Here is a 144,179-nt window from a genome sequence, read left to right as displayed (position 1 = left end):
CGGATATACCGTACATCACCCCTGAGGATAGCAAATTCTCTCTCAAATCTTGACAATCTAGCTCCATCCGGCTGATCAACACCCTCACCAACCGGTGCTCCTACATTTGCACCCTCTGCTCCTACATCTCCCAATAGTATTCCAAACCGAAAATTACTGGCAGATATTTTTGCATCTTTCTTCTTCATCTTCTTCTTCTTCTTCTTCTTCCCCACTTCAGAATCCACCGCTGACAGATGAATATGATAATGCTCAAAAATGTGTGTCAGCAGTTTGCCATAGGGGAGAGCCCGATTAGGTGCCAATCTAGCGTACTGCATCATTTTCATAATGATGTACGGTAGGTTCAACTTGTTACCTGTATGCACACAATAGGTGACATAAGCTTCAAATGAATTTAAGGTGTCATGGTGACCACTGCGAGGTACAACATTGTGTTGCACAATGTATGCAATGGCGTGCGGAAGTGGTTTCAGCTGCCTCAACTTCACATGCCTCGTGTCACCCGTATAATTCAGCATTATATCCCTATATGTCACATCCACATTAATCAAGTCATCGAACTTCTTCTTAGGCTCCCAGAATACTTTTGCACCTTCATTTGAGATTTGTAGAATCTCAGCTAACTTACAAATATCAAACTTTATTTGCACCCCTTTAACTTTGCTTATGGCTCCAATCTCTTCCCCAACTCCTTGGACAATCAAATTCTTATAAAACTCTTTCACCAAGTCCTCATAACACTTGGTATTTACCTGAAGTATTTTTTCCCAACCGATCTCTCTAAATCTGGCTGCTAAACCTACAGCCTCGAAAGAAGGAATGTCCACTTCCCTTCCTTCAGCTATAGCTTGCTTATTTAATCTTCTGGGATTGCATTGGGGATCATCATCATTGAACCAGCCCCTTTCTTCATCACCTTCTACCACTGATTTCCCCTTATCCTTTGCCATAGCCTTCCGCTTTGATGGCACATGCTTTCCAGTTGCTGCCATCTTACGGCCCATATACTACTCCAACTCTAATTGCTGCACATATCAAAAAACATATTGGATAATCAACATTTAACACAAATTAAAGTAAACTATAACAAATTTAACATGCAGCCCTAAACTGTAAAATAATAAACAAAAGGGTCCAACCAAATTTAACACAAATTTAACATGCAGCCCTAAACCGTAAAATAAAAAACTAAATGATAGATGCTGTGGCTAATCACATTCAACATGCAAATCCAAACTAATTGGCAGCATAAAACTTCATCAAGCTGCAATAGATGCTGTCTCTAAGGAAAAGACTGTTATGCTAGTCATGCACAAGTGTTATTGACATACTTTTAGAAAGGAAATGTGCCACTAACCACACCTATCAAACAACTGACCCAGGGGTAAACTTGTTGAAGACAATACTTACAATAAATAGATAAACAAATTGCACCAATTAAACCCACTTGAAGAAGGAGACAAATGACAACCCAGATACACCCAGTGACCCTTCATTATACAAGGTCACCGTTCAAAATAGCAGCTCGAAAAATTTAAACTAACCATTCTCTCTACAGGATTTACCAATTGAAATGAGAACCATTAAGACACTCTAAAAGTTTACCCAAATGCATCAATTTTATGCAGTACACAGAAAGGTGCTAGTGTAATTGGATTTCAGATTCCATTTACAACAATAATAGAGTACCATATGACCTACTGAAAACCATGACAAAAGTTTTGGATGTACAATATAGATTCCAACCTCGTTGTCCAGTAGACAGTGAACTGATTATAAGTTTCTGAAGCATGGCTATGTTTTGGTTTTTCGATCCAGGTTAACCATTGCATTCCTTCCTATGCTAGTGCATCTTCATGAAGATCAACTTGATTTTCTAATCAACTTCTTTGGGGGTAAAGGATCATCAACTTCTTTGGGGGTAAAGGATCATCAACAGACCAGTCTCCAAATGTGGCTCGGGATTTTGATGAGTCAAAAATGCCTCCGAGAAGAAGAGGCATTGCTTCCTTATTTCCAGGTGGTTTTATATGTTTCTTTTTCATTGTACAGATCTACTAATTGTCTGCACCTACTACTAATCATTGGTATTATGACTAGTATTTGTTGTCTATATTTGGAGTTCCAATATCCATTCCACACATTAGTGTCATTATTTGACTTACAAACTTACAGTTACCTTGCATTGATCTATACTTACATTTGAATGCTAAAAGAACAACAACATTAAACCCCTCCACAACCCCACAAAAAGGTAAAACAACAAATACTAAAGAAAACCGACCAAATCAAGTTATTACAGAGCATTTTTCATCTTTAAGCAACGACCAAATCAGGGTTTCGACCACATCAAGTTATTACAGAGCATTTTTCATCTTTAAGCAACGACCAAATCAGGGTTTCGACCACATCATCAGGAATTTCCATGGTAAGGGTTTTATGAGTTGGTTATTACCTTTTTGAAAGAAGAATCGCAGAGACGAGAGGAGACGAGACAATACCAGAATCTGAAATCGATTTCTCTAAATCGCAGATGGAGCTTCTGCGCTGCTTCTTCTTCTTCTCCGCTGCTTCTTCTTCCTCTTCGAACTCAACTAACGATGCTTCAAGCTTGTTACGATTTCTGTCCGATGACCACCGCCGCTTCTTAAAATGCTATGAACCCTCTCTTGCTTCTTCTTCCTCTTCTTCCTCTTCTTCTTCTTCTCTCTCTCGCGATTTCGCTGTAACTTCGGATCAGCCAACAACGAAACAGAAATCGTTGCGATGAACACCGCTTCGCTTCTTCTTCCTCTGCGATGAACACCGCTGCTTCTTCTTCCTCTTCTTCCTCTTCTTCTTCTTCTTCTCTGCTGATTTCGTCAGAACTTCAGATCAGCCAACAACGAACAACAGAAATGAAAATGAAATGGGCGGGTTGGTTTTTAGCTTCTTACGATTTTGAACTGGTTGTATATACGGTTACTGTACAACCGTATATACGTATAGGCTGGTAGTATAGAATACACGTTTAATTACATTTACTATACCCAGTCGAACCGCTCAGATGGACCGTTTGGTTTGCATCAGACCGAACCGAACTCATAAAACCCTGTTCACACGGTAAACGTAAAGGGGTAAAGGGATTTTTTGATTATTTAATTAGAAGGATCATCCGAGCCGTCCGATTAGAGAGGGACGATCTCACCACCGCAAAAAACAATAATAAAAAAAAAAAAACAAAAAAAAAAAAAAAAAAAAAAAAAAAAAAAAGTTTTTAAATAAAAAAAAAAAATTTAAAAAAAAAAATATTTTTTTATTCAAACCCTGGACACCCAAAACCGACAATCTTTGATGAGGGCGCCCCCTTTGTGTTTTTTTGGTAAAATCTTTGATGACTTGACTTTAACATTGTAGAGTTTTAGAGTTAGTGGCAGATATTACTAATTTAACCTTATATTCCCAAAGTGGTACCCATTTGGGCTTGGCTTTGAGGTGAGTAGACCTGTAAATGGATAACCAAAATCCGCCTCCGTATTCGCATCCGTATTCGTTTAAGAGTATCCGAATCCGAATTTTTTCTTACCGAAAATTATCCGTATCCGTCCGACAACCAAACGGATCGGATATTATCCGGATAATATTTTATCCGATTAACATAAATATATAATTTTTAATAAGTTTAATTAACAAACGTCATTTTGAATATTCGGAACGGTTCTACCACTTTCGCGCGTTTTGAGGATTTTTAAATAATGAGTTGTCAATTCTCACATCTTCCAACATTGATTAAGTTTAAAAAATTAATATTTTTAGATAATGGTTAATTACTTCATGCACACACATCACATGGGTTGGTCGGTTTCATTTTAAAAAGTTTTAAAATAACAATTTTTCCTAGCAACGTCTTTAGACACACTGTTTTTGTCACACCCCACTCAGCCGGATCCAGTCATACCAGAATGTTCGTGGGGGTGATACACTGCAAGATCTAGGTTCAGTGACAAATCCATACAAAACATGATATAGTATAATTAAATGGACAAGAATAAATCAAGCTTCTCATATAAAGTTATCAAAACTGAAATAATGGTTACAATCATCCATTACTTCAAAATAAAAGTATGACATCAGAGTTTTGAAAAGAAAAGAGGATAATTTTATTTGTAGCGAAAAAATAAACTAAACTAGTTCTCTAATGGAATCCACACTGACATTAAGCTCCAAGTGCGTCAACTTCTTCTTTGGTCACTCATTCAAGAAGATGTGTCGGCAACGAATCCTCCATTTGGAAAGAGTCTTCATAACCTGCAATATATTCTAATAAAAAAAGACATATAAAAGGAATGAGTTCAACAGAACTCAATGAGGTCAACTCAACATCATATCATGCATTCATTCACAAGATTCCACACCACACATACAACATGAATATCGATAATATAATTAATGACAATGATATGATATATAAATGATTATGCTCCTAATTCTATCATGAAGTCTCTATGGTAGACACGCATTAAGTCATACACCAGTCTTATTTGGGCGGTCTCATCACTCTTCCCTCACGGCACTCAAGCACGTCTGTTGGGTTCTCCGCGGTTGTTGTGTAAAGTCCTGTCAAGCCATGGTCGAAGATTAGGTCACCACTCTCTCACATCACCATTGGTATAAGATATGGCGCGTGTCAAGGATTACTCTAAGCCCAATGCAAAGTCATACGGTCTCGTACTACATATGGTCCGGATACTTCCCCTATGGCACCAACCAACTCGGTTCAGTATCTTTTCCCTCCTAGAGTCAACGTATCCTATGGCACCAACCAACTCGGACTACGTTGACCCCTAACCCTATGGTCATCCACATATAATGGACAGGATGATCTCCATGTCCTCTCACGGGTCATTTCACCGGTCTTGAGCGCCCATGAGCCCTTGTCTATTATATGCAACCCTACCATCTCATGATGACAATGGGCCTGCTTGATACACAGGACCCAGCCACTAACATCACGGGTTAACGGGCTTCAATACCCCTGCCGAAAGGGTAGTAGTACTCATGAGGTCACCTAACCAAACACTTCTAGACATGCCCTAAATATGTAAATCAGTAATCGGGAAAGAGCCAAGGATACCATAGGAATGCGTCCCATATTGCCTCCTTTGGTATTCTATGGCAGAAATGCCAAAAGGACATTCCCCATTCCCAACCACAATATAAGCAATCATATAATGTCACTAGGGCAATGGGTGAACCCACAACCTTAGTAGAAAATACAAGGTAGATGAAATAATAATATTTCTCTTCTCAAACAATCACATTCCATTTCATAACAACAATAATAGATTTCAAAGCAAGGAGCAACATCAGAAGTAATAATAAACATAAATTATAGCAATTCATATTTAACAAAAGACATAAAATAACCACAAGATAATACTAAAGCAATACAAGATATCAATAATGAAAAGTAACTAACATCATTACACATGTAATATAAAGTTAAGTATATTCCTCACCTTTTACTTTGTTCTTTTCTCCAATGATCAGTAATTCATTCTCACAATTAGTGACTAAAGATATATTAACCTATTCGTGCAAAAGAAATAATTATCACAAATTATAGCCAATTTGCGTTTCAAAGGATATCCTAAAATCTTCCCACGAAAACCCAAATCTGAAAACTAGGTTAAAAAGGGTAGTTCTCAACCTCACTAGTGAATGGTCTCTAATTCGCCACCAATTTGAAGTCTATAATGAAGCAAAACTTTGGGAAAGTCTAATTGGCAACAAAAGGATCCTACGGGTACCTTCAATTTGATTAAATTTGACCCATCTCGAAAAGCCCCAAATTTGGCTCTCATAAATCACCCGTGGGTGACCTAGAGAGTCAAAATGCGTAAACCTTAGCATGGGATCTTACCATTACTCCCATACTCAAGGGAAACATTAATATAAGAAAAGATAAACATCTAGGGTACCTATCATTATTCCCTTTCATAGATCCCTCAAAAGAAGAGAAGAGATATTACTCCTATAAACTAGGATGTGACATTAATACAAAAAGGGAAAGCATCCAAGATACCTAACAACCTTCTCTTTCAAGATTTCCACGAAAGAAGAGAAGATAAACTCTCGCCAACTATGATTAAAGAGAAGGGTTAAAGAAAACTAACATTTCCTGGTGATTTTGCGAAGATTTGGATCATAAAAACCTTCGAAATGATGGAAATCGCTCCTCTCTTTCGTTTCTCCTTTTCTCTAAAGCCTCCGCCTCTTTCTAGCCTCCAAAAATGCGTTTACAGATGAGATAAAACATAAATAGGGTTTAAAAATCCGAAATTCCAATTTTGCCCCTAAATAGAAAATGGGGTGGGGGTTGGTTCACCCAAACGGCCCAAACTTCTGGTCTATGGTTGGACCCCCAAACAAACTTCGATTTGATGATTTTTGGCTCGTTGGAAAGGTCTTTTGACGATCTTCGATTTGATTCCTTATTCGCGTCAATCGAATTCTCCATCATTGACCTATGGACATTCCAAGATCAACCTTTTTACACTATTGTGATTAATCTTCTCTCTTCACTTAAACTCTAGGAGAGTTTTTGAGTCATTACAAGGGTCATCCACCAACATTGGTTCCATTTCCAATCCTTTGGGCTTGACTTGAATGGTCCACGATTGTCGCCGAATCAAGGCCCAGGTTCTCGGTCTTGAAACCAAGGGTTAAAGGGGTAGAAATCCGGGGGATTTCACAGTTTTAGATGCGGGATGCACTCTCCCTATTCTTCTCCTTCACTCTTTTAAGCTTGCGAATAATCGAAACGGAAAAACCCTAATGTTTCAGTATTTGCCATCAAGCAGCGGCAGCCTGCAAGTAACAGTAAGCAACGGCAACCAGCAAGTAATAGCAACCAGTGGCAAAAGTTTTTCATCCGAAAAGTGGAAGGCCTTATTTGAGACTCCATCGTTAATGATAGCTAGATGGCGGCTCTTCTCTTAAATGCAAAACACCTGATCTGCTTGAGAGTGGATCTCTCGTGGTTTAAACTTTAAATCTGAGTTCCACAAGCTGTAAGGGTTTTCTAGAGCGTTAAACTATATACTCGGGTAAGTGCATCGGTGATTCTTCTTCAAACCCTTCTTGTTCACCCGTTTCGTTGGGCTCTTGTGCTTCTTACAGCGCCGGTAAAAACATAGCTCTGTTTGTCTTTGAACGTAGCTCTGTTTGTCTTGAATTCATCTTAGATGGCCGATGGTTGTGTGATCTTGCTTGATGTGTTAGCCCTAAAAGCCAACGATCTTCCTCTGTTAGATCATCTTTGAATACATAAAAAATGGGCGATGGTGGTCTAGCTTGATGGGTTACCCCACAAATCCGACGGTCTTCACCCACTGCACCTAAACTCAGGTTCTTCAAATCGCAGTCACCGGAATTCAGAAAATGGTAACCAGTAATTTGATATTTTCGCGGATCGGATGATAATCGGATATCCGATAAATTATCGGATTCGAATTCGGATACTCTTTAAAAATATCCTCGGTTATCGGATCGAATTCGGATAGCGAATTTTCTTATCGGATTCGAATTCGGATAGGGGTGTATCCGAGCCGAATCCGGTCCGTTTACAGCCCTAGAGGTGAGTCACCCTACGTTTTCCTCTAAAACATTCTGTTACAATCGGTGAGGTTCATCTGAACAATATTGGGAGGCATTGCTGCTCTCAATGTACCTTGGAATCCAATCTACCTTCAATCACTCATAACTATCATAACTTAAATCATTCCTATGGAGATTAGTTGCGGAAGGCATGGCAACTGGAGAAAATCTCAAGAGAAGACAAGTGAAGATTGATCCGGCGTGTAGGGATTGTGGAGCTGAAGTGGAAACGACAGATCATATCATTTTGGGGTGTAGATTTGCCAAGGCTGTGTGGTTTGGAAGCCCTCTCTCCTATTTGGTTCCTTCAACTCACCCCCCCCCCCCACAGTGGTGGATTGGTTGGAATCATTGTGTAGCATGGATACTATGTCAAAGAAAGAAAAGAAGGAAATGGTGAGCTTATGCATCTACTTATGCTGGTACATCTGGATAGCTAGAAATGATAGAATTTTTGGGAGGTGTATTTGGCAACCGGAAGAGGTTATTGAAAATGCTAAGCGAGCATGGGCAGAATTTTGGAATGCATGTAAGCCCAATGGCCAAAATGATACCACACCCTCTCACTCGAAGCCCATCATCTCGCATCACCCACTCACTAATGGTTTTGTAGTGTATTGTGATGCAGCACTTCCTTGTGATTCCCATAAGGGGGGGGGGGGGCTTTGCTATCCTCAATCACCTGAAGCAACCATGCCTTCTTCTTTCGGAGCCTATGGATTTTAATGAGGCCTTAATAGGTGAAGCTTGTGCAATCCGTGCGGCCTTAATCGAGTGTCATCATCAAGGAATTCAGGAGATTCACATCATTTCAGATTGTGAAGAATTGATCAACATTCTTAATGACCACAATCCTAATCCCCCATTTACTTTGGCTGGCATTCTATTTGATATTGGGCTCCTTATTGAGGAATTCCAAAGATGTAACTTTTCTTTTCTTTCTAGGAATTGTAATGGGCTTGCCCACTCTCTAGCCAGGAAGGCTCTCACCGTGTCATCTCGGACTGAGTGGCCACTCTCCTCCCCATGGTTGCATGAGGTGTTGTTTTCTTTCTCTGGGTCTTCTCCCAGCTATGAATGAAAATCTTTACTACCAAAAAAAAAAAAAAAAAAAAAAAACCTATTATATACTGTCTTTATAATATTTTTCATCTTATCGTACCCATTACGTATAAATTATATGATTGAATAAACAAGCACAATAAATGGGTCTTATATATTTCAGAAAACCCGGGCCCTTTTTTTTTCCCCTAAGATTAAAAGGTTGTCTCAGATGCGATTCTTTATGATGAAAACCAATTTTCAGCATGTTCATGTAATTAATATGTTCCAGTGTCTAAACATGCTTAGATGACTTTCTTTTTTGCCATTGGCCATTGCTCAGTTCAGTTCTTTAGAATGACTGGTTCTGGGTATCAAATGTTTTAAATGTCTTGTCATGGTGTTTTGGACATTTTTTCTTTTAAATATGATTTTTTTACCTGCAACTATGTATCATCTTTGAACAGGATTGAGAGAGGGAAAAAGAAAAAAAAAAAAGGGAAAAATTAAATTATATTTAGTTCATCTACTTTCTCATAGTAAAAGACCATATTTATTTGGGACGTAACTTTCAGATGAACTACTTAAAATCTTATCTTATCTCGTATGTGTGTCTTTGAGGTGAGTCACTCAGCTTAGCATCACAACAAAACAGACAACTTTTTATTCTTCCAAGAAAAACGGGAACTCCTTTTCAATTTTTCTATCACAGCAGCTTCTTAGAACTTGCTGGTTCCTTTCCATTGCAAATAAACAATGCAAATTGACTTTTGGATTTCACTCAAATTCTCAGTAGAATGGAATATATTCTGTCCTACGGTTCCTACCTAGAACAATTGACCTGTCCCAAAAGACTTGTCAATCCGGTGAAGGGTTCAATGCTATTGACTAGTGCATCACGGGTCTAATGGGTTAGAAATTAATGGCTTATTTTAATCTTTAAGGGTGAAAAGCATTTAAAATCCATTAGATGGAAAACGTTTAGAATGGCACACCAAGGCCTTTTTTTACCCAATACGGTTGGAAAGTAACGACTTCGACGAATCATTAAGGGCGAAAAGTATTCAAACTCAATCAAATGGAAAACATTTACAATGGCCCACCAAGACTTTTTTTTTTTTCTTTTCTTTTTCCAGCACATTTAGAAAGTAATGACCTCAAAGAATCATTAAGGGTGAAAAGCATTTAAACTCCATGAGATGGAAAACATTTATAATGGCCCACCAACGCCTTTTTTTTTTTTCAACACGCAAACACTCTTAGTCTTATTCAACATAGAATCTTAAGTGGCACCTGTGAAATGACTAATCTATTATAGGCAGCTTTGATTTGTGCTTCCATTAAAATGTTAAAAAGTTTATGAAGAAACAAGGAATGAGAGGTGATTTAATAAGTCAAAAGCGTAATTATCCCGTAAGAAAAAGAATATCAAAGAGTGATTGATGCACCCTTGTATTCCACCAAGAGGCTAAAGTGAAAATCATAATACAAAAAATATATACTCTTTTGTTATAGGAAGATTCAATAGGAGCAGATATGTCCTTTTCTATTGTAAGGGACATTTGAAACATTAAAAAAAATTCAACGAGAGTATAAACTTAATCAAAGTTTTGAAGTACCAGTATCGAATATCATATCGGTCAAGTGGTTTTAAGAGACGCGTTGTCTTGTATCGAATATTAGATCGTAGTGTTTAATGTATTTTAGTGTAATTTAACAGAGAAACCTATTGAGATGTATTATATTGGTTATGTCCAATATGGACACATATAGCCGAGTATCGTATGGTATCGTGAGATACTTTAAACCTTGAACTTAATAGTTAAAATCCAAGAGGTATATATGTAATTTGCTCTTTAAGAAAATGTTGTAGTGAAATTAAAGTAGTAGTAGTAGTAGTAGTAGTATGACTCATTAAGATTTCTTGTCCAAACACTTAAGTTTCACAATCAGAGAGCAAGGATCATGTCTCTATACAGGAACATCCAAGATACTCCACAAAATTCACCATGTTCTAAGTGGAATTCAACACATTTGGACATCCTTGTACAAGGACATTATCTAAACGCTTAATATTACATGACATTGCCTACCATATATATTGGGTAGAAATATTATATGACACTAGCAAGGTGAGATTGCAAGGGTTGAAACGAAAGACAGATTTGCAAGTAGAGGATAAGTGATCATATTCAGATTTACTTAGGAATACATGCATCTGTTATGTATTCAAGTAAATACCACAAGAAAAGAACATATCATAAAAAAAAAAACATTATTCAACATTCAAAGTGAATCCTCTCACTAAATGATCGGATGCCTTTTCATTTTATTCTTCCACGGCTTACGGTTTTCTATAACCTTCATTTTTGCTAGTACTTTTCCATTCTTGATGTTAACTTGAAGTATTCAATGATCCTCCAAATTAAGCATAGTGTGCCAAATGACCACCCCAATTATCACTCTAGAACAATGCCTTACAATCATGAATCTCCAATCATGTAAACTTATGGTATAGTTATTTTTCAATATCAAAGCACTGGAGGTAATGCTCTTCTTATTTCCAATCCACATCTCTTGGTAATGGAAACCCACACAATCCCACATTTTGTTCATACAAAATAGATGAAAGTATTTCAAGCTAGGGTCCCTGTGGTATCATTCTGGTGAGATTTACTTTCTAATAGATCCAAAAAGGAAAGGGATGTGATACTTGTTATTTGTTGAAGGATTTCCTTGGACTAACTATTGTTGGAAAGATGTAATGATTCAAGCTAGATTAACTGAGCAAACGAAGTTGGGATTGATCCACTGGGGTCATTTGTAGACAAATTGAGCACTACAAGTGCGTTTAATACCCCAATTGCAGCTGAAAATTTTCCTCCACACTTATTGCAAGAAAAGTCTATGGTAGTAAGGTGCTGAAGATCCTTTTCACATATAATTCAAAATGGAGAAATCATGAGAAAGAACACCACTGAGAGTAAAGATTTGTGCTAATAATTTGACATTGTATTCCACATATAGCCCAAGAGGGGTACCCATTTGGCCTTGACTCTTGAGATGGTTTACCCATCAGTCCCGGAATCACCTTCATGAGATAGAGCCTATTGATTGTCATGTGTCAAGGTTCCCTCTATAACCTTCTCCTTCCCATTACAATTGGTAGGATTCAATTAGTCTTGTCTATCAGGTTACCATCACAACAAACAACAGAAGCTTCATATAACTTGCTTTTTTTTTCTTTCTTTTTTTTTCCCTTCCATTTCAAATGAACAATGAACAATAACCCTAGATTTCAGTCAAAATATGAAAAGATTGGAACTTCACAGACTTGGTGGAATGCTTTACTCTAGCTAGTAATATTAACTAGTACTAAGTTTATCTTTGTAATGCAGGTTAGATTTGAGGGCTTTCAATTTAAGTTTTTAGGTGAAAGCTTGCTTCACATTGGTCCCAAGACTTCTCCCACTGACTAGGGTGTTACAAGTCTAATGGACTAGAAAGTAAAGACCTAGAAGAATCTTTAAGGGTGTTCACCATTTGAACCCCACCAAATGGAAAGCGTTTAAAATTGGCCCACCAAGGCGTTCTTTTCGACATAGATATTCATAGTCATATCCCGAATGAGGAATTTGTGATACATATTGGTTTTCACCTATGCTTCGGTTATAATGTTGGAAGCAAGTGAAGATGTGAGAGGTGGTGTAAAAGGTCACAAGCGTAACCATCCCGTGAGGAAAGGGATATCAGCAAGTGACTCATAGACCATTGTATTCCACAAAGATGCTCAAATGATATCCATAACATGGCAAATATATCAATGATGACTTGATTTTGATTTTTTGATACCACCAGAGAGTTTTGAATTTTCTGAAGAGGGAGAGATTGATGTAACAAGTTAGAGAAGTAATTATCCTATTAGGGCAAAAAAAAAAAAAAAAAAAAAAAAAAAAAAAAGAAAAGGGGTAATCGCTGTTGCTCTCTTGTACTATATCTATATTGGAAGTTGAAGCGAATGTCCAAGACGCTCGAGGGTTCTCAGAGGAGAGAAAATTCTAGCTTCTAGGGTCACCACAATAGAGACTAGACACCACAGAAACCATACTTTTCTAGGAGATGCTCTCAATGTTCCCTGTTCGTCTTTGAGATCTCTTTTTCACTTAAATTAGTGTCTACAGGTAATTGGAAACTGGCCAATATCTGAGATCGATTTTGATCTGCTGTGTCGATCTAGGATGGAATTGACAGGAGCCAACTCTTGTTGGGTATTGATGTCCAGTCACTTGTGTTCCAACTGCTTTTTTTTCTTTTCTTTTTTTAAGAAAATTACACATAGACCTTCTGAATTTACAATTAATTACATCTAATATTCTTAAAAGAATTATTACAAATATGCTTTTGTTATTTATTATTAAGTATTAATGTTAAATGATGATATTATCACTAAACAAATATTTGAAATATCAATTTTGACAAAAAAAAAATTTAAATGCCTATTTTACCACCCCTTATCCAAGTATCTTTTTGACAACGCCAAATTCACCCTCATTGCTATATTTTATTGTCTGCCTCTATTGACTCTCTCTTGGATTGCGAATCGTGAATCACGAACCTAGACAACTAATTAATTGAAAGTCGGAGAGAATGACCTACGACGAGAAAGCCTACAGTTCTGCAACTGTAGGCCATAATTGGGTGGATTCATTGATCAATCCGGTTGATTTCAACAATGGAGTTTGGGTTTACAAGATTTGAGATAGTACATTGAACACTTTACTCCCAAACAAGAAACCCATGTACTTCTTTTCCAGCATCTAGAATTCTGACGACCAGGCAATGGACCTTGCTTGGGTCCTGCGCAATAAATGCGCAGCACCATCAAGCCATTCACTTTGGACGGTGGGATCAGAATTTCGGTCGAAATATCTCAACGGTCGACATTTCAATCTCAACGGTCGAGATTTCAATATCGACCGAAATTTCGGATCCTACGGCCGAAATTTCGGCTTGATGCAGGATCCAAGCTTTTTCGCCAGGCAATGGGCTAGAGAAGAAAATTTGGACTTGGGTTCACTTGCATCACTTTTACAGATTCGAATGTCAATGCCTACAAATGGCAAGACTCTCTCCCCCACAACATAGCAATTGTGGGATCAACATAATAAGCTTGATAATATTTCTATGTCAGAAGAATTATTTTTTGCCAAAAAAAAAAAAAAAAAAATCATTTTTTAAGTGTTTGTGCTTAGAAAACGTTTCTTGAATAATTTTGAGCATTTGATAAATAATTTCCAAAAATGTTTTTCAAACATTTTCCAAAAATGTTATTTAAACCTTTTCAAAACAAAAATGTGTTTGATAGACATATTCTTAGAAACATGTTCAAGACAGAATTTAATTTTTAACAACTACCGAAGTGTGACATTATCATGTGACTAACTACAAGGGATGGCCATATATTTGACGCGAAGTGAAATTAAATTTACCAAGTTATTTGTGATGTATTATAATTTATACTCATAACAAATCAAAAGAGTTTTGGTGAATTTGAACAACTGTCCTCTTGAAACATGTTCATGTTCTAAGTGCTCTACCAATTAAGCTCAAGATTCACTGCTTCACGTGTGGTTGAAATTAAAAAGTGTTTTAGACTTAGTAAAAACCCACCAAGTGTTTTGATCGTGATGGGGCTAGGTTCACTAAAGAGCGAGTAAAAACCCAATCCACTAAGAAAGGATCAGTAGGCGCGGCAGCTGAAACCTTAATGTTGAAATCGTCGCCCATTATTTTTGGCGACGGTTTTTGGGTTTTTGAAACCGTCGCCAAAAATGTCGTTTTTTTTAGTGCAAGTGTGCCTTCCTTTCTGGAAGCCAAAAGCCGGTAATAATCCTCTGCTGTGAACTCATAGAAATCGTCAGGTTCATCTGCCAAAACAAAGAATCATATCCAATGAAGTCCACATAAAATATGATACAGAACCACAAATCCTATAAAGGATTATCAGCTAAGGAATACTGCCGCCACTCAAGTTTCAAGGTATCATGCAAGTTTGGTGCTGACCTTCAACGGATGCCATGGCCGCAGATCCATCTAGAGATGTTGGGGATGTTTCAAATACACGAATTTCTCATCCAAGTTCTTCTGCCACAGCGCGCTGCAAGCTTGGTCTTCAACAATAAAGAAAAGGGATTGAATACAAAGGTTCATCAATTAGCAGATGACACATAGTTGGAAAGACACTTCACAGATAAAAACCAACTTATCTAGTGGCTGAAGGTTACAAAAAAAAACATTTGTCTGAAAAACAACTGCAATAGAGCCACCAGAAAAGAAGCAAGACAGAGATCACCAATCCTAACTTGCAATGTACAGTCACTAATCTTCACTTGTTCAAATGTTGATGGAGTTTCAAGTGATTCAAGTGAATTCACCAAAAAGAGTAATATTTTTTGGCAAACTACTTCGAACTAGAATGCTGGAAAGTTCTGGGAGATAGTCTAAGGAGGCAATCTAATTGCCTTAATCAGGAAAGCCAAATAGAGGATAGAGTACAATGATTGAATCATCCTCCAAATGTGATGATCAGTAGAAACAAGCATTGAAACAAATGTCTCCAAATGGTTGATTAAATGCTAATAGAGCATTGATAGGCAATGTTGATACGGAATCTTGTTCGTCGGAGACGTACCTCGACCCCCCAAGGTCGAGCTCGTATCTTGCAGATTCGTGACAGGGAAGGACGAGCGAGATTCCGTATCAACAGGCAACACCAACGATAACACATACTGGTTCCTAAATTGAGTCATTTCAACTGTTGTACCCAATTCTTATTGAACTTGAGAAAACACTTTCAGACAAAAAATAGAAAGGTTTACCTGAGCACAAAGCACCAGGAAGCACATTAACTCAAAAAGATTCACTTCCCCATCCCACCCCAAACACCCACTTCTCCGGATTTCGAACTCCAATAAAGCTGTATAAACTAACTTATAGCACCACTATAGGATATGAGGTAGCTAAAGCATAGTTAAAATTTTCCTCCTGGAGCATCCTAGTGATTAGAGACCACAACCCTATAGACAATGAGTAGACCATCTATATATCCCAATGATAGAAGAAGCATCTACAGTCATCCTGCCAGTGACTTCTAGTTTGCAAAGTGCAAACCATTTACAGAGAAAATTGGAATGATGTTAAATCCAAATTGACAAACTTATGAATGTGGTATAAACAGAAAACAGCATTTAAAAGAGAAGAAAATTCAAATTTTCGAAGTGATGTTTCAACATGCTCTCACTAGCATGATGATTTTAGACTTCAGATCATTTAAGTCATTCATAAGTTGTCTGAGTTAGAATTCAAGAAATAGCCCTTCCACACGGATAAGCTCCTCTGCCACCTTGTATCAGGCTTCATTTTGATTATAACAAAACCTTTTCCAACTTGGTAAAACATATAACAAGCTATGAATTAACCTCTAAGTGCAGTTTAAATTTCAACCTACCATATGGCTCACCTTCTGCTACGATATTTTCTTTGCATTAACAGCAATACAAATTGGTCTAGTTTTTATATGATTCTAACCTTAATCATGAGGCACAGCTAAATTGATTTGAACTGAAACTCACACATTAGTGTGGTAAAATAAACCTGATATGGGTTTAGGATCCGAATATAAGTCTCTGGTCCAGCATACCCAATTGATCAAAAAAATTACACCAGTTGGCCACTATTATGATGGCTAAGAATGCAAGGGAAGACTACTAATCGCGGTAGGCCATGATCTGATAATTAGATTATCCAAATTCCCTAGGGTGTGCAAAATTGGCCACACAAGCCCTTCATTTACTGTGTGATATGGATAAACAATATCGAACTGGGTTAACCACGGTCAGGTCATAGATTTCGGTCGGGAGCGGCTCAAGAGTGGTCGGGACCGGTTCAGGTTTTAAACCCATCAGCTACGTAGGGGAGAAGGATCTTTACAGTCATGAAGATAAGTGTGATTCCATAAGATTCAAGGTGTGAGATCGTGTTATAGAATGTAACTACCATTAACGAGATGGGAGATCGTGTTAAGTAAGGAAACTAGCTTAACCACCAAAAGAAGGGTAAAACCCTAAGATCGAACGGTCACCAAGAGAAGGCATGAACGAATCCAACGGTTAGGGGAGGAAGGTAAACCCTATATAAATCATAGGTTCACGCACAGTAGAGGTATTTGAATCGTTTCCCTCCATTACTATATTCAATTCAAGCTTTGCAACTCATCAAAGCTCTGTGGTGCTTCACTTTCTAACTTAACCTTCGGAGGTGGCCACCGACCACGCGGTTGGGCCACGTCTAACCTAATTTTACAGGTCATTCCTCAAGGATCTGGAAGATGAGCAGATTTTGGACGCATCATTTGGCGCCGTCTATGGGAAATGTATCAAAAAGCCATGGTGGATATGAGATCTTCCATGCTAAGGAATCAGATTATAACCCCTCCTCCGAGAGGAAACCCCCTGAAGAAAATCGTGTTTGTGACGGAGAAATCCATGAAGAAGAAGAGGTAGCTGAAAGAGTTCACCAGAGTGACCTAAATGATGACGCTCGAATGGCACCTGTAACACAAGAGCAGATGAACCAGATGCAAATCCAATTTTTGAAAATGCAGCAAATGCTTCGGACGATGGCCAGGCACTTAGGAGCTCCTAGACATCCTAATCTCCATGATCAGGAAGAAGAGCAAGGACGAGCATGAAGAGCCGGGCTAAGAAATTCTCCAGTCTGAGGCGTTCTCCTCAGAGAAATAGACAACTGACCAAGGGCCAAAACTTCAGGCAGGAGAGAGGACAGGATCCGTGAGGAGTTCGGGAAGAACGTTTGGCAGTGAGAAGAAGCTGGGAATTGCCCAAGAGAGATGATCAGAACATTCAAGATCGGCCCAAGGGAGCCGAACCGGAACTTTTACCTAACTCGAGCGTGGGGTATGCACACATACAACAACATCTCAACGTTTGGGTCGTGATAGTGTTCGATCGGATGATACTTGGGCTGTACACATCGACCGAGAGCTAGCAAGACATTAACCAGAAGTTAGGATAGCTGACGAGGGGGAAGAAGGTCTGATGACATCTACTCAATTATTAGGAAAATCCTGTTCGTGGATATCATTCCAGTTCGCATTCCCCTATACTTTTAGGCTCCCAACTTTCTCTCCATTCGATGGGTGTGGAGACCCTATTGCCCACATAAGTTACTATCAATAGACAATGGCTGTTGCTGGTTATTCAGATGCGATCCTGTGTAGAGTGTTAGGGTCCTCACTCACAGGGGCAGCACAAAAGTAATTTTTGAACCTACCATCAGAGGGGGTCGCTGATTTTGAGGTATTAGCCTGAAAGTTCATCGGTCGGTTTCAAAGTGGGATCCAGACCAAGAAGACCGAGCAAACGCTATTCACTGTAAAGCAAGGAAGGAACGAGTCTATTCATGACTACTTGCAAAGATTCAACAAAGCCACTATGGAGATCGAGAACTTGGATGAACAGTTGGCCAAGACAACTCTCTTCAAAGGTCTCACCAACAGACAACTCTTGGAATTGCTTTTACAAGATATTCCAACCATATATCCCTAACTTGTACAGAAATGTCAAAACCAGGCTAAAGTAACAGAGATTCTTAACGCTCAGCAGGGGGAAATGAAAGCGGCTAATAAGGAACAAAAGGCTTCCGAGAAAGGCCAAGGGTCGAAAGTACCGAACATTGATTGAGGAAGAAAAGCATGTTCGGGATGGAGACAACACTCACTTAATCAGGCAGAGTACACACCATTGAATACTCCACAATCGAAGATCCTAATGCAGATCAAGGATCAAGATATTTTAAGATGGCTCCCGAAGATGATAGCCAAATCTAGAGAAAGGAATATGGAAAGGTACTGTTGTTTCCACAAAGATTATGGTCATTACACGAATGAGTGCAAACATCTGATGGCAAACATTGAAAGGCTAATATCCTAGTTGCACTTGTCCTACTTCGTAAAAGGTTGAGGTAATGATCGGGAAAAAAGAGCCACTGGTGAAAAAAGAAGGGAGCGTTCGGGAAGCAGAGACTATAGCGTTGAGGCTCCTCAATCCAAGAAAGGAAAAGAGATTGTAGGAGCTAGCCGATCTCCAATCCTCACCATATTCGAAGGCCCATAGCTTGAATTCCTCAGAAAACTGAAGGCCAAATCTAAATTTGTAGGTTCGGGAGAGGCGCAAAAAAGAAAGAGACCGAATGTGGAGGAGAGTATCACATTCAATGAAGAGGACGAGAGAGGTGTATGCACACCCCATGACGATGCGATTGTGATCAAGGTCGAGATCAGCCGTTGGGAGGTACATAGGGTACTTGTAGACATAGGATCATCTACAAATCTTTTGTCATATGAGGCGTATCAGAAGTTGAAGATGGAGGAGGATTTGTTGAAACCATCTTCTACACACTTGTATGGATTTGCTGGATTGTCAGCAATTGCAGAGAGATCAGTACAACTGGATCTGACAGTTAGAAATTTCCCCAAAGAGACAACCATTCGGGTAAATTTCTTAGTCGTTCAAGAGCTCCTGTTATACAATGTCATACTTGGGAGACCATCCCTTACAAAGTTGGGGGCAATAGTGTCAACCAAGCATATGAAGATCAAATTCCCGACTGATAAGGGGATAAGAGAGGTAACTTCTGATCAGAAAACCTCCCGACAGTGTTATGTTTCGTACTTGAAGGATAAGACTTGGCCCAGAATGTCCACAACTCTATCAATAGAGGTTCATGATGATCGAGATGAAGATTTGATGCAGAGGTCTGAGCCAGTTGAAAAGTTAGAATGAATCCAATTGGATTCCGACGATGAAGGAAAAACAACCTACATTGGGTCTGAACAAACAAGAGATTTCAAGGAAGAATTGAAGGGTTTCCTTTAGAAGAATATTGATGTGTTCGCATGGTTGGCAGATGACATGCCTGCTGTAGACCGATCAGTAGCAGAGCACAAGTTATGGATAGACCCTAAGGCCAAACCTGTGATACAGAGAAGACGAAATTTCTCAATTGAGAAGCACGAGGCTATCAGGGGTGAGGTTGAAAAGCTAAAGGGTTCAGGGTTCATCCAGCCGATCGAATGTCCAATTTGGTTAGCCAATGTTGTGATGGTCAAGAAGTGGAACAAGAAATGGAGGATGTGTACCGATTACACAGACCTCAACAAGGCATGCCCAAAGGACTGCTACCCTTTGGCCCGAATAGATCTTTTGAATAATGTTGGCGATGAAACTCTGAGTTTCATGGACGCGTATTCAGGATATAATTAGATCCTAATGAACATGGAAGATGAAAAGTTTATTGCATTCATGACCGATCGTGAAAGCTTTTACTATAGAGTCATGCCATTCGGATTGAAGAATGCAGGAGCTACTTACCAAAAAGTTGTGAACAAAATATTTAAAGATATGATCAGGAAGAACATGGAAGCCTATGTGGATGACATGCTTGTGAAGAGCCTAAAGCGTTTGGGAGACATAGCTGATTTGATTGAAGTATTTTATGTCTTAAGGAAATACCAGATGAACTTAAGTCCCGAGAAGTGCGCGTTCGAGGTGTCCTTAGGTAAATTCTTAGGATTTATGGTTTCCCAAAGAGGGATAAAAGAAAATCTGGTGAAGATAAAGGCCTTGATTGATATGGAGCCCCTAAAGACTATTCGGGACATACAATGCTTAACAAGGAGAGTCGCATCTTTGAATTGGTTCATAGCACAATCTTGAGAAAAATGTCTTCCTTTCTTCAAAGCTTTGAAAGATCTTTAAGGGAGCAAGGAGGCGCGATGGACGGAAGAATATCAAACAGCAGTCAAGAACCTGAAGACGATGCTCGGGAAGCCACCCCTGTTGTCCCCACCATAAAAGGTGAGACTTTACAAGTTTATTTGGCCACTTCGCCTTCGGCTGTAAGTGCAGTTCTTGTTTGGGAAAATGAGAAGAAGTTGTGACCAATCTACTATGTCAGCCACGTACTCCTGGATGTCAAAACCAAATATTCAGAGATCGAGAAACAGGTGTTGGCTCTAATGATGGCAACCAGAAAGCTAAGGCCCTATTTTCAAGCACACCCGATCGAGGTACTAACCACTTTCCCCTTGAAAAATGTTCTTTATAAACCTAATTTGTTTGGAACAATGGTAGAATGGTTAGTAGAATTAGGAGAGTTCTAGGTAGATTTCAAACCCCAAACGGCTATAAAGGCTCTGGCCTTAGTTGATTTTATGGTGGAGACTACAGCTCTAGTGGAAGAAATTACCAAACCCAACCTCCCAACCATGTGGGATATTTACGTTGATGGTTCATGTAACAAGCAAGGTTCGGCAGCAGGTGTGATGTTAAAATTTCCTAGGGGCTTTGTCATCCAATATGCATTAAAGTTCGTTTTCGAGGCAAGCAATAATGAAGCCGAATGTGAAGCCTTCTTAGCTGGCCTTCGATTAGCAAAAGCCTTGGCAATATCTAAAATAACTGTTTACAGTAATTGTCAACTCATTGTTAATCAAGTGCAAGGAGAGTTTGAGACAAAGGAGCCTAGGTTGCAAAAGTATCATGAGTTGGTACAATTTGAGAAAATAGTTCAAGGAGGTCCAAATCTATCAGATTCTGAGGAAGGAGAATACTATGGTAGATGAGCTCTCAAAGCTAGAAAATGTGAAGGAAAAGACCCTTGAACCTTCACTATATATTGAGGAATTAAGTTCCCTGAGTACTAAAGAAGAGGACATATCTTACATAGAAGACGAACGATGCTGGATGGACCTGATCGTGGAATATATTTGGGACAACAAACTGCCAGAAGACTCAAAGGAGGCCAAAGCCATTCGTACTCGAGCGGCGAGGTTCACAATTCAAAATGGTAGATTGTATCAGAGGTCTTATGCTAGACCATTGCTCAGATGCTTAGGACCAAAAGGATCGAAGAATGCTTTGGCAGAAGTGCATGAAGGCATTTGTGGTGCTCATATGGGCGGCCAAGCACTAACGCGTAAGATATTGAGGCTCGGGTTATATAGGCCGAAGATACAAGAGGTGCTCTAGAATACTTTCCCAATTACAAGAATTGTCAGATCCTTTTGACAGTCACGAAGAAACCGGCAACAACCTTGCCGTCAATCCTTGACACAATCTCATTCGCAATGTGGGAATAGACCTCATGGGTAAATTCACTACGGCGTATGGAGGCCATGAGTATCTGATCATTGCAATTGATTACTTCACCCAATGGGTCAAAGCAGGCGCATTGGCAACAATAGTTGAAAAGAAGGTCAAGAAGTTCATGTCAGAGTCTATCATCCATAGATTCGGGATCCCGAAGATTCTGGTTACTGATCATGTAATGCAGTTTGACAACCTCAATTCACACAATTTTTGGGACTTATATGATCGAGCACAGGATGTCTTCAATAGCCTACCCACAAAGCAATGGCCAAGTTGAGGTAACAAATAAAACCTTGCTGGACGAAATAAAGAAGAGACTAGAATATAACAAAGCTTTATGGGTTGAGGAACTCCTGAATGACCTTTGGGCCTACCGAACGACAGTTCAAACACCCACTGGAGAAACACCATTCAAATTGTCTTATGGATTAGAAGCTTTGGCCCGATAGAAGTAATGGTAGGTACCCTCAGAGAACGGGAGTTCGAAGAAAAGGCAAACGGACAAGGGCTGTTGGACAGCTTAGATTTGCTGGACGAAGTCCAAACGAGAGCAATCGCCCGAATTCAACACTACCAAAGGAATGTAGCAACCCACTACAATGCCTGAGTAAAGCATCGGCAGTATCATTCGGGAGATTTGGTCCTCAAAAACACCCTTGCATCTAATCCACATCATCAAAGGAAATTGGACCCTTCGCTGGAAGAACCATACATGATTGTGAAACCAGTTGGTTCGGGAGCCTATAAGTTAAAGAACCCACCAACCGATCGTGAACTTGACCAATCGTGGAACGCCATGCATCTTAAGAAGTTTTATCCCTAGATGTTCTTTCAATTTTGAGATGTAACACACATCAAGTTTTCAAATTTGCAATACAATTCATATTTTCAAAACACTAGATCTCTTTTGAATGGGGGCATGAGAGGATTATGGCAGTCAACACAATCAAGTTGTGCACAATCAGCAATTCAGAAGGCTTCGGTGTTAACCAAAAGCTTAGAAAAATTCTCAGGAATTTTCTAAGTATGGGGCATCGGTCGAACCTGAATGAGACCTCCAAAAGCTTAGAAAAATTCTCAGGAACTTTCTATGTACGAGATACTACAACTCAACCCAAATAAACTTAATACTAGTACTCAGATTACATTCGGTAAAAGAAAGCAAGCACAAACGCACAAGTATGAGAAGAAGGCATTCTTTAATTCATGGGCCATAAGGGGCCAACCCTTATAAAAAAAAGTAGTACAAAAGTACAAAGAAAGAAACCGAACGCAGTCGGTTTAAAAAAATAATAATAATAAAAGGAAGAAAGAGAGAGAAGAAGAAAATGTTCATGAAGCTTGATCAGGGTTTTCTTTGTTGACTAGAGATTGGGCAGAAGCTGGATTTGATTGGGACCAAGGACAAAAGTCTTATTTGGAGTAGTGGCGTTGGGTGCAGCATTCTATTGAACTACCTCCAATTTGGGAGAGAGAGAGAGGTGGAGAATCACTAAGGTAAAATTCAAGGTCTAGGTCGACAGCTGGAGGATCCTCGGCATTCAGCGCCCATTAGGGAAGAGTGAGTTGAAGGGCTTCAAAAACTTCTAGGTGATAGACTAACTGATGGGGAGTATTGTCAAAGCTCGAGTCAACCTTTAAAATTGATTTCCAGACGTCGTTCTACCATCTCTATAAGCCTGAGTATTAAAAGGTATTAGCAACTCATTGAAGGGCTTACTATTCAAATACTTTCGAACGCAAGCCTTCTTGGCCTCTATAGAGATCTCTTCGGGCTTAGAAAGCATTGCCCAACTTTGAAGTTCCTCCTTCTCCTCCACCAATTTCTCTATCTTGGTCTCTGACTCTTTCAATACCCTCTGAAGCCTCTTCACTTCCCAATTAAGGTCACCAGTGTTCCCGTTGGCAACCTCCAGGTCCTGATGACCTTTTCCAATTTCTGGTTCTCTCCCTAAAGACAAAGAATCTTAGGGCCTCTCGCCTTCACCTCTTTGTCCAGCTTCTTTGATTGTATGTTAAGCTGTTTGACCGAAGAATAGCCTCCATTTGCCTATGGAAGCTATTTGCCATGACCCTGTAGATAACAAAGAAAAGCGATTAACAGTCGAGTTTGGGAAATCATAGATGCTTTATAGATATTTATAAGGTATAAAAGCAAAAGGCTTACTTGATTGAGGCATTCATGAACTCCTCATCAGTAGCAGAACCAAGGGCTTTGCACTCGGTAGACATTTGAGCAAAGGTACTCCAATCCAAAGCCTTGTCATAATCATTTGTGATGCGATCGGTCGTCTTCAGTTTCCAGGGTGAGATATAGATCTCACCCTTGGGACCAGAATGCCCTTTCTTGGAGCTAGTGTCGTCTTGAATTTCGTGCCTTCTCTTTGTGAGGATCACATCATCATGAGTGGATTCCTCCACATCAATAAGGGCTTTGCCTTTCCTCGAAGGCTCTTCGTGGACTTTGAGGACTCCTTTTGGAGCCTGAATAATTGTCACATCCACCCAGCCGGTACCCCATTTGGAATACCCGGGATGTGATCCACAATCCAAGGATCAATGATTTGAGGTCCATGTCTCCCACATACACGGTAACACAATCATGAACAGTAATAATCAATGGTAAAAACAATTAATACTAAATATCATGAATAAGATAAGACTAAATAAATCAGAGTGCGGAAGGCAATAACATTAAAGCATAATCATAAGGGTGAGAGAAGGTATGATAACCACTCTCTCGGAAACAGGGAGGAAAAGAAGTGTGATAACGTCAAATACATGTCTAAGTGTCAAAAGATAAACTCAAAGATAAGTTAGTTACAAGACCAATGGTTCCACAAATACACCAGGGGAATGGGGCACTATGCTAGGGTTTCTTCTATACTAATAGTAGTCTCCTCAACAAGACGGATGAAGTAAACCCAAATACTGCCGCTCCCGCACAACCTGTGGGGCTAACCCCGGTGCGAATAATAATCCTCCTCGGCTCCAATATACGAATCCTCACCGACGCCACTACCCGGAGGGTAGTATGTGGAATCATAGTCCGCCTCATAGGAGGTGCCATCGTAATCTTCGGTACTGGAATGTAATCTAAAACATTTGCACAAAAGGAATGAGTTCGAAGAACTCAAGCAAGGAAGTTATTCCATAATTAGAAATCATACACATTCAGAACATATAATAATGCAATATGATATGGAACATTTTCCGCCTTCCATGATGGGAACATATGATGCGAGATATGAGCCTAACTCTATGAATGCTGGTCTCTAAGGTAGACATGCTTTAAGTCATAGCACCGTACTTCTCTGGGTCGTCAGTCACTCTCCCATTTCCATATCTTGGGAATGCCCGGGGAAGATCGATAAAGTCATCAAAAACCATGGTAAGGGGAATCGGTCACCGCTCTCTCACATCACCATTTGGTCAAGTAGTGGCGCATGTCACAGTAAAGCCTAGCCCAATGCAAGTCATCTACTCAATCGGTCAAGTCAGATTCAGATACGTCCATTCCTCGACCCCGGCGATCCTTTCCGGTATCCTTCACACTAGAGTCAGCGAAATCCCGGATTTCGGACTCATCAACCCTATTGGTCATCCACATATAGTAAACGGGAAGCTCTCACGTCCTCTCACGGATTGGTTACCGGTCTTGAGCGCCCGTGAGCCCAAGTCTATCCATATGCAACTCTACCAATAAATGGCCCCTTTCAGGTATCCGTAGCATGGTTTATGTCCCCTACCGGATTGACTACCAACCTAGAGCGCCCATCCAACCATACACTACCACGGGTTGTTCGGTCTCAATGCCCTTCCGATTCGGGTCTGACACGACAAGGATGAACCTAGCCACACAACTAGACACTCCTATGTATGTCATCCAATAACTCGGGAAAGTGTCGATAGGCACCATCGGAGAATATCCCATACTATTCCCTCCGATGCCCAAGGACCGAAGTGTCAGTAGGACACCCTCCAATCCCAAGTCATATGTAAGCAATCACACATCAGATCTCATCATTTCTCATGCATCCAATGCATATTCATAATAGTACTCAAATCATGATATTGAAACGAATCATTATGAACATAAGCAAATCAAAAGGATAGAGTAACACAACAAATGTATAAAGGTTTAAATGTTACTGTTCTAACACATATGTATCAGTATCATAATGATTGAAAGAAATTTAGGGATTTCATTCCTTGAATAAAGCATAGTTCAATATTTGATGACTTATATGTTTATGGATATAACCATCCTTACCTTGGATGAGTTGATGATGAATTGAGAATACCAAGAATAGTCCAATAGAAGTGTTAAGGCCTTAAACAAACATCAATAATAAGTTAGAAAAGAATTCGGGAAGATCGGATGTCATTCGAGTCAAAACCGACCAAGGTTGCTTTGTCACAACAAACTTTGGTCGATGGTTTTGGTCGATGGTATCGACCAAAATGATCGACCAAAATAGTCCTTGAGCAGAATAGTGGATTTTGGGGATTTTGGTCCGAAATGAGTCTTCCGGTATTCAGATCAATCTGGAACTTGGAGGCATACTTAACAACAGTAGTAGGACACTATAAATCAAGGAATTAACCCAATCCAATGGTCTAATTAAAAAGCCCCAATTTGAGCTATCAAGTTCAAGTGATAAACATCATGGCATGAGTTGGAATTGATTGCATTGATGAGGAATAGCATGCAATAGCTAAAGGAACTAATAGAACTTCGATTGGAATCATATGGCAATGTTAAACATGAACATAACACACTTTATAGCTCAGTTTGATATCAAATGGTATGATGTTAATAGGTAAAGCATGGAATACATATGCTAGGCATGAGATATAAGCATTAGCATCAATGAATGGCTAAGGGAATCATGGATTGAGCATGAGTAGGCACTTGGAGTGGTGGTTGCAAGGTTGCAGCACCATTCCAAATGTCCCATCAGCAAGATGACAATAGAAAGGAGTAGAAAATGGTAGGGTAGAGAGTGGAATGAAGAGTCTTACCTTAGTGTAGAAGATGAAGGCAAGAATCAATGATAAACTAAGTGTCTTTGATGAGATACCCTTCACACTAACCAAGGAGCTGCTTTGGGAAGCTCTCCCCACGTTCCCAGGTGAGAAAAATGATTGCAAAAGGCTCAAGGCTCGAGGTCATATTAAATAGAAAAGGAATATTCCATGGAATCATTAACTTGGTAGACTGGGACATTTTGGTCAATGCTTTTGGTCGATGGTATCGACCAAAATGATTTCAGCAGAAAACTTAGGTTTAGAACAGCAACTTCAAGTAGGGATTTGAAAGGCTATACAAGGTCAAATTGAGTGAGGTTTTCTTCCACAATTCAATCAAGAAGTCTAGTTTCGGGGAATACCTTCGGATTGTGCACAGGAGGTCATTTGGTACATCAACCATATTAATCTTCTCCAATGCGCAGATTTTCCTTAAACACTGACAATGCATTTAAGCAAGGGGTATCATTGTCAATGTCCATGGGTTCGGTCTCCGAATCAAGATCATCAATCAGAATGGTCCATAAATCTCTTCTTCCACCGCTTCGGGTCCTCGGACCTGAATACAACAGTGGATCCGGGTCAGGGTCAAGGTTAGAATAGGGCTGGATATTACAATAATAACCTTCGAGGCTGGGGGATCGGCCTCCTTCTTCTTCGTTCGAGTAGCTCTTTCCTCAGCTGCCTCTAACCCTCTGGTAGCATTGGCCCTAATAGCTTGGGGATTGTATCTTGGAGGCACTGTAAGAGGAAACGAAAGCAATTAGAAAAATTCATCAAGGTGCAGGTATAAAGAATTATAATAAAGCAAAGGAGGATGGGGGTCGGGAGCTCACAAGGGGCTAGACCCCACATATGGAGAACGGCTTGTATCTCCTGACACGTGCGAATACAAATTACCAATGCGAGTCTCCCTTGCGGAATTCTTCTCTTAACTTCGCCAACTCTTTGAGAAGGCCAAATTATATATGACGTAAAGTTACTAAACTTATTTCCTATGGAGATGAGATGGACAGATCAATGAATTAAATTCTAGATCAATAATTTAGGTGAAAATATAGGCAGACTACTGAACTTGGTTCATATGTTAGAATATTAAAAAAATATTTCACATAAGATGGGCTTCATTGATTGTATTACACTTTGATTTGGTTTCCTTATTGGTTTGATATGGGTAATATATGGTTACTAAAACTCTTATATGGATTGGCTAGTGTACATTTAGTATTTTTTTTAATTTCTAGCCAATCCGTATGAAATTTTGAAGCGTTCTCTTGGGGTTTAATGTTTTGGATCCTTCTGAATGCAATGGAACCATTTTCAAAACATAGTTTTGCCTCTATACATGTGAAATATGACATGACATGTTTATGGCATTTTGTAAATTCGTTGTTGAGCAAATTTTTGACATGGTTCCTTTATTTTGTCTTCCGGTTTTGTATTGTGAACATATTTTATATGATATTATGCAATTGTAAGATGTATATCATGCATGCTTTATAAACAAATAAAAAAATAGTTGATTGTCTTTTCGTAATCCTGAAGCTTTTTTTCAAATAATGTATTAACATATGCTGTAATTATCGGCAATTTAGCCCCTTTGCCATTCAATTTAAAAATTATAACGAATAGTATTTTGTGGGTAACATAAAGTATTCATGAGCTTGATTGTAAGTGATTGCAATGTGACATTCATGATTGGGTTTATAGAATGTTAATCATATATGGTAATGGGATGTCTCTTGGTGTTAATGCATCTTTATACATCCAAAGGTGGTAATTGTGTATTAGCATTAAGAAGATGACACGTATAGCATTTGGTTGGGAGTGGACTAATCTAAAAATTTTATACACCCAAAGGTGGTAAATTCCTAAAGGTTGCATGGCTCCCATGGCTGCTAATGTGTAAAAGAGTATCATAATTGTATGTCATGAATTATGCTTAAAGGTGTTTTTCATGATAATATATATGTGTTCTTTCTAGTGATGTACTTATAAGTTACATATTAATGTGCTAACAAAATAAGAAAATATCACAACTGTTTGTCATGAATTCTACCCAAAGGTATTTTCATGATAATATATGTGTACTCTTTTAGTGATGCAATATTAATGTGCTAACAAAATAAGAAAATATCACAACTGTTTGTCATGAATGCTACCCAAAGGTATTTTCATGATAATATATGTGTACTCTTTTAGTGATGCACTTATAAGTTATATGCTACTCACTTTATGATAATAAAATAAGGGAGTATTACAACTGTATATTATGAATTCTGCCTAAAGGTGTTTTCATGATGATATCTATATGCTCTTTCTAATGATGTACTTATAAGTTACATCTTGTCTTTTGTTGCTCTCAGTCCTCTTAACATTCGTTAGTTTCACCATTTGCAATGAATGACTGGAGGGTAATTTGGGTAGCTCATGGTAAAATAATAAAATATTAGTCGAGATTTTACGATATTCTTCCTCACAATGTTTAGTTTTGATGTCATTTTGGATTAAGAGGTTTTCTCTACAAAACACGATTGGTGTGTGATCGGATGAAGCCGTGACTCCAACCTTAAGTTTTTTGGAAGACTAACAAAGATTGGAGGAGGAGGTTGTGGAGGTGTTGGGTCTTTGGGCCGAGTGGCAAACATGTGAGAGGCTTCATAGTGTTGACTAATTGACTGGTGAAGTGGGTGTTGCCAAAGAGGAACAAAAGTCAAGAGAGGAAAGAGAACAAAATAAGGGTAGATTTGGAATCATAGAATATATTTGGATAAAGAAGGTTAAACTTGGTATTTCAAATACTTATTTAGTGATGACATCATCATTCAACTCAATACTTAATAGTAAGGGTGTATTTGTAATTGAATTGTTTTGAGAGAGAATGTATATAATTGATTGCAAATATATGGGATCTATATGTAATTTGTTCATATATTAGCAAGTGATATTTTTTTTGAGTAGAAATGATTCTTATCTAAGGGGCGACAGGAGACCTAAGAACATAAATCTCTAAGCCTGAAATCGAAATGGCAATCGTCGAAATGTGGATTTATAATCTTTCCTTGGCCCATTCATTTTCCCCTACAATAATATTAAGACATACTGGACAATTACCTTCAAAACAATGAAAATAGACAGGGATAATTACCTGTTGCCCCCTGTACTTTGAATTTATTACTAATAAAACCCTGTTCTTTTACGAAATTACTGTTGCCCCCTTCCTTATAACAATGTTAAGTAGCCGTTAAGTTTGAATATGTAATGTCTACTTTGTCCTTCATTAAAATTAAGAAATCAAAAGACGATGCTACTCCATTTATAAAAACTAGATTAAATGTCAATTTTACCCTAAACTTCACTTATTTTGAATTAAATAAATGGGTAAAATCGAAATCCGATTTGGTTTCCTACCTTCACTAAACTTCATTTATTTTCAATTAAAGAAATGGACAAAATTCAAATCCGATTTGGTTTCCCACCTTCACTAAACATTTATTTTGAATTTATTTATTTTAAATTAAAGAAATGGGCAAAATTCAAATCCGATTTGGTTTCCCACCTTCACTAAGCTTCATTTATTTTGAATTAAAGAAATGAGCAAAATCTAAATCCGATTTGGTTTCCCACCTTCACTAAACTTCATTTATTTTGAAAATGTTTTAGGTGAGTTTTCAATTTGAGTTGAATTCAATTTTCCTTCATCTTCGGTTTCTATTTGAGTTTTATTCAATCATTCCTTTTTTTTTTTTGGGGGGGGGGGGGAGATAAAACGGATTATGGTTACTTTTTTCTCCACAGTTAATTAAGGGTACTATTGTAACTTGACAAAAGGGTAAATAAGTAAAGAGATAAGTATAAGGGTATTTTGGATTTTTGAGAAAATATAAAGATGCCACATCATCAGTAAACTAATGGAACTTAACAGTAGGGGGCATTAGTCATTGTACACAAAGTTAAAGGTTGGGTTAGTAATTTTGAAAAGTATAGGGGATACACTAGTAATAAAATCAAAGTATAGGGGGGCAATAGTAATTATCCCAAATAGAAAACTAATGGAGTCTATACTCTTTCTTGGCGTCAGACTATACAGCCCAACATTTTAAGTTACCATAAGAAGGTTTTTTTTTTTTTTTTTTTGGGTGGGGGGGGGGGGGGGGGTTTAAAGAACATAAAAAGGCATACACTGACTCTCATGGCAGAAGTTGATTCATTCTAAAGAAAATGGAGGGCTTGGATTCTGGGACCCCGCGTTTCACAACAAGGCTCTACTCTCTAAGGTAGCGTGGAGACTTCCAGAGGAGCCCCAATCCTTGTTTGGTAGAGTGATGAAGGCTATCATACCCACAAACTACTTTCATGGAGGCAAGATTGGGAAGTAACCCATCTTGGGGCTGTAGGAGTATCCTTGAAGGAAGGAAAGTGTTATTGAAGGGGCTGCAATGGAAAATCCTTCTATGAAGGTTTAATAAAATATTTCACATAAGATGGGCTTCATTAATTGTGTTACATTCTAATTTGTTTTCCTTATTGATTTGATATGGGTAATATATGGTTACTAAAACTCTTATATGGACTAGCTAGTATGGGCTTATAGGGGTCGTTAGATGTTGATGGACGATCTAATGAGTTTGCCTATATAAAGGATGCTAGGTCCCTCTTCTAAACCATAATGCTTCACATTATTCTCTTCGCATAAAGTGGTAGTTCAGAGAGGTTGTTCCATCGAATCAGTGAATAGGGAAGCGTCTAAAGGAGAGAATACAGTATCAAGTTGATCATAGAATCAAATTTAGGTTCATTTTTCGTGGGAGACTAAAGAAAAGATTTCATTGCATTCCGTCTTCAATGGATCTTAAATGATATATGTTTTATCATCTTGTATTATTATTATTTTAGGGTGTTTTTTATCAATCTATATGATTCTGATTAGATTTAATTTTACATGTAATATCAGAGCAAACGTATAATTGATTAAAGACCCATAAAGATGTTGATTGGTAAATTTAGGATTCCAAAATCAAACCTATGGATTTTGTGAATTTTCTCTCTTGGGTTTTTGTCAAATTCATATGATTTTTGCCCTATAACTTTTTCTAACGGTGAATCTTGAAAATCGAGACCATAACTGCATAGAGCTTGAAAAAACAAAGAAGTTGATATATTAAGGCCACCATGGACATCGGACACGATGCTGAAATCCTGTGGGTCAAATTCTATTTTTAATAATAATATAAATTTAAAATTGTTGATGTGGCAATTTGACCGATCAATGGATCGGGCCAACCTCCGTCACGATGTCCAAAATCTGAGACCCACTAGGTCATCCAGGTTAACCTAGTTGATCGTCAACGGTCTGACAAGAATTGGTTCGGTTAGGCCAACCCTTATCGGTTTGGTTCAGTTTGACCGAATAGTCTCTGATTTGCTTTTGAACCGGTTTAATTGATGGTATCATTAAAAAAAATTCCAAAATACTATATTTAGTATTTTTAAATTTATGGCCAAACCGCATGGAATTTTGAAGCGTTCTCTTGGGGTTTTATGTTTTGAACCCTTCTGGATGTAATGAAACCATTTTCAAGACCAAATTCATTCCCTATATACGTGAAATATTATATAACATGTTTTGGTTGAACCAATGATAAAAAAAAAAAAAAAAAAATTGGAATACTATATATTTAGTATTTTTTTTTAATTTTTGGCCAAATCATAAGGAATTTTGAAGCATTCTTCTGAGGATTTATGTTTTGGACCCTTCTGGACGTAGTGGAACCATTTTAATGACCAAATTCCACCTCTCTACATATGAAACATGATATGACATATGTATGTTATTTCTGTAACTTCACCGTTGGGCAAATTTTTTGACATGATTCCTTTATTTTGTCATATGAATTTGTATTGGAGCATGCTTTATATTATATTATGCAATTGTAAGACATATATCATGCATGTCTTATAAAAATTTTGATTGCCTTTTGGTAATCCTAATTTTTTTTAATTTTTTTTTGAACATTGTATTAGCATGTGTTGTAATTTTATCGGCAATCCAGCCCCTTGCTATTCAATTTAAAATTACAACTAATATCATATTGTGGATAATATAAAGTATATCCTAACATAAGAGAGTTTCATGAGCTTGATTATGGGTGATTGCCAAAGTAGCACTCATGGTTAGGTTTGTAGAATATCAATCATATAAGGTAATGATATGTCTCTTGGTGTTAATGCGCTTTTATACACCCAAATATGGTAATTGTGTATTAGCATTAAAAGGGTAACATATTCAGCATATGGTAGGGAGTTGATTGATTGAAGAAGTTTATACACCCAGAAGTGATAGTTTTTGAAAATTAGAATGCTCCCATAGCCGTTAATATGTGAGAGAGTATCACAATTTTATGTCATAAATTTTGCCCAAATGTGTTTTTATGATGATATTTGTAAGCTTTTTTTAGTGATGTACTTATAAGTTACATATTAATATACTAACAAAGTGAGAGAGTATCACAATTGTGTGTCATGAATTCTGCCCAAAGATGTTTACATGATGATATATGTGTGCTCTTTTAAGCGGTCGTACTTATAAGTTACATAATGTGTTAATAAAGTATGCATTGTTTGATGTTAGTCACATTTTCTATTAACAACAATATGATTGTGATTGAGATTCTTATAAATTCAAACTTTAAAAAAATTATACAGGATGTATTGTTTACATGAAAATAGTAGATGACTACATATTTTTAGTTACTGAGAAACCGATAGATATGATTCATGAGAATATAAAAGACAAAAGTTGATTTACACTGTAGAGGTGAAAAGTAATTATGTCTACTTACGGCCCCTTAAGAGGCCTCAAGAAACATTTTAAGGGTGGTTTACCCACTAAATGCACTGTTTTGAAATTTTTGGGTACAGTAACACAAAGATATTGAGTCTCATCTAGTGTTGAAATAAATATATTTCTGTAAGATTTCTTTATCATAAGGTGTGATGGTTTTGGAGGAGTTAGAGATTATGTCATTAAGATGGTTGTTTCTCAAAATAAAAATCAAGACTCCTAATGTTTTTATTCATTGTCTTTACTGATGTCCATCAAAGCCCTTAGCATCCTCCACTAAGTTTGAATTATAAAACTAATTTACTTTTCTAAGAAGAAACTTTGTTCTTATGAACATCAATACTCATAAAGCTGTTTAGGGTAAAAAAAAATAAAGAGTCCGGTCAAACTAACAATTTGGGACCTAAGAAAGCTTGTTTATAAAATGGAGGTGACCGTTGCTTTTTCTAAGTAGAAGTTGCATCGAATATAAGGTCTGATTAGCCAAGTGCGAGAATAAAAAGTTCTTTGGCTCTTGTTTAAAAATCCAATTTTCTCTTGTCCCATTCGGTTGTGGTGACTAGATAGTGGTGCTTGCACAATACCGTGATTCGAAAATATGTGAAAGCCAATAAGGAGATGAATCAAAGCTCGCAATGGAAACACATGTAGAAAATGATATAGAGTTAGTGGGAGATATCATTTCAGTATTAGATATTGGTTTTAAATTAATGTCAAATAACATATTCTACGTACCTACACTTAGAGAAATTTTATTTTCTTATTCAGTTTTAGACTTATGTGGTTATTCTTTTAAAGTGGAAGACAACAAATATTTTTTGTTTTTTAATTCAAATAAGATTGGATACTACGCAATGTCATATAGATTATATAGATTGTGTCTGACTCCAATAAGGATATCTATGTCTTCTACAATGACGACTAGTTGCTCCCATAAGATCCTTAGCTAAGGAATTGTCTCAAATATTGTGCATAAGAAGCTTGTTCACATCTCTAAGAAAAGAGAAGAAAATAAAGTTCAAAATCCTCCATACCCTTCAAAGTGACCTAGAGACTTGTGTAGATTATTGTAGGGGTAAGTTGACCAAGACCAGAAATGAATCTACAGTTTGTAGTTCTAACCCATTGGAGGTCATTCAAACTGATATCATCAGTGATCCTTATTCAGTCACCTTGTGTATAAATTATTATTTTATTATATTTATTGATGATCACTCCTGATATAGTTTATGTACTCAATTAAAGAAGAGTCTGAATCTCTTGAGATCTTGAAGATTTTTAAGACTGAGATTGAAAAACAATTAAGTCACAAAAATTGTTAGATCTGACGAGGGGAGGAGAGTATATGGCAGACATGAGGATGCTGGACATCTTAAGGGATCATTGGCCAAATACTTGGAGGATTTAAGTATAGTTGGTTAGTTTACTATGCTTGACAATCCTAAGCAAAATGGTATAGCCAAAAGGTTTAATCACACCCTAATGGATATAGTGAGAAGTATGATTCATAGTGTCACACCCCACCCAGCCAGATCCGGTCATACCCAAATACCCGTGGGGGTGATACACTTCAAGATCTAGGTTTAGTTACAATTCCATACAATACATGATAAAGTAAAATTAAATGGACAAGAAATTAACCAATTCAAGTATTTAATCATAAAAAATGAAAATAAAGGATTACAATATCCAAAACTTCCTTTCAAAATCTAACATCAGAGTTCTAAGAAAAGAAAGAATGTATAATGTTGTAGCGGAAATAATCTAAAGAAACACTAAGGAAAGGAATCTCCGTAAGAGCAGTCCTGGCACGAACAAGAAGCATCATGTGCCTCTACTTCCTCTCCAATCTCACCGTCTTGATAGCCACCTAATAAAGGATCCTCAGTGTGGAAGGGGCCCTCATAACCTGTAACGCAGTCTAAAGAAACAAACAAATAAATGAATGAGTTCATAGAACTTAGTGAGGGAATTAACAATCACATCATATATTCATCGAATTCCCATGTCATAATTCATAAGACAATCATGTATGCAATAATATAAATAAACAAATGCAAAGGAGGATATAAGGTTTCTAACTCTATAATGTAGTTTCTAAAGTAGACACGCATTAAGTCATACACCAGTCTTCTTTGGGAGGTCTCGTCACTCTTCCCTCACTGCACTCAAGCATGTCTGTTGGGTTATCGGCGGCTGTTGGGTAAAGTCTTATCGAGCCATGGTTGGGGATCAATTCACCACTCTCTCACATCACCATTGCTATAAGATCTAGCGCATATCAGGGATAAACTTAAACTCAGTGCAAAGTCATATGGTCTCATACTACATATGATCCGGATATCTCCCCTCACGCATAGTGCTCTGTTGGTTCAATACCTTCCCACCTATGAATGAAATCCTCAACAGAGGCATCTGTTGGATCCCATTCCTTAAAGGCCTGTTTGGTTACATGAATCCAGAGATTTCAAATCCAGAGATTTCAAATCTCTAGATTCATGAATTTGAGAATTATACATGTTTAGTTGTAAAAATCTATAGATTCATGAAATCTAGAGATTCATCTTTTTACACTAAAAACATGAATCTGTAGATTTATGGGTAAGGGGTGAAATCCAGAGATTTCAAAAAAGCTATACATTTGCACATTCACAAAAATCACATCGATCAAATAGTTTTTTAGGATGAATCCACAGATTTCATTCTACAACCAAACATTTAATTTTATAAATTATGACTCCATAATTTGAAATCTATAGATTTGAAATCTCTAAATATTTGAAATCTCCAGACTCATGTAACCAAACAGGCCCTAACCCAATGGTCATCCACATAAAATGGATAGGATGATCTCCATGGCCAGGTTACTGATCTTGAGCACCCAGAAGCCCTTATCTATTATATGCCACCCTACCTTTCTATGATGATAGTGGGCATGCTCAATATACAGGACCCAACACTAGCATTACGGGTTAACCGGCTTCAATGGCCCTACTGAAAAGGTAGTAGTACTCATGGGGATTCCTAGGCCAACACTTCTAGACACCTATCAAATATGCAATTGGGTTGAATGGCACCACATAAGGTTACTAAGGTAATGGGAGAACCCACAACCCTAGTGGAAAATACAAGGTAGAGAGAATAAAAATATTCCCCTTCTCCCTTCACATACATTTACATTCCATTCTCATAACATTAATAATAGATTTAAAGGAACCAACAACATCATAGATAATAGTTTTACCTTCCTTTCATGCAAAATCACACACAAATATAATAAGATAAACAAAAAGTACAACAATTTATATTTAACAAAAGACATAAAATAACAACAATTAATTAAATATAATGTGGTTAATTATTCTTCACCTTCCAACTATATTGTTTTCTCCAAAAATCAATACTTCCTTCCTAAAAGAAGATAATCAAAGGATAATTTATCCTAATCATGCAAGAGGACTAACAAAATAAAAATATGAGGTAATTTGGGTTTGGAAAAATATCTTAAAATATTCCAAAAAAATCCAAACAGAAAACTAGGTTCTAACTCGCCCTTTTAACCTAAATCGACTAAAAATTATAATTTTGCCCTTGATTTGAAGTCTAAACGAAACAAAACTTTGGGGGAAGCTAAATGGCAGTAAAAAGATCATAGGGGTGTCCTCAATTTGGTCCAATTTAATCTAGATTAAAAAGTTCCAAATTGGCTCTCTTAAATCATCCGTGGGTGACCCGGAGAGTCAAAATGAGTCAACCTTAGCAAGGGATTGCACCAATAATTCTTATACTAGAAAGGGACATTTTAAAATAAAGATTAAGGAGTGAGCAATGAACCTAACATGCTTCCCTTTCAAAATCCCTCAAAAGGAAAGGAGAGAAAATACTCACAAAATTGTGACTAAGAGAAAGATAAAGAAAACTAACCTTTCGGAAGAATGGAAATCGCTCCTCTTCTCGGTTTCTCCTCTTGCCGCAGCCTCAAACTCGTTCTTGCATAAAGAAATATGGTTACGGGTGAGTTAAAACATAAAATAGGGCTTAAAAATCCAAAATTCTCTTTTTGCCCCTGATGCGTCCAAAATCTGCTCAGCCCTTGGATCTCCACGTGATGTCCGGCAAAACGAAAGCGTCAGATGTGGCCCGACCGCTGGGGTCGGGAGTCCACCTCCGAAGGCTAAGTCGGTTGATGAACTTAATCACAAACGGCTCGCTAGAAGCACGAGCTAATGAATGAAGAAACGGGAAGGTGATCTAGATAGCGGTGCGCCGTGTTTAGGTCTATCGATGTATCTGAACCTGAGTCTCAGATAGTATTCTCCTTGATCGATTGATCCGTCCCTCACCTTGTATAGTAGTGAGGTTTATATAGAGTGTACCTTCGAATCTCCTTCGTTGGATGCACTCGAGCCTTCTTCGGGTAGTCGTTGGATCTTATCAATAAGATCCGTTGAGCGATTGACTTCTACTAGTTCGGGCTAGTAGAGGACTCCTGAGATAACCGTTAGGTTATGCGATAGTTATCCCTTGGATGATGATTATCCGCAGCCGTCGCTTTGAGTCTGCTTTGTCATCGGGGTGATTACCCTAATCCATAAGTAAGATTAGGGCACGCTTGCGCCGAATAATCTTTCTTCTTCGGCAGCCATCTTCTCGGATCCGGTTCTCTCGGGGCGATTAGGTTTTCTCCGTCTCGACCGGGGTCGAGGGTCGGACCGGTATGAACCCGGTTTGATCATAAACTCTCCATATCACGAGCCCCCGGCCGCGTTCGGTCGATCCCGAGGGCTTGGTTTTTAACCGGGTTCGTCGTCGGGTGATGATCTCTGCGTGCTTCATTAAATGTCATATCACATTTAATGCGGTGTCACTTTTCCTCGGCGTTGTGAGTGTGGCCATATGTCTTTGTTGCGGTTGATCTGTCGTGGCTCACGTCATCCAAGCGACGGTTTCCAAACGCCTATTTCGGATTCGTGAGTTCAAACTTTCAAACGTCTTTGAATCTTGATCGTCGATTTTGAATCAATCTCGATCGTTCGATTCCCGAACACTCGTGCGGGAGTTTTAAAGCGGTTTGTTGTCTTCGTAGGTTTCATTCTTCCCGTCTCGAATTTGAACCTTTGTCGTCGCTTTCGCGCCTTCCGCTCTCAAGCTTCCGTCTCACCGAATCGGTAGTTTCTTGGTCTTTTCTTTTTGTAGTTCTTAAACGAGTAATGGCGGACAATAGGGCTTCTTTAGTACCCCATGTTGGTGATAGTAGTGATGCTTTTGCTTCTCCTGCTCCCGAGCAGTCGGATAGTGATAACAAAACCCTAACCGTCCTCCTCGGCGAGTTCGCTGGTTTCTCAAAAGGTTTTGAAAGAAAACCGAAACTTCTCTTGTCCTTGTCGAGTCTAGATCTTCCAAGATCGTTGATTCCTCTAGGCAACCTCAAACCTCCGGGTCCAATGGTGGGCTCGCTCTGTTCCTTCCATTTATAATGGAGAAACCCTTCTTTCCGCTGTCCAAGATTTTGACCTTCCTTCCTCATATCGGGTTAGGGCTCCCCACCCCGATGAGAGGGTTGATTCATCCCTTTCGGGTGAATTTTCTTTGTACATAGATGCCTGGAAGCGGGGTTCGCTTTCCCTTTTTAATCCTTTATTTTCCTGAGTTTTAAATCACTGGAACATTTGTCCCGGAATGCTCCTCCCCAATAGCTGGCGTCTCATCGTCGGCTTCTTGGGCTTGTGTTTTGAGCTTGGCATCACGCCATCTCTTTCTCTTTTTGTACATTTTCATGTTCTTTCTATCTCCCATCCTCCCGGATGGGTCTTTCTTTCCAAACGCAATAAGGCTGAACTTGATTGGAGGGGCAGCATCCTTATCAAAGGAACTTGCCCTTCTAACCACAAAAGATGGCGCGAACGATACTTTTCTCGTCGAGCACCTCCATCAGATCTTAACTTCCCGACCACCTGGAGGAGGTTTACTTCTTCGTCCGAGTAGCGGGGCCTTCCCTTATCCAAAGAAGACGAGGCGGCCATCGGGAAGATCAAATCCATTCCGTGGTATCAAGAGATACATGGATATGAAATGGAGTATAACTCCATCCTTCGATCTGGGGCTTGGCTCATTGTGAGCTTCTAACCATCATCCTTTGATTTGACTCAAGTGATATGTCTTGAATTCTTGTTCTTCTTCTTTGCGTGCCTCCCGTAACGAACCCCGAAGCTCGGGTGAAGGCCGCTAGGGCCGTTGTGACAGCCGAGCAACGATCGCCCGGGGTCTTGACTGCAGATCAAGAGGCTTCTCTTCCCTCTCCCGACCCCTCTTACAGGGGGTATCGGGAATATCGGGCCCGTAGCTGATGCTTTGGGTAAAGGGAAGAAACCAATGGTGGAGAGGGCTAATGTCTCCTCCTCCGTCCGAACCAAGAGGAGGCATACACAATTGATGCTCCCTCCAATAAAAATCCAAAGCTTCGACGGATGGTGAGGAAGTCTTCCTCCCCCAGGACCCTAAAGATGCCGACGGGGTCACTCGGGATCCCGAGAGTTGCTGAGTGGAGCTCTCTCGGTCTTGCTCCTTCGATCGCCGAGTTTGAGCCCTGGATGACACCTCCCTTGTTAGTCAATCTACAAGGTAACGGTCTTCTTACTTACTTATGTTTTCATATTTCTTATGACTTCTTCTGATATCTTCCGTCTTCCCGGAATCTTTGTGTTGAGCTTTTATCAACACATGGAAGCATTGAGCCGTGTTGGTCGACCGCTCCTTGCTGCAAACTTGTGAAGAGAATTGGCCAAGGCCAATTCTGAAATAGACCACTGACTCGCTACCGTGGAGCTGCAGGCATGAGGAAGAAGTGATCTCCCTCAAGGAAACTCTTGAAGCTTCAAGAATTCGTGTCTCTCGTTGTCGGCGGGGCCGGGCGGCAGCTGCCACGTTGTTTGGTGACAGCCTTGAAATCAAGAGTAGGGATCTCAAGAACATCTGGTTGGCAATCCCTAGCAAGCCCGAGCTATGCCGACCTTCGGAGGGTGCATTCGGAAATACTCGAATAGCGTACCTTTCTCCGATTGCTGGTTTCTACAACATTAAGGCTTACCTCATGGGGCGTAACGCGTTTGGGAGCGGATCCTTGGAACGATCCCCGACTTCGATCTCGCTCCTTTTCGTGAGGTATGCCACCCGAGGTCTTCGGGAAGTTGGTATGGATCTCCCGTGGGCTCGGGGAGTAGATGATCCTTTTCCGCCTGACCCTCAATATGAGGCATATCTAGATGACGAGCCGGCACTTCCGAGGAGAAATCACGCCGAGTCTCAAGTTGTTGCTGTAGAGGATTCAGCCGATGCCACTCTTGAGGAAGGCTCTTCTCGGGATCCCGAGAAGTCATCCCGACCGGGGTCCCTCGGGCAACAATGAAGAAAGGCTTAGGGAGTTGTTCCTTTGTAAAGATGTACCCTCAATTTAATGAATAGACATTTCTTTATTCATGTTGGCCTCAAAATTTCCCCGTCTCTTGCCGAGTATTGCCTTGAATATCAAAGTATTAATGATAAAACTTATCACTTAACTCTTCATTCCTCGCCGAATAATGATCTTGTAGAAATATTGTGAAGATGCGTTAATCTTCCCCACTACTTCATTTATTGCAAAGTCCGCACGTTTCCCTTCTGCGGTTCAAACGTTTTCCCGCTTTTGTGTACCATTCACTGTTTCCAATGAATCGGAAATACATCCATTATTTTAATGGCGGTGCGCGATTGGAGGTTTCTCTGCATCGGTGCTCGCTTCCACATGTTTCCATGAGGCATCCCTTCGACCGTTGATCTTGCTTTTGCGGATTTCGAGGGTCGTTTCGATCTGGGTCGTCGGTTGTCCTTAGCCTTCAACCGTCGTCTTATACCCGAGGCTATTTAAGCCTTCGTGGGTACTCTCCATCTATCCCGACTTTTGCAAGATAGATTTGCTAAAGTGCCAAAGCAACCTTTCGTCCTTCACTGCCTCCGTATTCCTCGTACTCCAACGCGCTCTATCCATTTCTCGAACAAGTGAGTTTTTTGATTTCTCATCTCTTTCCCCTCTTCCCCCGGTAAACTGCACAGTAGTTATACTTGGGGTTTAGTTTGTTGGTCTGTCGGATGCTTTAGAAAACTAGGGTTTCCCATTGTTGTTTGCGTTTATTTCTGTCTGTACGGCTGTTTTTTTTTTTTTTTTTTTTTTTTTTTTATAGTGGCTCCCAAGATCAACCCGGACTTTATCGAGCAAAATCTCGTAAGAATAGCGTTCGTCGATGGTGATCGGGGCCGTGCGTGGTTTCGCTAGTGAATCCTCCGCGTAGGCGTCGCTGCGGTGAATCTTCAGTCGATTCCCAGCTTCGTTGATGCCGTCCCTGGCCTCCTTTTCTCGGTGACCGCTCGTCTTTCCCGGGCGATCTTGATCACTCCGTTTCCGATGGTGCTGTCGGCAATCCTGCTGTGGCTCGTTGGTGAGCCTTCGTGCACCCCCAGGAGACTCTTCGGGCATCCGAGGCAACTTGTTGGCGTCGTGAGGTGTGGTCCCGCGGTGCTGCTCCTATTTCTAACTCCGGTGCTTGTTTGGCATCCTCCTCCTCTCCTTCCGGTTGGAGGATTTTGCCACTAGGAAGGCCGTCGGGTGATGTGATGAAGCTCGCCTTTGCTTGGTGTAATTCATCCTTCTCATCCTTCGCTCAATTAGTGTCAAACGAGTTTGCGGCGTTGGAATGGTGTCTTGCTGCTCGAATGACTTTGGAGAGCGCAGTTCTTTCCAAACTTCCGGATGAAGTCTTTACGAGTCACTGGTGATGTAAGTCTTTCTTCATTATCCTCCGATTTTGAAAATTACTTTTCTGCTCCTCGCTAACTCGAAAGTTGTTTGCGGGGAGTCTTGCTTGTAACTTCCACAACCAAGTGGAAGCGTTACTAGACTTAGTAGGTTGAGCAATGAAGTTTCTAGGCTTCGGAAATCTCTCGCTAAAGATGTTGAAATTGCTCGCCTTGGAATCTAGCTTGGGAGGTGGTGGAGAAAAGAATTCATGATTGGTCGTCTTCGGTCGGACTTGGATGATGCCGGGAGAAGATCCGCTCGGGCGGTGCTTGGAAAGTCGAGCTAAAGGATCTGAACGTTACCCAAAGGCAGTTGTCGTTCCTTTGCCCGAATCCCTTCCAACGATGTTCGCGAGCTCGTCTTCAAGTATTTACACAATAAGCCTTTTGTTGATATGCTGAATGCTTATAACTTGCGGCGTGATGGTGAGAACGAGTATGGGAATCAATATTAAGGAAAGATCCTCATTTTGATACGACTCCCTACGGTGTTGTTTGCCATCCTGAAGTATTTACCGACTGGGTATTCCTCCTCCCGACTGGACCAAGGATAAGATTGATCCTCCACCTTCCGATCCAGATATTATGCAATATCCTGGAAGATTCTCTCGTTTATTCTCCTCCGGAAGAAGTCAATTATGACGAGCTTGTGCCGAATGCGAGTTTGGTCGAGGACCATTCTTCTCTGGACAAGTTGGGCAAAGAGTATGAAATTGCGGAGGATTTTCCGAATATCGAAATATTTTTGTAATCCTCATTTCTTCTCTTCTTTTCCTTGACTCCTCACCAATGGTTGACTCATATGTTTGTTCTAGCAAAGTTTGCGTCGATCTTGTATAACTTGTTAACAGTTACCTGTAATGACTTTCTTCTTTGATCAAAGATTGTATTCAGCTCTTGTAATTGTTTTGATACTGGCCTCTTTGGATCTTCTGAAGAAATAAGAAATTACTTTATCTTTGAACTTTGCTAGCCACTTGAATCGCCGTTGCATTAGGTCTTAGTTGTCTGAAACAATGCCTTTACTTAAGGATTTCCGGAGAAATACAATAAGTCTGAGAAGGAACTCACTCGGGTTTTAAACCGATGCCTTATACTTAAGGATTTCCGGAGAAATACAATAAGTCTGAGAAGGAACTCACTCGGGTTTTAAACCGATGCCTTATACTTAAGGATTTCCGGAGAAATACAATAAGTCTGAAAAGGAACTCACTCGGGTTTTAAACCGATGCCTTATACTTAAGGATAATTCAAAAATTCAATAAGTCTCGAAGGAACTCACTCGGGTATTAAACCGACGCCTTGCAAAAGGAACTCACTCGGATTTTTATCCGATGCCCCGACTTAAGAAAGTTCGAAAGATTTTCCATAAGTTCTTGAATGTGGTGTATGATGCCCCCCAATCAAAAGATAGTTTGTTGAAAACCAAAAATTGCATTGATTGAGTTGAAAATGATTACATCACGAACAAAATTGAAATCATCTTCAAGGATAAAACTTTTTGAGATGCCTAGCATTCCACGAATGATCCAATTCTTTCTGGGAATCAATGTTCTTCAGCTTGTAAGCTCTGAACCGACCGGTTTCGCAACCATATAAGGTCCTTCCCAGAAGGGTCCAACTTTCTTTGGTGCGCGGGTCGGAGCTAGGTGTTTCTCAACACCAAATCTCCGGCTAAGTACCCGATTCTTCACTCGAGTATTATAATGAGACGCTATCCTTCTTTGATAATGTTGAGTTCTGCTATTGCCTTTGCCCGAACTTCGTCCAACAAATCAAGACTATCAAGCAGTCCTTGTTCATTTGCTTTTTCCTCGAACTCACGATCCCGTAACGTCCCCGCCATTATCTCCACAGTGCCAATGCTTCGGATCCATATGCCAACCTGAATGGAGTTTCTCCTCGTGGTGTTCGAACCGTGTTCTATAGCCCACGACATTATGTAGTTCTTCACCCAAGAAGCTTTGTCGCCTTCGAGTCTTCTCTTTATTCCTTCCGGCGTTCGGTTGTAACCTCTACCGGCCATTGCTTTGGGGGTATGCCACCGAGGACATACGATGCTCGATCATATATGTTCCACAAAATTGCTCAAATTGTGGACTCACCGAGTACCATGGTCTGACAATTATCTTTGGAATCCCAAAGCGATATATGATTGATTCAAGCACAAATTTCTCCACTTTTTCTCGCAATTGTCGCCGTCCTTCTACCCATTTTGTGAAGTAATCAATTGCTACTATCGATATTCCCGTCCGCCCGATGCCTTGGTGAATTTGCCCATGATATCAATTCCCACATTGCAAAGGGAATAGGATTTAGAATTGAAGTCATAATTTCCACCGGGCGCTTCGATATCGTAGCATGAATTTGCTTACTACATCGACGAACGTAGTCCATAGCCTTCTTGGATCTTAGGCCAATATAACCCCATCTTAGAATTTTGTGGGCCAGGGCTCCCACCCATGTGAGCGCCACAAATTCCTTCATGAACCTCACCAAAGCTGATTTTGCTCCTAAGGGGCCTATACATCTCATAAGGGGTCCAGCATAAGATCTTTTGTATAGTCTCCCATTCTAATGACAAATCTAGCTGATCGATCTTGATCAACCTTGCTTCTCTGGATCCTCGGTAACTTGTCATCTCTTAGATATTCGATTATTGGATCCATCCGCGTTCCGCTTCAATATAAGAAATTTCTTTCTCATGATAACTTGGAAAAGTTACTTCTTCAATGTAGACCGAAGGGTCTAGATTCTTTTCCTTGGCATTGGCTTCGGATAGCTCATCTCCTCGAATTTTCATTCCTCGAAATCCGAGATATCTTCAAATTCCGATTGGTTCAAATGCCCGCACTATCTCCCGATATTTTTGCAGCTGGTTCTTTAATGCCATACTCCCGACTTGGTTGACTATAGCCGAGAGTCACTATAAATAGTAATATCTCAATAGCTAATGCCTTTGACAACCGAGTCCCGCTATCGTCCTCATACTCCCTTCGTTATTACTTGCATCAATGCATCTCAGCATATCGAATAATAAATCCTGCTGACTTTTTAATAAAATTCCCTTTCTCCATCTTTATTACTCGAACCATCAACATATACCTCCCAAGTGGTTGGTATAATGGGATCCTCAATGGTGGGTTCCCCGTGCGTAGTTTCTACTACAAAGTCGCTAATGCCCGAGCCTTGATTCAGTCCTGCTTAAAGCTCACTTGGAACTCACCAGCTCAACCCCAGGATACCATCCTTCCCAAATCTCCTTAAAACTTTACTAAGAGGAAAAGTTGTAAATACCTCAATTGGATGAGCTCAATATGGCCTTAGCTTCTGGCGGCCATCTGAGAGCCGCCCTTCTCAATCTCAATATCTCTCTCCGCATCCACAACACGTGCTTACTAGTAAATCCCCGTTTCTTATCTTTCTCCCAACAAGTCCCCCCCCGGGATGTCCTGTATCTGTAATATTTCCCCTTCTCTGCTCTCTTTTTCTTCTTTTAATTCTCAGCTTTCTAGCACTCTTCACCACTTTGCTTCCTTCCCCTTCTCTTTGTGCCTTGGAGGCAACTTTCTCTCCAAACTTGGAGATAAATCATTTAGCACAACTCTCCCTTCAAACTTGTACATCCCACGTTTTGGGAGCTTCCATATCAATCGGCTTGTATTTTCTTTGCCTCAATTCCCCTCTGTGATACCATGAACCCAAGATTTGCCCAGGAGACTCCAGCACATTTTTCTTCCTTCATTTGATTTTCCTCATCAACCTCCTCCTTTTTCTTTTGTAGCTTTTCACCCTTCTCACATATCTTCCTTCTTTCCTATCCTCTTTGAAATCTTGTTGCGCCCTCCGATATTTTCCCTTCTTCCCAAGGCATCCTTGTATAATAGCTTTCACGATCGTCATAACCGTATCTTCTCATCCTCCTTATTCATAAGGATCCATTATACCCAGTAGGCATCCATGAAACTTAGTTTCTCCCCTAGCATCTATCAAGAGGTCATCCGCATGGGTAGCAATCTTTTGGCGCTTTGTTTAGATCCGTGTAGTCCGTACACATCCTCCACTTCCATTCGCCTTTTTCACCATCCCACGTTGCACCGTTGGCCTCTTTTCTTACCTTTTGTTTTTCAACTTCTTCCCCTTCTACTTTTCAATAATTTCTTCTTTTTTGTATCCGTTTCGCTTTGGGTCTATCCGTTTGTGCTCCTGCCCTCTCCCCGCATGTCCTCCCATCATACATCCTTATTCCTTGAGAAATAACTTCTTCATCTTTAAACTCTTCCCTGTTCCCCCTGTATCTTTTGCATCCTCGTCCCTTTTTCTTCTCTTCCCTTCATCTCTCTCTTCCGATCATCTCAACTTCTTGAGGGCTAACCTTCTTCGACCCTCCTTGTCTTTTAAATAGGCAACATAACACCCAGAGATCTTCGTCAGAGACTTCCTTCCCATTCCTTTTATCTTCTGCTTTGTCAACATCACCTATCTTTAAGATGTGATCATATTATATGTGTTCTACCACCGTTGATTCCTTTTTCTTTGAAACTTCCAATGGAAAGATCCAACACCATCCTTCCGCTCTCTACCCAGCCTTGGTGTGTATGGGTTTCATCTCTTGATCCACCTTCAATTTTTGATACCTCTGTTGTCTCCCTTATCAATCTACTCTATGCACTTCCCCTGCATCTCTACCTTGATGACTATAGCATCATCATGGGTAAACAACATCTCTTTCTCTTCTTCGTGGTGATAGAATCTTCACCATTCCTTCTTCCTCTCTCCTCCACTTTGGATTTGGTTTTAAACTCCGGAATGATTCGGGCTCTGGACCCCCGAAGATGGTAAGGATCGGTGACCGAGTAGCAGCTTCAATCACCTCCTTGCCTTTTTTGGACTTCGGGGCCTCCCTCGATCGTTCCGAACTAACCGAACGATTCCTTTTAGGGGCAGCCGCACGTGGCCCGCGTGGCTCCTCCCTTCTCCCGCTAACAAAACTAGACAGATGTCCCCGAGATATCAATCTCTCAATATCCGCCTTCGATGACGACAATCATTAGTGTAATGACCATAGTCCTTGTGGAATCGGCAATACTTTTCCCGATCCCGCCGCTCTCCGGGTTTCAAAAGAATTTTAGGCGGCCACTTCAAAATATTTTTTCTTTTGAGGATATTCAAAATATTGGCCCGAGGAGCATTCAATGGAGTGTACTCACTTCTTCCGGGGATCTTTGGCGCCAAGGTTGGGATCTTCCAACCCGATCACGAACATTCTTCTTTGGCTTCCGCTTCGCTCGGAGCCTTTTGTTCCTTATTGGAGACTTTATTATCTCCTTGGCACGCATCTAGAATCTCCATGACTTCAGCCTCGCTTCGGCATCTCCGTACCAACTCAGCATAAGTCATGGGTATATCCCGTAGTAATAACTCCGGAGTTTCCGATTTGTGAGTCCCGTGAATAGAGCGGTTCAGCTACCTGCTCATCCAAGTTTTCTATCTCCATCGTCACTTTGTTGAATCTTTTCGAAACTCTCCGATCGATTCGTTCTTTCCCTCGTTTGACAATAAACAAGGTTTCTTCCGTTTTCTTGACCCGTATCCCACTCGAATCGCCCTATGAATTGGCGTGCCAATTCATCAAAGTTTACGATCCTTCCCGAGGGGAGGTTAGAAAACCACTTTTGTGCCGCTCCAGTTATAGATGAACCGAAAACCCCGCATAAAATTTCATCGTGCACGAACCGCCATGGTCTCGTTGGTAATAGCCGATGTGGTCGTTGGATCTCCGGAGCCATCGAATGTTGAGAAGGTAGGCAAGCGGAAGTTATGGGGAAAACGATATCCCGCAATTGGCTCAGCGAAAGGAGTCTTCCGAATGACCGAGTAAATATCCTCGCTATTCTTCCCTTAGCCAATTGCCCTAACTTCTCATTGATGTTGGCCAATTCCCGACCAATCTGGGTCGGGTGATCTTCAACAATACGATCACGACCTCGATTAACACGATCATCACGTGCTACTCGATCATCACGAACAGCCCGTCCTTCACGAACGTTTCTCTCGTCCACGACTGCTCGATCATGCGACGGTTCTTCCGACAGTGGGTGAGTGAGTTCTTACCCCAGATCCAACCTTGTATTTGAATCGTTGTACTCTCTTGCGGTCGTCGAACCGATCGCCTCGCCTTGGTTGATCATCAATCCTCCAAGTCCTCGGTCTCCTTCACGGAAATTCTGATCAACATTCCGGTCTTTAGCCATTCTTTGGTCACGTGGCAATGCCGTCTCCCTGAATCGTGTTGATCGGGTTCTTGTGGTAAAACCACTCGTCCGGTGAGCAAACGGGTGCTTGGCTCACCTCCAAGAGTTGAATCTTTACCTGATCCAATTGATCTTGGATTGTATCGGGAGGAAGATTACGTCCTCCCCGGCCTTTATCCACTTCAATAGGATTTTGGCTTTCCTGGGGAATATCTGGATTATTCACCCCGGTATCCGAACACCGGAATTGCGTTGTGCGCGGCTGCTGATCTAGTCACCATGGCTTTTCAAGTCTTTCCCACAGACGGCGCCAAATGATGCGTCCAAAATCTGCTCAGCCCTTGGATCTCCACGTGATGTCTGCCAACGAAGCGTCGGATGTGGCCCGACCGCTGGGGTCGGAGTCCACCTCCGAAGGCTAAGTCGGTTGATGAACTTAATCACAACGGCTCGCTAGAAGCACGAGCTAATGAATGAAGAAACGGGAAAGGTGATCTAGATAGCGGGCGCGATGTTTAGGTCTATCGGATGTATCCGAACCTCGAGTCTCGGATAGTATTCTCCTTGATCGATTGATCCGTCCCTCACCTTGTATAGTAGTGAGGTTTATATAGAGTGTACCTTCGAATCTCCTTCGTTGGATGCACTCGAGCCTTCTTCGGGTAGTCGTTGGATCTTATCAATAAGATCCGTTGAGCGATAGACTTCTACTAGTTCGGGCTAGTAGAGGACTCCTGAGATAACCGTTAGGTTATGCGATAGTTATCCCTTTGATGATGATTATCCGTAGCCGTCAGTTTGAGTCTCCTGTCATCAGGGTGATTACCCTAATCCATAAGTAAGATTAGGGCACGCTTGCAGCCGAATAATCTTTCTTCTTCAGCAAGCCATCTTCGGATCCGGTCGCTCGGGAGCGTCGGTTTTCTCCGTCTCGACCGGGGTCGAGGGTCGGACCAGGTATGAACCCGGTCTGATCATAAACTCTCCATATCAGCCCCTAAACAAAAAATGGGGTGGGGGTTGGTTCACCCAACCGGCCCAACCATCCTGCCCATAGTTGGACCCCCCAAACATACCCGAATTCGGTGATTTTTATCTTGTTGGAAAGGTCTTTCGACGATCTTCGTTGATACCTTATTCGCGTCAATCGGATTTTGCATCGCCGATCTACGGGTGCCAAAATTGCCTTTTAACACCATGATGATTAATCTTTTCTCTTCTTCTAAACTCCATGAGAGTAATCAAAGCATCACTAGGTTCATCCACGATCATGTGGTCCTCTTTTGAACCTTCGGGCTTGACTTGAATGGTCCACAGTTGTTGCCGACTCGAGGCCCGGGTTTGCGGTCTTGAAATCAGGGGCTAACGTGTTAGAAATCCGAGGGATTTCACACATAGAACTAATTTACCTGAATACTTTATAGGGTAAAGCCTCGATAACAACACTATATATATACTTGATCGTGTCTCTTTTTGCAAATCTATTCCTTTGACTCATTTTTCATTGTGAATTATTCATAAATATAACTTGAACCATCTAAAAGTTTGGGGTTGTTTTGTAAAGCTATGGTTGTATAATCCAGTATTGTAAAAGTTGGAACCTAAAGGTACTCATTGATAGTTTGTTTCTTACCCAGATCATGTTTTTACCATCTTTGTCGAAACACCAGTAGATAGTTTTCTAGAGTTTGATATAGCCAAGAAGAGTAGCTTGTTCCCAGACTATTTAATCTAATTTTGGTGAACATGACTATAACATTGGCATTATGGTTGACCCAGTTACTAGAATGTTGTCTTTAATCTTCAACTAGATTTGTGATTAGGTGCAACGAGGGATATAATATAGTTTATGAGACATAATGATGTTTGGAAAACTTGTCAAGGTCCCCAAAGGCTATAAACTTATTAGTAGGTGTATACAACAAGAAGAATTCCTAAGTAAAGATTGAGAGGTTTAAAACCAGACTAGCAGCTAATGAATTATTCAAAAAGAGGAAGTTGATTAGTGAGATTTTCTCACCTGTCTCTTCTAAGGACTCTTTCAAAATTATACCAAATGGATATGAAGACTTCCTTTCTGATTGGAAACCTTAATAAGGAAGTCTATATCATTTAGCATGAGGGTTTTACTGTTGATGATCTTAATCATCTTGGTATAGACTCAAGAAATCTATTTGTGGTTTTAAGTAAGCTTCCAAACAGTGATACTACTTTGATAGTGTTGTGACACCATTTAATTTTGTTGAGAACCTTGTAGATTAGTATATATATGACAAGGTGAGTGAGATAAAATTTATCTTCCTCATTATTTATGTTGCTAATATTTTGCTCACTAGTAGTAACATTGGCCTATTGCATGAGGATCCAACAATTGTTAACTAAGAATTTTGATATGAAAGACTTTGGTAAGGTATCTTTGTCCTAGGCATCAAGATCCATATGGATTGTTCATACAATTTTTTGGATCTTTCTCAAAGTATATATATAGTTTATATTTAAAGAAGTTCAGTATGCTAGGATTACAGACCTGAGAATGTTCTGATTCTTAAGAAAAATACACTGAGCTTATTATAGTTGCCCTATAAAAGATACTGAGAGAGAACAACTGAAAAAAAAATCTTATTTTGAGGTACTTGAAGAAGACAAGTGATTATATACAAGCATATTCCAGACCTATAGGAGTAAGGTATATAGATTTTGACCTTGCTAATTATCAAGATATTAAGAAGTCCACTTTAGGTTGTTTTCCTTGATGGCAGGAGGGACAGTATCCTGAAAAGTGTGAAATAAGGCATAATGACTTATTCCATTATATAGGTAGAGTTTATAGCATGCTATAGGGCAGTTACTTAAATTGTTTGACTAAAGAATCTCATTAGATAATTCGTAGTTTTACATTAGCACCATGGATAGACCCATCTAGTTATATTCGGATAACAATTAATAACAAGAAAGGTGTGATCAAAGGGTCTAAACACATGATGGTCAAGTATTTGACCACTAAGGAAAAAGCTAAAGAAGATGACACCATAATAGAGCATATTTGTACAGATGATATGGTTACAGATCCCCCAACTAAAGGTCTCCACCTAGACGTGTTTCAAAGACATATAGTAATTATGGGCTTAGGAGCATCGTTAGATGTGGTTGCTTAGTGAGAGTTTGTGTATTTTGTTCTATTGTGTAATAAAGTCTTCCATTTATACTTGTCTCTTAACATTGTATATGCACTGATAATCTGTTATTTGAATTCAACAAAGTTCTTTGGTAACACATGGGTGTTCATATTATTATCATGTTGTATATTATGTAAGTCTTAAGGTATGTGTTAACCTTAAGCAAAGGTTGGAGCGCAAAGGTTGGAGCATGTATGTATTAACCTTGAGATATGTCATGTAACACAAAGTTAAACTCAAGTTATAAAGATTATATATAGGTTTATGGGAACCATAAAGTATATTCTCTTGTGGCATTAAGTCACATAAAGTGAGTGATTTGGACCGACAACGAAATGATACAGGAAGATTTTCTACAAAGTGTCATTAGTTGCCACACTACCATATTGCATCCATCTTCAGTAGAGTTAAGAGTATTTGTGACCATGGATAATCCTGTGTTGCTTATAAGATGGAGTTACTGCCATGATTCGATACTCAAGGATCTATGTGAAAGGATTGAGTTTTAGGATTATCCTTAGACCAATATAAAGTTGTGCACATAAAGATCAAAACGTTTTCAACTATTTTCTTAAAACCAAAGAAATAATTTTTTTTTTTTTTTTACTTGATTGTACCACAATCAATATAGCCCAAGTGGGAGAATGTTAGAATATTAATAATATATTCCACATAAGATGGGCTTCATTGATTGGGTTACACTCTGATTTGTTTTCCTTATTGGTCTGATATGGGTAATATATGGTTACTTCTTATATAGACTGGCTAGTGTGGCTAATAGGGACCATTAGATCGTGACGGACGATCTAATGAGTTTGCTTATATTAAGGATGTTAAGTCCCTCCTCTAAACCCTAATGCATCACATTATTCCCTGCACATAAAGTGTTAGTTCAGAGAGTTTGTTCCATCAAGTCAGTGAATAGGGAGGAGTCTAGAAGAGAGGAACAAGTATCAAGTTGATCATAGGATCAACTTCAGGTTCGTTCTTCGTCGAAGACTAAATAAAAGATTCCACTGCATTCCGTCTCCAATGGATCTAAATAAGTTATGTTTCATCATCTTGTGTTATTATCATCTAAGGGTGTTTTTTATCAATCTATGTGATCCTGGCTAGATTTAATCTTACACATATCAGTCTTGCATTACCAAATTTTTGCAAAAATTTCGATCTCGGGTTGTTATTTGGCCATGACCCAAAACTTGCATTCTATTGAATCGTTTTCCTTTGGTGTAAGCCCATCTCCCTAAAATTATCAGTCAGAGTGAGTTGACAAATGATAAAAAGAGCAAAGCAATGAACAAAACAAGTACAAAATAAATTTATAAGGATTAAATTGCATCGTATTTGTTTGCGGTGAACAACATGATCAAATAAGCCAAACTAAACCCTCACGTCAACAACACCAGTGAGAACTAAAATACAAGAAACAAGGTAGCCCCCCTCTACAAACAAAAAAAAAAATTTAATTTTTGTTTTTTTTTTAAAAAAACACAAAAAAAAAAAAAAAAAAAAAAAAAAAACAAAAAAAAAAAAAAATTTAACCTAAACCATAGGGGGGGAAAAAAAAATATTGTTCTCCCCCCCCCCCCCTAAAAATTTAGTTCTCCCTCCCATTTTTTTTTGGGGACCCCCAAAAGAATTTGAAAGTGGAAGGGATGCTGAAAGATTGGGTTGTGAATGTTGAAAAAATAAAACCTAGTGTAATCAGGAGCACGAGATAACAGTATGACAACTGAAGCTTCTAGGCACGTTACTATGTCGTTGTCCTTAAGACGTAATTCGCCCCTCACGGAAGGTGCTATGAGGTACCAGCGAACCGTCTCCCAGGATACAAAGAAGCCCAAACTCAAGGTTGTTTCCCGAGTTTTGCAAAGCACAGACAAAACTCAGAACAGAGAAAACTTTGGATTTTCTACTCTACTGCTGTTGAGAAACTAGAGGGGATTTATAGGCATTGAGGTGCCTCTACTGAACAGTTCATGACTCTGTTCGTATGGGTGCACCTCTCTGTAGGGATACAAATGCCAACGTTCAGATCTGAGCCGTTGGATCGATCGGCCGCACGATCTAACGGTCTAGATTGAACCATCAAGATGACATTTATGGATCTACTTCCATCGCCCTAGATCTGCCGTTGATCAAAATAGACGGTTCAGATCTAAGTGCGTGCGCCAAAAGCGCCTAAACTGCCCACGCCGCGCGTGCGCGAGCGCGCTCGGACGGTACATCGTCCTCGCTCGTACATTGCACACGCATTGGCATGTCTTTTGATATTAAATCAAAGTTAATAGGCAGTACCTATTAATTAACTTGGATTCCGACATCTCGGTTTCCAATGTGGGACTATATAACACACACTTTCCTAAAATAAACAAAGGAAAGTTTCCGCACTTATAAATCCAATTTTAAATGAAACGTTTATTATTTTATTATATTAAAAATAATACAACAGTGAAAGCAAAGGCTCGGGCATTTTTCCGCGACAGACTTGAAATCTTTGTAGAGATGGGAATGGAAGGAAGAACAAGAGGAAGAGGAAGAGGAAGAGGATGAGGAGGGGGGTGAGGCTTGTTAAGATTTTTGAGAGAAGCTTGATTTTGGAGAAAAGGAGTCACTTCATTTCCTTGAAGGTTTGTAGGTGGTGGTGGTGATGGAATGACGAGGAGGTGGAGAGGAGGAGCAAAGAAGGTTTGGGAATTTGGGGATTGGGTCGGGTAGATTCAGGGACTTGATTTTGTAAATTTGAAAACTTTTAAACCTTTAGATGTAAAAATATATATACCCCACAATTTCTTTTACAGTCGTTTGACTCAGTTTTGACAACGTGGCTAAATCCTAACCATTGGCATTAGCGGGTAGGCACTGCTGCATATAAAATCAAGGAAACTGGCCTTTCTGGGATTTGTGTTTATGTAAGGGCGGAGAGTGGGGGAAAACTTTCTTTTTCCTTCATTTATAATGACATGTTGCTGTATAAAATCTTCATTGGAAATCTATAATTGTACTTTCTAATCATTTAATTTAATGTAAGAATCACAAAATTTAGCGAAAAAAATGATAAAAGGAGTCACAATAATTTCATATTTTAATGCAATAATCAACCAATAGTATTTGAAATTTATTTCAAATATTACCAAGATCCCAAATTTCATTTGATGTTATCCAATACCTCACATACCTTAGTGTTCATGACAAATGGAGTGTGAAAACTTATTAAGGAACACATTTATTCATACATATAAATGATAAAATGAGAGTTCGCTATGCGGCTAATCCTAATCTTATGTTACTATAAATCAATCATTAGATCACCAATTATTGCATGAAATATAAATATCCCATCAAGTTCTTACTATTTTGAGAAAAAGTAATTACCAAACTTGAGATTAACAAGGTAAATGTATTTATATGCAGTAGATATCCACTATGTTCTAAGTAGGACACATTGCATTATAAACCTCTTCGTATAGCAACATGCATGATCTAGACACTTAATGTTATATAGACCTTCATCACCATGCACTCTTTTGAAGCAAAACCCCAAGACATGATGCATGAGAGATTTTAAAGGAGAGGTAATAGCATAATTTGCCAAGGATGACGGGGTTGCAGGGAAAGGGGACAGCGTGGTTGAGGATGTTGGAGGTTTTATAGTGGAGAAAATAGAAATATAGAGGATATTGAAGTCATTTCATGAGGGGATTTTGTAAATATTTGTAAACTTTAACTTAAGACTTTCTCCTTTTTATACCATCTTAAACCTTTATATTATACTAACTTTCATGGTAGGATATTGGCAGGGTAGTCAAATTTAAAGGTAATGTAGTGAGGCAAAAATTTCTCAACCTGCTAGTACCCTAAACATATCTATAGAATACCCACCTTGTCAATTCATTTTCCCCTAGCAATCATGGGATTTCCCAAGTACAGGTTCATCAATAGAGACAGACATAAACTGATAAACCCTTGATCTTAAAAGACGCTAATCAAATTGAAATAAATGATACTTAAAATTTTGAAATTGAAATGATTGGTACTCCAATTTAAACTCAACATTGAGGGCCTTTTTGGTATCAAATTCTTATTCTTATTTTCTGACATTTTCTATTTTCTTTATGTGATTAGTACCCATTTTGAGTCCTATTTTTATTTAAACCCAAATTCCATAATAGATAGAAAATCCATAATAGACTTTATGGATTCTGGGTAAAAAAAAACTCTATTCATTTGTGCACAAGTCACTTAAAATTCAAAAGCAAACTGAAAGTATAATTAAAAACTTCCGTTCTTTTCTCTATTTTCATTATCATTTTTAAATCAATTTTTTATTTTGACATTCCAAATTTATTTTTAATTCGATAATTTGTTCTAGACAAAAGTTACCTAACCATTTTTCATTTTTGAGTAAAAATGGATTCTTGTATTCATTTATTTTAAATTGACAAAATAGAGAATGAGAATTGATAACAAAAAGGCCCTAAGTATACAAATAAATAATAGAGGAAAAAGAAGGAAAATTTTCACATGTACTAGCATAAGTATTATGGAATATGCAACATAAACCTTCTTACTCAATGACATGATCGATGGCTTTTTATTTTACTCTTCCATGGCTTCTGATCTTCATTGGCCTTTGCTTTGGCTTGTACTTTTGCATTCTTGAGGTTAACTTCAAGCACCCAACAATCCTCCAAAACATAGTATGCCCAATAACTGCCCCAATTATCACTCCAGAACAATACCCTGCAATCATGAATCTCCAATCGAGTGAACCTATTGTATAATCTTCTTCTTTTTCCAATGTTAAAGCAACTGGAGGTAATGATCTCTCTATTACTGGTCCACATCTCTTGGGCAATGGAAATCCACACAATCCCACATTTCCTTCATATGATGCAGGTGAAAAAGTTCCAAATTGGGGTCCTTGTGGAATCATTCCTGTGAGATTATTTTCTGATAGATCCAGAATTTCAAGGGATGTGAGACTTGCCATTTGTTGGGGGATTTCCCCTGACAAACTATTTTTGGAAAGATCTAATGAGTCCAATCGAATTAATTGATCAAATGAAGCTGGAATTTGGCCTGTAAGGACATTTGCAGATAAATTGACCTCCATGAGTGCTTTTAGTACCCCAATTGTAGCTGAAATATTTCCTTCAAACTTATTGTGAGAAAGATTTATGATGGTAAGTGTGCTAAAGATCACTTCCATCTCCAAATGTATCCCTTTGCTTACTGTCTCGATGATATCATGACCAGAAGTTGCATTTTGCAAAGATAGATAGGCACCCAATCGAGATGCGTTAGCATCCAACATTGACTTCCATTGAGAAATATAATCCAATGGCAGTTTTCCAATAAAGTTGTTTACAGAGATGTCGAACAGTTGTAGCATTGAAAAGCAAGGAGAATCACTGATCTTCGACTTCGGCAAAATAGGACCATAGAATTTGTTTGATCTCAAAATCAGTACATGCAATTGAGGTAGGCTTTGCAACCAAAAAGGGAAAGTCCCACTTAACTGGTTATTCCCAAGATCTAACTCCTCCAAGTCAATGCAGTTCGCCATTGATTTCGGTAAGTTCCCCTGGAGTTGATTCCCATTGAGCTTTAACATTTGAAGTTTACATCCTTTGGTGAAAGAAGCAGGAATTGGCCCATGTAAGTTGTTCTGCTCTAGAAATAAGACCAATATATTTCCAATCATATGACCAAAACACTTGTTAGGAATCACACCGCTTAATTTGTTATATGACAAATCAAGAAGTCTAAGATTGGTTCCATTAGAAGTTGATGAGATTGGGAATTTGCCAACTGGTTTAGAATAGTGGGAGAAGTTATCATCATGATCACCATCATCGAGAATACCATTTAATTGGTTGTGTGACAAATCTATATAGTGCAATGATGGGATAGAGAATAGAGATGAATGGACGGGTCCTCGAAGCAAATTGTTTCCCAATAGTAGAGAATAAAGATTGGGAAATTTGTCTTTGGAAAATGAAGGTATTTGACCACTCAAACTATTAAATGAAAGATGCAAGACACGAAGATTGGTTAGATTTTCAAATGAAGATAAGTTTGAAGGAATTGGTCTAGATAAACTACAATTGGAAAAGATCACAATCTCCAACGACTTCAAATTCCTGATTGAGTTGGGCAACTTTCCACATAGTGGTGATGAACTGAGGGATAACCATCGTAGATAATTCACATAAGGGAACTCAGGCAAGTAACCTGAGAGAAGATGGTTATCAGATAAATCCAAGAGTTCTAAGTGTGGGTGTTGATAAAAAAAGTTCCTCGGAATCTCACCATACAATTCTGTGGATTTGAGAGAAAGTTCTCTTAAAGAAGGGAGTTTCCCTACGAGATCTGATATTGTTGAGGACAAATTGTTGGAGTCTAATTTGAGTCGTGATAGGGAATGTAGGTTTACAAGAGATGTATCAACAGGCTTTGAGATTGAACAATTGGACAACAATAACCGTTCAAGATTAGGGAGCATGGAGGATACAACTTGAGACCAGTCATGATTATTATCTGACGACATGTTCACCTCACTGAGATCAAGTACCGTCAAATTGGATAGATTTTGAATGAGAATTTTGAGGTTGGGGTTTCTGAGTTTTAACCCTCTATTGTAGGAGACACGAAGAAAAACCAACTCTGTTAACCGTGAAATATCTGAGGGGATTTGACCATCAAAGGAATTATCAGAAAGGTCGAGATGTGTTAACTTGAAGAGTCGATGGAAACCAAGCGGAATGGAACCTTCAAAATTGTTCAAAGAGAGGTCAAGCATTTGGAGGTCTAGAAGGTGGAAGAGGCTGCTATTTGCATGGATTTGACCACTAAATTGATTCCCACTGAGATCGAGTTTTCGGAGGTTATGAAGGTGGAAGAGGCTACTATTGTCATGGATTTGTCCACTAAAAGCATTATCAGAAAGGTCGAAAATTGTTAAACTAGAAAGTCGATCAAACCCATATGGAATGGGGCCCTCAAGATAGTTCAAGGACAGATTGAGATTTCTTAAATGAGAGAGTCGATTAAACCCAGATGAAATAGAACCACTGATTGAATTGTTGAAGAGGATCAGCGATTGGAGGTAGGTAAGATGGAAGAGTGCACTGGTGGAAGGGATAGAACCACAAAGACCAAAAGAATTGAGGTCGAGACCAATCACATGACCACTGAGACTGTCACATGTGACTCCCGTCCATGAACAACAGTCGGTATTGTTCTTCCAGGACTCGAATGGGTTATCATCACGAGTATGGAAACAAGATTGTTGCTCATGCTTCAATTGAAGGCAAAGCGAACATCTGATCAGGGAGACATGACTGATTTAAGGGTGGTGACATTGAATAGGAAAAAACAGTAATAGACAACATTGAGAGGAAGAGAAATATTACTGCTATTGCTCTTCTCATTTTGTTATCTCAGACTCAGACGGAGGAGGATGCAGGAGAAAGACTCTGAGGAAGAGATGGAGTTTAGTTAATTAATGATCAGTGATATTCTATTTATAGAAGACGAAAGGCACTGGCTAAGGCTCATACATGGGACTCACTGACCCCTACTACCAGGAATCTGGCATGAAGACCAAGTGTCATTCCACCTATAAATCCTAGCTAGGTACGGTTTCGAAGACTTACTTTTGATCCATGGCAGACCCAAAGACAACCTCTTGGAAGAATCTTCAGGAGTTCAGAAACCCTTCAAATGCCATGAAAATGAATTTCACTTTCCATAAAGCGTTTGAGTGGTTCCCTTAAAATGACTTGAGCTTCCACTCAGAGGTTTGCGTGGTTTCCATGTAATGATGAAAGATATCATTACCGCAAAAAACAATGATTTCATCAGTAAATATAGATGTTCACATTCCACGTTAAGGTTCAAGATTGGAACCGTAAAGTGACAATCTTTGATGACTTGACTTCAACAATGTAGAGTTAGAGTTATTGGCAGATATTTCTAATTTAACATTGTATTCCCAAAGAGGTGCCCATTCGGGCTTGGCTTTGAGGTGAGTGATCACCCTACGTTTTCCTCTAAAACGTTCTGTTTTCATTACAATTGGTGAGCTTCAACTAACCTTGTTAGTTAGGTTACCATCGCAACAAAACGGAGACTTTTTTATTCTTCCAAAAAAAAAAAAAGGAACTCCTTTTCAGTTTTTCTATAACAGTAGCTTCTTAGAACTTGCTGCATGGGTTCCTTTCCATTACAAATAAGCAATGCAAATTGACTTTGGGTTTCATTTAAATTCTCAATAGAATGGAATATATTCTATCGTATCATGAACAATTGAGCTGGTCCCAACTTGTCAATTCGGTGAAAGGTTCAGAGATGCTACTGACTGTGTATAATGGGTTTGATGGGTTAAAAAAGTAATGGTTTCTTTTAATCTTTAAAGGTGAAAAGCATTCAAACACCATCGGATGGAAAACATTTATAGTGGACCACTAAGGGCTTGTTTTTCCAACATGGTTAGAAAGTAATGACTTCGAAGAATCTTGAAAGGTGAAAAGCATTCAAACTCAATCAGATGGAAAACGTTTAGAATTACCCACAAAATTCACCATGTTCTAAGTAGAATTCAACACATTTGGACACAAGGACATTATCTAAACATTTAATATTACAAGGTGGGATTGCAAGGGTTGCAACGAAAGAGCGATTTGCAAGGAGAGGATAAGTGATCATATTCAAATTTACTCAGGAGTACACTCTGTTAAGTATTCAAGTAAATACCACAAAAAATGAACATATCATGACAAAAGGATTATTCAACATGCAAAATGAAATCCTCTCACTAAATGATCAGATGACTTTTCATTTTATTCTCCCACAACTTACGATTTTCTATGACCTTCATTTTGGCTGGTACTTTTCCATTCTTGATGTTAACTTGAAGATCCAATCATCCTTCAAATTAAATATGACGTGCCCAATAACCACCCCAATTATCTCTACAGAACAATACCTTACAATCATGAAGGTATTGCCCTTTCTAATTCTGATCCTCCTCTCTTGGGTTTCCCTTGTATATATACTTTCCTAAAAGCTCCATCTTCACCTATTTTTTGCTCAACCACTTCTTCAAATTGGTATTTAAAGGAAGAATCACTAGCTTATGGGAACATCATACACAAAAATATTATTATTTGTCAAGGATTTGTGAATGATAGCATGGCATGTAAGGGAAATGTAAATATTCATCAATACGACAAAAAGCAAACAATTGGGGACAATACTTTCTCACAACAATTTCATGCTGGAGGTTCCAAGAAATTGAATCCCCAATCGATTTGACACTAGATTTTGTATCTATTAATGGGACTTCATGCCAATTCTACAACAAAGGAACTAGCAACTTGCACAATGGGAAAAAAACCAAGGGCTGCTAATTTCTCTCTTACAAGTCTAGAACTAATGATGATTCCCTACACAGCAGAAGTGGCATATTTTTCTTGTTCAGATCCAGCATTCTTGCATGAAAACCACAGTACATTATTCGAGGGAGGTTACTTTCTTTTCTTTACAAAGAAAAAACCGCCTAACTCGAAAATTATCTTTGGTTAGAAAATATCAACCAATTGAATCCCAATCATACAATTTTCTCCTTCCATGATTTCTAATATTGCTAGGGATTGCCATAGGTGACTCATTTGCATTATTGGAGGAAAAAAAAATCTCCAATGGAGGTCCATGCTTCACTATTCCACCTCTGGAATTTATATCAACAAAAAACCATTTTGTATTAATTGGCCAAACAAATATGGAAGAATTTATATTTGGCAACTTGGATAGCATGAGATATCACGGGGAGTCAAGGACCTCAAAAAAATGCCAAATATTTCACTTTAGGCCATTGCATGTGGCACTATTGCCGGTAAAAGAACAATAACAAAAGCTACTAAGCCTTGTCATAACTAAAAGAGGTTAATTACAAGGATCCTTGCAAAACAAAGTAGGAAAAATTTAGGTCCACACAAAAGGAAGGTAAGGGAAGAATAAAAAAAAGGAGAAATGAGCAAAGGCGCATAGGAAATGGGAAATAAAAGTAAGGGGAACAAGGTACATCCCATGAAGTCAGCAAAATGGGGCTAACAATATGGAGTCTAGCTTCCCAATAGGCTTGATCAGAGATCATACTTGACGCAAGACCTAGACTACACATCTCATTCCTTTCTCTTTTATGGTCATTTTAGGCCTACCCCTAGCTCTTTTAGCTTCTTCAATCTGAATCGAAACAATGGATCACAAGCCTTCGTTTAACATGGCCAAACCACCTCAAATGACATTCTTGGAGCTTGTCACTGACAAAATAATCTTCAGTACATTCATTTACTTATTCTATAAGGTTTTTCCGCACATCCATCTCACATACTCAATTTTACTACACGTAGCTTCAGTATATGACACTTCTAAATTGTTCAACATTTTGCCCCATACATCATAACTGGTTGGATAATAGTTTTGTAAAACTATTGTTTGCTATGTAGGAATATGTCAATCCACAACAATCCGAATGCACCCATCCATTCATCCCACCTCAATTTTCTGTGAAACATCATCGCAATGTCACCCACCTTTAATTATGGTTTGACTTAAGGCATCTATGATAGTCACTGGGTAGCATCTCTTACCTCAATTTTCACTGTGTCTTATCCATCATAGTGTAACTGACGTTATACACCACATACTCCGTCTTTGATCCACAAACCTTAAAGCCTTTTGTTCAAGGGTTGATCTCCACATCTTTAACTTCATGTTAATCAAGATTTAAACTATTTAAACTATTGGTATTAGGTATTATTAATTAGGTGATTTTAGTTGGCGTACTATATTAAATCTGAGATACATATCATAGAGCAAAAATTCATGGAAATGGTCAAAATATATATATATATATATATGGCAATATATTTTTGAAGAAAAAAACAGTACCAAAGAATAACATATAACACGACTAATGCATATACACTGAATAAACACTGAAATGGAGAACCAATTTAGTTTCATCTAAATGCATTGATTTATAGGAAGAAATGGGATAAAATAATCATAATTTAAACATAGATAATAAAAAAATAAAAAAAATCCTGAAACCTACATTTTTTTTGTGAATTTATGAAATCTCCTTCATCTATCATCTCAGAAACAACCTCATATTCCAATGGTCACATGGGCCTCTAGTGGCAATATTAACATGCATTAGTTGGTATCAAACATATTGGTATGTGTTGAACTTTGTTGGTACATATCAAGTTGTACTTGAATCAATTTACATCGAGTCATATCAGTTGACACATACATTGATACATATCAATACTCACTCAAAACATGTAGTGTACACATCGGTCTATTCGTATTGTACCAACTGGTACACCAATCAAGACAAAACACTTTTATTAGGGAGGGGAAGCAGGGGATATGGATCCTCCCGTATCGATCGATACTTTAAAGTTTAAAACGTGGTCTAATCCCTATTTTCATCTAATACACCAAACAATATAATTAATGAAGAGCATATCACAGGACCTCGTCTTCAACACTCTTGAATAAGTCATCCATAACAAGCGTAAAAAGCATGTTGTGTCAATGGTATTCAAATGAAGCGAACTCCTAAACATGTCCCAACCAAGATAATAATAATTATTATTATATACAAGACAAGGTCCTAAGATCTACAAATACAAATAGAAAGTCATGCTTGGCACCTTAGTCAAGTGCTCACTTGCTAAATGCTTAGCCATGAGCTCAAGTTGGAGACAGTCTCTCTACAAATAGGGGTAAGACTGTGTATTCGACCCTTCCCAAACCTTGCTAAACGTGGGAGCTTTGTGTGTTGGGTGTGGCTTTTTTATCAAGTCAGACCCTTGGTTCTTCTGAAACACCAATAGTTCACATAAAAAATATCAAAATGTTTCTTGACATGGACATCAATTCTACTGAGCAATATATAGGGACTCGAGCAGTGATGGTCATCACAATATAATTTTCCTCTACTCCTCTAGAAAAAGGGGAGGGGGAGGAGAGGGGAATGGGTATCACTAAAACAATCTCCCTCACCTCCCCACACCTAAGGGAAAATCTTGTAGCCTCCAAGTTATACCAAAGCATCCATGTCATTGTTCTCAAAATATACTGATGGAAATGAAAGATATTCATGCATATGTTGTCAAATGGGTGTATAAGTTAATGGGCTGGTAAGAAGTGTCACCTGAAGATACGCCACATATTGACTCCTGCTCTTAATTTTCTTCATCAAAGATTCCTTTTGCAAGAGAGCCTGCACTAGCCTTGAGATATCAAAGAACTTTATTCTTTGTCAGAGGAACTCTTGAATCTACCTATTGATACGAAATCCTACTCGTCCTTCCCTGTCACGTTCCTGCAAAACACGTGCTCGACCTTGGGGGGTCGAGGTACGTCTCCGACGAGCAAGTCAGGACCAATGCTATGATCTCAACTACTCAATAGAGAATTCAAGTAATTGATCACACAAGATATGAATACTTACTTTGTTATACCTGCCTAGGGCGTTTATATAGTGTAAGATATTAGAGATAGACTTGGAATATAACTTTGAGAAGAGATGTTTACCTAATTCCTTCCTCTAGAAAGTTGATATCTCTTAGAAGTTCTTTCATACTCGGGTACTCTTAATGATATGGTCAGTCCTACCATTAACCATATGGTCGGACCAAATCCTCTTGAACAACTGGTTAGACCGTATAGTCACAGGTTTAGACCGGAATATATGGAATGACCATTTATATAATTAACATAAGCCCCCGAGTCCCTAGAGGTCGAGAACTATGTGTTTGGCTCAAGGGATTGTATTATTCTCATGCATGTAGACTTTGGTCGTTCCGGATCAAAGTCCTCTTTTGAAAACTGTAACGTCCCACTTATGAGTAGCCGTCATTTGCACAGGAATATCGAGGCACGTCTTTCAATGACTGCGAGGTTTGGACACGTGTCATGTTATGTCTCATCGTATTAAATGCATATCATCATTATGACAATCTTTCATCTTCAACCGTCCACCTACTCATCATTTTAGTCATTAGATGAGGATCTCTTATTGATTTAATCTCCACTGTTTGTTGAGTGGATCTCTTATATATATATATATATATGCAAAATATTCCAATCCAAGGGTGCTACAGATCCACTCAACAAACAAGTGGAGATTAAATCAATAAGATATATATATATATATATATATATATATATATATATATATATATATATATATATATATATATATATAGAGAGAGAGAGAGAGAGAGAGAGAGAGAGAGAGAGAGAGAGATAGATACCTGTCATTATCTTCCTCATTTCTTATTTTGTTTATGCAACTTTGTGAGTGAGAGGCCGACGTTGTTTCATTCCCTTTGACGTGTTTCTCTTCCTACAAACTGGTGCATCACTTCATCTCCTTCAACAATCTCTTAAAAATTAAGTCTTCTACGTCTCTTCCTTCTGTTTCCTTGGGTTGCATAATAATCAGTATGCTCATACATTTTTTGTTTTTTGCCTGTATTTTTCTTCTTCTTTTTCCTTGACAACTTCCCTTTATTTCATTAGAGAAATATGGTAGTTGTGAAAAAAGGTTCTACAGTTTTAAAAATAGGAAAGACTTAAGAGAGGGTCCCTCTGCCTCTGTAATAAATGAGAACCCTGAGCATTCTGTAGATCCTAAACAAAGTTTCGATGTTAGGTCCAAAGAGACTCTTGAAACATTTTCTGGTCGTGAACCCACTAGTAACGATGGTGAAGTAGATGTAAAGTCGACCAAGAGTAGTCGGTCAAAGTGCCCAACTCCGTTTTAAAGCCGAAAGGAAACGATGGAAGGATAGCCTGTCTCTAGAAGAGTACACCATAGAGAAAAATAAAGAACTAACATATAGACTACGATCCATATTCCTCGGGTCCCGACTTTCTTCCTTCGTTGATAACCGAAGAGAGATTGGATTATCTTCGTCAAAGATATGAGATACCTATGACTATATCCTTCGTGTCCCGACTTCTGATGAGAGGGCTAATTCTCGTCGGCCCGGAGAATTTGCTCTTTATGAAGATGCTCTCAAAAGTGGTTTTCACCTTCCCGTTCACCCCCTCTTTAGGGAAATAATGATCCACTTTAGGATGTGCCCGGGTATGTTTATCCCGAACAGTTGGAGAAATGTAATTTGTTTTTGGGGGTTATGCCAAGGCAAGAACGTTGGGATCCGACCATCTCTTGCACTTTTTCTGTATTTTTTTATGACAAAGAAACAAGAACAGGGCAGATGGTTCTATCTATCCAAACGAACCGCTTCCCAATGTGGTTGGGAAGGGAATTTCGTAGGGACTGTCACACCCCACCCGCCGGTCTCGGTTACCTGCCCGACAACCCGTGGGAGTAATCCGTCACAGGATCCACGGTTTTTGTCCATCAATAATAATAAATGCAAGTAAAGACAATCATGAGCAAGAATAAGTTCAATAATTATATAAAAGGATTACAGGAGTCCAAATACTCCAATAAAATAATCAAGGTAAACAATCAAAAAGAATATGAGTTCAACGGAAGAAATAAAAAGAATTAAATGATTTTCTTTCCAGTTTCTTTCTCTAAAGCTAGATAATGTTTCTCATGTATTTCATGAAAAGGGGTCCTCCAGTTCTTCTCCATACAATAGGCAAACTGCCTGGCAACCTGTCTCCTCAACCCATCAATGGGTGCTGTAAGCGCATTCCATGCACTCGTAGGAGCTCCCGCACAAGCTATCTCCATTTTCCATTGCAGGTGCCACATCTTCTTCATACGAGAAGGCTCCTTCATGGGAAACCAATCCATCTTCCGGCGTATATCCTCTATCTGTACAGGCTAATATAACATAGACAATAAAGGAATGAGTTCGGACGAACTCAATAAGAACAACAATAATTCTCATCCATATGTCAAACCATCAGTAATGCATATATGATATGTATGAGTGCAAAGTATGAATACCGCTAAGATTTAAATGTGCAAGTCTCTAACAGTTGACATGCTTTAAGATATACACCAGCCCTCCTCTGGGTAGGTCTAGTCACTCTGATCTGGCAAGGACTGGTTACCTTTGTAGGGATCCTGGGTAAAATGGAAAGTCCATTCCTGGCTCTCAAACCATGGCTGGGGTTAAGTCAACACTCTCTCACCACGACCATTGGCATTAGTACTAGCGCATTTCGGGGTTTCTAATCCAATGCAAGTCATAATGGTAACATACTACATGAAGTCCAGATATATCCCCTATAGCACCAACCAACTCAGTTCAGTATCCTTCGCAACCTAGGAATGAGAATCCTCACGGATTGGTTACCGCTATTGAACTCCATTCCATAACCCTATGGTCATCCACATATTGTTGGGGCGGAATGCTCTCATGACTCCTCACGACACCCGGTTTGCTCCTTGGACGTCCATGAGCCCAACCCTAACATATGCAACCCTACCATTGTATGACCAATAGTGGACCACTGAGTCTCCGCACAGACTGGTTACCGTTGTAGGATGAAACAGTCACATCACCGTCATCACGGGTCATCCGGCTTCAATTCCCCTACCGAAAGGGTAGTAGTATGTGGGGTACTTAGCCATGCAATTCTAAACTTTACCTAGGTATGTCATCCAATAGTCATGATAGTGCTGGAGACATCAGCGAGCATGTGTCCCATACCACAACCCTCTGATATCTCAAGCCAAGATATCCCAATGGAATACCCTTTCCATCAGAACCACAATACATCAACCATCATCATACTACATTCATAATTGACAAAGTATATGTAAAGACAGTGCAAACAACAAGCATACATTAATATTAGCAAGCTATTCATGGTTACAGCAGGATAATAAATGAAAGAACAGTATTGAAAGTGTCACACCCCACCTGCCGGTCTCGGTTACCCACCCGACAACCCGTGGGAGTGATCCGTCACAGGATCCACGGTTTTAGTCTATCAATAATAATAAATGCAAGTAAAGACATTCATGAGCAAGAATAAGTTCAATAATTAACTGAAAGGATTACAGGAGTCCAAATATTCCAATAAAATAATCAAGGAAATAATAAACAATCAAAATGTAAATGAGTCACCGGAAGCAATCAAAAAGATTACATAGTTTTCTTTCCAGTTTCCTTCTCTAAAGCTAAATAATGTATTTCATGAATTTCTAGAAATGGGGTCCTCCAAATCTTCTCCATACGATGAGCAAACTGTCTGGCAACCTGTCTCCTCCGCCTATCAATGGGTGCTATAAGCGCATTCCATGCACTCGCAGGAGTTCCCGCACAGGCTATCTCCATTTCCCATTGCCGATGCCACATCTTCTTCATACCGGAATGTTCCTTCATAGGAAACCAATCCATCTTCCTGCATATTTCCTCCATCTGTACAAGCTAATAAAACATAGACAAATAAAGGAATGAGTTCTGGACAACTCAGAAGAACAAACAATGATTCCCATCCATATGTCAAACCAATCAGAAATGCATATATGATATGTATGAATGCAAAGTATGAATACCGCTAAGATCTAACCATGCAAGTCTCTAATAGTTGACATGCTTTAAGATATACACCAACCCTCCTCTGGGTAAGTCTAGTCACTCTGATCCGGCAAGGACTGGTTACCTCTGTAGGGATCCTGGGTAAAATGGAAAGTCCACACTTGGCTCTCAAACCATGGCTAAGGTTAAATCAACACTCTCTCACCACGACCATTGGCATGAGTACTGGCGCATGTCGGGGTTTCTAATCCAATGCAGGTCATAGTGGTAACATACTACATGAAGTCCAGATACATCCCCTATGGCACCAAGCAGCTCGGTTCAGTATCCTTCGCAACCTAGGAATGAGAACCCTCACGGACTGGCTACCACTATTAGACTCCATTCCATAACCCTATGGCCATCCACATATTGTTGGGGCGGAATGCTCTCATGACTCCTCACGACTCCCAGTCCATTCCTTGGACGTCCATGAGCCCAACCCTAACATATGCAACCCTACCATTTATATGACCAACAGTTGACCATCATCACATCACTGCCATCACGGGTCATCCGACTTCAATTCCCCCTATCGAAAGGGTAGTAGCATGTGGGGTACCTAGCCATGCAATTCTAGACTCTACCTAGGTATGTCATTCAGTAGTTATAATAGTGCTAGATACATCAGCGAGCATGCGTCCCATACCACAGCCCTCTAATATCCCAAGCTAAGATATCCCAATGGAATACCCCTTCCATCAGAACCATAAACCATCAACCATTATCATATCATATTCATAATCAACAAAGTTTAAGTAAAGATGGTACAAACAGCAAGCATATAATAAGATCAGCATGCTAAACAAGGTTACAGCAGCATATGAAATGAAAGAACAATAATAACAGACACTGGACTAGCATGTTTAAGTCATTTCATAAAAATAGGATTGTATGTCCTTACCTATAATTATGCAGAATTCCTCTAACTTGCAATCCAGAAACTATTATAAGACTTTTATTTGAAACAGAGAACACCTATATACAGGGTTACAATAAGGTATAAGTCGAATGAACCAAATCGGATCAAAACCAAAAGTCATTTGGTCACTGGAAACCAGCCAGTCGCTTGGGCTGGTCGCTTGGGCTGAGCGACCGCGACTAGTGACCGCCCCAAAAACAGAGAGTTTTCAATCCAAAACTCAGGCTTCTAATCTACACTAACAATGTGCATATTTTTCTTTAGTGAAATTGAATCTTGAAGCTACTGAACGAGCAACTGACGAGGAGGCAGAAGAAGCTGAGGCTAGGGTACCAACCAAGCCCGACCGAGTCCGCTCTTATCGAGGTAAATCTATTCTGCCCTCTTCGGCTTCAAAGAGAGCTAAAGGTGTTTCTGATCTACCTCCTCGGCCGAACAAGAAGAAAATGACCTCGTCTTTTATTGCTAGTTTAGGAGAGCAAGATATTCTACCCTCTTCTCCCCCCAAACCTTCGGCTACCCCGGCCACCACCTCACATGTTCTTCTTCCATCTTGGTCGCTAAGCCCTTTTCCCATGTTTTAAACAATCAGAAGGATGAGACTGAAGTGGCAAAGGAGTGGTTACCGAGGGTCGTGCTTCCTGCCGACCAGAAGTTTTTAGCTGACATTGGCTCTTCCCGAACGCAGGACGTGATGACAAGGCAAGTATTTCTTCAGAGTGACTTATTTTTGTTTGATAAGTGCATACTTTCTTTTGAATAACTCCTCTTTTTTCAGGTTGGTTTGTGTGTTAACTCAGGCCTGGGTAGGAAATATTGAGGTTGCTCGGAGAGATATGTTTGCTATCCACATGCTTGAAGAGAAAGTTAAGGATCTGACTGCCCAACTTGAGAAGCTAGTCGAGGAGAAGACTTTGATGCAGGAAGAAAAGGCTTTGTCGGATGCACAACAAAAGTCTGTTGAAGATCATTTATCCACTCTTAGATCGGAGGTGACTGAGCTTAAGAGTGTTTTGGAGAGTAAAGAGCTAGCCCTTGCCTCCTCCGAGCAAGAAAAACTTGAAAAAGATCAATTTATCAAAGACCTCACCGATCAACTTGTTCATTCTTGTCCGGCCACGTTTGAAGATCTTTCCATGGATTTGCGCCACGAAGTAATTCAAAGGTGGGTACGAACAAAAGGATGCCAGCAATTTGTGTCCATGGTTGGTGCTCCTAGGTTTAGGTATGGTCGGTGCACAGCCTTTTCCAGTATCATCGGGGAGTTTCGGGGACTTGATCTTCATAAGCTGGAAAAGTATATCGACCCGAGCATATATGATGATCTCAAGATTCCTCGACCGGCTTGGGCGGTAGGTAAGAAAGCTTTTGGTTTACCCAAGGAGGTGGACGTCCAGGATTTTCTTGACTCCGACTGGGAGCCGGCCCCTGAGGAGGTAGATCAAGTCGGTCCCTCAACCAGTGCTGCGAATGCCAACCAAAAACCTTCGAAGGCTTAATCCTTGGATACTCTTTTATGTTTATCTCTTATGCTTGTGGCAGATTTAAACAATGAGTATTTTTGTATAATCTCTTGATAATATTTACAAAGTACCTTTGTTCGGTATGTTGTAAATATTATTTAAAGTACTTTTGTTTGGTAATAGTTCCTTTATGCATTATCTATGCATTATCTCATCTCTTTCTTTTTATAAAGTGTACTTGTTCAGAATATATATTTTTGTTGCTCGTGACATCCTTCCTTACAATTTTTTATTTAAGCTGCTCAGTGGGTGGATGTTTAGTCACATGCTTGTGCTCGTTCATCACAAGTAAATTTGATCGGGATAGAGATTTCAAGTAATGGAGCATATGGTTAATCAGCATTGTATAATTCGTGTATGCTGGTTGGCTTTGTGAAGAATCCGACCTTTGTCTTTGTTGATACCGAACATGTGAAGTAATTTTCAGTGTTCGTTGTTTATTATGTTCATCATTTAAGCCATGCTGTTTGGTAAGGTTTGTTCGGTCATAAGTCCAAGTAATTGTTTGTCAACAATTGCTCGGTCATAACCCACTATCCCCCGGGCATGATAACTTTGAGTATGATGAAAAAACTTTGAAGTTTCCGTGCCTAAGGAATTTTAGGTCTTTTTTGCCTAAGAATCTTAGGTCTTTTCTGCCTAAGTATCTTAGGTCTTTTCTGCCTAAGATTCTTAGGTCCTTCCTAAGAATCTTGAGTTTTTCCGCCTAGGTCTTTTCCACCTAATTATATTAGGTCCTTTTTGCCTAAGTAGCTTAGGCTTAGGTCTTTCTGCCTGAGGATAAATCTTAGGTCTTTCTGCCTAAGTATTTTAGGTCTTTGTGCCTAAGTACTTTAGGTCTTTTCCGCCTAATTATATAAGCTCCTTTCTGCCTAAGTATCTTAGGTCTTTCTGCCTATGAATAAATCTTGGATCTTTCTACCTAAATATTTTAGGTCTTTGTGCCTAGGTCTTATCCACCTAAGAGACTTAGGTCTTTCTGCCTAAGAGTCTTAGGTCTTATCCGCCTAAGAATCTTAGGTCTTATCCGCCTAAGAAACTTAGGTCCTATCTGCCTAAGAAACTTAGGTCTTATACGCCTAAGAAACATAGGTCTTTTTGTATGTTTTGTCAAATTGATGTGAGGTCGTGTAGCCAATTGTATAATCGTCTTCATTTAAAAATTTGATGTATTGGGGTTATGAATCTCCCATAGTGACTACACACTAAAATAAATAACAAAGCTGAAGTAAATAACAGAATTTGCCATGTCTGCGACGTTCTTGGTGACTATGTTCATTGATAGTATTTTCGGAGATTATTTGAATTCCATGATCGAGGAATCTTGTCGCTCGTTTTCAAATCTTGTAAATTATACGCTCCTGGGGTGACTTGCCGTACGACTATGTATGGTCCCTCCCAATTTGGGGATACTTTCCCTTGATTGGTTGGGTCTGAAGGGGCCATTCGACGAAGCACAAGTTCACCGGGGGAGTATTGTTCATTCCGAACCTTGGCATTATAATATGTTGCTATTCTCCGTTGAAATTCTTCAAGTCAAAATTGGGCTTTGTCCCTTATCTCATCGGTCAGATCCAAATTAGTTTGCATTCCCTCGATGTTCTCTTCTTCTTCAAATTCTTTTCCCGAAGTGATCCAACTTGGATTTCCACTGGGACTCTTGCCTCTGCACCATAGGCTAGTCGGAATGGTGACTCTGTAGTGGTCGTCCTAGGTGTTATTCAGTACGACCATAGTACGTTGGGTAGCTCGTCCACCCATCTTCCTTTGAGCTGGTCAAGCATCTTCTTGAGCCCATCGAGCATAATCCTGTTAGTAACCTCAACCTGGCCGTTACTTTGGGGATATGCTATTGAGGAGAACCTGTGCTTGATCCCTTGCTCCTTGTAATATGTTGTGAAAGTTGCATTCTCAAATTGTTTCCCATGGTCGGTCACCAATATTTTTGGGACTCCATACCTGTATAATATGTTGTGCTTGACGAAGCCCTTAATCTACTTGATATTGATAGTTGCATGAGGTTCTGCTTCTACCCATTTTGTAAAATAGTCCACTGCTACCACCAAGTATTCTCTTCCCCCAGACGCTTTTGGTAATTTCCCTACCAAGTCTATTCCCCATCTTGCGAAGGGTATCAAGGACAGAATTGATGTGGAACCATTGGTGTGTGAGAGACCTTTGCGTGTGCCTGGCACTTGTCGCATTTTTTTACAAAGCCTTTTGCATCATCTTCCAAGGTCGGCCAATAAAAACCTTGGCATATTATTGTATTGGAAAGTGTTCAGGATCCTACGTGAGCTCCGCAGATCCCTTCGTACATATCTCTTAGAACTTTGGTTGCTTCTAGTGGTCCCAGACATCTTAGAAGTGGTCGGGTGAAGGATCTTTTATATAATAACCCGTCTCTGATTGTGAACTGAGCTTCTCTCTGTCGTATTGATCGGGCAATTTTTTGGTCCTCTAGGAGTTGGCCGTTCTCTAGATAGTGTATGATCGGCTCCATTCACCCTTGCTCGGATGAAATTTGCATGTGGTCGACAATGTTTATACTAGGACTCGCAAGTTCTTCTAAGTAGACCACAGGTGCCCGAACATCCATGCCCTCCGTGGCTAATTGGGATAATGAATCTGTCTGGTCGTTCTCTGCCCTTGGTACTTGAGTAATTTCTAGATCTTGGAAGTACTGTTTGTAATTGTTGACCAAGTGTAGATATTTCTCCATTCTTCTTTCTTTGGTTTTGTAGACTCCCTTTACCTGATTTACAATCAGTTGTGAGTCGCTTTTGATTTCTAGATGTTGGACGTTTAGAGCTTTGGCCATTCTCAAACCTGCTAGCATGGCTTCTTATTCAGTTTCATTGTTAGACGCTTTAAATTTGAAGCGAAGGGCGTATTTTATTTCAATCCCCCTGGACTTTTCATTAATAGACCTGCTTTGCTCCCTTGTGAATTGCTTGATCCATCCACGAACAAAGTCCATATATCTTTTAATTGATTCTCAGGTTGGCTCGGTCTCATCTTGGCCTGACTCCTGTGTTTCAATAATGAAGTATGCCAAGGATTGAGCTTTGATACTTGGTTGGGGCTTGAAGTCTATTTGATGCTCACTCAATTCCACCGCCCACGTCACCAATCTCCCTGCCAGGTCTGGTCGGTGAAGAATCTTTTTCAAGGGTAAATTCGTCATCACTGTAATGGGGTGAGATTGGATGTATGGTCAGAGCTTTCTGGCCGCTTCCACTAGTGCCAATGCTTGTTTGTCCACTTCTGGGTAGCGAGTCTCTGCATCCTTTAAAACATGACTAACATAAGAGACAAGTTTTTGCATATTACCTTCTTGCACAAGTACGGCACTAACCGCGACCAACCATGCAGCCAAGTATAACTGTAGTTCCTTTTTGTTGGTCGGTATCACGAGCAAAGGTGGTCAGGATAGTTTTTCTTTTAGTTCTTCAAATGCTCCCTGGCACTCATTATTCCAGATGTCGCCTTTTTGATTCACTACTTGCTTCAATGCTTTAAAGAAAGGTAGGCATTTTTCCCCTGATCAGGAGATAAATCTATTCACCGCTGCCACCTAACCAGTCAGGCATTGGACTTCTCTGATGTTTCTTGGTGGTTTCATGTCCAAGATTGCTTTTATCTTCTCAGGGTTGGCTTCGATTCCTCTTTGAGACACCATAAATCCGAGGAACTTTCCAGAAGACACTCCGAAAGCACACTTTTCAGGGTTAAGCTTCATCTTATATTTTCGAAGTACTTTGAATACTTCTGCCAGGTCATTCAGATGATTTCTCTTTGAGATGCTTTTCACTAGCATGTCATCTACATATACCTCCATGTTCCGACCAATTTGATGTGTGAAGATTTTGTTGACCGCCCTTTGGTATGTTGCTCCTGCATTTTTGAGACCAAATGGCATTACCTTATAGTAATAGATGTCCCTATCAATCATAATTGTTGTGTGTTTCTCGTCCTCTGGGTGCATCAAAATCTGATTATACCCTGAATATGCATCCATAAAACTGAGCATCTTGTGTCCAGCAGTTGTATCTATGAGAAGATCACCTTGGGAGTGGATAGTGATCCTTTGGACAGGCTTTGTTAAGATCTGTGTAATCAGTACACATTCGCCACTTCCCGTTTACCTTTTTGACCATCACCACGTTAGCCAACCATGTTGGGTGATTAGTTCGCTTTATAAAGCCAGATTGTCTTAACTTTTGCACCTCGGTTCGAATGGCTTCATGTTTCTCAATAGAGAAATCCTTCTTTTTGAACCACCGGAATGGCCTGTGGATCGATACACAGTTTATGTTCAGCAACCTTTCTGTCGATCCCTGGCATATCTTCGGCCGACCAAGCGAATACGTCAGAATTTTTCTTTAGGAATTCGGTGAGCCTGGATTTGAAGTCCACTTCTTGTTCTGATCCGATCATTATGCCTTGCTCCTTTAGGTCGGGATTGAAGCAGATTCTTTCTAGTTTTTCCACAGGTTCAGCCCTTTGCAAAGTCTCTTCATCTCGATCGTCCCTGACTTCAATAGTCATTGTCGAGTTCGTCCTTGCCTTCTTTCGCATGTAGTTGTTGTAGCTTTGTCGTCTAGATTCCTGGTCGTCCGTACAATCTCCAATTCCCCCGGTGGTCGGAAATTTTATCTTCATGTATAACGAGGAGACCACTACTTCGAGCGCATAAAGAGTTGGTCGTCCTAGAATAGCATTATATGCTGATAAGTCTCATACAACCATAAAATTGGATTGTACAACCTTGTCTCTTGGATGCTCTCCAATCCGCAAATCTAACCAAATTGTTCCTTCTGCTTGGGTGGACGAACCTGTGAAACCGTATAGTTGAGTTTCACACGGTATGAGCATATTCTCCCTTAACTTCAACTTTCTGAATGCGTCCAATGAATATATCTGCCGAGGATCCAAAATATACTAGGACTCTGTGAATCTCAGTTCCTGCCAGGGTAACTTTGATTACAAGAGCATCATCATGAGGGATTGTGATGTCTTGTAGGCCTTTGAAGGAAAAAGTAATTGGCTCTGTCGATATATTTCTATTAGTTTCCGTATTTCCGATATATCATGCTTTTCTCTTTGTTTGTCGGCTTGATTCTTCCGTCAGGCCACCAAAAACCGTGTATATTGGACTTCTCTTTCTTTGGCTCTCTTCCGCCTCTGGTTGGCGTTTGGTCGGACTCCTCTCTCTTTGATTATCTGGTCTCCTTCTTTTCCAACCGAACTTGTTTTGTGGTCGGTCTTCTTGTTTGGGTTGGGTGTATTTCTTCAAGTGTCCCTGTGAGATTAAATTTTCAATCTCTGTCTTTAGGTTTCTGCAATCATCCGTCCAATGACCGTGATATTTATGATATTCACAGTATTTTCTTTTGTCACGATCTCTCGGAGGTGCTCAAATCTTACCCGACCATTTTATAATTCCTTGATCTTTGATTTGCATCAAGATCTCCGACATTCTTGCATTAAGTGGAAGATGGCCGACCTCTTGATGTTTCTGGGGTTCTACTTGACCAGGCCTGGTCGAACTTAGCCCTAACATTCTGGTCAGTGGTGCCCTTTGTCGAATGTTTCTCCTTTCAACCCTTGGCTTTCTTTTCCGAGATTCTAGGGTTTCCGATATCTTTACTTGCTTATGACATCTTTCGACTAGTTCCGTATATGTTCTTGGCATATCTAGGAGCAGTTGTTCAAGTAACCCTTCATGGGTAAGTCCCTGGTACAATGCATGGAAAGCAATCTTATCGTCCAAGCTTTCAATTTGCATGGTAAGATTGTTGAATCTTTGAAGAAAATTTCGGATGGACTCCGTTCAACCTTGTTTTATAGAAAACAAAGTATCTTCTTTCTTCTTGGTTCCAAGTCCACCTTGAAAGCGTAATAAGAACACCCGACCTAGATGATCGAAACTTTTTATAGAACTGTTTGGCAATGCCAAGAACCAATCTAACGCAGCACTGGTCAGAGAGGCAGGAAAACTTTGACACATAGCCGCTTCGCTGTGTTTATACGTGGACATCATCGATTTGTAGCGGGTGGTATGATGCTTTGGGCATCGCGATCCATCGAACAATGTGAAGGTAGTGCACTTGAAGCTTTTGGCATCTCCGCTTCGGAGATGGCTCAGATGAAAGGATCCTCCATTAGAATAGCATATAGCTCGTCTTTGTTTGGCTCCTTCAATTTTTTCAACCTCTTGTCTAATTCTTTGATTTGTTTGCTCATGTGCTCTTCAAGCTTACTCGGGCCGGGATCGCTCATTTTGTCTTTTAGATCTTTGGTAGGGTTAGCACTACTACCTTGGTCGTTATCATTGTCGTTTGGAGAATCTTTCTTTGGAATTGCTTCGTCTGATGCTCGAGGCTTTTCTCCCACCTTCTCTTTTAGTTTCTGTTGATTTCCTTGAGACGGTCGGGGTATCTGGTCGGGAATGACTAGAAGGTCACGTTGGCTTCCCTCTGGTACTTTCTGATTTCCCTGAGAATATGCTCCCAGGGTGATTATTTGACGCATGGTCATCCTCACTAGTTCGTTCAGGGATGAGATTTCCTTTCGAAGCTCAGATTGTTGCTTCTGGAGTTCATCAACCTGATTCATTATTGCAACTTGGTTAGATTGCTCCGGTTGCTCGGGATTCTCCTTCCTTTGCTTGGGATTCTTCTTCTATTGAGGAATCTCTGAGGTTTCTGGTGGAGGATTTTCCTTATCGACCTCATCCCCAACCTCCTTCTCACTCACAATCTTCGATCTTGCTCGCACCATGACTTTTTGATGCATATCCCACAGACGGCGCCAATTGTTGATACGAAATCCTGCTCGTCCTTCCCTGTCACGTTCTTGCAAAACACGTGCTCGACCTTGGGGGGGTCGAGGTACGTCTCCGACGAGCAAGTCAGTACCAATGATATGATCTCAACTACTCAATAGAGAATTCAAGTAATTGATCACACAGGATATGAATACTTACTTTGTTATACTTGCCTAAGGCATTTATATAGCGTAAGATATTAGAGATAGACTTGGAATATAACTCTGAGAAGAGCTATTTACCTAATTCCTTCCTCTAGAAAGTTGATATCTCTTAGAAGTTCTTTCCTACTCGGGTACTCTTAATGATATGGTCAGTCCTACCATTAACCATATGGTCGGACCAAATCCTCTTGAACAACTGGTCGGACAATATAGTCACAGGTTTAGACTGGAATATATGGAATAACCATTTATATCATTAACATTACCTGATGAATCAAACATCAAGAGGATTTAGTATTTACACGGTATGAGAAGTTCAAACTCATGATAAAATTTTAAATCTTTGAAGAAGCAACAGACCAAGAGAAAGACTGCGAAGAAGGAATTAAAATTTGCAATGGTATTTTCTCTAGAATACATAGAAATTAAAGTGTTCTGCCGTTAAAAAGGAGGTTCAGAAACAATGATTATGCACATTAGAACAGAGCTTATGATGACAGACCCTTTAACGAAAGGGTTACAACCAAAAAAATTTAGGAAATTGTTCAAGGAATGAGTTTTGATTATACTAATGATGGTTGATGTGAGACACTCTAAGCTTATTTATGTGTTTCTAACATGCATCATGTTTTTCTATTATCTTACTGTTGTACACACATTATGTAATTTTAACAAGTCAGTTCTTAAAAAGGCATTATGTTCAATCATTATGCTATAAGACGTTATGTGAACTATTATGTTATAATGCTAATATTTATAACCTTCTCAATGTTAAGAATGTTATATGGTGAATTGTTGATATTGTAGTACATGAAAGAGAATACACTGAACAAATGTTATACAACCACTATGACTCACATTTGACATTCTCTCATTTGCTGATGCTAGAGATTTTATCTACTAGGTACATATTATGGTTAAATGGTATTATGATTAATTGGGCCAAGTGAGAGAATGTTATAAATCAAATTATAAGATACACAATGTTTCAATTTGCGTGGTAATGTTTCAATTTCCTTGGTACTTTTATTTCTCATTTTAATAAATATTAGAAATGAATTTAAAGGAAACATAACATTTATTTCCATTTAGTTTTAATTTCAATTAATTTATCAGTTAATTAGGAGAACTTCATCTCCAAGATATTGAACAATATATGAGAAAGTCTATAACCAATTAAAGGCTCCATGCATGATTTAATCTCAGGCATTAGATCGCCTACTTGACAGACGTACCGGATTAAAGTTGAAAGGTAACATATTAAATTGGTCATCTCTCTAACCAATGGGGGTTGTCCAAGTGGTAAGCAACTTGGTCCGCTTTATCAAGGTTCCGGTATCAAAACCTTGTGGATGCAAAAATCTCCACTGGGAGATTCACCCACCACAGCCACCCGGGTCGTACACTGGATTAATCAAGGCAAAGCCCTGGAACCGGGGTTGGCAACCCAAAAAAAAAAAAAATGTCCTTTCTCCCAATGATATCAAAAGAATTTAGGATCATTATCCTACCTTGACCCATTAGGCCTTCCCTTGGTCCCAAAAGTGCTGCTGATTTCTGTGCATGATGAATCTAACAGGCTTTTAACACCTAGAGGAATCTTTAACAGAAGGATCGTTCAAAAATCATAAATTGGAAATTGTTTAGACTGAACCATTGAATCATCTTTCAAATTATATTCATCAATGACAAAATATTTGCTTTGACTTACGCCAGTTGGGGCCGGCGCCCTCCATCATAATGTTAGGAGACTGCAGTGAAGATGAGGAGCACCCCGTGGCTTGTCTCCGAATAAACTCAGTGATAACCAAGTAAGAAAATGAGAACCATTGAATGACCTATAGAGCCTCTTGTATTTTGAGAACTGTTACAAAATTTCTCCAGAACTTTCTGTTTTCTCTCTCACCTTCCCAATGGTTTTCCTAGCAAAACATACGATCTAGGATCTTTCCTTTGGTCCCATCAATTCTCTTACAAGTTCAACGTTCCCAAAACTGTACATTCTTTTCTCCTCTTCCTCACTTTCCTCTACTATCAAAAGCTGAGGATAAAACAATTCTATACTGTGGATACAAGCTATCAAAGAAAATAAAACTGGAAGAGAAGAATCTCCCCACCCTCTTCAAATACTTCTTCCCCATGATACAACTTACGATCAAACAGAATTAACATTTTCTCTATTTTACCATTTTCCTGCTATGCATTTGTAGAACCAATCTCTCTACTCACTGCTACATTTCAGTCGCTTCCTCTCTTTCCTTCGCTTCTCATGTAAACCTGACAAAAGGGAAAGGACCAATAAACATATACTTGAAGAAAAAAAAAAACTCCCTCACAATATGTGCACACAAACAAAAACATGAAAGAGAGGGGTAGAGACATACGTTTTCTTTCTTTCTCATGTAAACCTGACAAAAGAGGAAAAATCAATAAAGAAACACATAATAACAGCATCCACACACACACACAAACACATGAACAAGAAAGGGGAAAAAACATACGTTTTCTTTCTTGTTTTCGTTTGCTAGATCTGTTTGCCTTTCTTTGCTTCTCTGATGTCGCTTCCACATCTTTGCATGCCTAAAGTAGATAAATGCAAAGTGAACAGATTGTAAGATTCAAAGATAATTTAAGTGAAGATTTCCTTCCCATGAGTCACAGGCGGAAATTGAATAGTTCATTCTACTGAAGTTCCCAATAACTGAAATAAAAAAGAGTTATGATAGGAATAGTCCCATTTAAGTGACTAAATTAGATCAAGCTCTACAATTCAACGATATAATAATAATATAATGATCCTCATTTAAGGGACCTTTTTTGAAAGAAAGTCAATGAAAGAACTATTGCACTAAGAGGAATGTATCTTGCAGTTGACAGTAGAATATGTATGCCCTTCATGGATATCTTTAGAAAGCAAGTTTTTTTGTGGCCATACCTCATGGCCAGCACTATGAAGTGGTGGTGCCCCATGATCCTGACCATTGACCGTGAGTTTCCCTCGTTTACTTTCCCGAGAACTCCCATCTTCACCTGTATTCTGGTCAGCCACTTCTTCAAATTGGCGCATAGCTACTTCTTCAAATTGGCGTTTAAAGGAAGAATCACCAGCCTATGGAAACATCATACACAAAAGTTATTATTCATCAAGGATTTGTGAATGTTATTCCCGTATGTAAGGAAAATGTATATATCCATAAATGCGAAAAAGCAAACAATTTTCTTCTTCTTTTTTTTTTTTTTTTTTTTTTTCTTTCTTCTCATGGTGGAGGTTCAAACACAAGCAATTGAATCCCCAATTGATTTGACACTAGATTTTGTATTTGTTAAGGGGCTTCATGTTGGTTCTGCAATAGAGGAACTAGTAACTTGCATAACGGGAAAAAACCGAGGTAGTTAATTTCTCTTTTACAAGTCAAGACCTGATGATGATTCCCTACAAAGCAGGGGAGTGGCATACTTTTGGACCTGTACATCTCTATCTGGAAACCTAGCTGGATTTGGGTCAGTTGAAGGCAGTGGATCTACAATAGAACTAAAGGAGTGAGGGCAGCAAGTTTCAGAAGAGAAGCGTACCTATTACTCCTAAATTCTTGCCTCTACTCCTTGATTTCTTCTCAAGTTTTTCCCCATTGCCAATAGCAACACCTTCCCTCAGTCTTATCAGACAGTAGTTTACTAGAATTTTCCACTTAGTTTCCAATATTTACCCCCTCCCTTCTAACATCACACCTTGCTCTTAATTTTTTTAATTTTCCACTTAGTTTCCAATTTACCCCTTCCGACGAAACATTACCTTAGCTTTTCTTCTCTTTAGTTTGCAAGTCAGAAATTTTGCCATCAGTAACTAAACCCACTACGTCATGGAAGTTCATACTGAGGAGGCATTGGATCATCAACCCATAAAAGCTGATTTTTGTGAATGTTCTCATTTTCCAAAACTAGTGGTGGATTTTTTATTTTTTTTTTAAATATCTAATGGAGGTGAACCAGGTCCAGTTACACTTTAAATTTTGTATGATATTTTTTATTATTTTAGGTTTACCCTAGGCTTGTACGGCGGATTCGCGTCACCCGTCCGATCCGATTAGCCTCCGCCCCCACCGGCATTTAGAATGCTCGCTCCTTCGGTCCGTAATATCGTTTTGTTGATTTGCCTTTCTTTTGCTTAATCTTCCGTCGCTTCCGTGGTCCTCCGTTATCCTTTTTAAGAAAATGTTAATACTTTCTCTATCCGGATAATTTATCCGGTTCTCCGGTAAACTTTCCGGTATTTCCGTCCGTCTTTCCATCCGCGGTTCCGGCCGTTTTATTTGTCCTTCGTTGGGGGTCCTGTCGGCCATTGATTTTGCCTTGTAATTTTAGTTTAGATTCTAAATTAAAGTTATGGTTTAAGGTTATTTGGGACAGGAGTCTCTTAATGTATTTTTCGATACTCATATAATCATTGTTTGTTTTCATTAAGGCTTGAGCTTTTGTGTTTGTATGGAACTCTAATTTCCCCACCCCCACTTCCTATTTCAAAGCATTTTCTCACTCCAACTCTGATTCTTCTCAGGTTTTCCAATGATCAAAATTTCATCTCATCTCGGTGTTCTCGACATGTTCGAGACAATCAAGATACCAAAATGTCAATGAAACATGGAACAATGATATTTATCGGTTGAGCGTTTCAGTGCATTTAGGTGGATTCTGGGTTTGATTTTTCAGTATACAGCCTAATTTGAGGCCAATAAACACAATGGTAATGTTTTTTTTTTTTTTTTTTTTTTTTTTTTTTACTAAAACCTAACATAAACTGGTCTACTTGAATTCCTACATGCTAGGCTGTACGAAAGTGGATTTATGTATTTTTACAAATCTAAACATGGAAATACAAGTAAATGTTGAGACTTCCATTAAAATGCAAGAACAAATACGCGGGGGGGGTAGGTCAAATCTCATTCATAATTCAAAAATTACAAATTACAATTTATATATACATCTCCTTGAAATTTTCAAAATTTCATCAAGATCTCGGCAAAATTTTGTTGAGATTGAATCAACTAATTGAATCTCGTCTCAAACGATGTTAGTCTTGCCAAGGTCAAGATGGCTGAGAATTCGGCTTAATCTCACAAAATTTTGAACCATGGGCTAACCCCTTCATCTTCCTGATGTAAAACCCAATTTTAGGGTTAGGTTTTCTGGAAAGAATTCCCTAAAATTAAGGGCTTGCCCAAGATAATCTTCTCTAAACCAGCAAAATAATTATCAAACCTAGATGAGATGGTTAAATAAAGATGGGGATTTAAATGTGGATGGTTTTGGTAAGATACGGGTTTAACAAGGCTAGCTGGAATGGTGGGGAAAATTTTAGAGCTTAACAAAATTCTTTATGGAATAATCTTGGGTGGTTACAATTGTTCCTAATGTTGGTAGGAAAGAAGGATGAAATCATTTGGATCACTATGGCTTGGAGCTTGGAAAGGAAAGGATCTCTTCTAGTTCTTCCTCTTCTTTTCTTTTGTTTCTTTTTGTTTCTTTTTGTTTCTTTCTTCTTTCTTTCTTTTCTTTTCTGATTGCACTAAGGAAGAGGGGACAAAGAGAGAGGCCGAGAAGGTTAGGAAGGGGAGGGAAGATGCCATAGGGTAGGGGAGTGGTAGGGGAAGGGCTAGAGGGAGTCATAAGGGGTAGGGGAAGGGGTTAGGGGTATCGTGGGAGCCTGGGGGAGCCACTGCCATGGTGCAGCAGCAGGGGGGTTCTAGGGCTGCGCAGAACAGGGGAGGGTCTTGCAATGGGGTGGGGAGGTGGGGGAGAGTGCTGGGGTTGCTACAAAGAAAGGGGAAGGGGAGGGGAGGGATTGCAATGGTAAGGGAGAGAGGGGAAGGCGGCTGGGGGTTGTTTACTTAATTGTAATCTTGCTGGAATTTCTGGAAGAAAGTGCTAGACATAATGTTGTTACTGATATTTGAAGCAGAAACTTTAACTTTAAATCCGCCTTGACCCCCTCAACAGGAACCACAATCCTCAACTCAATTGATCTTGTTCAAATAATCAGATTAAGGAACTTACAAAGAAAGAATAGGCTTATTTATAGCCTACCAACTAAAAGACTCTAAACCTAAGTGGGTTTCCTTTATAAATTAGGATCCCCTCACAATTAATATCAATCATCCAAATAAATAATTAAAGATCTGATGGAATCTTCTCGAAAATAGATCCCCCCTAAGACTCAAATACTAAAGGAACTTTTCTTGTAAATAAAGACTGACTAGAGTCTATCTTTAAAAACTCCTCTGAAAATTAAAATCAGCAACTAATTAGCACTGGGATGAACGAAATTACCCCTCTTGTAGGGTTCGACCAGCCCTAGGTGCGCCAGTTTGGAGTGGCCTTGGGACACATTCCAGGATTTTCGCTAGGGTCCGAAATTTGGTTCACATGACTTCCCTTTCCTCCTTTTCTATTACTTCTCTCTTATCAGACACACTTCAATAACCTTCTCCCACATTATTACTACACAGGTCGGAAAAAAACTTCCGAATTTAGTTGCCCACCATACGCATAGGACCCTTCTTCTCTATTCTTTATTAATTCAATTCTCTAGGCTTCCAACTAAGGGTGTAATGGATTGGTTCAGTCCAGATTTGTTTTGGTTCCCTCAGTTTCAGTATGTACTTTAAGAAAAACCAAAATCAATCCATTAAGGGTTTTCCAGATTTGGTTTGGTTTCAATTGGGCTTTGGTTTCTTAGTACTGCCATCATTTGGTTTGCAACTATTTTATTCTTTTTTCTTTTCAACTACAAAAGAATTTTCTGTTTCATCTTTTGGAGTGAAACCATACTAACATCACCCCTAAAACATAATGCAAATCACTTGTAAAGTAATCAATAAACAAAGTTTCCCAGAGAGCCAATAAGCCAATCAATAAAACCATAAGTTGGGCTCATTGGGCGATTGTTGGGTTTAGATATGTTCAGACTGTATTGGGCTAGTGTTGGTTTATGGATCAGTTTGTTTTGGATTTGGTCTACTCTATATTTGGTTTATTGGGTGCGTATTGAGTGAGCCCATATCTAACCAAAACCATATGCTTGCTGTAATCAAAACCAACAAGACTTTTGGATTCAGTTTTAGGATTGGTTTTCTCGGTTTCATTTGGTCTGGTTTTTCCAGATCGGTATCAAGATTTACACTGCTGGTTCCAACTCTGATTTTCCTTTCTTGTTACAAAGACATGTAAATATTTAATTAATGAAATATGAAAATTAATAATATTTAATTACTGAAATAAAGATGAACAAACGCAAAGAAAGATAAACTGGTTACAACGGTGCCAGTCACCCCCATAGCATATTGTTGCCCCTCAACCACAAGCTGCCCAAACACTCGCATAAAACATTACATAACTTTTCCTCACACCTTCGCCCTTATTTGTAACCCACCAACCAACACTCACTCTCTGTCTCTCCTCCACATGACATGATCCCAGGGGGCCCGAACACTACCAGCCCCTCGAAATTCACCTTGTCCTCAAGGTGAAGGAAAACTAGAAACTTGATCTTCACATGCTCGCAGCACAATCATGCCAGTTCAGCATCGTTCTTAGAGGCGGAATAGCAGACCCATTTCCCCAAGACTCAACTGATGTCCAATACAACCCTTGCACTACCAATTTCCATAATCATGAATATTTTTGTGTACATGAGAATGGAATGCTCCCAACTCTTTGAACAGCTCAATTAGCTATGATAAGATTAGAGACCTGCTAAGCAAACTTGCATACTTGGAGACGCATTGTGTCTTGCTTATGGAGCAGAAATCATATCCACCTGACTTCAAGCATGGTAAACCCATAATAAAACTAACCTGGTCATGAGCCTCGAGCATTATTTCTGACTCCACTCTTTTTAGGAACCCAAAATTCCTTGGCATTTCAATCATTACATCCCCCTACAAAGTTAGCAGGGCTCCTCATGGCGATTAAGAAGAAAACGGAATAGGGGGCCATTTTGGACGACAAGATGCAGAACCTCTGCCATCAATTCAACTACCCGTGGCCCCAATTCACATATCTGGCAAGCCTCTGGTTGCCGCCGAAGCTCCTGTGTGAGTTTGGAGATGGAAGACGATGGTCCAGTCCATTTTGAGTTTTGATGGACATGGTTTGACTAGTTCCTCGGTTAAAGCTAGGTCTATGGATGGGCTTTGGTATGGTCGTATGAGTAGGGCCCCAACTTAAAGTGATGATGGTTTGGGCCATCAATTAATGCCATGCGCTGGGCCCATGGAGGCTTCCTAGGCTTTTTGACAACCCATTTCTTGCCTTCCATGGGTCGGGCCTTCACTTGCGTAATTCCTGGCCCACATACTAAGGTTGGGACTAGTGCCTTCCTTTAAAGCCCAATTATGACATTCTAAAAAGTGGGTCTGTAGTTTGGCCCCTATTACTTAACCTTTGGCCCCTAGGGTTTGAGCTGAACCAATAAACTGTTCTAAGGAGGGCGGTTTGAGTAACCCATCCCCACTAATCCTTCTCCAAGTTCAACAAGGAGCAACCCTAGCCACCACATGATGTTGTCCGCCAGTTGCTCTAGGCCCTCTTCCATCCCCTTCTCTTCTTACCTTCGTGGCATTTCAATTCAACCTCACATGCAATCACTCTAGGGATAGAACCACTCCTGATTTCTTCACTAGAGAGAAACCCTAACTGCCGCCAAGCCCATTTTCCGTTTTCTTCTCTTGTTATGATGAGAAACTACTACGGCATGGAATAACAATGGCAATCAATTGATCACCTTGGGCAACTATTCTCATTGCGCTTCTCAAGAATTTCAAGGCCTAGTCTTTTGTTTCAATAGTACCTATACTTCCCTCAGTTCCAAATTTCCAACATGGGGAGAGTCTACATCCAACCTCGTGACTGGTCGAACACTTCTGGCCACTGCTGATGTCCCAACTTGGCCTTTTGATTCGATCGTTCAACCACTGCTCTGGGTTTAAGTGCGGTGGCTAGCCACATCCCTTCTTGGTTTTACAACTTTCCTATCACCGAAGTCAAGCTTCAGGGCTTCCTTGAAACTCTTCCAATCAAACTCTGACAACTCTTCCCGTCTAGCCGCTCCAAATGCTCATCCATCAGATATTGAACAGCCGCTCCCAACCGTTGCACATCCTTGATTTCGTGTTCCCAGCAAAACAACGAGACCTTAATCGGCCATCCCTGCACTTCCCCTTCGCTGGAAAACATGGACAATCCAATCTCCATTTTCCTTCCCTCGGATTGAAGCATGCTCTGATACCAGTTGATAAGAACAGGGAATCGAATATGAAAACCATAGAACAAAATTTCGTTGAAACTTGCCAAATTTCCCATTTTGGGAACCTCGAAATGAAATACTAGGGGACCGAAAAAAGTCCCAAGTTTCGATTGAAACAATGAAATTTCGTCGAAATTTGTCAAAACCTCAAAACCTGGTTCAACCCAGCTATACCAACTTGTTCATGAGAAAAAAAAATTCCCAAATTTCATGGGAAACATGGGAAATTTCGTGGAAACTTGGAAAATTTCGTGGACACCGAGACTTTTTCCTTGCAAATTTTGTAGCTTTTCCAAATTTTCAATTTTTTTGTTTCTTTCATGTTTTCCAAAATACCATGACAAATACCCACTCTATCAAGACTTTCCTATCCTAATTGTGTATTCCCTTAGACTGGTTATCTTAGGCATGTTGATGACCAGACTTATAAAATTACAGCTTGTCGATTACCTTCACAACCATAGGCATAAAATGTCATGGGACGTCTATGTTTGTTGGTTGGAGGAGAGGATGTTACAAACATAATACTACTTAGCTCACAGGATGGATCCACTCCAACACTCCTCTTGGCATTAACTTGTACATTCCTTTTATTGTCAGTTACTTTGTATTTGATGCTTTGAAGTTAGAAATTATATATTGAATGTTATGTACTTAAGTAGTTAAGTTTATAGTGTACTTCTCAGACAACTCTACATTGATGTTATGTACGTTGAATGACATATCTACATTGATTTTTTTAACAAAATACAGCCAATGTGTTTTTTATACTCTAATTAGCTTTAATGCAGAGTCCCACACTAAAATACTCCCTAAAACTTGTCGACACTTTATATCGAAACTTGCATGAAAAAGTCCTAAGTTTCATTGAAATTTCTCAGTTTCCCACCTAAGTTTCTCATTTTCACCTGGTTGAAACTTGAGTTTCCCTCAAATTTTTTTCTATGATGAAAACTAATAATATTTAATAAAGATAAAACGGTTACAATGGTGCAGTCAAGCATCTTCTTGCCCCTCAGCCACAGGCTGCCCAAACACACACACAAAACATTACATAACTTGCCCTTACACCTCCACCCTTATTTATAACCCAAAACCCAACACTAACCCTCTCTCTCTCTCTCCTCCACATGGAATGATCCCATGTCCCTAGCACAATTATCATAATCTTTAGATCAATGAATCAAGATTGTAGGAAAGGGTGGTCAATGTCATAACTTAAAACTATTGAATCATACCTTACCAAAGTTGAGCTTTCTAATTCAAAAGGACATGTTTATGATTCTCATAGGCAATATGTGTATGTGTTGGCTCTCAGATCACATGCTCAGATTGTTTTATCAAGTTACAACTTGGAATATAAAATTGGTCCAATTAAAACATTACATTTTGTCAACGAACCTAGGACCAATAATATAGATAAGAACTAAATGACCAGAAATGGAAGAGGCAATCATTATGATCTAAAAATCAACAAACATTTAATAGGGGTAGTAGCTTTACAAAAACACATACAAGGTATCTTTCTTCTTTCCTTTTTCTTTTTTTTTTTTTTTTTTTTTTTGGGGGGGGGGGTTGAAAATATCCTGCTCTAATTCAGTTGTTGCTCATGGAGACCATTTGCAAAGAAAAAACAACCAAAAAAAAATATTATGGAAGAGAATTGATGGAAAAACCATTTGAGAGGAATAAACCTTCTATAGTTGGCAGCAAAATAGGACACCCTTCCAAGGAAAATTTCAGTTAAAGAACAAGGAACATGCCAGTAAGTATGTATTTCTGAGGCCATACCTCATGGCCAACACTACGAAGTGCTTGAAGTGGCTCCACACAATCCTGACCAATGACCAAGAGTTTCCCTCTTTTGCTTTCCCCAAGACTCCCATTTTTACCTGTTTTTTGCCTCACCAATTCTTCAAATTGGTGTTGAAGAAGGGAAGAAACACCAGCCTGTAAGAACATCAAACAGGAGAAGCTATTACTCGTCAAGAATTTGTGCATGTTACAATGGGTGTAAGAGAAATATATATCCACAAATGCAGCAGGAAAATCAATCAATCAGAAATAATACTGTTGACCATGTTCCATGCCTTGGAGGTTCAAAACAAAAGCAATGAAGACTTAGTTAGCAGAATAGACACCATTTATAATGCGACTAAAAAATAATAAAGGGTACAAAGCCTATAATCCTTTCATTTTGGGTCTCTTCAACAAGATCATGGTTTGAGATCTCGACGGGAATATTGGTCCCTCAAAGAACCGAGATTCCAGCTGAGATCTAGTAAAACTCCCTGGTCAACTATACCCAACTCGAAGGCCCGTCTCGGTGGGTTTTACAGCTCAATTTGGTGGTGGCCTTAAATTAGTGAGAAAACAAATGTATATATGAGTTCCAACTCGACCCTAACTTTAAAACCAATTGGCTAAAGGAATTAACATGCAGAGTTATAAAACATGAAATACACAACCATTACTTGATATAAATGAAAACATAAAGGTTTTGAGTCAAATAATATAACAAATATGCTCAGTTGTTTACAATTTCACGTTACAACAACGGTGCACTTAGAAGTTACACGGCAAGAGTACACAAGTAAAATCAATGACTAAGCAACTCCAACTTTTGCTCAACTAATTTAGAATATAGTTTTTGAAAGGAAAAAAAATGAAGTTATAACACTCACTTTTCTTCAAGATTGGCTTCAAAACCGATATCCTTGTTTCAGATAACATAAACAACTTGTTGATACCACCTAGGTAGAGACCAACTTTCCGGCGAAAAATCGGGCACAAACACCACAACCAACAAAGGGGAAAAAGGACTGTCGAGATCAAGATATCTCAACTCGTCTCAAACAAGATGGGGTATTTATAAAGACTGGGTTGAATCGAGATCTTGAGGGATCCGATATCTCGGTTGAGATCTTGAGCCACCCGAGATGATGTATTTTTCTAGTATCGCCTTGACTTGCATGAGACCTTGTCCCGAGCTCTCAAAAAAACAAAGTCTCGTCGGCGATCTCGGCGAGATCTCACAAAACCTATAACTGTAAACAAGATCCAACCTTAGATTACCTTAGATTCTCATAAACAAAAATTGAGACCCAATAGGTGGTATCATTTCCCGATCTTGAATCCCCAGTTGATTTGACTCCCGAGATATATTCTTTGTTAGTAGCACTTCGTACTGGTTCTGGAACAGAGGAAGCACTTAAAAAACAGAGCTGCTAATATCTCTTTGCAAGTTGACAAACAAAGATGATTCCTCACAAGGCAGACCTGGAAAATTTTTTGTTTAGATCCTAGAAAAAGGACATGTGACAGCATTCCCATATATGAAAGAATGGCCGAAAATCATGTCTTTGGAGGACAGATTATTTCCTCTTTTTCACATAGAACTGACCAACTAACTTGAAGAGTGATCTTTAACTGGAAAGTCTCCATCAATTGAGCCTAAATCCTACTTCCTTCAATTTTCTCTCTCCATATTTTCTAATTTTTTAGGGCCTACATGTGACTCGTATCAGACAAGCCAAGATAACTTTGACTCGTGCCTCCTTGTTACTTGACCATATCCAAAAGATCCTGCTTATGAATTATGGGGAACCCAAATCTCTTATGGAGGGTCATGCTTCCCTATTCCACTTACTTCCCAAAAGAAATCAGCTATAAACCATTTGGTATTATTTGGCCATACCAATCTCGGTAAATTAGTATTTGGCAATTTGTATACCATGGGATATCACAGGATCTCAAAAAATTAGGAGTTTCTTGTTTGTCACTAGACGTGACATTGTTACCAATAAAGATTCATACAAATATTTTGAATTATTTGCCTACCATAAGATCCTCCTCTAGTCTTCATTGACTTTTCAATTTCCAAGGCTTCCACCCTGTTTTTCCCCCTTTTTGTACAGAAAGACACTTGCCATAATCTTTAGCACCATGGATCATGATTCAATATCTTGACTTACCATCAGCAGGCTGACGCAGACATGAAAAGCTACATCCGCCAGACAACCTTGGTTCAACTTGGTTCAATCTGTTTCAATTTGAATTACAGTAATTAACAAGTTTTTTATTGTAATTAGGAAGTAACCACACCTCTGTGCATAGACTAGAGTTTGTATTTTGTTTTCATTACATATTCCTTTGCTGTTGTAATTAAGATTATGTCCTAAGGTTGTTAAGTTCCCCTCCCCCCTCGTTACGCCCCTTATCATGGGAAGAATAGACAGGCCTGATTTTCAAATTTTAAACAAATTGAAAGCTGTGGTGGCAGCCTTCTTCTCCATTAAGTGACAATGCTCACTTATTGTATCACTTCTCAGAGGTGGGATTGGTTGTACCAGAAGACCACTTGATGGTAGGAAGCTGGGAGGTTTTACAACGCTTCCCCTTCAACTAGGTTGAAGATCAACCTCTCTATCAGTGTTATTCTTCAAAATTTTCAGACCACAAATGCTGCTGTTATTGAAGCACTGCAACTATGGTAAGAGATTTTGAAGTATCTGATCCAAAACCTTAACCCTAGCCTGACCCTGTCCCCTCTGTTTCCAGATTTTGCTCAAAAATCCTAATCAATCTCTCAAATCCCCCAGCTCTATCCCTCCATCAGAGAAGCCCCATATTTCCATCAAAGGAACCCCCCAACCTTCTGTACATACAATCTAGCAAGCCCCCTTTTATCCCTCCATCTAACACCTTAATCCCAGCCCTTTCTTAAAATTTTGATTTCTCCAAATCCTTCCCTACCTTAAATTCCATCCTATATAACCATCAGATCTGTACAGAAATTTGAGCAGAGCCATCATACATCAGAGCTCCCACCCAATTTAGTTATAGCCACATCCAAGACTGATTCTTGATGACCCTAACTCCTTCACGAAGCCCTAACTCCCTATATCAGAATTGTCCCAATTTTCAATCAATCTACCAACACCACTTTTCAAGCATTCCCCCAGAGCACTAAAATCAATTTTGTAGTAAAATTTGAAACTCCCTAAATCAATTTTTCACAATCTAATTCCCTTCAATTTGAGCCATTCTTTCAGGAAATCCTGTTGCATTGGTCTCAGCCTGTCTAAGGCTACACAACAGGTATCCTAATTAAAAGGGGTATGCCTAGAAGTTCTCCTACCATGTTGAAAGAAAAACCTTCTCTCAGATCAAATGCTTTGACTGTTTTTGCATGTTACAAGTTAGAATATAAAATCGACCCAATTTAAGACTTCTTTTCTTTTATAGGTAAAAAGAAAAAGGGGGGGTGGTAATGGCCAGGAAGTTTGACGGCTTAGTGCAGCACAGCATTGGCAACTGTGCTAGGCAGCAGTTGAATTTTAAAATGCTTTTATTGTGTACAAGAACTAAAGATTGAAAAAAAAATAAGGAATACCTAGGAATAGTTAAGGCATTCAATACCATCTCCAAATCAAAGTAAGTGTAATGACCCATGCAAATTTATGTTGAGTTGTGTGAACATTTGAAGAGGGGGGGGGGAAAATACCCCGGGGGGGGGCGAAATTTATGCATGACCAACATATCACATAAATAATCATTACTGAGTGATAGCAGCCTCATTCACCAAATTGCAATTTCAGAAGCTTATAAGCAATCAAAATTTAATTATACCATGTATGTTGGAGACGGCTACAAACTACAAAGATCCAAGGAAATACTTCAGCGCTTATAAGCATGGAACAAAATTCGACCAAAATTAACGAAATTTCGGTCGAAATGCATGCATATTTTCAAATTGAAACGAAATACAAGGACAAGCACGAAAAGTGTCCTGTATCGTACGATTCGAAATATTGACACAATATGATATCAAACTGAAACAACACAATGGTATGCTATAAAGTGTCCATTTTCGACCTGTTTTTTGACCTATCGTCAATTTCGAGACTACCGAGCCATATCGCCTCAGACATTTCGACCCTCTTTACAAAACAAAATTTATTTCTCTTGATTTCATCCCTCTTTTCACCTAATTTCTACAACTCCATTTCATTCAAATACTAGATTTGATCCTCCATTTGTGCATTTTCTCAAATCTTGCAAGGTGAGTAACTGACTTCCTCTTTTTTTTTTTTTTTTTTTCCCTTAAATCTTCTTGGATTGCTTCCAAATTTAAGTATGTTTACTTTAGAGTGTTGATCTATGAATTTGTAGTGTCAAAATTAATTTTTTATTCTTTCTACTTTTTTTTTCTGTTATTAAAAATTATTTAGTGAATTATGTATATTGCTAAAAATGTATATGGATAGTAGATGTATGAGCTTCAAATTTATGTATGTGAGAGTTGAGACACCATATTACTGTGATGGTGTTGAATCAATTTTTTTCTGTTAATTAAGTAATTTTACTGTATTTAATATATATTTAAATAATTAAAAATATTTAAATATTAAGAAAACTAATTAATTTCTTTTTTAAATTAAAAAATACGAGAGTATTACTGGACGCATGCATGCAATTTTTGGAGCATGTTGTGGAGCCTTTTAAGATAGTTACTGTGTATTTTATATATTTTTAGATTATTTATATATATATATTAAAAAATACTTATATTCTTTTTTATATTTAAAAATAGGAGGTAATTATTATAAGCATGTATGTAATTTTTGGAGCATATTGTGGAGCTTTTCAAGGTACTTAAGTGTGTATTTCTTGTATCATGCACTCTCTTTCTTGTATTTGGTAACATTTTCGCTTCTTCTCATATCTAGTATATACTTGGATGTTACATTTTCAATGTTCTTTTGGTAAACTAGTAGTTCTATAGTGTTTATTTTGCTTAAAATAGGTAATATGCAAAAATCCAAATCATTTTGAGTTCATTTGAGGCACGAAATGGAAGTTACAATTGTCAAAAAAATATTGTCCAGTTTCGGTCGAAAATCCAAATCATTTTGAGTTCATTTGAGGCACGAAATGGAAGTTACAATTGTCAAAAAAATATTGTCCAGTTTCCGAAACATAGGAATTTCGGCCTTTTGCAAGGTCGAAATTCCAGTTTTGACCGAAATTTGTTCATTGCTTATAAGTTGTGTCTCTTATATTTGCATAGGGCAATTGCCCTCAAAACTAGAAAGTTATCAGGACCGTTTTATCATTCAAAACTAGTAGAATACTGAGTTCACACTAGTCTACTTTAAAACCAACCAAGGTGGACAAAGGAATTGTTGCCAATAGACTGATTTAAAAAATATAATGTAACAACAATTTCAAGTTTCTAAAATGTCATACTTATTATTTTATATTATAAAAGTCACATACAACAACAATGTATTTAGTTATGGCATCATAATTTGGACCCGTTGAACCATGAATACTGGATACCTACTTTATTTTCAAAACAATTATATAAATGTTAAGCACACAGAAGTAGCCAAGGACAAAAAGGATATTAAAAATTATTATTACCCCAGCCAGAAAACGACGGGAAAATGTTTTTGGCTGTAAAGGGCATGAAAGCAGCTCCTTTAACTCCTGCAATTTGGGAGGGAAAAAAGATTAGTCATAAAATGAGAAAGCACTTCGCATCGATGAGTTCAAAGTTTCAAGCAAACCTGCTGTAACTTCTGCAGATGAATAGATTTTACTTTATTTAGCTTATAATTGTTGACTCTTTCTTCCTCACTATCATGGTCCTCTAAATCCAATTCAACCGATTCAGCACTTCGATCCAGCCAATTCTTATTTGCTTTATCCTGGAAGAGAAATGAACATGCCCACATATTAATTAAATTAAATGTAGGTGATATATAAAGAGTAAATTATCTATACCATCAAAAAGATTATTGGTTCATGTTAACTACACCAGTGCACTCAACAACATCAACACCCTCAATGCAATAACCCAATCACAGAGCTAACCCACCTTGATATAATTAAGAACCTAAATAAATCTTAAAAGGCAACTACTAATCCCTAAAACCTAGAAGAAAGAAACTTCCATATGAAAGCAAAGCAACTAAAATAGAGTCTTATTTCTGACAAGGTTTCCAAAAAAAAAAACCCTAGATCCTTGTCAAAAAGGAATGTAACTCGATCTTCAATATTTTAGAAGTTGCCCCATCGATCCTATAATGTCTTGCTGTCCAAGACTTCTAGAATAGAAGCACATATAGTCTAAGCTGGGACCCACAACAATGTTATGTGAAGTACCCGAGTACTGTTTATGTGAACAGTACTTTGTTTCTGAGATCTATTTTTGTTCCTGTTCTTCATGTCTCGATTCACATCACCACTATGAGGATCCCACTTCAAAATCAGAAAGCTGTCAAAATCAGCCTCCCGCAGTCCCTTCCACGCATCAACCATGTGTCAAAGTACTGATAGTATTTAGCACTGTTCATAAGCCTAAAGAACACCTTTGAAAGTTTCTATTCTCCTTTGACATTTATCCGTGTTGCTCAAAAGAAATTTACATGTTTAAGCTTCAGCAATTTAAACCATGATGCAAAAATATTTCCAAAAAACATTGACTTCTAAAATCTTACACAGGAAGCCTAAATCTTTCTTTTTCTAATAACATAACAGTATGACAGTAGAATCCATTTAATCCCTTTTACAATTTTACTGTTATTGGTACACCTCAACCCAATGACTACTTGAAAAAGAAAAAGGCATGTTCCATTCCGTGAAGCTCATGCAACTTCATGATCTTTGTTTTCTTTTTGTTTTTAATATAAAATAATATTTTCTTTTCTTTTGTTTTATTTTCTGAAAGAGTGGTGGGGGTGCAAATGTACACAGCCTACCACCACTACACGAAGAGGCTGTTTCCATGTCTTGGACCAGCAATGTGGTGGTGCAATAGTGCAATTTAGCCACTGAACCAGGGCTAACCCACAAACCACATGGAAGTGGTGCAACATATCAACAGTTGGACCATAGTCAAAAACATATCAAGTCCAACTTCCATTACTTAAAAATGGATGAAGCAGGATGAATGATAAGTGACAAAATGTTTCACTTTTTACAGGTATTGTCATGGAAGTTAAGTGGAATTACATAATGGGAATAATCTATTCAAGGCCCTTTTAGTGATCAAATGGTAGCAGTAATACACAAACAGGTGGGCTATCGGCTTACTATGTGTTTAAATCAATGTTCAGAGTTAAGATCATGTAGCAGAAATTATGTGGAAGAGGAAACTAGTAAAACATTATGAAGTAATGAAACCAGTAAAAGTATGTGGTGATATCCTGGAGGGAGGTTCTTTACTCAACTATTATGACAACGTTAGAACAAGGATCACATCCTCATAAATTCTGTAAGTATCTGATCTCCAACAGTGGGTCCAGGTCTGTCCCCAGATTGAACTTGAATTCATGACATATCTTATTACCATAGAAAAATGTTCCCAATGACAATAATAATAAATTGCAAATGAATGTGCAACATAAAATCCAAACAGATATGGAACCAGAGAAAAGGCAAAGGCAACTGACTCTGCGAGGTACCAATAGCAGAATAACCAAGTCTCTTCAACTCCTGCAATTGGACCTCCAAAACAGGGATTTCCAATGAAGGACTTGAAGAGCAAAGATCCACATAATCTGCCGCCAAGAAAAAGATCTGTTTACCTGGGAATCCTTCCGCGAAATCTTGTCTATTTGACGTGCAAAGGATAATCTTTTCATAACCTCTGGCATGTAAGAGTCATCTACAGGAAATCGCTGGAGACTTTCCTATTACCAGAACAACTCAATCAGCATTCATCTAAATAATTATGAAGTGTAGTCAAGAATATTGAGTTTAAAAATGAAATTCTCGCAGAGAAACATTTACAAAACACAATACAAATCCACTTGGAGTTACATTGGGTTCAAACTTCAAACTACCAGGACAAAATAAAATGTTGGCAGAGAAACTTCACAAATCCAATTGGAGTTACTTTGGGTTCAAACTACCAAGACAAAATAAAAGTGTTAAAAGTGTCAGTCCTGCTGTTTCTTCTAATGCTTTACTCCTATTCCTATCCACCTTCAACGGTAGAGAAAAACAACACTACCATCATAGAAGAAATTTCTGTCGAAATTGTCGAAATTTCGACCGAAATACCTGCATATTTGAAAAACGAGACGAAATTTAAAAAAATTGGAAACGTTACAAGTTTCAACCGAAACGATATGAAATTTTGCCTTGGTCTAAATGACACGAAATTTCGTATCAGGCCAAACGATATGCCTTTAGTTATAAAAATCAAGTGTTTCGATCGGAACCTACGAAACGCAAGTTCCACCAGTTTCGACCGAAATCGCCTCTCCAGATTTCGACCCCAAACCCCTTTTTTTTCCATTTCTCTTGCATTCTAACCCTCTTTTCACCTCATTTTAGTAACTCCTTCGCATTCCTTCTTCAATCTTGCTCCTCTATTGTTAAGTTTTTGAAAATCAAAGAAGGTGAGTTAACAAACTTCTCCATTGCTCAAGTCAACATTCAAATTAAAGTATGTCTAGTCTAGAGTGTTGATCTATGAGTTGGATCATTATGGAGATTATCAACCCCACTAATTCAGATGATGTGGTTACTTACACAAAGCATGTTGATAATATTCCAGTATATGATTTCTTAGCAGGTTTGAATGTGGAGTATGATCAGATCAGCATACAAGTATTGAGTCGCTCTCCCATTCCTACACTAGAACAGTCTTATGCCCTTGTTCAGTGTGAGGAAAGCCGTCGATTAGCCATGCTTCATCCTCCCGTGGAGAAATCATCCCTATAGTTTGTTAGCACCAAATCTGATTCGACTAAGGAGATTGTCAAGTGTGAGCACCGTCACAAACCATATCATACCAAGGCTGACTGTTGGAAGCTCCATGGGAAGCTTGTCGATTTTGAGCAGAAAAGGGCATAGAGAAGGGGAAACCGAACGCTAATCTTTTTGGATGGTTTCCACAACACCCTCTCCTGACATTGGTTTTTCACAAGAAGAGTTAGTTACTCTGCAACGTATGTTGCAGTCTTCCACTGCCAGTGCAGCCTCTACTACTACTTCCTCCACTACCCATACCAACTCTTACCTTGCTACTTCAGGTAAAACTTTTACAGGCTTCCATATTTCTTCCGTTTCAGCTCCTTAGATTATTGATACAGGAGCCACAGATCATATGACAAGTTCATCCTCCTTTTTCTTACATTATTCTCCAACTTTCGGGAAAGATAAAGTTCGAATTGTTGATGGCTCTCATTCTTCCATTGTTGGAAAAAAGAACAGGTGGAATCTTTATGCCCAAAACCCCGATTCCAGTAGTCATTTATTTGGTTGAATTCAATTTAACTCATATTTTATCATATTCATTTTTTTTTTGTTGGATAGAAAAGGCCGACGAGGAAGAGTGTATCAGGGAATTTCAGAATAATATCCATTCCCAGGGGAAGAAGAAGAATAGTAGTTCCTCCCGTTCCCCTTCTCTTGAAAACTCCGTCAAATTGCACGATTCCATGGATAGTTTCATTCGAGATCGTGATGGAGGACATAGCTTACGATCATCGGCTTTCATCATGCCACTAGGCGCATTCTCCATCACAGACCATTTAGCATTCTCCAATCTCCATCACTTTCTTTGTCTAAAGTTTTATATGTAACCTCCTCCTCTACTAACTTGCTCTCTGTCAGTAGTCTTACAAATGACTTGAATAGTAAAGTGAGTGACATTTTTTTCCATCTTACTGTGTCTTCCAGTATATAGTAATGGGGAAGGAGATTCGATGTGGTAAACTAGACAATGGACTTTATCTGCTGAAGCCGATTGGAGGATCTACTTCTACTCTAGCTGCATTTTCCCATCAGGTCCGTTCAATAATGTCAGACCTTCATCAGTGGCATAGTAGGCTAGGTCACCCCCCCTAAAAACTCTTAAGAAAGTATTTCCTTATTTAAACTCTTCTTGTAATAAGGACGATTTTTTTGTGAAGCCTGCATTTTTACAAAGGAAACTCATTCTACTTATTTACCTTTTCTTCATAATAGGAAATCTATTCCTTTTGTGTTAATTCATACTGATGTGTGGGGCCCCTACCAATGTGTGTCTATTACTGGTCATAGATATTGTGTTACTTTTATAAATTGCCACTCTCATTTTACATAGATTTATCTTTTAAAACAAAAAAAATGAGGTCTTCCGTTGTTTTTGTGATTTTCATAATCTGCTTAAAACTTAGTTCAATGCCACTGTGAAGATCGATGGTGAATTTCAAAGATATCACTCTAATTCTGGCATAATACACTAAACTAGTTGTGTTGATACGGCTACCCAAATTGGGGTTGTTGAAAGGAAGAACCGGCATCTATTAGAGATAACCCATTTTATTATGATTGCTATGAATGTCCCTGATCAATACTGGAGTGATGCCATACTCACTGCCTCTTACCTTATGAATAGGATGCCCAATAGGATACTTGGTTTTAAGTGTCCTAATAAGATTCTTCAAGGAGAGACTTCCTTTGTTATTCCTCCAAAGGTTTTTGGTTGTGTGTCTTATGCCAGAATCACAGCCCACCAAAGTAAATTGGCTACTTACGGCCTACACTGCATATTTCTAGGGTATTCTACTACTCAGAAGGGGTACAAATGTTATCATTCTCCTCTTAGAAAAACCATTGTGTCTATGGATGTCATTTTTAATGAGTTTCGTCCTTACTACACCCCTCTCCAGGGAGAGCATCATAGAAGAGAGGTGTTCTTTCCAACTCTAAACCTTCTTGCCACACACAAAGACTCCCACACACCACCACAACACAACTTAGGAGCTCAAGAAAAGTTTGACCAGGAGAGACTTTGGCCAGCATACTGGAGGACTCCAATTCTCCCCCACAATTTTTTAAACCATTTGAAGAACCTAGTCAGGGGGAGACCACTCTTATGAGGCACACCATCGAGGTCTTTCAAAACAATATTGAGCAAAATAAAGAGATGCAGATTTATCAGAGGAAGAATTACAATCGGCCAAAGCAGATGAACAAAGGTGGCATGTTACCACTTCAGTCGCTTGCTCTAGAATCAGATTCCATTGTTCTCCCTAAGGTACTTTCTTCCAATCTTTCTATTGCTGTTAGAAAAGGAATTTGATCTTGTACTCAACATCCCATAGCTAAATATGTTTCTTATGACTCTTTATCTAACTCTTACCGTGTTTTTATATCCTCTCTATCATCCTTTTCTGTTCTTAAAAGTTGGCAGGAAGCATATGCTAATAAAATATGGAAGGCAACTATGGTAGAGGAAATGTAGGCAATGAAGAAAAATGAGACTTTGAAGCTGGTTATACTTTCTCTAGGAAAAAAACCCATAGGTTGTAATGGGTTTGTGTGGTTAAACCGAATATGGATGGATCGGTCAACAAGTTGAAGGCTAGACTAGCTGCAAAGGGATTTACCCAAACCTAAGGGATTGATTATGAAGAGACTTTTGCCCCTATTGCAAAATTGAACACTGTCAAAGTTCTATTATCTGTGGCTGTGAACAAAGACTGAAACTTGCACCAACTAGATGTAAAGAATGCCTTCTTACATGGGGAGCATAGTTGTCAAGGCGACGCCTTGGCGTCCTGGCGGTATTAAAGAGAGTGAGGCGATGAACACCTTAGAGGAAACACATAAGGCGGTCGCCTCAATATATGAGGCGTCTCCTTGGCGTCCGAGGTGACGCATCGGAGGCATTATACTGCTAGGCGACCGCCTTTGTGGTTTTAAAAAATCATCATTTTATTTATTCCAAATCAAAGGCCAAAACTGAATTGGAAACTAGATTCCAATTGGGAATCATCTAATGGCTGAATGGTTACATAAATGGTACTTGAGAAACATGGGATCATTTTGTAACATTAATTCAATAAAATAAAATAAAAACAAAACAAAAGGGAAAATCGAGATGAAAATCGAAATCCCTAATCTCTCATTCTCTCTCGAGTCTTCTTCCTCTCTGCTACTCTCGCCCTCTTCTACTCCTCTCCCTAAACATCAACGACACCACGGGCGACATCGACAACGCCACCAGTGACACCAGCGACGAAATCCCTAATCTGGTTCTGGCTCTCGAGTCTTCTTCCTCTCTGCTACTCCTCGCCCTCTGCTACTCCTCTCCCTGAGCATCGACAACGCCACCAGTGACACCGGCTACGAAATCCCTAATCTGGTTCTGGCTCTGGCTCTCGAGCCTTCTTCCTCTCTGCTACTCCTCTCCCTCTGCTACTCCAGTTTCAGACCATCGACGACACCACCAGTGACACCGGCGACAATCAGAGACATCACCGGTGACAACCAGCAACGCCGGCGATAGCCCGAAACATCACCGGCGACACCACTATAGTACTCCACTCTCTTTTTCAGTTTGGAAGGTCCTAAATTGATCGACTTCTGTAATTTTGCTACTACTCTCTTACTTTTGCTTCTTTTTTTTTTCCTCATAGGCTCATACGAAAGCCACTGTTAGTTGCAGCAGCTTCGGTCACCATCTTAGGCGACGGTATGTCGCCGGATTTTTTTTTTTCCTACGTTGTAACAATGTTATAAGTTGCTTCTTTTTTTTTTCCTGGTTTGGTTTGCATTCTTGAGATATACTGCTTGATATATGCACTGTGTACATGAGATTCCTTTGAACTACAATTCTTTTGATATTATCTGCTTTTATTTATTCATCCCTTGCATTTGATTTATGTGCTTGCAACTCTCTAATGTATCGATGCTTTCATTAGGAATCCTTTTTGTTTTGGCAATATTCTGTCTGAAATTGCAATTTTAGAACTTTCAAGTTGCCTTAATATGACTTAGATGGCAATAAAAGAGATGACTTACTAATTTGCTTTTGGAATAATAATTTAAGCAGCCTTATGTATCTTTTCATGTGTATTACTGTATTTGTACACCACAAAACATGTCTGGATGCTTGTCTTATTCCTTTGTTTGACTTACTCTTCTGTTATTATGGAATTTTGTAGTGATTATTGTTGTTTATTAGCTTCAGTGTATTTTTTCTATAATTTTTTCTGATTTTTCAGAATAGAAGCTTTATTATCAATTTATCATGAAATGAGATGATTAGATGAATGCATAAGATTTTTATTGTGTAGTGGTATGGTGCAAAATTAAAATTATATGGTATCATTATCAATTTTATTATTGTTTTTAATTTTGGCTGATTATATGTGTATGTTTCATGTTTTTTATTGTAGATATTTACTAGTTATTTACAATGACCTCAAGGCCCTCAACTGATAATCCAGCAGCTGCTTCTAGTCAGCCTATTCCTAGTGGGGGTGAAGCCTATGATCCCTCGAAAGACCCGAAAAGAAAGGCCAAGTCAAATGACCCAAGGTGGAAATATGGATATTGGCTAGATGTTGCTGATAGGAATACAGTCAGGTGCAGTTTGTGCAACAGAAACTTTAAAGGAGGAATTAAAAGATTGAAGCAACATCTAGTGGGTGGATATGGGGATGTTATGAAGTGCACTAAGACCACTGCAGAAATTGCCCAAGAGATGAATGCAGTGTTGGTGAAAAATAAAAAGAGGGCTGTTGTTACTGATTTGGATAATGAGGAGTATGATGACATTCAAATTGGAGAAGAACATCATATTCCTGCCTATACTGGAAGGAGGTACATTACCTACTATAGGGTCTGAGGCTGAGGTGTGCTCCAAGATACCAAGCTATGGGACTGCATCAAAGAGACTGAAAAGTGCCCTTAATAAGGAACCAGTAAGGGGTCCCATGGATATGCATGTTAGACGCACTCCTGAAGATGTTGTTGAAGAAAGGAGGGCTAAGGGTGCCACTCAAACAACCATCTTGAATAGAATGAGATCTGCCGAAGAAAATAAGCGAGTGGATAACCACATTGCTGATTGGATGTATAAGTGTGGCATTCCATTCAATGCAGTTAAAGCTAAAAGCTTTAAGGTGATGGTCGAGTCTATTGCACAATATGGTTCTGGGTATAAGCCCCAAATTACCATGAAGTCAGGGTGCCTTTGTTGAAGAGTGCAAAAGAAAGAACAATGGAGATGAGGAAAAATTATGAAAAGTATTGGAAGATGTATGGATGCACACTTATGTCTGATGGGTGGACTGACAAAAAGGGTAGGCATCTCATCAATTTTCTTGTCAATTGTCCAGAGGGAACATTCTTCATTGGTTCTATGGATGCATCTAGCCAGGTGCAAGATGCAAACATGCTCTTTCAGTTATTGGATAACAAAGTTGAAGAAATTGGGGAAAAGCATGTAATTCAAGTGGTGACTGATAATGCCTCAAATTACAAAGCAGCAGGGGCATTATTAATGGAGAAGAGGACTAGATTATATTGGACTCCCTGTGCAGCCCATTGTCTTGATTTGATGCTAGAGGACATTAGGAATTTGAAACAATATAAGAACGTGATAATTCAGGGGAAGAGAATAACCACTTTCATTTATAGGCACACAAGATTGTTGGAGGCCTTGAGACAGAAGACAAATGGCAGGGATCTTGTGAGGGCTACAGTGACTAGGTTTGCCACTTCATTCTTGACATTGCAAAGCTTATTGAAACACAAGGATGATTTAAGGCACTTATTCATTTCTGAGGAGTGGACAAATTTCAATTTGTCCACGACAGAAGCAGGGAAGAAAGTAGCTTAAACAACTTTTTCTACAGCCTTTTGGGATGGTGTGGAGGATTGTATTAGAGCATCACAGCCTCTTATGATTATATTGAGGATTGTGGATGCTAATGAAAGACCTGCATTGCCTGAAGTGTTTGTAGCCATGCAAGCGGCTAAGAGAAGAATAAAGGACAATTTTGGAGGCAAAGAATGACTCTGAAAAAAAGTCATACAAATAATTGATAGGCGATGGGAGTGTCAAATGGAGAGACCTCTATATGGTGCAGCCTTTTTTTATGAATCCTGGGAAGTTCTACAACTTAGATGATGTAGATGATTATGAGTTGATCACTTCTCTCCAAACTTCTTTCAATGAAGTTGTTTGAAGACTAGTTCCTGATGTACATCGACAAGATAAGATATTGTCTTGGGCTAGTGAATACAAGCAAGGTAGAGGTCCTTTCTCCACAGCTATGGCTATCAAACAACGTACAACAATAAGTCCTCGTAAGTTTTTACTTGTATGTTTTTTTATTTTTAGTTATACTTATTTGGTTTGTAACTCTACCTATTATGTTAATCTTTTTTTTTTAGTACTATAGTTACATGGTGGGATACACATGGAGGAATTGCTTTTGAGCTTACAAGAATTGCATGGAGGATACTAGGCCTTTGTTGTTCTTCCTCTGGTTGTGAACGGAATTGGAGCACATTTGAGTTTGTAAGTGATTCAAGTATTTAAAACACTTTTCAATTTAAATTTAGAAGAATGAGTTGGGATTCTTTTCAATTGCTCATGAATTCAGATTCACACCAAGAAGAGGAATAGGTTGGAACATGAGAGGTTGAATGATCTAGCTTTTATTCAGTACAATCGCCGTCTTCAAGAAAGGTTTAGTGAAAGGCGATTAAAGAGTAGAAATTATGATCCACTACTTCTTGATGAGCTTGACTGGAGCAGTGAATGAATGGTTAATCAGCCTGATGATTTAGTCCACCCTGAGGGTGATCTTACTTGGAACGTTATTGATAGAGCTATAGGGGCATCTACATCACTTGAGGGCCAGAACAGACCAAGGAGATGTCAACCAAGTGAATCAACATCTGCTGGAGTTAATATATGTTACTCATGTCGCAGGTCTTTAGAGAGGGTGGTTGAGAAACATGACTCTGAGTCTGATGGAGACATGGAAGAAGTGGAAGATTTGCATGATGATGAGAACATTGTAGATGATTTTGGTTTGAGGTCTACCTCTTTGGAGCAACAAGAAGTTCGAGAAGATCTCCCACTTGCTACCAATTTGCTTGATGATGATTATGACTAGCTGAATTATACTTTTCTATTGGGAATTTTGGATTTGGATTGTGGATTTTTATTGGGAATTTTGGATATGGGTGTGTTGGTATATTTGAGATTTGGACTTTAGATTTTAAATATAAGTTGGATTGTTTGCTTAAATACTTAAAACTTTCTATTTAGATATTTGGCTATATGCTTTGTTTCATTTTCTTCTTTTCCTTGTGAGGATATTTGGCTACAGCTCAAGTGCTCAACAATGTAGAAGAGGAGTTGTAGACTTGTAGGTGCTGGTGGAGGTGGAGCCATGGAGTTGTAGGTGGTGCTAGTGTTGGTGACATTTAATGAAGGTTTGTTGTCTAGTGTCTATTTGTTTTGCTCATGCATATGTGTTTACTATTTAGTTACACTTTTTATCTTATCTTGATTCTTGTTAATGATAGTATGATACTTGGAATTTATTTAGGACCTACTATGTGTGGTTTGTAGTATGTTGGATGACTTGAGGTAGGCTAAATGGCTAATATTAGTTTTTTTATTGTATATAAGATAGGTTTATAATGAATTACTGTATAAGATGTACACTAAAAAGTAAAAATTTCACTTAAAACGCCTCGACCGCCTCAAAAGCGCCTCGGAGGGCGCCTCGTCGACTCATCGCCCCAACTAGCTAAAACCGCCTAGCATCGCCTCATCGCCGTGACAACTATGATGGGGAGTTGGAAGAGGAAGTCTATACGAAGATCCCATATAGTTTCCCTGATGACAACACTGCTAGGAAAGTTTGTCGGTTGAAAAGGTCAATTTATGGGTAGAAACAATCTCCTAAAATGTTGGTTTGGACCCCTTCATAAAGTAATAACCTCTATTGGGTAGAAGCAGAGCAATGTTGATCATACACTTTTTGTCAAGAACTCAGGTGTCAATATCACACTTCTTATTGTTTATGTGGATAATATTGTCATCACAAGGAATGATAGTGTGATGAAACACAATGGTTAAAGGGCTTTCTCAGAAAAGAGTTTGAGATTAAAGACCAAGGAAAGTTACAATACTTCCTAAAAATTGTGAGGTGGCTCAATCAAAGAAGGGTATATACCTACCCAAAGGAAATATGATCCAGATTTATTATCAGAAGTGGGAATGTTGGGGTGTAAAGTAGTTGATACCCCTATTGAGGATGGAGCTAAACTTAAGGAGATAGAGGGAGAACCAGTCCATAAAGGAAGATATCAAAGGCTGGTGGAAAGCTTATTTACTTGTCCTAAACCTGGCCAGACGTTGCTTATAACGTAGGAATAGTAAGTCAGTTCATGCATGATCCATATTAACCTCATATAAAGGTTGTTACTCGAATATTGCAGTACTTGAAGGGAACTCCTGGAAAAGGAATACTTTTGTCACCCACTAATAGTCTAAAGGTAGAAGCTTACATTAATATTGACTAGTTTGGGACTCTTGACAGTCAATTTCAAGTTACTATACCTTTGTTGGAGGTAATCTAGTCACTTGAACGAATAAGAAATAGAATGTGGTAGCTTTATCCAATGCAGAAGCTGAATATAGAGCTATGGTTCATGGAGTTTGTGAGCTACTATGGTTGAAACGCCTACTAGAAGAAATTGGAATTCAAGTTCCAAATCCTATGATGTTGTACTGTGATAAGTGATAACAAGGCTGCCATTAGTAGTGTCAATAAGCCTGTGCAACATGATCAAACTAAGCACATTGAAATTGACAGATTTTTGTCGAAGGAAAGCTAGAACAAGGGCTGATCTGTATGCCTTTTGTGAGATTTGGAAACCAATAATTGATATTTTCAATAAAGGTTTTAAGGAAAGAGATTTCCTTCTTATTCTAACCAAGTTGGGCATGACTAACATCTATGTCTCAACTTGAGGGAGAGTGTTGGTTGAGTTCTATTAGGAGTTTTAATTCATATGTTTTCTTTTTTTTTTTTTTTGTTAACCAAGTAAAGTTATTTCTGTAATAGTGTTCTTTCCACTACATTATAAATAAAGGGCTTGGGATCACACTAATCATACAAGCCATTCTACTAAAATCGATTTTCTCAACCACCATACTATCTTTTAATTTAGCCATCCAAACCCCCACCAAACTAGAGGATCATATCCCAACATTACAACCTACGTTCCCTCCAAATTTCAGCCCATTCTGACGCATGTAGACTCGAGCTTCCATCTCAATGAATTTATAGCTATCTTCCGCAAGATGGGTTTCATATCTTTGAGATCCATAAAACAACCCCATATTTCCTAAATTCCCAAAACCCTAGCAACCCTAATTCCTATCAAACCCTAAATTTCAAAACATAAGTTATAAAATTCAATTCTGAAATTACAATTCCAGAAAGGTTTCAGATCCTTAAACGTACCAGGATTGACCCCTAAGCCTGGCCAAAGCAACCCTAACCCTGGGTTAACAATTGTAAACCCTAATTATATTAAAAACCCTCCACCAAAGGTAATTTCAGTCCTAAAAGACTGCTGATTCCAAGAGAAAAGGATCCTGGAGTGAGCTTGATTCTAGGGCAATATTCCAACAACTAAACCCTAGAATATGGTTCACATGACCTTCAAATGCCTCTTCATTGAAAACATTTAAAATTTCAGTATTCCCATTTCCAATTCCACCCATACTCCATCAGCTAAGCACATATGACTGGTCTACTCAAATGGATCATTCCAGTATGTTGAGCTATACAATGACAGGAAGAAGAAAAAAAGCCAAAACTTTTGGAGGATTTCATAGATGGCTTGAGGCTGGAGGAAATGTGGGTTGAGGGCTGTTATATCAAACACAAAATCATAAGTGTAAAACACTGATGGATCTTATCTTTGAATATCTAAAGGGCAAACCAGAGAATGTCATAGAGGACAAGGAACAAGACAATTGTCCAAACGACTAGGAAAATATCCTCAAAGAGTTTGGGACAAAACCGACACCAATTGGCACAGAAGTTTCAAAAGATTATTCACTGCTTTGAAGTATACGCAAGTTTTGGGTTGTTTTACTATTCACATGGATAGTATTATGCGAATGATGCTTGTTTCCTTTTTAGATATGCTACTCTACTTTCTGCTTCTAATGTAGGAATCTCGCTACACAAGTTTTGAGAGTTTCTATAAAGCACAGTTTCTATTTTTTCTTAGTTACTAATTTCATAACTTTCCTTTTTCAGTACTTTCTATTTGGGACAAATTTTAGGAGTCAGAAGTCTAGAACATTCTGTCCATAAGTTGTACTATTTATTCTCTTTTTTAGATGGCAAGATGGCTTGCTTCTCAAGTTGTAATCTAGACTATTGATCTTTATAAATTCTAGGAGTTCCAAGCTAGAATTGCAAGCTTATGTGATTCCTCTCAATTCTTCTTCTTTCTTCTTTCTTCTTTTTCTTTTTCTTCTTCTCTTCTCTTCTTCTTTTTTCTTCTGCTCAGTTCTTGTTATTACATTGTTTTGGTTGATTAAAGTTTATTTTCTAACAATAGTTATGGTTCTACCAAAAAGAAGCCACAGGTTTTTTACCACCATCATGGTGATCCGAGTGCAGTTCTTCTTGCATGACTGTCTACTATGTCTACACAGTAGCATTAGCAATCACACAACATAGAGATAATTGCGAAGAAGTTTAAACAGTCTTCAAGGAAAGAGAGTGGTTGAGAAAGGAACAGAGGGAGGGTGTGAAATGGTGGTACACTAGGCCAGGCGCAAGTCGGTTTTGGTTGCACTGTCGTAGCATCCAGCAGGGGGTGGGTTTGGGTTGTATAGGAAAAACTGAAGAAGACGCCACACACTAATAGAGACCTTAAGATGCTCCAATACAGTGATTTGATTCAGATTGAAAAGGGCAAAACAGCCAGGGGGAGACATAAAAATGACTCTAGGATAAGTGGTAAGGAAGCACATGTATCAGACGATGACAAAATCAGGAGGTGGACTCGGAAGCAGCCATCTGTTGAAGAATGCATGAGAAAGCGAGACAAAAAGAGATGTATTTTACAAGAGAACTACAATTTTGCCATGTTTTGAGCTCACTCTCATAGACACTTAACGCGCAAAATAGGCTAAAGTGAATTCAGGTTTCGAAATTGAAATAGCTAAGCCACAGATTCCAATTCAGAAGATAGGAAATGCCCTACCTACCGAGTGCAATTTGAACTATTGATTTACGTAATTGGAAGTAAGCAATTAGATTTACGACAAAACCTAGAAACAAATCACTGATCCAATTCCAGTACCTCTATGGGACAAACCTCAACAGAAAACTGAAGAGTAATGGCAGCAAGTGATTGAGTTCAGTGGTTCCTCATATCAAATAATTGACTCTAGAGAAATGGTAATATGGAGAAGACAAAACAAAATTGTTTGAAGCACTGATTGAACCAGAAGCACCCTCATTTCAAAGGAAGGAGTGAAGGACGACAGGGTACTCAATTTCATTTGAAGGGCAGAGGCGAATTGAAAGCCAAGCAGTGGTAATTCTAAAGATCCCTCAAGTCTTCAATTTATATTATAGACAGCAAATATTATACCAAATAGCATCAGAAGTTTAAAAAGCTTTCACAAATTGAAATAGAACATACAACTCGTGCAACAAAGGGCCTTAGTTTTTGGGGTCTCAGCAATCACAAATTGTACAGGATCTCCCACAAACTTAAGATATGGCAACAGGGAAAATGGATGTTTGAAAGAAGAAAAAAAAAACCTATGTGATCCAAGACCAAAATAATTCGGTATGGTGTTCAGGATTTAATATAAAAAATTTATAAGAAAAAAAAAGAACCTTTGAAAAAGATCTGCATAAAGAGGTAAATTTTGATCTATCACTCGGTGATATTAGTGCAATGCTGCACCCGTCAGCAGAAGCTCTAGCAGTTCTTCCGCTCCTATGAACATAAACCTAGCAAGTTACAGAAATCTTAGTCAGCGAATATAAAAACTCAAAACCAAGTTCAACCACTGAAATTTCTCCAACTCACTTCTGCAGAATGTGGAAGCTGATAGTGAACAACAGTTCGAACACCAGGAATATCGAGCCCCCTTGCTGCAACATCAGTGGCAATAAGTATCCCATGTTCATTTCCACGAAAACGATCAACTGCCTATTATAACAAAAAAAAATGAAGGGGAAAAATTCAGTGTCTACATTCAAACAGTGAGGGAAAGTAAAACAATCTTGAACTAAAAATGGTGGAAATAAGTAGAATGAAGAAGCCTTAAAAAAAAAATAACAAATAAGTACTACTATAGGGAGGTAGAAAGTATAGTTCCCATACTGAATAGCAAAAGGTTTATACACCATGACACAAGCGCAAACAATCACAAGATATGACAGATTGAAAAGGAAATTGTTTCATTTTATTTGCCAAATCATGGTTTCTAACGACTAAAGAACTTGGAAAAACAAGAGTTGGATGTTGCTTTAGTAGGCACAAGTGTTACTCAACAAAATAATTAAGCATAATTGAGGTCTTACAAAAAACCTCCAATTCAATAACTCAAAGTTCTGATTAGAATATAAAAATAATAATCCCAAGACCCTTTGATCAAAGCCCTTCTTGCTGCTGCCTTTTCAGTCAATTGTATGCCTAGTCAACTACTTGTCTCCAAGTCTTCATTGGAAATTGTCATCCCAGCTCCTTTTTTCCTCAACCTCCTAATGTGTTTGAATGTTTCTTCCATGTCCACATTGATGATCAGCTCAGTAGTCCCAGGACCTACCCCAAGTGGAAAGGCCAGGGCCCAAGGTAAACCCAGGCTTACACAAGGAGCATGGCAATATTACATCAGTTTTTTTAAGTAAATTTTGGCTGGGCAAGGGTAGTATGGTAACTCTGCCCAGCTTTTATTATTTATATGCAACTAGAGTTATTGTTAGTAACCCCCTGGATGGGATTCTTGTAAGTTTTCAGTCATAAAACCCAAGTCCAACTAGGACTTCTATTTTAGGAAGATTTTCTAGTCTTAGTTGTAACTCCACTAGTGTTTGTTGCCAATCCCAAGCCCAAGTAAAGGAGGAGGATTGGTGCATCAGGTTGGCAGCCGGCACCGGAAAAAATATAGCCAAACCCTTTTCATGGATTCGACCTTATATGATAAACACTATGCTAGGGCGTCCACTGACAACAGAAGCGATGCACTACACTATTGCTTGGGCGTAGTGATAAGTGGGCAAAGGTTAGCTAAGGCGTCCCCTATAAGTGATGCGTCACATCGGAGCCCGGATGTGGTGACAAGTAGGAAAGGGTTCCCACGCCGTGGACGAGTGCAGTAAAGAAGTTAGTCCAAAAACATAAGATTAGATTAGCATCTTAGCACATAGGGTTTTTACAGGTAAAAACTTAGAATTAGAGGTGTAAACGGACCGGATTCGGATCGGATAGTGGTATATCCATATCCGCATCCTATTATATTCGGACGGATTCGGATAATATCCTATCGGTTTTTGGACTGATTCTCTCGGATTCGGATGATAAGCGGATAGTTATTTTCTTAAGTAAATTCTTCTAAATGGCCATGAATATAGATTAAATACAAGTTTTCGACTTCCTGTTTACATCTTTACCTTTTTATTTGTGAGGGGTAGGTTTGAAATTTAAGAATTTAACAATTTTGGTAGATATTTCAGAAAATAGTCACATATCATAGGTAAAATTTATAAAAATAAGAATAATAAATCTAAATAAGTAACTTAATTAGATAATTTTATAAGAATAATAAATCTAAATAAGTAACTTAATCGGATAATTTTATCGGGTAAGAAAGGGGTATACCATATCCGCATCCTATTAATAATCGGACGGATACGGATGCGAATTCGGAATCGGATTTCGGTTATCCATTTACACCCCTACTTAGAATTAATAGATGTTATGAGAAAAAGAAGGATTAATATAACTTGCATTTAAGAGACTAGATGGAAGGGTAAAAAAGCTAAAGTGTTGGATGACTTTAAACTTTGGTACACCGGGTATAAAATTTGATAAGTTGATTTCATGCATATTATTTTAGATGATTAATTTGCTATATTCCCAAATGTTTATAATTGTTTTATATCAATTTACCCTAATATTATATGAAAATGAATATGTTGCACCCTTTTCTTTAATTTCTATAATTTTGGTGTTTTATATATTTCCTAGCAAATCCTAATTAAGATTTATTACTTTGTTTGTAAGAAATTATCAATCAAATCTGCAGAGGTATAATTGGAAAATTTTGTAAAGAGAGTCCTAATGGAACCAAGCTGGATTTTATTCCACTATAGAAAGGAAACTCTTGTTCATCAAGTTACAGTGCACTCTAAAAGCCTTCCTCAAGTCAAAAACATGGAGAGAACGAGTCCTTGCATGCTTCAATATTTTATTTTCTATTTGGGACTTGATCAAAGAAGGAAAAAGAGGAAAAAGAATCCTATTTAAAAAAGGAAGAGGGAAAATTCCCCTTTTCGTCCAGTTTAGATCAAGCCCTTCATTGGATGGTCATCTGGTGTCCAATCGAGCTGATTTTTGGAGGAGAGCTTCACAACTTCTTGATCTTTAAATCCAATGGATTATGCAAATGAGCTCTCGAAATTGATAAGATCTATACGCCACTTAGACAAAAGAATTTCTTGGTTGAGTCAGATTAGGAACTATGAGTTTAATTCAAACTATGTCAAGAATCATATCCCATGTAATCTAGGAAATTACTCTATAAAAGGAGAGCATACTCCAGCAATAAAGGACGTTTTCGGAGCTTCGGAGGAACATAGAGGACGAATTTTGGAGACGTTGGTTGGCTTTGGACACTTGGAGCTTAGGAATAAGTTTTTCTTCATCTTCTTTCAATGTTCTCGAACTCTTATGTGATGTTTTTAATTTCTAAAATGATCTAATTTAATTTTTCTAGGGATCAGATGTAGCCTATCTTTGAATTTCCACTCTTGAATTCATCAATATAATTCTGAATATTGTTTTCTTTGATTTGAGTTTTTACTTCTGTTCTTAATGCTTTTGATTAATTGGCCACTAATCAACTAACTCGTTAATCATAATGAACTGATAAGGGATTTATGTTTTTAGTTCATTGGAGTAAATGCCATGACTTACATGTAGATAGAAATATTTACATGGTTTGTGTAGTTGTTACATACTTACATGGGAATCCATAGAATTTAATGATTTCTTAGTTGTTTTAACCCACATAAAAATATAGTGGGTTAGCAATTGAGAGAATTTTTATTATTACTTGAGAGAGACTAGTAGATAGGGAAAGGAATCTTGACTATCAATCAGGAAAAAATATTTCAGATTATAAAGATGGATCAAAGTGTGGGAATGATTAGTTATGGCGAAATCTAACCCCTAGGTTTTAAGCTATTAACAAATCTCGATTTAAATTTCAATTTGCATTATAGTCTAAAATAATTCTCTTCTTTATTATTTGTTCGAATAAAATTGGTATAATTAATTTGGTACTTACTTTATAGTCTTCGAGGGAACGATTTTTTTATTATTATATTACTTGTTACAGCAGCGTACACTTGCGTTGTTATTTTTCACAATAAAACTAATAAAAATGGAATAGGTATAATAGTGGCTGAAGACTTTAAGAATGATGTGGTGGATGTTAAAAGTGTAGGTGATAGGATTATTGCTATCAAGCTTGTAATGGAGAAAGAGGATTGTAAATATAATTTGTGCATATGCACCTCAAATAGGATTGGATGAAAGTCTAAAGTTAGAATTTTGGGAAAATATGGATGGATTAATGCAAGGAATTCATAAAGGAGAAAAAATTATTATAGGGGTGGATCTAAATGAACATATTGAAAAACATCAAAGAGGCTAAGAGAGTGTACATGGAGGTTATGGTTTTTGAGAGAGGAATGAGGGAGGGATCTCACTTTTAGATTTTACTGTAGATTTTGATATATCTATTGTAAATACTTACTTCAGAAAGAGAAAGGAGCATTTAATTACCATTAAAAGTGGATATCATAGAAGCCAAATAGATTTCTTCTTAACTAGAAGAATTGTTAGATTGTTGTGCAAGGATTGCAAGGTGATACCAGGGAAAAGCTTAGCTGCACAACATAAACTTGTGGTCTTAGATATGTGTCTAACTCCAAAAACTCATAAAAGGTGCAAGGTTAACTATTCTAGGATAAGATGGTGGAACTTTAAAGGAGAGTGTTTGAAATCCTTCGCTAATGAAAGAGTCAAACAAGGAAAATGGGATTTTGAGGGGAACACTAATGCGATGTGGAATGAGATGGCTATGTGGATCAAGAAGGTGGCTAAAGATGTCTTAGGTGAATCAAAAGGAAAACTCCATTCTTATAGAGAGACTTAGTGGTGGGATAGTGAGGTTCAAGCTACCATTAAGAATAAGAAAGTTGTTTTAAAACAGGACAAAGGACTAAGGATGTTGAGGATCTTCAAAGATACAGGTTGGGCTAGCTAGAAATGAAACTAAGAAAATTGCGGAAAAAAGGGAGAAAAAGTATGAAGAGTTATATAATAAGTTGGGTACTAAGGAGGGGGAAAATCTATTTATAAGATAGCTAAATAAGGCTAAGAAGAGTAGAGATCTTGTTTATGTTAGATGTATTAAATGTGCAGATGGTAAAGTACTAGTATGTGATGAGGACATTAAGAAGAGATAGGAAATCTATTTTTCTAGCCTACTAAACGAGCACACTTCAAGTATCTGTGATTCCTACGCTTACACCACCCACCAACGTACCAATTTCTTAACACATATATGGAGAATTTGGATGTCTAAAGCAAGGAAGAAAATTCTACCGAAACAGGAATTTCGACCTTGCAAAAGGCCGAAATTTCGACGTTTCGGTCGAAAATTCGATCAAAACTGGACACTTTTTCTGAAAATTGGAACTTCAATTTTGGGCCTCATATGGACTCAAAATGATTTGGATTCTTGTATACTACCTATTTCAAGCATAATAAACACAATGGAACTAGTATTTTGTAAAAAACAAAACTATTGAAAATTTATCATTCAAGCATACTAACAAATGACTGGTTCCGACAAGTGCAAACTGTATTGCATACATGCATAAAATCAACAACATACATGAATTGTTTGGTAGAATGGTTACATATACAACAAGTCAACAAAATAAAATGACCGACTAGATCAAGTGATGGTGTCTCAAATATATTAAGCTAAAGCCTATATATCATATATACATAAAATAAAAATACATAATTTTAGAAAATAATTATTAAAATAAAAAAATGAAAAAATGGTTGCAAATAATAAAAAGATAAGTTTAACAAAACACAATTATAGATCATAGTCCTAGGCTAAACATATATTAATTTCAAGGCAATACAAGATCATTTAAGGCATGAACAAAACAAAAATAAAAAAAGGGGAAGTTTGGAACTGTTGGGTGTGGCTCATGCTTCATACTCTATTGTTGCTAGAGTTTCCTTTGTAGCTGTTGTGGCTTAGGAGGTGTTTGGAGGCAAAAAAATGAGCAAAAGTGGTGTTTGAAGGCAAAGGAGTAGTGAAAATTAGGTGAAAATGGGATAGAAATCAACAAAAGCTAAGGAAAAACAAGTTGAATGCTGATATGTCGAAATTTGGTCGAAATGGTTGAAATTTCGGTCGATACGAAACGATATGGATACATTTCGTGCCTACTACTACATTTAGTTTCGATTTGGATTTTTGCAGGCATTTCGGTCGAAATTTCGACCATTTCGATCAAATTTTCTTCCATGGTCTAAAGTAAAAGAAGCACTAAGGAGGATGAAACTAGGCATGACATTAGGCCCTGGTGAAATCCCAATAGAAGTATGGAAAAGCTTAGGAACCAATGGACTAGCTTGATTGACAAAGTTGTCTCATAAGATTACAGAAAAAATGCCAGATGAATAGAGGAGAAGCATCGTGGTTCCAATTTACAAAAATAAAGGAGATATTCAAAGCTATAATAACTATAAAGGCATTAAACTAGTAAGTCATACTATGAAATTATGGGAGAGGGTAATTGAAACCCATTTGAGACAATTAAACTCAATTACGGAGAACCAATTAGAAAGATTTACGACAGAAACTATTTACTAATTAGGAGACTTATAGAAAGATATAGAGAGTGTAGGATAGACCTTCATATGGTATTTATTGACCTAGAAAAAGCTAATGATAAAGTTCCTAGAGCACTAATTTGGCAAGTAATAGAGAAAAGAAGGGTGGCAAGTAAATACATGGACATAGTTAAGGATATGTATGATGGTTCAATGGAAAATGTATGAACAATGGGGGGACAAAGTAATGAATTTCCAATTACAGTTAGGCTACATCAAGGATCAACTTAAAGTCCATATCTATTTGCATTTATAATGGATGAATTAACCAAAGACATTCAAGGACAAGGTTCTTTGGTGTATGCGTTTTGCTAATGATATTGTGTTGATAGATTAGACTCAAGTAAGGATTAATACCAAGTTAGAATCATGGAGGGTAGCTTTGGAATCAAGAGGCTTTAAACTAAGTAGGACGAAGACAAAATATCTAGTTTGTAACTTTAGTCGTGATAGGGTAGATAATGAGGTAGTGAAACTTTATGATAAGGAGATTCCTCAAAGTGATTGTTTTGGGTACCTTGGTTCAATTATAAATAAAAATAGTAATATAGAGGATATGTTTCCCAAAGAATCAAAATAGGGTAGATGAAGTCAAGAGGTTTATCCGGGGTCTTGTGTGATCGACATATTCCATTAAAGCTTAAAGGAAAATACTACAGGACCGTCGTTCAACCAGCTATGATGTACGGTGCAGAGTGTTGGCTGTTAAAAAGAATCATGTAGATAAACTCTATGTAGTAGAAATGAGGACACTAAGATGGATGAATGGCAAAACTAGGATGATCATATTAGAATTAGACTTGGAGTTGCTCACATAAGTGATAAGCTACGAGAAAGACGTTCAACGAAGACCTATAAATGTCCCTAGTCGAAGAAGTGATACAGTCCAAATTGAAGGAACTAAAAGAGCTAGGGGCAAACCTAAGAAACCCTTAAAAGAAGTGGCCTTGTATCTAGCATGGTCTAAAACATAACTGATTGGAGGGCAAAAATCATGTAGCCAAACACATTTAGTTAGGACAAGGCTTATTGTTGTAGTTGTCATTGTTTTCTAGTCTCAATCATGTTAGTTAGAGTTCACATCCAATTAGAGATTCTATTTTAAGAAGGTTCCTAAATTCAGTCCAAGTCCACGTAGGACTTCTATTTTCATAGGTTTTTCTTTAACCATAAGGCTATAAATATCCTCCTATCATGGATCATATTCTCCAGTACATTGTTAGTAAAATTCAAGCTATTCAGCTCTGTTTATGTGTTTAATTTTCTATTCATCAAGAGTAGTATTCTGGCTTTGGTAAGGAATTTCAGAATGCATGGGTTTGAATTTCTTGTGAGGACGAGGAAGGATCCTCCACTGGCTGTGTTTTCAGCCCGCATTTAAACCATTCGAGCATCTCCACAACATCATTTACGGCTCTAGCATCGAAGTGGCAGTGAGCTATCCCTATCACCTTACCATCTTCCCCCCTTTTATTTTCTAATTGAAAACCTACTGATGTAAACCCAGATCTAGCGCTAAGGGTATTTTGGGAATTTCCCTAAATCTAAGGGCTGCCCAAGAATTCCAGCAATGAAGAACGAAAATCCCAGGTAGGGTATTTTAGTACTTTAAAACTCTGTGGAAATGTAATGTCCGATCAGAAATTTGAACAAAACAGAAAACTAGGGTTTCCACATATTTTGGCTAGGGTAGGATAAGCTCTGCCTTGCCCGTTTCAGCAGATTCAGAACTGGCTTCATGCTATTCTGCAACTTCAGAACTGAAATTTATTGATCTGGACTTTAGGATATGATCAGAACTTAAAACAGATTCAGATTTCAGGAATTTAATGTCAGCAGAATTTTCCCAAGGAAGAAGGGAGAATTTTTTCTAAACTAGGGGAACTAGGTTTAATAGGGCAAATAACACTAGGACTAAGACCTAGGGCTAGGTGCAATCCTAGGGGGAGGGAAAAGAAGGCTGAAAGGGGCTGGAAAAGGATACTACAGGCGGTGGGGTTCCATGGTAGCCGTAGGGAAGAAGAGGGAGTGGGGGAGCTGAGGGGTCAGGGGAGAGTTGGGGAGGGACTGGGGGTGTTATGGGGCCTGGGGATGCTTCTGCAAAGGTGCAGCAGCATGGGCAGGGGATGGGGGATGTTGTGCAGAACAGGGAAGGGACAGGGGAGAGGTGTGATGGACCTACAGGAGGTGGGGGAGGGTAGGGAAGGCTCTGTACTTACTTCAATTGCTGTGATTGATTGATTGGCAGCTTGATGATTGCTCGTAAACTGCTGGAATGGAGAAGAAGACACTTGAACAATTCTACTCAACCAGGACCCCAACCCCCAATTCTACTCAACCAGGGCCCGAAGCCCCACATGTGCAGGCCCATACACATGGACCTACTACAACATGCCATCCTACTACAACATACCATTCTGTGTCACCAAGTATACAAAGCATAAGCTGACAAGTGACAACGACACCCCAAACTGAAGTTGGCACGAATACAGGTGCCTAAAGCCCTAAGGTGATAACAGCTAGGCAACAAAGGAAACACTGAATGCCAAGGTGCCAGTGTAGCGCCAGGATGCCTTAACAACTTTGGCCCTAATACATGCAAGCACACATGGCTCATACATGAAAGCATATGTGGAGGCACCATCATGTGGGACCAAGTACAATGCACAAGAGCACAGTAACACACAATACAGACCCCTCCTCACACACATGGTAGAAGATCTCGCTCTCGAGCAAGATCTCACCTCCTAAAAAAATTGAGATCTCGACCATCTCGGCGAGATCTCGGTCGAGATATACAATTTTTTAGCATCAACTCGGTGGCCCATCTCGGTGGATTTTAGGGTCCCAATTGGGTTGAAACTTGGTATTTAGACTATTTAAGGCATTTTGAACACATTGGTGGCCTTGGATTTGTCAGAAAACAACCCTATGTATGATTTCTAAGTCTACCCATAGTGTGAAACCGAAATGTTGTAGGTTTAGGGAATGCAAGGTTATACAACATGTAATATAGAACATTTAAGGCATATAAATGAAAAGCAAGTGTATCAAATGCATCAAGCAACCTTAATGTTATCAAAATTCCATCCATATGAGTATCACAATCTCAATTTTCAAGAATAGAATAATAAAATTATACAACCATTAGAAGTTCTATCTAAGTCATTAAATCATAAGTTTATAAGACAAGTCGAGAATGATTGATCTTCCTTCGATGTTGTTGATGTGCTAAGAGTAGTTGCAAGTGAAAATTCAGTCGAAATCCACACAAAAAAAAAGACAAAAATTTAGAGTTCCAGCGAGATCCAGGGCGAGATATGATGAGATATAGCAAAATATGGCGAGATATGGTGAAATACGGCGAGATATGGCGAGATCTCGAGCAAGATATCCCAACTCTCTGCTCTTGACCTCCATCTCGTCTCGCCTATCTCAAAAAACGAGATATCTCATGAGATATCCCACCATGCTCACACATACCATGGATCGAACACCCAAACTTCAGGCCCTGATAGAATGTTGCAACCACTCGTCCTAAAAGCTCAAGGCTCAAGCTGTATAAAAGTGGCACAACAATGTATAAACAAACAACACACCCCAACATCAGTTGACAATGTAGAAGCAGGAAAATAATAACAAATGAGGCAACACCTTCAATCTAGCTCGTTGTTGCATTTGAGCATGTAGGGTCCAACAGCTGATGCCAAGAATGCGTAATATGGATGAAATGTGACGTAAAGCTGCAATTGATGTACAGAAAACAATTGTTCGGCCTTGTCCATGAACACTCAAAATATAGTACAAATATGCATCTTTATCCTCTTCCCTGCACCTGCAACCAACATGGTTTAACCCCACAACCATGAGAAGAGTAGTAATATTTTTAAGAAAGTTAAACACACCATTGTCCTTTTTGATAGATCAACATGCAAAGTAAGAATCAGAACTAATAAAAGCTTTAACAAATTTTGAATTCTTCTGTTTAATCCACATTTTACCAGTGTCATCTATATAACAATTCAAGAACTATGAACTTAATGAATAATAATTTTTAGCCAAAATATAGATAATAAGAAATTAGGCGTGCTTTCAGCAATTATCTCTTTATATTATATCACCATTGAGATTCCTTCAGGGTAAAATAATTTTGATTAATAAAGTTTTAGCTTATAAAGGAAGCAATCATCATAATTAAGAATTTCAACATGAAAAAGGACACTCACCCACTATAAGGCATCATGGTGGCCACGTTGTGCAAAGCACTATGGAAATCAACTTTGGAATTAATAGGTTTCAAACTGTTGTGAGAGGGCTAAATCGCCTCTCCCAATCTGGCGCTAGCAAGAATCAAGAGGAACAAATTCCCTTTCCCAGTAGTAATAGGAATAATTCTTTGAATCTGTTCTCTGTTTTGTTATTTTCCCTATTATGTTTTAGACAGGTTTTTCAGACTGGTATTCCTTTTCCTACTCAGAATAGGTTTGCCTCTGTTTGCAAACCATAAATACCCTACTGGGGGCTGTGCATAAACATGTGCATAAACACAATTGTCTGAATAATCAACTCTCTATGCTTACAACATGGTATTAGAGCTGAAAACTCAAAATTTCAATCCTTCCTATTGAAGAAACTCTGCCCAAACCACAGCCGAAGGAGGTCTTTTGCAAATCTGAATCAAAGCAGCCTTTTTTCACGTAAGTCTGATCTAATCTGTAACAGCTTCTGCCCTTCTCAAAGTTCACAAATTATTACTACAGCTCATCAAATAAGTCAGAAGCAGCCTTTTTTTGCGTGAGTCTGATCTAATCTGTTACAGCTACTGCCCTTCTCAAAGTTCACAAATTATTACTACAGCTCATCAAATAAGTCAGTTACATATTTTCTTTTAAGAAACCCCATCTGTTGCCTTGATTTACTTTACCTCTTGAGGACAGCAGAGAAAGAATTATATGAGCCAAACTGCTGCCCTCTTGGTTCCTTCTTCTGTGACTTATAATTAAATAAGTGACTTTATCCAGTGCTGCCGTGAACCTGTTTGCCCCTCACCTTAAGTTTTTATGGAAAAACGTTTCTTCTTCTTGGAGACCTATACCTTGTGGCAGACCCTTGATTTTTTTCCCACTGTACCTTAGCATTTTTTGTCTTTTCTTCTTACAATCTCTTAGTGCTGTAATCAATATAAGACTATCAATTCAGAATTTTGGATTTTAATTTTCTCTTAGCAATGTGTTTCTAGGGCTGTATTCTGGACTGCCATCAGTAAAACAGTTCAGGTCTTTAAAGGTTGTAATTTTCCTTCACTTGGCTTAGTTACCCTAAAATCTGGTTGTAATTCTTTCTCTAATTCTAACCCATATACCATTAGTCCAAAACCCTAAAATTGGAAGACAGCTAAAAATGAACTTACTACAACAGCACAACCTGTGATTTTTACAGCTGACAATACAAACAAGAATGACTATCAACCCATTGGTTCCCCCTAGGACAATCCTAGATGGGTCAAACTACCTAATATGGTCAAGATCTGCCTACATTACTATCACTGGCTGCTGACTTCTAGAACATATATGCTAGCATTACTATTAAACCAAGAAACCTTGGATCAACACATGATCGATGGCTTGCATATGATTCTCTGGTGATAGACTTTTTAGTTAGTTCTAAGAAACCAAGCTTTCCTACTATTAGACACCATTGCTAGTATTTGGAACGCTGCTCAGAAGAGATATAGTAAAGCTGGAAACAAGGCTCAAATCTATTAACTCCGCAAGCAAGTTCATGAAACAAAAAAGGAGATGATTTCCTAGAAGTACTTAATGTTGAAGGAGATAGACCATTATAATACCATTCAACCAACTAATATTGAAGATGTTGCAGCCTACTGCAACCACCTTGATGAGACCTAGGTATAGATTTCCTAGGAGAACTTAATGTTGAGTATGATCCTATCCGGCTTCAGATTCTCAGCCAATATCCTTTTCTTACCCTAGAGCATGGTAAAAAATTCGAGGGAAACTCAAGTTTCGACCGGGTGAAAATGGGAAACTTAAGTGGAAACTTGGGAAATTTCGAGGAAACCAAGGACTTTTCCGTACAAGTTTCGACATCAAGTTTCGACAGGTTTAAGAAAGTATTTTGGGGTGGAATTCTGTATTTAAGCTAATTAAAGTATAAAGAACACATTGGTTGTATTTTGCTAAAAAAATCAATGTAGATATGTCATTCAATGTACATAACATCAATGTAGAGTTGTCCGAAAAGTACATTATAAACTTGACTACTTAAGCACATAACATTCAATATATAATTTCTAACTCCAAAATAGTTGACAATAAAAGGAAAATACAACTTAGTGCTAAGAGGAGTGCCAAGAGTGGATTTATCCTGTGAGTTGAGTGGTACTATGCATGTAACATCCTCTTCTCCAACCAATGAACATAGACATCCCATGACATTTATGCCTATGGTGGTCAAGGTAATCGACAACTGTAACTTTATGAGTCTGGTCATCAACATGCTTAAGATAACCAGCCTGAGGGAACACGCACTTTGGATAGGGAAGTCCTGATGGAGGGGGTATTTGTCGTGGTATTTGGGGAAACATGAAATAAAAATAAAATTGAAAATTTGGAAAGCTACAAAATTTACAGGAAAAAGTCCCAAGTTTCCCAAGTTTCCATGAAATTTTGAAAGTTCCCCATGAAATTTGGGAAATTTTTTTCTCATGAACCAGCTGGTCCAACTGAGTTGAACCAAGTTTCGATAGGTTTTGAGGTTTCGACGAAATTTCGACAATTTCGATCGAAACTAAGGACTTTTTTTCAGTCCTCATGAGTTTCGTTTCGCATTTTCCAAAATGCGAAATTTGGATTTCACACATTTCGACCGAATTTTGTACCATGCCCTAGAGAAATTGCATGCCTTCGTACACACCGAAGATTGTTGTTGTGCAGCATTTCTTCCTCTTCACCTGACAAATCATCCCTTTAGACTCAAATTGGAAATAGTACAGAGGCACCAATAGAAGTTATCAAATGTGAACAATGTGGTATGCCAAGGCATACAAAACAAAAATGTTGGAAACTGCAAGGGAAGCTTGTACACTTTGAAGCAGAAAAGAAAAGGCTGGTCATGGAAAGAATTGAGAAAGCCCCATGCTAACCAAACTAAAGTTGACTCTACACCTTCTACTGACACGGTCTCCAAACTCTCCATTGATTACTACAAGCTGCCCCACAATACTACATTTACAACTGCCTCTGCCACTTCTGGTAATCATAAAGCCCACTCAGGTATTTTTACCGTACCCTTTTGTGCTTTGACTATGTCGGACTCAATGATTATCGACTCTGGAGCTACAAATAATTTGACTAGTTTTTCCTCTCACTTCTATCAATATACCCCTTCATCCAGAAAAGACAGTCTGCAGCAAATGGATCCCTGTCCTCGATTTCTAGGAAAGAGTCTACTTGCTGCTCTTCCACCCTAACCCTATCTTCTGTCATGTATATCCGTCCTTTTTACTAACCTCCTACCTATTACTAGACTTACTAGGCATTTAAACTGCAATGTTGCCTTTTTTTTTCCATCTCATTGTATTGTTCAGGTTCTAGTGACCAAGAGGACGATTGGACATGGTAAGGTGCAAAATGGTCTCTACTTGCTCGACCATATGGCTCTCCCACAGCTGCAACTACCTCAACAACACCATAAACTCACTCAATCACCTCAGGTATTCAACTTCTACATTAGAGACATGGTCACCTCCTGTCAAGAACCTTAGTTTCCCTTTTTACAAATTTATTTAAGCATTGTAATAAAGATGATTCTTTTTGTGATGCGTGTAGTTTTGCTAAACAAACACGCTCTAGTTATTTCTCATCTAATGCCAGAAGTGATCATCCTTTTGATTTAGTTCATTCTGATGTACGGGGTCCCACTCATTGTAATTCTATTTCTAGTCATCGGCAGTTTGTAACCTTAAGTGATTGTCACACTCGTGTCACTTACGTTATGTATACCTAATATGCTACAAGAGTGAAGTCTTCCAATGCTTTAAGGCATTCCACAAGATGGTACAAACTACAAAGTACAATCCTGACTGACCAGAAGATCAAAGCACCCAACACCGATAATAGTGCAGAATATATGGAGTAAAGTTTTCAAGCATACTTGGAAGATCACAATATTCGAAACCAGCTGTTGATACTTCAGCTCATAATCGCATGGTAGAAAGAAAAGATCAACAATTGTTGGAGGTTTCTTGTTCCCTGATATTTGCTTGCAATGTTCCATCCCAATACTAGAGTGATGTTGCTCTCACCAGCACCTATCTGAATGACCATATACCTTCTTGCATTCTTGAGTTCAAAGCCCATGGAACTATCCTTCTTGGAAAGAACCCTTTTCTTGTTAACCCTAGAGTGTAAAGCTGTATCTGCTATGTTTGCAAATTGCAACCATCACTGTACTGGCAAGCTTGATCCACAAAGCATAGATGTACCTTTTGTGGGATATTCTTCTTTCTTCTTACCAGAAAGGCAGTTGCTGCTACCATCCTGCGTCCCACAAATTTTTTGGAGCCCTAGTAGTCTGCATCTGACCAGCCTACTAGGGCTCCAAAATAGGGGGTAAAATGACCAAAATACCCCCGGACAGAATCTGACCGGTTCCTTGGTGTGACAAGACAACAGGTGCTGATTTGTGGTCCAAATCTCGTGGCTTTCATGTGTGCTGGGCCTAGTTACATCAATACCTCAACACCTAGTTAGAGGGAGAATATTCCTGGTGAAGATGTGTCAACCAACCTAGATTTTTTTCCCAACAATTGAAGATGAGATGGAACAACAACAAAAGAAGCCACCTACAGAGCAACCACCTACAGAGCAACCACCTACAGAACAGCCACCTACAGAATGAACACCTACATTGTAGTGAGAACAGCCGTTGGCAGATCAGTTAAACATACCTAATGAGGGGGAGTCACGACTCTTGGGAGAGGCATCTTGAAGAAAATGAACAATCAGCTCCTAGTAACAGTATTTTAAAGTGATACATTTGCAAACATCAAGAGACCACTAATAAAGCACCTTTACCATTACAAGAATCCTCTCCAAAACTAGAGCTTGGATTTCCACCTGTTCCATCTCCTGGTAAGGATCCTCCTCTTGAACAACCCATAGCCCTTCTAAAGTGTCACTAAACGCATTTAGCCTGCATCCCATGTTGTCTCCCTTGACTCTCTTTCAACTTCCTATCATAGTTTGTGTCTCCCATTTATGTTATTCCTATCCCATAGAAGTGGTAGGAGGCCTATATGGATCCTAGGTGAAAGGCAGCGATGTTGTAAGAAATGAAAACACTTGACAAAAATGAGACATGGGAGCTAGGAAGAACAAAGTAAAGAATGGTCATATAAGCGCTGCTTCGGGGGTAGCTCACATAACCAACCGAGAGAATTGTTTAAGGTGGCACCACCATGTTCAACAGAGGCCTTTAAACGCCCACATACAGATGAGTGATTCAATCCAGATTGAAAGAAATAAAAGAGCCAAGGGCAGACCAAAAATAACTTTAGGAGAAGTGGTGAGAAAGGATATGAATGGCTTAAGCCTTGTATCTAGTATGGCTTTAAATTGAGTTGATTGGAAGGCTAGGATCCATGTACCCAACTCCTATTAGTTGGCAAGGCCTGTTGTTGTTTAAGATCCATGATGCAGTAAAGAACATCTAACATGGTGAATTAGGCTTTAAAATACTTAATTATGGCCCATGGTGGGTTCTTTATATGTCAACCGACAGCCATCTTATTTTTGGGTTCACTAATATGTAACGGACCTGACATGTAAACTTATAAAAAAAAAAAAAAAAGTGGGGGTACCAGTATGGGATTAGTGGTTTATTTCAGTATTTGAGTCAGTGTGGGACTTAGATAAGGATACTTAATAACTAGACAGAATTCTGATTTGAGTTTATTTACTTTATTGAATCTGTTAGAGTGATTTGAACTCTTCTATGAGTCCATTTAGGAATTTTAGAAGAACTTTATACATGTAATGCATCTCCCAATATTGATGATTTGAATTTGCTGCCAGTGAGGTACAACAACACCGCACCCCCAACCCCCCCCCCCCTCTTCGCTCTCAAAGTCTCATCATGTGATCTCTTATCTTCTCTTTCTCTTTTCTTCTCCCAAGTATGTATTTTCTCATTCAAACTGATTTCAAGAATATCTTCCACAAAGTAAGTTGCATTATCCTCAACCCGTATTCTTCTTTTTCCAATCTTCCAACCCAAAAACCACCTTTCCCACCTTTTTTTCCATCTCCAAACTATACAAAAAACCCAAATTCCAACTTAGATCTACAACAATCTAACCATTAGAATGGTGGTCCCAAACTTTAGGATCATCCCTATATAGCATTATCTAAGTTCTCCCCAAGTTTCACTGGATGAAACCACGGATTTAGGGTTAAGGGCCAAACTGTAATTTCCCTACAATGTGGCTGCCAAGGAATTTCCAACAAAGGGTAGCATTTTCAACAACCCAAGCCTGCTGGAAATAATTTCAGACCTGAACTCTTTTGATAATGAAGCTCATATTTGAATTTTGGTCTCACACTTAGAATTAGGGTTAGGGCTGTTTCGACTAGGGTTAGGGTTTGGGGGATGGGATGCTGTCCTGCAGTTCAGAACTAGTGTTGTTACTATTCTGCAGCTTAGAAACTGTTTCAGAGAATGGAAGGGCTGAGATAAGAGTGTTTAGGGTTTTTCTGAAACTTCTCTAAATTCGGCAACTTCCCTTGAAGAAGATGGAGTACAAAAATTCTGAAAACCAGAAAATAGGGCTGCTTTCAGGAAACTAGTGCTAGAACTGAAACCTAGAGACTTCTGTGAGTCTAAAAAGGGTAGAATGGAGGATTTTAGGGCTGGGACTCGGTGAATCCTAAAGGGGTTAGAATTTGATGCCGCAAGGAAGGAGGAAGGGGGAGGATCTCTAGGGTTTGTGGAAGAGGCTGGCATTGCAAGGGCTTGAAGGGGAAGGGGCAGTCAGGAGTTGCAATGAGGTTGGGGTGGTGACCTAGGTCAGACAAAAGAGGGAAGGGGCTGAGAAGGGCGCGCAAGGCAGGGGAGGTAGAGGAGGGGCTTGCGTGGATGGGAGGGAGGTGGGGAAATGGCTGCGACTTAATTGGGACTGTTGGAAGCTTGAAGAATGCTGCTGGACTTGATGATTGAAGCTTCAAAACTTGATTGCAGGGTTACTTGAATGCTGGGATTATCTTAGGAGCTCTCACAATGACAACTGCAGGGTCCCTCTCTAAGGAACCCTGCCACACTCAGGCAATTAAACATTCAAAGTTTTTAATTCATTAAATCTCCAAATAACTTACATGAAAAGGCTATTTATAGCCTAAAAATAAAGACTATGACTCAGACTGGAATCTTCTTAACTAATAAGATCCACTTACAACTCAAACTAGACTCTTATCCAAACTTAAAAGGGAATCAAATCACTACGAAATTACAACCCTTATATTGGAATCTCACTACACACTTTAAGTTATCCTTTTATGCACATGCTAATGAGATAAAGCAACCAACATAGGTTCAAACAACTCAACTCAAAATACAATATTCCAAGCAAATCCTAAAGAGACTCAAACTACCAAACTGGACTCAACTAAACTTCTGGAAAATTCTAATAATAATTTTTTGTTCAACCCATGGATACAGCTTCATAGCAACCAACAAACTTTTACTCAAATCCAGGAACCACATAACTATGAAGTCTGGGCGAGAAATGCTATGGTAGCGCAAGTAGCAAACTCTAATCTGCTAAGGGAGTATCTTCTTACCCACAATCAATATCACATTACTTTTCTCACAACTCTACATCTTTCCCTGAGTAATGACTCCTGGCAATCACTTATATCTAACAATGGAAGTCTTACAGCCAAGCTAGCAACAGAAGAGCTGTTAAAACAAAGAATTCATGGTCGAAATGCCACCCTTTGCTCATGGTGGAAGTACTTCTAGAAGTTGGCCCTACACCCTAAATTCAAACTTCTTTTGGCGACTCTTACAAGGACTTCCAATCAATACAGTACTTGCACAATGGACAACATCACAATCCAAATGTGCTCTTTGCAAAAATGATGTAGAGTCATCTTGGCACATCTTCATTTATTGTGAATGGACCAAAAGAATTTGGGCTGCAAGCCCACTAGGACTGCGTATTGGATGAATTTACGCAACAGTCCTTTTTACAAGTATGCACCACTTTTCTATCACTTCCTACCATTGATAAGACATCAAAACAATGGTTAATCTCTGGTGTTTATAATCACATGTTATTATGCATGGCAGGAGAGAAACCAAAAACTTTTCAATAATCACACACCCAACCCTTTAAAAGTCATACACTGCATCTCCTACTGGAGTGGCACCCTTCACCAAATGTCAGAAAGAACCATTGAGCCACCCATAACCAATGATGACACAATGGATGTAATGACCACACTCACTTGTTTTTGTCAAAATATGTGCTTCACTAATGAATTTCAATCTCCCATTTTATTATGTGTAGGGGTACTTAACCCACAACTAAACTCTGCAGATGAAGTGTGGGTTTATTTGAGGAGGACAACTGCAATATATTAGCATGGGAAGCTTAGAAAGCGGTGACATCATCGAAGCTACTATCATTGGACTTCATTACAGGAATAGATCAAACCCACTCTTCTCTAGTCAAGCTAGGAGACATCTGGTGCAACTTGCAAGAAATAGTGGACCTTTTTCGATATCCAAAGCACAACCAGTGGCCGATTGCCCATGTCCCTATTTTGGCACATCTAGCCTCTTGTATAAACCATGTAGACATTAGTGTTTTTCCAAACCTCAAACTGCAAATGTGGTTCACTACCTTAGCATATAGATCCTCAATAGCTCTAAAGAATGCTTGGACTATAATAGATGTAACTAAACTATGTAATTGTCCTTCCTAGTAATATAGTCTTTATTTCTATCACACAAAAAAATAATAAATTAATTAAAAAAGGATAAAATAAGGGCCAAAATGCCCAAAAAGGGGTTCGGCCAGCATTATGTAAACCAGTAAACAGATTGGATTTGGCTCAGATACACCACTATCCGAATCCGAATTTGAATCCGGTGAAAACATTCGGAATGTATCCGAATTCAAATCCAGAACTTTATCGAATATCCGATAATAATCTGATCCGATAAACTATCCGATTATTGATTGTTGATTGTCATCTTTTTAATTACTAATTTTCCGATTACCCATTACTGGTTTCCGAATCCGATTATCAACACTTTTTAGAGAAAAATGTTTAATACTTGACTCTTAACTAGATAATTTCCGATTTTCGATTTTCCGGTTACCGATTACCGGTTTTTGAATCCGATTATCAGTCATTTTCAACGAAAAAAATGATTAGTAATTTATTCTAACCGGATAAAATTTTATCCGAATATTATCCAATAAGATAAGCAATTTGCTTATCAGACGGATATGGATATTTGCTGATAAGAAAAATTCTAGATTCGAACGCCCTTAAACGAATATGAATGTGAATTCGAAGGTGGATTTTGGCTATCCATTTATAAGTCTAGCTTTATGGGGGTTGCTTGGATCCATCCTAGGGGCCCACTTAGGGTTTCGAATGGGGGATCCTTGTGTTCACATCATCATCCCATTCCAATAACTTTTCATCCCATATCTCAAGAACCTACCCATCCATCTATAACCCCCCCCCCTCTCCAATTACTCTAAATCTCTTCAAAACAATCCAACCACTATAACCGATGTTCTTGTGTGTCCAAAACTCCCAATCAAATATCCTAAAATCATCATCATCATCAACAACAACAATAAGCCTTGTCCCAATTAAATGGGGTTGGCTACATGGATTCTTGTCTTCAAATCAATTATGTTTGAGGCCATGCTAGATACAAAGCCTAAGCTATGCATATCCTTTCTCACCACTTTCTCTTAAAGTTATCTTAGGTCTGCTCGTAGCTCTTCTAGTTCCTTCAATTTCGATTAATCACTTCTCCGTAGAGGGGCATTTACAAGTCTCTGTTGAACGTAGTCGTGCCACCTTAAACAACTTTCTCAAGTTTATCACTTATGGGAGCAACTCCCAGACCACCAACTTTAATATGATCAATCAAATATCCCAATATCCTAGTTTTTAATACCCTAAAATCCTAACCTTTTCAGTTGAGATTCTGAATAGCAGGCCCCAGTAGAACCTCTTCAATCTAGTGATGTATCATCATATGCAGATATGCTTCTGATTAAAGGTAGAACCATCAAGTTGGAAGTGAAATTAAGGGAAGGACAACGGAACTAAAATGGAACCTTTTCTAACCTCATCAACTACTCAACAACAGAAGTAAAAAATTCAATTACCATCTTCTAGTACTTTTGATTCAATTTTCAAACGAGATAACTAACTGGATTTAAATAGGAAAAGAAGAATCCAGTTGAAGTTTAATTATCACACTTGAAAGAATTTTTTGTATTAAAACAAAATTATGATTACAATAATTTCTATCTTCCAATTAATTTCTTTTCCCTTCCTGCAACCAAATAGACCCTACATATTGACGAATATTGAAGAGAAAATAACATATGTAATAGTATAATACCTAAAAAATCTAACCAATAAAAAGAAACAAAACTAATACCTACATATTTCCCCCCAATAATACAAGGTCCTACATTATCAAATTGCCCAGGTAAATACACCTAGCCAGAAGGTTAGTATTGCAGCTTCAAAACAAGATAGAAGAGAGTACATACTCAATAAATGACTCTTCAAGTTTATCTGCCACAATTGAAGCATTTGTCAAATCAATAATAGCAGCATCAGCTCTCATCCCTGCTCGCTCAGAAAGGGTTTCTATAGAACTAATGCCATCTTTCATCAAATGATTTGATTTTAGTGATCTATGCTTTAACTTTTTCCGGAAATCAGCTGACAAAGATATAGTTGCTGAAAAGACGAGTGTCTGTCTTTTCTTTCTCTGAACGTTAGAATCTGTCACACAGTTCTGTGTAGCTTGGTTGTGCCCATCAACAGAGCCAATACCCATGGGAAGCATATCAATAATAGACTGCAACTCATGAAAATGTCCACTCTCTATCATTCGATCAGCCTCATCCAATACAAAGAAAGACAGAGAGTGCAACTGCAAAACCAAAAAAAAAAAAGTCATTAACAAATTCTGCATAATGTTCATATCTTTAAAGAATGTTTTTAAAACTTGCCCAACCTTTCCTTTTTAATGAGGTGATATCCAGTTGAGATATTCATACGACATTTCTAATGGTTACTTAGAAATGGTGCAATATCATCCAGAATGAATATTTGTATTCCTTTATGTCTGGTCATCATTTATCGGATGTAATGCAGTGCTAATCTCAAACTACCGAAATTCATAGTCCAAAATCTCCATTCCGGACCTGCTTTTGGCACGGCAGACACCAAGTCTTGGCCCTTACTTTCAAAAATGAAGCCAGGTATTCATGGGATATTGATCTAGCTAGGTCATGAAAATTAGTAACGGCTTATTTTAGGCAATTTAAACCAATGGCAATATCTAATTTGGATGGGTCCAGAAACACAAATCAAATCACCTATTGGCCTACTAGAATAATAGATAATTGAAATCTAGGGTGCAGCGCCAAGATTCTTAATAAACAGAATTTTCAATGCTAACAAGTCAAGTAAAGAGAAGAAGACATGACGGGGACAGTTATTCATTAATCTAGGGACAAGCTTGGAAGGAAATATAATGTATAATCACGGAGGAATAAAAGCTGACGGGAAAAGGCATTAAAGAAACTTAAAGAATAGAATAAGATGAGGAGCGAATCAAGGGGATGAGGTGATACATATATAATGACAAAATAATAGAGGAAGTTAATGACTAACAGACAAACAAAATCAAACCTAAAATATGGTGAAAAGAATGAAAAGGCATCACCCTCAACCACTTGACACCCAAAACCAGAGATGGGGAACACCACCACTCCCTTGATCTAGCACTAACCAGTGTAACAATTTCGGTTAAACAATCACAACCCAAAACCCTTCTGAATCCCATTAATATCAGACTTCAGATCTAAGATTCTAAGCAAACAATATTTTCCATGTTACGTTTCTTAGAATCCCGAGGACCACAAACAAAATAATGTAAGGATGACTCCTGCTGAACCACCCTGGACCACCTTCCTCCATGCTCCTCCCCCATCTCTCCGATCACCTCGGGTCTACCTCCCTCCCTCCCCTGAGCATCCCTGATCTCCCCCCTCCTTCCAGTCCTCTCAGGCTGGACTCCCTCTTCATCTGATCCCTCCCTCTTTGTGGATGGCCACTGCTGTTCGTCACCCTCTGGATTCATGACCTCCCTTCCCTATCATAAGAACCTCCCCGACGAAGAAATGGAAGCCAACAGAAACTCTAGAGATCTTCCTCCTTGACCACGGAATTTTTCCCTTCAAATTCTCTATCGAAGAGGATAAGTGCAAGGCCCTTGAAGGTGGCCTATAGTTGGTGGGGAAAAGACAGCAACTGAATCGTGAAGGCTACAACTCCCTTCCTGGTCTACCTCTTCATTATTGGTGCATCGAAGGATTAAGTATTGTGGGTTCAGCACAAGGAACCCCAGTCTTCTCCAATGCCAGGACCCTGAAGACAGACAGGTTTGCCTATGCCAAATCTGAGACAAGGTTGCAACCCAGTCCCTCATCCACCAGCTCCAACTGCCGCCACCCAGGGCCCATCAAGGACCACCCCAAAAAAAAAAAAAAAAAAAAAAAAGAAAAGCAGCCAGTCCTGCAAGTCTGCGCCATTTCACTTCATCACTTGTACAATGAGAAATCCTCAATGGCTCTGGCTGATACCATTGGCCCCGATCCTGTGGCAAATTGGCCCTATCCTAGACACTCTGCAGATGATCACCTTCACTGCCATTGCTAATGCTGAAGCTTCCAGAGATCCATCAAGGGGAAGATCAAAGTATAGCCACCACCGGAAGGATTACAGAAGCCACCGGCGCTAATCTGCCTCATGGAGAGTCAACTCTGTGCCTAATCAGAGCCTGAAGCTGACAACTGCCATGCCTGCACCTCGTCTGTCAGAATCTGCTGCAGGACAGAACCGTTTGCAACCCTATTGTTGACTTCAGACAAGCACTCAGCCTTGCCTTGTGGTTCCTTTGCCCAAGACTATACCATCACCATTCTCACCCGGAGACCATCCCTCTCAAACCTTCCTCCAAGCCTCTGCCATGCCCAAACTCTCACACCATCAGCGACTACCATTTCCTCTTCTGCCATATTCTCACCCTCCCCTTCTCTCATAATCCCTACACATGACATCTTCCTATCACCCAAAAGGATATTCTCCCCCCCCCCCCCCTTCTTCTCTTTACCTCTCACTCTAGCACCTTCATCAGTTGGCTAGTCTTTGGTGCATTACAGTTCGCATCTCAGCCCATGTAGGATAACTTGACCAAGACCACGAGTATGGTTTTGTTTTTGGTTCTACCAAACACAAGTTGTTCCTTTCAGTTCACCTTTTGCAAATATCAGTTTCCTAGACTCTGCAAGATTGTACCATCTGAAGAAAATTTTCCAAGCTATGAATCCAATCAAGATATTCCTCAAAAGTGTGCAACTCAGTTTCTCTTTCTCCTCCTCCTTGTTCTTCAAACTCTCTCTGAGTGCAGCCCACCTCAGCAGGCCTTCTCAGGCTCTGCACTAGATGAACTGGACCCAACCACTGCAATGAAACTGCATCCAAGCAGGGGGAAAAAAATAGGAACATCCAAAATCACAGGCAATAGTTTTTCTCATTTTTGTCACAATGACGAGGCGATGCGGGGTGATTTAGGCCAGTTCAAACACTTAGGCAACAAAGACGCCCAGTCACCCACTGAGGCGCTTCTGAGAAAGACAAGGTATTTGAAAGACATTTTTAATGTACATCACATCCCATACACTTTTTGTTCATCATAAATATACCATGTCTTACTACTACAAAAACAGCAACAACCAAAAATAATAATAAGAAGAAGAAGAAGAAGAAGACTACGTTAAATAATCCAACATAACAAAAATTACACATTTGTAATTATTTAAATCCTAAATAAATTACCAGTACTACATAATATTTTTGAAGTTTTTACTTGTGACTCCTTTAAGTGGGGGTGAAAGAAGGTGCCTCCTTTAATTGCCAAAAATTACTTGTGACTCACTCCAATATTACTAATTACTCATGCATAGATTCAATTAGTCTCACTTAAGTCCCAAAATTAAATGACCAAAATACCCTCCTAATATCAATTTAATAAACTACCCTCCCATACCCACCCTGAAGTGGGTACGTTCTTCCTAGACCTTACCAAAAACCACCCACCACCACAAGAAACCACCACAGCCCCTCCCCCTGCCGGCCACCACTGCCCCACCTTTCCCACCGGAAATCACCCACCTTCCCCCAATTTCTGGTTAATCTACATTCAGATCTGAAGAAGAACCACCTACGTCCCCCCCCCCTCTTATCTCTCTGCTTTTATACTTCTGTGCTTATCCATATACCATGTAAACCATTGGTGCAGGAGTTGGCATGGCTGGAGCTGAAACTGGAACTGGAGTTGTTGGAGCAGCTACGGAGCGATTCTGGGAGAGGATCCCAGTGCCTGAGCAATAGAAGAACTCATCAACAAACCAGCACCAAAAAAAATAGCCATGAAACTAGAGAAACCCATATTCGTAAACTTAAAGATTGTTCTCTGTAAGTTAAGAAAAGAGTTTGGATTGGAATATTGAAGAGACAAAAATGCGGGGTTTCTTTTATCTGCTGTGAATCAGAGAAGAAATGTTGCAGTTGCAGTGAGGGAAAGTGAGAAAAGAAAGGGATGTATAACGGAGATGGAAAATAGGGTCTAGACTTTATTGATTTTCCTAAAATTGTTCTTTATTTAAGCAAATGATGATGAAATATGAATGGTTGGAAGAAGAAAGTTTCCTAAAATTCTAAAATAAGTGATATGATCTGTATAGGCTACAAGGTCATAGCAGAGGAATTCAAAGAAGGCGGCCAAGCTATGCTGTCTCACTTAAGCTGCTGCTTGTACTTCTGGGCGATTCTCCAGCAGAAATTGGGGAAGGTGGGTGAAACTCTGATTCACCCACCAACTCTCCTCAAATCCTTGAACCTGAGTTAGGGATCACCAAAAACAAGGAATCCGGGAGGGAGGAAGGTGGTGGGTGATTTCCGGCAGGGGGAAGGTGGGAGTGGCGGTGGCCGGTAGGGGGAAGGGATGTGGTGATTTCTGGCAGTCGTGGGTGATTTCCAGCAAGGTGTAGGAACAAGGTGGGTGAAGGGGGAATCCCTCACCCACCTAAGGGTTGGGTATGGGAGGGTAGTTTAATAAATTGATATTAGGAGGGTATTTTGGTCATTTTATTTTGAGACTTAATTGAGACTAACTAAATCGGTTTTGTGCAAGTAACTAGTAATATTGGAATGAGTCACAAGTAATTTTTGGCACTTAAAGAGGCACTGACAAATAAAAAACTCTTTTTTTTATAAAATCAATAATTCATCATTTACTATAAAATATAATACCATCATCAACTATTCAATTCATAATCAAGAACCTGCTGGAATAGGACTTTGCAAGTAACCGGAGGATCACCGGAGTTATACTTTCTAACGGATAAGAGAGAGGGGAGTCAGGCCATGGGAAGAAGGTAAGTGTTGAGAAGGGTTTTTAGGTTAGGGATTTGGGTGTTTTCTATATCGCATGCAAAGTGAGGAAAGATAAAGTGGTTTAATGCTCTCCGAAGTGATCCCATGTATCTACTATCTACTATACAGTTTTAGTTTTGATACATCATCCAATTAACGTAGTTAGATGTGCATCTAAATTAATAGCTTTTGATTTAGCATCTTTTTTTTAATTAATTAAAAATTAAAAAAAAAGAAGGGGAAGATTTGTGTGGGGGGGGGGGGGGGGACCTGAATAATCGCCTTGACACTCAAGGCATCCAAGGCATTCGAGGCAACGCCTAGACGACACCTTGAGGGACAAACTGACTGCCTTATGCACATCATATAAGGCAAAAGTCACCTTACGCCCTCAGCAGGCGACCACCCAGACGCCCAGGCAACGCCTTGACAACTATGTAAAAATTAAAAATGTCGACTGTTAGGCCCCTGGTTACTCAATTCTACACCAGGAAGAACTGAAACAAGGGCAGACGGCCCAGCCAACAGAGCTGGGCTTGCAGCAAAAGTAAGCAACGGAGTCAGATGGTTAGTCCATTATGCGGTCAGGTTGTGGAGCCATTTAGGAGTTAGTTACCTCTGATTTTTTTGTTATGTCAGAAGAGAGGGAGAGAGGCGTATTGAGGAGTTGTATTGGATTTGGGCAAGGAGAACTAAAGAAGAGTGCTGGCCTCTCATAGTCAGGGTGGCGCTCAGTTTGAGTTCTGTTTATTTTGAATTCTGTACTTTAGTGTGGTCCTGCTCTGAACTTATTGAGGTTGTTCACGAGTCCTATTTGGATGCACAAGAATCTGTAATGTGAATCAAAGGAGGAGACTATACTGCTGCAATCAGGTACCTAACAAATCCATAAATAAAGAATTCCAAGATAAAATTAGACAGGCAATAGCTGCATTAGTCCAATGAGCTTGATCACAATCCAGAGTGGCAAGGGATTAGACTTAAAATTAATGGGCATAAAGGTAATGATGAATTTGAAACCACTAAGACACCCAGGATTTGCATGTATATTTGTGATTAGGTGTCTTTACATGACAGCATATATGCAAGACATTTGTTTTTGTAATTAAAGAAATGTTTTATCTACAAAAAACAGGTAGTGTGCTATAAATTCCAAAGCGAAAGTATAACTTCAAACGTAAAACAACAAAATGAAGAATCACTTGATAAGAGACATGCAACCACGACTTAATTGTACAACAGAAGCATTTAGGACTAACCTCAACCAGGTGTTTGTCACCTCCTGACATAAGCTCCCAAAGCCTTCCAGGAGTTCCAACAACAATCTCGGGTCTTGCTTTCAAAAGTCTCTCCTGCTTTTCTGTAGACATCCCACCAACAATTGGAACCACCCTGACATTGATAACTTTGGTAATTTCCTTGAGATGAGCAGTTACCTGAAAAAATAAAAACAGAAAACACAAGGAGGTTTTAATGTCCCATAACCAGGACAGCAACCCTGTATAACATAGGGAAAAAGAAAACCAACCAAAAAATTTGCAAGTAAAACAAAATGATAATCTGCATTTGCATACTTCATCATAACATTGTCAATGACATCCATATTACACAGAAGATGCTAGCACTCATGAACCCCCTGCTAGGACCAAACTTGGGCTTTAAAAAGCAACTTAGCAAATGTTTAATTCACCAAGATGTGTCATTGTAAATCCTTAACACCAACTTCTTCAAGCACGAAAATTGTACCACTTTCAATAGAGTAGGAGAAACACTCAAGAATCAAAGGCAGTTTGTACAACAATAATTAGCCTTATGCTAATAACAATAGGGACAACTACATGGATCCAAGCAAAGACAAAGTATACATGGTATAAAAGCAAAATCATAGGAACTAAAAACAACCCAAACACAATCAGAGAAAATCCCGCCTAAATAGAATCAATTCTACACGAATCGTCAACCTCTAATCGTCTCTGTAATTCCATTCAAGGTCATTCTCGAGACAAGACCTAGACCATGCAGGTCTGTTTTCACTCTTCCTATAGTCATTTTATGTCTAACCTAGATCTTTTAGTCCATTGGACCTGAATCAGATTACTAGTCCAAACTGGTGTATCCTCAGGCTTCCTTTAAAATGGCCATGCCACCTCGAACACTTTCCATGGAGATTCTCATGAATCAGAGCAACTGCTAAATCAAATCTAATATGATAGCTCCTTACTTTATCCTTCTTAATTTTTTCTGCACATCAACCTCTGCACATAGCTCATATGTAAAACACTTCTTAACTGCTAAAAAGTAATTATAGCATTCATTTTAAATGTATATATGATGAGTAGCTACTTCTGCAGACACAGACACTGAAGCATGCTTTGTGATTATGAATTTGTTGCCTGAAATGTTTTTTGTCAATAAACTCAGAACTGCATTTGAACATTACAAATTTAGCAACTAGTCAACACTCAATTGACAACTCCATGTTCTCAAAAATCTACAACAGCTCAAATCAGGAGGCAATAACTTTCAGATATTCATCTAAACTATGAAATCAGAACCTCTAGCATGATTCTTATTTTTTGGGGGAAATACTACAAGCTAATGCAATACTTAAATTGCTGCATTAGAGTACTATATTAAGTAAAAGAAACTGCCAAAGCCATTATAATTTATGGGTACCTGCAAAGCAAGCTCCCTCGTAGGAGTCACAATAAGAGCCCGAAGAGGGCCTTTCTCCAGTGAACTGCTTTTATCTGTGAGTGATTTTGCAGCTTTTTCTCGCTCCTCAAGGAGACGTTGCAAGATAGGCAGCCCAAACGCAAGTGTTTTACCAGAACCCGTCTCAGCAGCACCAATGACATCCTATATGAAGTACCGTTATGGAATAATTTTGGACCATACTTTCTCAAAATTCAATGAACCAACTCAAACTAACCTTTCCTTGGTGTGCAGCAGCAGGAATACAAGACTTTTGTATGGGTGTGGGTTCCTTAAAACCAAGCCTGTATATTGATCTCATGATCATAGGATGGAGCCTCAGCTCATTCCATGCATGAAACTCAGTTTCATCAACAACTGACTCTGCTTCAATGTCATTGTTGGCATTGGCCTCTGGTTCAACTGCCAAAACAAAAGATTGTGTTGACAATCCAGTATTGGAGATTACAAACTAGCCCCAAAGAAATACAGCCGCACTGCAAAACTAAAACGCCAATAAAACCTTGCACTAAACTGGAGGACATTCACAACTGTATCATGACTCATGAGGGAATTAACCACTCCACATTAATATTACTTAGCTTACCAACTAGAGCTTGATTATTCTGGATTCTGCATTCAGTGTCATAAATTAGACAGAAGATAATGCAGTATAGCACCAGCATCTTCTACCATTTTCTACTTAAACTTCACGATAAAGCCAAGAAAAGGAAAACAAGTATGACTAACCAGCGTCTGGTGCTATGTTTTGCTGCTGCTTTTTCTTCTTCTTGTTTTTCTTCTTGACCTTCTTCTTTTCCTCTACTTTCTCCTCCACGGTAACTTCAGAGTCGTAAGCAGAATCGCCTTCACTATCCTGCAGTTTCCTCTTCTTTGATTTGGAGGGGAGAGCAGTTTCTACTCCTTTTTCATGTTCAGCTATTACTAAACCATACTCGGATTCATCAATTTCCTCAAGGGAAAGAAATCCTGCAACCCATCATCCAATCGCCCCAAGAAAAGGATAAAATTTGAGAGAGAACAAAAACACCCAAAACCTATTTTCTATGTAAAACGAAAGACTGAAAAGAAATTGATGAACTACGAACCTCCTTCAAGTTCATTGGTTCCGGACAAAAGTGCAAACGGATCATCATCAGTTAGGGAAGGGTTCCAGTTCAAGACGTCCAATTTTTTCACGTCAAGTTTTGCTTCAGTTTTCCTCTTGTGTTTCGAAGATGAAGAACTACTTTTCCCGGCCATTAATTTTAACTTAAAGAGTGAAGAACCAACTAAAAAAAAGAAGAAATACTTCAGACCCAGATGGCAGTGAACACTTGTGATAAAGTGGAACAGAAACAACAAATAAGGTTTAAGCAAGGTTTCTAATCTCAGGTTATATCCTGCAATTAAAACCTTACATAATTATTTAATTGTTAGATTTATATAACCGACCTTCAATCAATTACTCTGCTCCCTCAAATCCCACCACGAAGAGATGCCAAGAAGAAGAAGTAGAGAAGAAATAAATCGCTGCAGCCTAAATGGAGAAGATGGACTGGTTCGCCGGAGACGGAGAAGATGATCGCCTCCTCAAGTACAGCGGCTAGGGTCGCACTAGCGAGAAAGGAAAAGAGAAGTTTCGTTACTGCATTTTACCTTTCCGTTTTGGCGTTTTTTTGAGTTGTTTTTGGACGAAAATACCCTTGTTGAAACAAATTAAAAGTCGCGTTTAAGTCGGAAATACGTAAAATATGAAAACGCGTATTTATTTTTTGGGTACAAGCTTCTAATGGGAAAGTTACTTATGTAGTCAAAGTAAGGGTGTCAATCGGTACGGTGTCGGTGATTTGGTACGATTTCAGTACGGTACTGTTGTGGGGAACCAAGGTCCCGAGTCCCCCCCCTAGGGAGAGATACACCTCCCTCGGGCTGATGCATCTCTTCCCTCATAAAGGGTCCCGAGTGCCTCACTCGGGACAGATGCACCCCCTTGGGTTGGCTGATCTCTTCCTTGAAGAAGGTCCCGAGTGCATCACTCGGGACAGATATACCCCCTTAGACAGGCTCATCTCTTCTTTGGAGAAGGGTCCTGAGTGCCTCACTCGGGAAGGATATATATCCAACTCTAGCATTTCTTAAAAGACTCTCTTGACCAAGTCAAGAAGAGTTAGTTACGCATAAACATTCAGCATATCTATTCCGAGAATTGGGGAGGTGAGTCAGCATAATGGCACTATCAGATGCGACAAAGAAGGAGCCGTTATTCCACTACTCCACTCACTCTTCAACTATCAATCCGAAACTTAAGGAATCGCCGCCTCCAGGTAACCTCTATATAAACCCACCTCCTACATAGAGAAAGGTACGAAAACTTTCATCTGAGTAATTACTCATTACGTTCTTGAGAACTCTCTCAAGAACTCTTATTGTTGCCTAGGCTGACTTGAGCGTCGGAGGCGATTCCCCGGCTAAAACTAGGCCGGACCGTTCTTGCTTTCTTTATGTGTGCAGTTATTCCAACTTGGCTGGAGAGCTCTTAAGTTGGTCATCTCAATATCCGGCCCTCGAAGAAGTTCTAGACGCAACAAATTGGCGCCGTCTGTGGGAATCGTCACAGAAAGTCATGACAAGACGTACCACACCTCAGGTGACAAGTTCTCAAATTCTCACTAGAGCGAGGGAGAGGGAGATAGAGAACGGACGTGTTGAAGAACAAACTCTCCCTTCTCTAGATCAACAAATTCCTATTACAGAGGAAGTTCAAGAAGGGGTTCCAGATAATCCCTCGTTAACTATTCCAACTCCATTTGGAGAAGGAGGTTCGAGTCAACCTCCAATTCCAGCGACAGTGGCCGATTTGCAGAATATGCAAAGAGAAGTCCAACAACAAATGTTGGAACTCCAAGGAGTTGTTCGAGGCTTAGTCCATCAAATCGGGGTACCACCTGAACCCCCTAGAGATTCCCAAGAAGGATGAAGGCGTGAAGCTATCCGACATACTCGGGATAAGCAACGCCCGGTGAATGAAGAAAGGAGAAATCCCAGAATACCAAGGCGACCAGCCGAACGAGTTGGAGAAAGATCTCAAGGAGTGCATATTGAAGAGCCACATCCCCGAGAGGATTGGTCGAGGGGAAGTGTGTTCCACCGTTTTGCTGGGCTTAGGCAAACTCAAGATTTACCCAGAAAAGGGCGCAGAAATGAAGGAGTTCAGGAACAAGAAGGCGAAAGCCACGGAAGAGGCCATTCTAGATCTAATGACCCGAGAGGGTCGGTTAGTCAGTATGGATCTTCTCATAGACCAACTTCCCAATATTCTGATATCGGAAGTGTTTGGTCTCCGCAAGAACGTCAAGAGGCACATGGTCTCGGGAGAAGATTAGATGCCATGGAGAGACGGCTTGATGATCGGGACCTTGATGACGACTATGACGTGGTTGACAGAGAACCCTTCTCAGAAGAAGTTATGAGAGCACCTCTTCCACCTAACTTTATCATGCCGACGTTTACTCCCTATGAAGGTAAGTCCAACCCTCGAGAACATATTAGTTATTTTAAATCTGTCATGGCTATTATTGGTCGAGAAGATGAGCTGTTGTGCCGAACCTTCCCAGCATCTCTCAAATGCCCAGCGATAAAATGGTTTTCTAGCCTACCGCCAAGATCCATCCAAAACTTCCGAGAACTCGGGAGAAAATTTATTGCCCGATTCCGAAGTTGCATTGGGAGTAAGAAGACCGCAGATAGCCTCTTTGCCATTAGGCAAAAACCAAATGAGTCTGTTCGAGACTATCTTCTCAGATTCAATAAAGTGGCAATTGAGGTTGAAGAATTGGATGATACAGTAGCGTACAATGCGTTATGGAGTGGAATAACCCAAAGACGTTTGCTTGAGGTATTGCTCCAAGATAAGCCGAGGACTTATGGAGCACTTCTTAAGAAATGCCAAAAGCAAGCAACGGTCGCAGAAGTTATTGAAGCCCGAGAAGAGTCCACAAGAGGCGTAAAGGACAAGAAGAATTATGGAGAACGAGGTCAGAATTCAAATGCTCGGGCAAAAGATGATAAAAAAGGAGGTTGGAAAGAAAGACTCGCTAATGGGGACTTTACACCTCTTAATACTAAGAGGTCAGAAATTCTATTACAGATCAGAGACAAAGAAAACTTGAAGTGGCCGGGTAAGATAAAAGCCCGACCCGAAGATAGGAATATGACGAAATATTGCCGCTTTCACAAAGACTACGGCCACCATACGGATGAGTGCAGAAATCTCAAGGTCAAGATCGAGAAGCTCATCCAAGCAGGGCATCTTGAAAAATATCTTCAAAAGAGCCGACAAGATCGAGAGAAGTCCCCACCTAGATCAACAAAAAGACTCAGATCCAAAAGTCCCGAGAGGGCAGATAAGAATCCCGAGAAGAAGTCCGACCATCGGGAATTTTCCCCCATTTACATTGTTTTGGGAAATCCGACGGAAGAATCCAGTAAGAAGGCGAAGCAAAAGGCACGGTTCGTTGGATCGACGCAGTTGCCAAGAAAACAAAGAAACGACTTATGCCCAGATCCAATAACCTTCACCGATGAAGATCTCAAGGGCGTCACTTCTCCTCACGACGATGCTATAGTTATCAAAGTGAAATTGGCAAATCGAGAAGTTCACCGAGTTCTTGTGGACACGGGATCTTCCGCCGACTTACTATCTTATGAAGCATTTAAGAAATTGAAGTTTGAAGACGAGATGATGACTCCATGCGGGACTCACTTATATGGGTTCGCCGGGTCATTCGCCATATCTGAAGGGAGCATCCAATTGGATCTAAGGATCGGGACCTCCCCTCGAGATGCAGTCGTCCAAGCAACATTCATGGTGGTTCGAGACCTTTCAGCTTACAACATCTTACTCGGGAGGCCAACTCTCAACGCCTTAGGGGCGGTGGTTTCTCCAACACATATGAAGTTGAAGTTTCCAACCACAGTAGGAGTCAGGGAGTGCTCTTCTGATCAGCGACTCTCCAGACAATGTTATGTGAATTATCTTAAGAAAGTCAAAAAAGCCGAGAGATTGGGCAATACAATGAGTATTGAAATTCGGGATGACCGGGATGAAGAAGCTATGCAAAGAGCTGAACCTGTTGAAAAGCTAGAGCGAATTCAACTTCATCCGGATCTTCTCGAGAGAGGGACAATGATCGGTTCAGAACAACCTACAGAATTCAAGGAAGAACTCACCGAATTTCTCCAAAACAACCTAGATGTATTCGCGTGGTCGGCCGAAGACA

At 39.0% G+C, this 144,179-nt stretch overlaps 2 protein-coding genes across 2 annotated transcripts; both read right to left on the bottom strand.

The window, feature by feature from the left end:
- Positions 1–23,894: 23,894 nt before the first annotated feature.
- On the bottom strand, positions 23,895–59,720 carry LOC149015919 (receptor like protein 24-like). Its single transcript, XM_089156634.1, has 4 exons — positions 59,710–59,720; positions 56,652–59,376; positions 24,079–24,395; positions 23,895–23,985 (listed from the first exon to the last, which is right to left on the bottom strand). Exons 1-4 carry the CDS (start codon positions 59,718–59,720, stop codon positions 23,895–23,897), a joined length of 3,144 nt encoding a protein of 1,047 aa, XP_089012760.1.
- Positions 59,721–79,914: 20,194 nt separating this feature from the next.
- LOC149015918 (P-loop containing nucleoside triphosphate hydrolases superfamily protein) lies at positions 79,915–140,548 on the bottom strand. The gene is made up of 18 exons (XM_089156831.1): positions 140,353–140,548; positions 140,007–140,189; positions 139,648–139,887; positions 139,136–139,320; positions 138,880–139,062; positions 137,463–137,639; positions 131,244–131,632; positions 120,065–120,245; positions 110,288–110,410; positions 110,092–110,208; positions 96,988–97,092; positions 94,966–95,106; positions 94,820–94,885; positions 89,183–89,341; positions 81,026–81,199; positions 80,592–80,670; positions 80,475–80,498; positions 79,915–80,367 (listed from the first exon to the last, which is right to left on the bottom strand). Exons 2-18 carry the CDS (start codon positions 140,158–140,160, stop codon positions 80,312–80,314), a joined length of 2,553 nt encoding a protein of 850 aa, XP_089012957.1. The 5' UTR covers positions 140,161–140,189; positions 140,353–140,548; the 3' UTR covers positions 79,915–80,311.
- Between the last annotated feature and the right edge of the window lie 3,631 nt (positions 140,549–144,179).

The sequence above is a fragment of the Hakea prostrata genome, chromosome 5 (assembly GCF_041222555.1).
Source record: "Hakea prostrata isolate BN-2017 chromosome 5, UWA_Hpros_2, whole genome shotgun sequence".
Classification (NCBI taxonomy): Eukaryota; Viridiplantae; Streptophyta; class Magnoliopsida; order Proteales; family Proteaceae; genus Hakea; species Hakea prostrata.
Note: the sequence above shows the minus strand (reverse complement) of the source record. Positions and strands in the feature narration are given on the sequence as shown.

Coding starts and splice junctions, on each gene's coding strand:
- LOC149015919 (XM_089156634.1), bottom strand. Junction 24,396..56,651: donor AGATCAGAAGCCATGGAAGA/GTAAAATAAAAA, acceptor ACAATTATTCAG/GCTCCAAAAGGAGTCCTCAA. Junction 23,986..24,078: donor TTCATGAATGCCTCAATCAA/GTAAGCCTTTTG, acceptor TGTTATCTACAG/GGTCATGGCAAATAGCTTCC.
- LOC149015918 (XM_089156831.1), bottom strand. CDS start 140,160: ATGGCCGGGAAAAGTAGTTCTTCATCTTCGAAACACAAGAGGAAAACT. Junction 110,209..110,287: donor AGCTTCCACATTCTGCAGAA/GTGAGTTGGAGA, acceptor GTAACTTGCTAG/GTTTATGTTCATAGGAGCGG. Junction 94,886..94,965: donor ATCTGCAGAAGTTACAGCAG/GTTTGCTTGAAA, acceptor CCCAAATTGCAG/GAGTTAAAGGAGCTGCTTTC.